This window comes from Saimiri boliviensis, chromosome 16 (assembly GCF_048565385.1).
Source record: "Saimiri boliviensis isolate mSaiBol1 chromosome 16, mSaiBol1.pri, whole genome shotgun sequence".
NCBI lineage: Eukaryota > Metazoa > Chordata > Mammalia > Primates > Cebidae > Saimiri > Saimiri boliviensis.
Window position 1 is genome coordinate 68,142,501 of NC_133464.1, and position 111,178 is coordinate 68,253,678.

Sequence of the window (111,178 nt, forward strand, 5' to 3'; positions counted from 1 at the left end):
GGGCATCCATCACCACCATCCATCTCTACAACACTTTCTACTGTGCAAAACTTGAACTCTGTACCTGTTACCCAACAACTCACCATTCCCCCTACCTCCAGCTCCTGGCAACCACCGTTCTACTTTCTGTCTCTATGAATTCAGCAGCTCTAGGTTTCTCACATAAGTGGAATCACACGGCATTGTCCCTTTGTGTCTGGCTTATTTCATTTAGCATCATGTCCTCTAGGTCCATACCTGTTGTAGCATCTAGTTTCCTTTTTGAGCCGCCTCTAGGTGCTGTGAGTTGGCCTCCCAAAACTGCCCTTTCACAGCTGGCACGTGGGCTGGCTTCCTGAGAGGAAGGGCCAAATGCTGAGCCAGATGTTGCAAATCCTGCCAACCCCACCCTGGTACAAGGAGCCTCCCTCAGAGGTTTTCTGGGTACAAGAGATAGGAAAGTTCATCCCTCCAGGCACGTGTGGTCTCCAGGCTCATCAGTTCTGCTTTTCCCAAATGCATGACCTGCTGTAGAAGCCTGCCAAATAATCTTTGGATATTCTTAATGTATATCTGCTAATCCTCCTCATCCATAGTCATCAATTATTTATTGGATGTCTACCATGTGCCAGGCTTCTCCGCTGCTGGCCTAGGACATGACATGAGAGCTGGAGCTCCTAGCTGGAGACCTTGAAAAGAAAAGCCACATTCTGAGGTTGATGGAGCACAAAGACAGGTACCTGTTTCCTTATTGACACCATGAAGCCACCATGTCAACCCGAGACTATCATAAGTCTTCTGTCAAGTGAGAGAGAAATAATCTCTTTTTAAAAAAGAGTGCTTTCGGGAGAGGGGGTAGGGAGGTGGGAAGAGATAGCATGGGGAGAAATGACAGATACAGGTGAGGGGACGGAAGGCAGCAAACCACACTGCCATGTGTGTACCTATGCAACAATCTTGTATGTTCTTCACATGTACCCCAAAACCTAAAATGCAATAAAAAAATAAATAAATAAAATTTAAAAAAAATAAAAAATAAAAAAGAGTGCTGGCTGGGCATAGTGGCTCACACCTGTAATCCCAGCACTTTGGGAGGCGAAAGCCAGTGGATCACCTGAGGTCAGGAGTTCGAGACCAGCCTGACCAATGTGGTGAAACCTTGTCTCTACTAAAAATATAAAAATTAGCCAGGCATCGTGGTATGCACCTGTAATCCCAGCTACTCAGGAGACTGAGACAGGAGAATTGCTTGAACCTGGAGGTGGAGGTTACAGTGAGCCAAGATCACGCCACTGCACTCCAGCCTGGACGACAGAGCAAGACTTCGTCTCAAAAAACAAAATAATAATTAAAAAAAAAAAAAACTCTCACAGGCACATTGATTTTCAGAAACACTTGAGGATGCCAGCCATTTGGCCAGCCCCCACTGCCTGTGTTTGTCTCTGCATGCAGTGAGAAGTAGATGGGGCTCTGTGTTTGCAGATGGGAACACTCGGAACATGAACCAGCACATGAACCTCCCTCAAGACATAAATTCCCTTCTTCCATTCAGGCAGTGGCCCAACATGTATTTTAGATTCCTTCTTTTGCATGCATCAGCACCTCTACCACTCATTTCATAAGCCAACCTATATTTTGCTCTTATATTTTTAATCCAGTTGAGTAATACAGCTACCAGTCTAGGCCAAAATTGGATTGATTTCCTTGTGACTATGAGTAACACAACAGAGAATAGAAAGGAAACACATAAAGACAGTTTGTCTCCAGAGAGGTACATGAGATGCTCTGAAGAATGTCATGCTCCAATTCAGAGTTTCCCAGCATTTGGGGATCTTCTGTACTCTCTTCATGAATTTCATTATATCCGCTAGTACTTTTATTTTAACAGCTGTATTAAGATAGAACTCACCCACATAAAGTGCACAATTCAATGGTTTTTAGCATATTCACAGGGTTGTGCAATCATCACCATAATCTAATTTTATTTTATTTATTTTTGAGACAGAGTATCACTCTGTCACCCAGCCTGGAGTGCAGTGGCACCATCACGCTTACTGCAGCCTTGACCTCCTGGAATTAATTGATTCTCCCACCTCTGCCTACTGAGTAGCTGGGACTACAGGTGTGCACCACCATGCCAGGCTATTATTTACATTTTTTGTAGAAACAGGGTTTTGCCACATTGCCCAGGCTGGCCTTGAACTCCTAGGCTCAAGTGATCCACCAGCCTCAGCCTCCCAAAGTGCCGGGATTACAGGCGTGAGCCACCTCACCCAGCCCATAAACTAAATTTAAAACATTTTTATCCCCACAGAAGAAAGTTCAGATCATAGCAGCTGCTCCCCATTCTTCACACCCCCCTCTATACACACCCCCCTCAACTCTGAGGACTGATTAACCTACTTTTGTCTCCATGGACTTGTCTCCTATTGCAGATATTTCATACAAACGGAATCATATGATGTGCAACTGACTTCTTTCACTTAAATAATGTTCTCAAGGTTTACTCACATTTTTGCATGTATTAGGACTTCATTCCTTTTTATTGTCAGATAATATTTTATTATATGGATATACCACATTTTATTTATCCATCCATCAGGTGTTGGAAACTTGTGTTATTTCCACTTTGTAGTTATTAGGAATGATGCTGCTATGAACACTTGTGTTCAAGTTTTGGTGTGGACATATCCTTCATTTCCCTAGGAGTGCATTTGCTAGGTTAAGTGATAACTCTTGGACTAATATTTTGTGGAACTGCCAAACTGTTTGTCAAGCAGCTGCACCATTTTACATTCCCACCAGCAACGTATAAGGGTTTCAGTTCCTCCACAGCTTTGCCAATACCTGTTATTATTTGTCTTTTTTATTATAGCCATCGCAGTTTACATGAGGTTGTGTTAAAATAGGCAATAGAAGGGCACCCCTCTACTGAAGAGAACAAATCAAGTTCTGTCCATCTTGGAAATGGCAAGCTGGAAACATACCCCAACACCTGTTACAGACGCACACACAGGCAAGCTGGGTTACTGGCACCCCTGAAGGATGTGAGACAGTGGCCTCAAGAGGGATGGCTCCAGAAAGGGCATGGTGGCTCAGGCCTGTAATCCCAGCACTTTAGGAGTCCAGGGCAGGTGGATCACTTGAAGCCAGGAATTCGAGACTAGCCTGGCCAAACTGGTGAAACCCCATCTCTACTAAAAATACAAAAATTAGCCAGTAGTCCCAGCTACTCATAAGGCTGAAGCACAACAATTGCTTGAACCTGGGAGGCAGAGGTTGCAGCGAGCTGAGATCGCACCACTGCGCTCTAGCGTAGGTGACAGAGCAAGACTGTCTCAAAAAAAAAAAAGTATGGCTCCATAGTCCATCACCAAAGTCCCCAACCTCCTGACTTCAAATACCTCAAATGTGGGTGTTCACCATTGTAAGTATTCCCTACTGTTCCTTCCCACCCTGATCCTTTTTCCTTTGGGAAATTAATAGAGATCTGTCATGCATTCAACCAAGGGTCAACATTCCCAACTCCTACTATGTGCTATTTTAAATCATCAGCATGGAATTTGCTATGGATATTTTATTGTTGTTATTAATAATTCCTTATATGAAAATAGTGGGGCTGCAAAATTTCTTCCGGGCACGTTTTGCAGTAGTATGCTACGGCCAGCTTATGCAAGCTCTGCAGAGCCCACTGTGGCTTCTCTTCATGACTCCCCAGTTCTATGCTTAGTGACAAGAAGCCAGCAGCTGGAAATTGGCCAGACGTGCAGTATTTATACCACGAAATCAGCAAATTCTCCCTAGCAGGGCTTTCTCCCCTCCCATCCTTTAAATCCCCCCAGAGTCCGTTATTAAACATTTACCAGGCCAGACCTCGTGGCTCATGCCTGTAATCCCGACACCTTAGGAAGCCAGGGCAGGAGGATTGCTTGAGACCAGAAGTTTGAGATGAGCCTGGACAACATAGCAAGATCCCATTTCTACAAAAGAAAAGTTTTTTTTTTTAAGTAGCTGACAGTAGTGGTTCACACCTGTACTCTCAGCAACTCTGTAGGCTGAGGCAGGAGGATCACCTGAGCCCAGGAAGTCGAGGCTGCAGGGAGCTAGGATCACACCCCTGTGCTCCAGCCCGGATGACAGAGTGAGACTGTCTTAAAAAAAAAAAAAATTACCAGCATACAGCATATACTTCTTGTATATACTTCCCTACACTAATTTCTCTATACCACCTTTACCATGAACATTTTGCTCCTGAGAATCACCAAGCAAAACCACTAAGTGATTATACAAGACTGAGTATAAGTCACAGCCTCGCTCTTGTGACTTCTTTCTTCTACACACTTGCCCTGTCTTAAGCCGCCTCCTCCCACCCTCCAGGTGTGATCGGCCCTCCTTCATTGCTTCTCACCTTTTCCCTTCACCTCTTCCAACTAGACTTTTTTATTCTTTTAAAAAATAACTTAATTTTTTGTTATTAGGAGTACATCATAGTTATATATATTTAAGGGGTGCATGCCATGTTTTGATACAGACACACAATGTATAACTAAATTTTAAGGGCAAGAAAGCATGGCAGAAGGGATAAGGTGGCTACAGCTACCTACAGCGACAGCTAGCGACCTCGTCTTTCACGCCACGCTTTCCTGCCCTTAAAATCTAGTTACACATTGTGTGCCTGTGTCAGTGCAGCAGTGGAAGCTAGCTGGCTACACCGTTTTAAACATATACTTTTTAAAAAGTAGAGAACAAAAGTAGCCTCTGCCCTGTGGAGCCGCACTTGTAATGGGTCCCATTATTAATCAGGACCCTCATGAGCTTGCTTTGAGCGTTTCATAATATGTACCGAACAGGATGAATTTGGCCAGTGGTAATGACAACTCTAACGACCAGTAGGAAATGAGAAATGAGATCGAGTGTCGTGGCTCCTGCCTGTAATCCTGGCACTTTGGGAGGCCGAGGCGGACGGATCCCTTGAGCCCAGAATGGGTAACATAGCAAACCCCCGTCTCTACCAAAACTTAGCTAGCATGGTGCCGCGCACCTGTAGTCCCAGCTCCTTGAAAGGCTGAGGCAGAAGGACCACTTCAGTCGGGGAGGTTGAGGCTACAGTGAGCTGCGATTGTGCCACTGCACTGAAGCCTGGCTAACAGAGGGAGACCCTGTCTCAAAAAAAAAAAAAAGAAAGAAAAGAAAGAAAAAAAGAAAGAAAAGAAAGAAAAAAGTACATGAGAAATGATTTTTTTTTTTTTTTTTTTTTTTTTTTTTTTTTTTTTTTTTGAGAAAGAGTCTCGCTCTGTCATTAGGCTGGAATGCAGTGGTGCAATCTTGGCTCACTGCAACCTCCGCCTCCTGGGTTCAAGCGATTCTCCTGCCTCAGCCTCCTGAGTAGCTGGGACTACAGGCACCTGCCACCACACCCAGCTAATTTTTGTGTTTTTAGTAGAGACGGGGTTTCACCATGTTAGCCAGGCTGGTCTCGATCACCTGACCTCGTGATCTGCCCACCTTGGCTTCTCAAAGTGCTGGTTGCAGGTGTGAGCCAACGCGCCCAGCCAAAAGAATTATTATAATAGCAATAGATAATTTATATTTCATATTTCAAACAGTAGAGACTATAGGAATGAGAGAGTAACCGACTAGATTTTTACTTATCTCCACATATCTCTGAATTTGATTTTTCTTTTCTGAGTACCTAAATGCTATGAGGAATCTAAAGATACAAGCTTAGAATGCCTGGTTTAAAGTTTCCAGACTGGCTCTAGTTTTAGATGATCAAATACTATATCAAAATCTGAAATCTACACATCTCTGCATTAAAAGAAAATTATGGTCATGTGCAGTGGCTCACATCTGTAACCTCAGAACTCTGGGATGCTGAGGTAGGCGGGTGGATCATTTGAGTCTATGAGTTTGAGACCAGCCTGGGCAACATAGTAAAACCTCATCTTTACTAAAAATACAAAAATTAGCCAGGTGTGGTGGTGCATGTCTGTAGTCCCAGTTACTCCAGAGGCTGAGATGGGAGGATCACCCAAGCCAGGGAAGTCGAGGCTGCAGTGTGCCGTGATTGTGCCACTGTACTCTGGTCCGGGCTACAGGACTGAGAGCCTGTCTAAAACAGAAAGAAAAAATTACAAAATGTTACCTAAAGCCATTGAATTTTTATGTTGATATAAGCCTTTTTATATAAACAATCACAGGTATTTTTTAGAGATGGAGGTCTTGCCATGTTGCCCAGGCTGGCCTTGAACTCCTGAGCCCAAGACTTCCTCCTGTCCCAGTCTCCTGAGTAGCTGGGACTACAGGTATACACCACCACACCCAGCTTAAGCATTCACGATTTTTCGTATGCTTTTTGAGATTTAGTCTGGTTCTTTGGTCTCTGGTTCAGGAAACACTGTCAGGGGTCTTTGGAGCTGTGGAAGAGCCATCTGGAGCCTCTGACTGCAAACACAGCCCCCCGCCCCCCACCACCCTGCATGAACAAATTGCTTTTAGGATGCAATTACCTCCTTGGGCTCAGAAGGTTCCAACCAGCTACCTTCCAAAGAAATAAAAAGAAAAGGGAGAGAGATCCAAGATGGCTGATCACTAGCAGCTCGGGATTGTAGCTCCCAGTGAAAACGCAAAGAACGAGAGGACGCCTCACCTTCACGTGAATTCTTGTTGCTCACGCACCAGGAGATTCCCAGCAGAGGAGCCCCACGGGTCGCCAGTGCGACTCTTGTGACTGGCGAGGCGGTTTTGCCGGTGCCTCAGAGCGTCGGTTCTTGGTGCAGAGTCAGAAAAGCACCATCAATCTTAACGCCGCTGATTGAGTCGGCGCAGTGGGTTGCTCAGATTTCGGCGCTGAGAATCAATAAGTTGGACGTCCACTCAGAAACCCAATTACAAAGACGGTAATTATGAAGACCACAGATGGATAAATCTACAACGAAGGGAAGAAAACAGTCAAAAAAGACTGAGAATACCCAAGATCAGAACGCCTCTTCCTCAGCAGGGGATCACAGTTCCTCATCAGCAACGAAACAAGGCTTGATGGAGAACGAGTGTGTTCTAATTACAGAAGCAGGCTTCAAAATGTGGATAATAAGAAACTTCTGTGAATTAAAAGAACTTGTTCTAACACAATCTAAAGAAACTAAGAACTTTGAAAAAAGGTTTGACGAAATGTCAACAAGAATACAAAATTTAGAGAGGAAAATAAGTGAATTGATGGAGCTGAAAAACACAATACGAGAACTACGTGAAGTATGCACAAGTTTTAACAGCCGAATTGATCAAGCAGAAGAAAGGATATCAGAGGTCGAAGACCAACTCAATGAAATAAAACTAGAAGACAAGATTAGAGAAAAAAAGGATAAAAAGGAATGAGCAAAGTCTCCAAGAAATATGGGACTATGTGAAAAGACCTAATCTACGCTTCATAGGTGTACCTGAATGTGACGACGAGAATGAATCCAAGCTGGAAAATATGCTTCAGGATATTATTCAGGAAAATTTTCCCAACTTAGTAAGGCAGGATAATATTCAACTCCAGGTAATACAGAGAACACCACAAAGATATTCCTCAAGAAGAGCAACTCCAAGGCACATAATCATCAGATTCACCAGGGTTGAAATGAAGGAGAAAATACTAAGGGCAGCCAGAGAGAAAGGTCAGGTTACCCACAAAGGGAAGCCTATCAGACTTACAGCAGATCTCTCAGCAGAAACCCTACAAGCCAGAAGAGAGTGGGGACCAATATTCAACATCCTTAAAGAAAAGAACTTTCAACAAGAATTTCACATCCAGCCAAACTAAGCTTCATAAGTGAAGGAAAAATAAAGTTTTTTGTGAACAAGCAAGCACTCAGAGAATTCATCACCACCAGGCCTGCTTTACAAGAGCTTCTGAAAGAACCACTACACATAGAAAGGAACAAACAGTATCAGCCTTTCTAAAAAATACCAAAAAGTAAAGAACATCAATATAATGAAGAATTTACATCAACTAATGGGCAAAATAGCCAGCTAATATTAAATGGCAGTATTAAACTCACATATATCATTATTAATTCTAAACTTAAATTGACTAAATTCCCCAATTCAAAAACAGACAGGCAATTTGGACAAAAAACTAAAACTGTATGCTGCATCGAGACCCATCTCACATTCAAGGATACACAAAGACTCAAAACAAGGGATGGAGAGAGACTTACCAACCAACCAGAGAGCAAAAATAAATAAATAAAAAGCAGAAGTTACAATTTTTGCCTGATAAAATAGTATTTAAAGCAACAAAGATCAAAAGAAGCAAAGAAGGACATTATATAATGATAAAAGAATCAATGCAACAACAAGAAGAGTTAAAGGTCCTAAATATATACGCACCCAATACAGGAATACCCAGACATACAAGACTTATAAAGAGACTTAGACTCCCACACAATAATAGTGGGAGACTTCAACATTAATATTAGACAGATCAATGAGACAGAAAATTAACAACGATATCCAGGACTTGAACTCAGATCTGGAACAAGTAAACGTAATTAACATTTATAGAACTCTCCACTTTACACAAAATATACACTCTTATCAGTACCACATCATATCAACTTAGAAGTTTAAACGAAATGTTGTTTGGCTCCTTGTTTGTTACTCTCTTCCCTCATTTTCTTTCATGTCTCCATTATTAAGGACAATTATAGGCATACCCATATTTAGACTGCATTCTAGCCCGGGCAACAAAGCAATACCCCCATCCTCTCTCCCTCTTCCTCTTTCTCTTTCTTCCTCTTCTTTATTCTTTTTCTTATTATTCTTTTTCTCTTTCTAAAAAAAAAAAAAAAAAAAAAAATGTTGATTGGTGCTTGCCTTGGCAGCACATATATTAAAATTGGAATGATACAAAGAAGATTAGCATGGCTCCTGCAGAAGGATGACATGCAAATTAGTGAAGCATTTCATATTTTTTGATTCCACAGAAATACAAACTATAAACCATCAGAGAATACTATATACAACTCTGTGCAAATAAAGTAGAAAATCTAGAAGAGAGGGATAAATTCCTGGACACATACACTCTCCCAAGACTAAACAGAAAGAAATCAAATCCCTGAATAGGTCAATAAAAAAAATAAATAAATAAATAAAAAATAAAAATAAATTAAAAAAAATAAGAAATAAAAAGAAAAACAAGAGGATCCAGATCTTTGCTATTGTAAACCGTGCTGCAATGAACATTCGTGTGCATGTGTCCTTATAGTAGAACGATTTATAATCCTTTGGATATATACCCAGTAATGGGATTGCTGGGTCAAATGAAATTTCTATTTCTAGGTCCTTGAGGAATCACCACACTGTCTTCCACAATGGTTGAACTAATTTACACTCCCACCAACAGTGTAAAAGTGTTCCTATTTCTCCACATCCTCTCCAGCATCTGTTGTCTCCAGATTTTTTAATGATTGCCATTCTAACTGGTGTGAGATGGTATCTCAATGTAGTTTTGATTTGCATTTCTCTAATGACCAGTGATGATGAGCATTTTTTCATATGTTTGTTGGCCTCATGTATGTCTTCTTTTGTAAAGTGTCTGTTCATATCCTTTGGCCACTTTTGAATGGGCTTATTCATTTTTTTCTTGTAAATCTGTTTTAGTTACTTGTAAATTCTGGATATCAGCCCTTTGTCAAATGGGTAAACTGCAAACATTTTTTTCCCATTCTGTTAGTTGCCGATTCACTCTAATGACTGTTTCTTTTGCCGTGCAGAAGCTGTGGAGTTTGAATAGGTCCCATTTGTCTATTTTGGCTTTTGTTGCCAATGCTTTTGGTGTTTTGGTCATGAAGTCCTTGCCTACGCCTATGTCCTGAATGGTTTTGCCTAGATTTTCTTCTAGGGTTTTTACGGCGTTAGGTCTTATGTTTAAGTCTTTAATCCATCTGGAGTCCTTTGTACAGACATGGATGAAGTTGGAAACCATCATTCTCAGCAAACTGACTCAAAAACAGAAAATCGAACACCGCATGTTCTCACTCATAGGCGGGTGTTGAACAATGAGAACACATGGACACAGGGAGGGGAGCATCACACACTGGGGTCTGTTGGGGGGAATAGGGGAGGAACAGCAGGGGGTGGGGAGTTGGGGAGAGATAGCATGGGGAGAAATGCCAGATATAGGTGAAGGGGAGGAAGGCAGCAAATCACACTGCCATGTGTGTACCTATGCAACAGTCTTGCATGTTCTTCACATGTACCCCAAAACCTAAAATGCAAAAAAAAAGTAATAATAATAAGAAGAAAATAAATAAATAAATAAAAGAAAAACAAGAGGCTCAAATGCTTACTAAACTAAGGACAACAGCTCCCAGCTACAGAGTGCTGCTATATGGACGACGATCAGACCAAATTCTAACTGCATCACCCAAGAGACACAGTGGATAAAGGACTTGCCCAAAGTCACCCAACTTGAAGGGCAGTGCCAAACAGGTCTTACTCCAAAACCTATGTTCTTTCCTCTGTGCTCTTTCCTCCAGTCTCAGATCATGTGCTGGGAGGAGTCAAGAACTAGGAAGCTGCTGCTTTCACAGACAGCAGTGAATGGTCTCCCTGGATCCTCCTGCTCCTCCCCACCCCCACCCCGCACAGCCTCCCCACCCTCTGCAAGCTCTTCATCTCCTATCTTGTCACTTCCCAGAGCACAAGGGCTCAGTCCCAACTGCATATTAGAACCCCTGGGGAGCTTTTAAAAACAAACCGCATCCGGGTCCCACGCAGGTCGCAGGTCGGATCAATTGAATCAGAGTATTAGGAGGGAGAGTCCTGAGCATGATAATTTTTTTTTAGCTCGCCTCAGGAGATTGTAATGTGCAGCCAGCATGGAGAACCACTGTCCCGGAGCCAAACACTGGTTGTCCACAGGCCACACTGGTTTTTAAAAGAAACGTCATTGCCCAGCTTCTATCCCAGGCCAAGTAAATCCAAACCTCTGATCATCATCTTTTAGATCTTTTCTCTCTACACTTTAATGTCGGGTGTTGGTAGAATTGCTAGACTTTGTAAACCTGTTTTCTTTAGCTGGCTTCTGGAATATAGTTAGACCATTACTGCACACTGATAACTAAGAAAACAAGAATCTCTGTGAAGGGCCCGGTTATAGGTTTCTTAAGCTCCCAGAGATGTTCCCACAGCATTCTGTTCCCTTCCGGGTATTAGAGCACTGGAGGCCTCAGAGGTCCCAGGAGAGGAGATAGCCACTGAGCTCCTATTGTCTACAAAATAATAATAACTCAAGGCACAATGGAAAGCCACCTTGATCTGTACAATCCATTAGGAGCCAAAGTCCTTGTAGGAAGCCAGAGCCCTGGCAAGGTGAGGTGAGAGATATGAAAAGAATAATAAAAATGATGGCGATTAATGTGCTTTACATACGTTTAGTCCTCACTGCAGGCCTGTGAAGAAGGTACCGCTGCCCCATCTTGTAGTTAAGAAAACCGAGGCATAAGATGTTAGAGACATTTGAACCAGAACAACATCATCTTGATGAGGGGCTGGGTAAAATAAGACCAAGACCTGCTGGGCTGCATTCCCAGATGGTTAGGCATTCCGAGTCACAGGACAAGATAGGAGGTTGGCATAAGATACAGGTCATAACGACCTTGCTGATAAAACAGGTTACAGCAGGCCAGGGGCGGTGGCTCAAGCCTGTAATCCCAGCACTTTGGGAGGCCGAGGCGGGTGGATCACGAGGTCAAGAGATCGAGACCATCCCGGTCAACATGGTGAAATCCCGTCTCTACTAAAAATACAAAAAATTAGCTGGGCATGGTGGTGCGTGCCTGTAATCCCAGCTACTCAGGAGGCTGAGGCAGGAGAATTGCCTGAACCCAGGAGGCGGAGGTTGCGGTGAGCCGAGATTGCGCCATTGCACTCCAGCCTGGGTAACAAGAGCGAAACTCTGTCTCAAAAAAAAAAAAAAAAGAAAAGAAACAGGTTACAGCAGAGAAGCCAGTTAAAACCCACCAAAACCAAGATGACCACAAGAGTGACCTCTGGTCCTCACTGCCACACTTCCACCAGCAGCGTGACAGTGGACAAATGGCATGGCAATGTCAGGAAGTTAATCTATAGAGTCTGAAAAGGGGAGTCATTAATAATTCACCCCTTGTTTAGCATATAATCAAGAAATAACCATGCAAATGGGCAACCAGGAGCTTTTGGGGCTGCTCTGTCAATGGAGTAGCCATTCCCTATTCCTTTACTTTCTTAATAAACTTGCTTTCGACTGGGCGCGGTGGCTCACACCTTGTCATCCCAGCACTCTGGGAGATCGAGGCAGGTGGAATGCCTGAGCTCAGGAGTTCCAGACCAGCCTGGGCAGCACGGTGACACCCCATCTCTACTAAAATACAAAAAATCAGCTGGGTGTGGCAGCGTGCACCTGTAGTCCCAGTTACTCAGGAGGCTGAGGCAGGAGAATTGCAAAAACCTGGGAGGTGGAGGTTGCAGTGAGCCAAGATTGCGCCACTGCACTCCAGCCTGGGTGACAGAGCGAGACTCCGTCTCTAAATTAATTAATTAATTAATTAATTAATTCGTAAAATAAACTTGCTTTCATTTTACTCTGAGGATTTGCCTCAAATTCTTTCTTGTGCAAGATCCAAAAACCCTCTCTTAGGGTCTGGATTCCTACCCCTTTCCGATAACAGATTTTCTGACATGCCAAAGATCACACCTCTGCTAAGTGACAGAGACGGGAACCAAAGCCAGGCAGCGTCCCTCACCCTCACTCAAGGAGCTTACAGTCCAGTAGCAGTGATAAGACATGAATCCAGAAAACGGCCCAGCAAGGTGATGTGCAGGAAATGAGTTATATAAGTGCTGTCAGGTAGCTCAACATATATTTGGAGCAGATTAAGTCCATCAGAGGCAGCAGCCCAGCGCCTTAAAGGTTTAACGCAGTGGTCCTCAAGCTCTGCTCCTGGAGGGTCTGGGCACGTTTTCAGCCAGATACAAAGGTTTCCCAATGAAATGGAACAAGGGCAACCTTACTCCCTTGGTGGGAAATAAGCAATTAATGACGTTTTTCTCCATTTCAACTTTTTCTGTCACAAAAATCTTCCTGAAGCTTTTATTCCTGCTGCAATGCATGTGCTCATAAATGGGGGGGGGGGAGTACAAATTAATATTATGTAGATAAGGTAATTGTTTCTTTTTTTAAAAAAAAATGTTTTTTATTGCCCTGTTTGGAGATTATAGCTATCATTTCTGCTAATAAAATGACTCCTCTGGTAAGTGGAGAATTAAACAGATCTGAATCTTATGATGTTCTCAAAGTATACTCTGACTCCCGGTGCCTCTCCCTGACTTTAGGTGAGACTCTCACCAAAGTGCTCCAGATTAAACCTCTCCCCCACCGGTGACCATGGAGGAAGACAAGAGTGGCTAAGAACCCACTGAATGAGTTACTCGGCTATCCTGGCCAACTGGCTGACCACCATCACTTTTGGGAGCAGCTGGGTCAGGTTCACATGACTCCCCCAGCGACTGAAGCTGAAGATGTGCAGTTGTGCTGAGACGCAGTCCTCAGGACCTGCAGACAGACAGGTAGACCTGGGGATGCAAGGGGGAACCTGGAACCCCCACGTGCAGGATAATGGTTGGAAGCTAAATTCACGTAGACATGGTTGCCATATTCTTCTACGTGGAGTAAGTTGCACTACTGCATCAAAGGCTTGGTTCACTTTTGTCCCATATTCAACATTCCCATTGTCTAAACACAGGAGCCCAGGAAGAGGGCTGAGTTGACGAAACGGTGCACAGAACGATGATGGGTCCTACTCCTTCGATTAGGAGATGGCTGCTCAGGCATAACTCTTGGGGATTGTGATTTTGTGATTTACAGTAAGAAAAATATATAGTTGGCCTTTCTTCTGTTTCCTGGCGCACAGTCCCTAAAACTCTTGAAATCTCCAAAGTGTTGGTCAGTGTCTTCTTCATGCTAATGAGATGTCTGTTGGACGGGGAACGCTGGTTACCAGCCTCGTGATTAGAGTGTCGGAAATTTCAGCGCCCCCCTCCACCTCTAGGGTTGGGAGAGGACTGAAGGTCGAGTTCGTCACTAATGCCAAGGATGTGATCAATCATGCATAGTAAAGAAGGCTCCATAAAAACCCAAAATGACAGGTTTGGGAGAGCTCTCAGGTTGCTGAACACTTGGAAGCTTTGGGTGGGGCACCCAGAGACGTCAGGGAAACTCATGCCCCGTCCCACACGCTTCACTCTGCGCCTCTCTTCATCTGTATCTTTCGTAATATTCTTTATAATAAATGGGAACTATAACTGTTTCCCTGAGTTCTGTGAGCCATTCGAGCAGATAATGGAACCCAAAGAAGGAGTCATAGGAAGCTGTGATTTATATCTGGTCGGTCAGAAAGAGCAGAGGCCTGAGCTTGAAATCGCATCTGAAGCAGGGACGGGCTTGTGGGACTGGGCCCTTCACCTGCAGGCTCGGATGCTAACTTTAGGTAAACAATGTGGGGATTAAGTTGAATTGTAGGACACCCAGCTGGTGTTGGAGAATTGGTTCATGTGCGGAAATCACCTGCACATCTGGTCACAGAACTGTTCTGTGTTGAGTGTTGAGAGTGTAGTAGGAGAAACAGTTTGATACAGGGCTCCGTGAACTGTGGCAGGGAGGGGACTTGCGGGGTAACCAAAATGGGTCTGACACAAGCCTTTGACTCTCAGAGCCTCCTGGTTCGAGGGCCCAGAATCATAGGCTGCTGTTACCTATATAACCCTCCCCACGCTACAGATGAAGAATAGGAGTCCAGGGAGGGCGTGACTTGCCTGTGACCAGTCCCCATTCTTTCCAGTCGGATCAGGGCCCACTCCCACACAAAACTGCACGCAGACACATCTGTCGGGTCATGGGCTTTACACATAGCAAAGGCTGCATCTGGGATTTTTAATCTCTGCAGAAGGCAATGATCAGGACGTATTGGATCAGAAATCTATATACCACAGAAGGAGGAAATACAGACACTTCCAACACATGGCAGCAATCTCCTTTCCCTGAGACAATTAAAACAAAAAAACAACTCTGGCCAACCTATGGTCCTTCTTTTCATTCCCAAGAAATCAGAAAAGTAAAATTTGAGTTGAGAAAGCTTGCCCTCCAGTGGAGAAATAATGAAGTAACCACACACTTCAAAGTTTCCGAAAAACGATTCTCATATGCTAACCAAATGGTAACAGAAAAATAAATACAAGTATAACTAAAAGCCAAGGAACGAATATGAGCACCTGCTGTGAGCTTAGCCTGGACCCTGCCTTTAGAGAACCTCTTGTTGAGGAAACAGGACTTTAAACACACACAAGACCAGGAAAATGAGTAAGATATGGCATGATTACTGAGCATCTGACAGAGAGGAAGGAACAGTCAGTTCAAACTTAGAAGGAGTGGGTTTGGATCCTGCTCTGTACTAAGAAACTCTGTGGCCCTGGGAGAAGCTTACATCCTATCAGTTGAGTGTCATGGAGAATGGGATTGATTATATAATCTCTTTCACAGGGCAATGGTGAAGGCAAAACTACTTAGTGAGTGTGAATGTTTATCAGTGACATTTATGAACATTTATTTTGTGCTGAGCTCTGTGATTCATACCCAGGACAGACATGGTTGCAGACCTTACGGAGGCTAAATAAGTGGTCAGTCACATGGCACCCAAATAGCTAGCGACTGCTAGCCCACACAGGTCCTTGCAAGATTTGAAAACAAGTTGCAAACGATGCCCTTTCTGAAAAGAACTGTTAGACAGATGTCACTGTCTAATATGGTAGCCACTAGCCTCCTGTGACTAAATTTAAACTAATTAAAATTGAATAAAATGTAAAATCTAATTCCTCCGGCACACTAGCCATATTTGAAGTGTTCAAAAGCCACCTGTGGCTAGGGCTACCGAACTGGACACTGCAGATTAGCTGAGATAGACAAATAGAAACTGTTTTCTATGTGTTGCCCTTGGTTTTTTCCTTCTCTTTTCTTCCTCCCCCCCCGTGTGTGTGTGTGTGTGTGTGTGTGTGTGTGTATGTGTGTGTGTGACAGAGTCTCACTCTGTCACCAGGCTGGAGTGCAGTGGCACGATCTTGGCTCACTGCAACTTCTGACTCCCTGGTTCAAGTGATTCTCCCGCCGCAGCCTCCTGAGTAGCGGGGATTACAGGCACGTGACGCCACGTGCTACCACGCCCGGCTAATTTTTTTTATCTTTAGTAGAGATGGGGTTTCACCATGTTGGCCAGGCTGGTCTCGATCTCCTGAGCTCGTGATCCACCCACCTTGGCCTCCCAAAGTGCTGGGATTAAAGGCGTGAGCCACCGTGCTCTGCCGAAAGGGCCGATTCTGATTATCATATGCCATATCTTACAAATGGTCCCTGCCTCCCTTCTTGTGCGATCCAGAGGAGTATTTTATCAAATATTTTGTAAATACAAATATTTTTTTAGTAGCCCCAGAAACATTTTGAAGAAGAAGGAGGGACTCCCACCTCATTCAATTTTTTAAAAGAGGTGAAATCATTTGCTGGTTGTTCATTTTTTGGTACAAACAGAAAATAGTGTGGGATACTGAATTACGGGAGGCTTTGACTGTCTTGGGTGTCAGCTGAACATCCCATAGACCGGGGAGTTAGTTTTATATCCCATAATACAAAGCACTCTAAATGGCAATATAGAGTCACAGTCTTGCATTTAATGTCTTCAGCATTTAAAATTACTTCTCTTCCCATGTTGTTTTTCAGTAGAATTGTTTCCTAAAGCAAACCACTCCTTTCTTAATCATGGCTCTCCCTTGTCAGAATTCTGTGCACTGTGACATCTTTGGTCATGTTAGTCCTGCTTTCCTAATAACCTTGTTAATCTGCTATGCAAGATTGAAATTTTGAGGGTGTGTGGTGTATATGCTATCCAACTGCGAATCGGTGGGGTGTATGTACCAGCTTATCGACAGTTGAAAATACTGCTACTTGATATCCTCTTAAGGAAAATTTGCCTTGAAATTTTGAACTGGAAAGTCACTGGGATAACTTTAAAAACAAATACATGACTTTTTGATTTGGGGTACATATGTTAATAATGGACAAATTGAACTGCCTGTGTTCTGATCCTCAACACAAACAATAAAATCTCAGTTATGAAGGAAAAAATAATTGGTTTGTTCAAATCGACATTCAACTAAGATCTGATCGTTGACTTTGGTTTTATCTGAGTCTCTCTTACTCTGTAGACTCCCTCTCCCTTTTTTGTCTTTATAATTTATTTGTTCAGTAATCAAGTCACTTGTCTATAGAATTTCCTGAATACTGTATCCCCATAATGTCTTTGAACATGTTTCTATGTCACCTGTATTTACCATAAACTGTTAGAGAGATCTATCCAGGATAGGGGCTTGTTCATAATCAGGCTGGATCTTTTTTGAGGATGTGGAAGTATGGCAAGAAAACTTCACAGAAGGTTATACATTTTATTGAATTCACCGGGGGCACAGAAGAATCTGACTGTCTCTTTTTGTGATGTTAGTTAGATCAGTGAATTCAGATATTATCAGTGGGTTCAAGTGTTGTGAGCTTTATTTTTCCATTTAAAAGTTCCCACGAGCTTTTTACGTAAGTTTTAGCCATTCACGATATTGCCTAGACCTGTTATTTTATTAGGAACTGCAAAATGTATTTTAATTCGATCTTTCCTTTTGCATTTATTAGATGAAATTATTCCAAAAAACTTTCCTTCATCAACTATTTGATAACTCCAACCTACAGTTCACACAGAATAAACACTTATTATTTCTCTTTGTCGGTTTTCAGATTATTTTTTCCCTAGCATGGAAGCGGCTCAAACATGCTCAAAATGCTCATAGAAAGAAACCAGTAGAGAGGAAGAGACTGAAATGGTACAGGACATGATCAAGCCAAGTAAGTACCCTAAGACCTGGGGGAAAGAAATTCAGAACATGGGGGAAATTACCCTTTTTAGGAAGAAAAATGTGACAAGAGGAAAGGAGGAAAAATTTCTGCAATCAGAAATAAGATTATAGACTTGGTACAAAGAAGATAAAGAATTTGCATCTGATGGCTTCTATTTTTTGTTTAAATGAGAAGTGAGGTTATAATTTCCTTATAAATTACCCAGTCTGTGGTATTCTATTACGGCAACAGAAAACAGACTAAGACAGATGGAGATGAAAAGGATTGACACCAGGGAGATCAAGAAACTGAGAGGCCAGAGTGTTGAATGGGTACACCCAATAGATGCCGAAACCACATGGAATTTCAGCATGATTGGAGAGAAGGGGAAGTCTGTGAGTCAGAGAGGTGTATAAATGACAGCAACAAAGAGGTGTCAAGAGTACATCTCAATAGCATTATCCTCAAAGGAGCATGGCTTCATTTGTACCGTGGTGGAAGAGTGATGGGCTCAAAACTGTGGAGAGTCAAATGCTCTGAATGCAAAGGGAAATGGTGAGAGAATAAACATCCTCCACCAGAAACAGCTGCATAATGGGTAGAAATGTTATAATTTTCAGTTAAAATTAAAAGATAAAGGGAAAGGGTGAAGGCAGAGAGTGAAGCCATATGGAACTGTGAAAACGTAGATTTAGTACAAGGAAGATTAAGAATTTACATCTGCCAAAGCCACGGAGTTGAGTATTTTTTGAGGGTAAATTGCAAAGAACACAGGGAAAGGGTATAGAGGGGGCCTGAGCTAAGGAAGAGAAAACAACACATGGGGATGAGAGGATGGGAGAGGAAAGAGAGCCAGAGGGCACTTATGCCACGAGTGAAACTCAGAGATCGTCACAGGTCTGCCAGAAGTTGAGTCCCTACAGATCCCTGGTGAATTAGAAGTAGGGGATGGGGGAAAGGGGATAGGGGAGTAAACAAGCTATGAGGTGGGTATGAATCCCTACAGATCCTTAGTGGATTAGGAGTAGGGGTCGGGGATGAGGGATAGGGAGTAGTCCTGAATAAGCTATGGGGTGGATTTATTATATGGCTGCAAGTTCACAGACTCCCAGGGGCTGGGATTGAGCCAAAGCTAATATACGATGCCACTCAGGAGCTATGAAGCCACTTTAGCTACTTGAAGATAAAGAATTTTCACTTATCACAATGGTTGTCCTAAAGATGTAAAGTCACAAAGTGCTGCTAAAATATTAACAGACACCTGTGTTCTAGAGCTAACATCTACACATTCTGGGAAAGAAGAAAGGGCTAGTAGGTTTTTCCTATCATCATGGATTAAAGTAATTTTCTTTAACAAGCTGATAACTGAATCTATTAATGAGACTATCCACAAGAGAAAAACCTCAGATCTCATGACTATTCCTCTCAGAGAACGCAAGGAACTGAAATCCATTGTAATTCTTATACTAAGCTTCAGTTACTTGAATTTACTGTCTAAACGTTCTCATTCTATTGCCTACTGAGGAACTTACTTAAAAAGACACACTGCAATAGTAGATATGGAAACAACCCAAGTGTGCATCAACAGATGAATGAAGAATATGTGACATATATATCAATGGAATATCACTCAGCCTTAAAAAACGAGTGAAATCCTGCCATTTATGCCAACATGGATGAGGACATATGGAGGGCACTATTCTAAGTGAAATCAGCCAGTCACAGGACAAATTCTCTATCATTCCACTTACATGATGTTATCTATAACAGCCAAGCTTGTAGAAGCAGAGAATAAAAATGGTTGCCAGGGCTTGGGAGTGGGGAAAGCGGGGAGTTGGTCAATGGGTTCAAGTTTCATTTATGCTCTAGATAAATTCTAGAGATCTGCTGAACAACATAGTGCCTACAGTGAACAGTATTATATTATGCACTTCAAATTTTTTAAGTGTTAAGAACACTTCATGTTGTGTTCTTACCACAGCAAAAACAAGGACACAAAGAAACTCTGGGGGGCGCTGCATGTGTCTTTTTCTCTGCTTGTGGTGATAGCATCACAGTGTTTGCATATGTCCACATTTAACAAACTGCATACATTTACTATGATTACTGTAATTCATATTCAGATAATATTTATGTTACCCGAGTATGAATTATACCTCTATAAAGCTGTGAAGTAAAATGTGATACATTGCCACCAGGTCACCTATTCTCATCTTAAGACCTTTGACCCTCCTAGTCCTTCTGGAACAGTCTTCCCCTAAATATCTGTTCTGCAAAGCTGGCTCCATTTAGGTATCTGTTCAAATTTCATCTCATTAGAAAAGCTTTCCTGAACCATCCTACTTAAAAACAGTAAACTCTTTCCATTTTGTGCAGAGGTTTTACTATTTTATTACTTTTTAAAATATTAGTATTATTAAAGAGATGGGGTCTTGTTAGATTTGAACTGTTGGAGCTCAAGTGATCCTCACCCATCAGCCTCCTGAGTAGCTGGGACTTCAGGTGCGGGTGGCCACATCCAGCTTGTGTAGATTCCTGTATAAATACTAGCTCAAGCTAATTGTACTGTCTTCGACAACTCTACTTTCTACTTATTTGTTGCCTGCTTTATCTTCCAGTTGAGAGGGAAATGGATGTATTAAGATCCCAACTATATTGTTGGCATTTCTTTTATTTATTTATTTATTTATTTATTTATTGAGACGGAGTCTCGCTCTGTTGCCAGGCTGGAGTGCAGTGGCGTGACCTTGGCTCACTGCAATCAATCTACACCTCGCAAGTTCAAGCAATTCTCCTCCCTCAGTCTCCCAAGTAGCTGGGATTATAGGCACCTGCCACCACCCTCAGCTAATTTTTGTATTTTTAGTAGAGACAGGGTTTCACCATGTTAGCCAGGATGGTCTCAATCTTTTGACTTTGTGATCTGCCCACCTCGGCCTCCCAAAATGCTGGGATTACAGGCGTGAGCCACCACACCTGGCCTATTGTTGGCATTTCTATTTTTGTCTTCAGTTGTCTGTTTCTGCTTGATATACTTCAACTTTGTGAAACATGGTCTCAGTCTGTCACCCAGGTTGGAGTGCAGCGGCATGATCACAAATCACCGCAGCTTCAACCTTGTAAGCTCAAGTGATCCTCCGGCCTCAGCTTCCCAAGTAGCTAGGATTACAGGCATGAGCTACCATGCTCAGCTAATTTTTATTTTTTGTAGAAACAGGGTCTAGCTATGTTGCCCAGGCAAGTTCTTGACATACTTGAGGCTGCAAGTGCATTTAAGTTAATGATGGCTTCTATCTTTGGGGATTTGTTGTATTTTTTAAAACCTATGTATAATGTGTTACATTTTGCATTAAATTCTATTTGAACTATTACCCCAGCTTTATTCTAGTTATCAGCCTTACGGCGTCACCCTTTTAATTTTTACTTTCAAGTACACTTCTTGTAAAGAATTTTTAATACAATTTGAGAATGTGAGTCTTGGTTGGTTAACATCTAATCAAAGTTTATTCTAACTAGTGCTACATCAGAATTTTTGCTATCTTATTTTCTATTTGTTGTATTTAACATTGCTCCAAAGTATTTTCTAGGAAGAGCTTGGTATGACAAATCTTCTGAGATTTATATACATAAGAGCATTTTTAATGTGCTGTCAGTCTAAAGCTAACTTAACTGGATTTAAATCTTAAAACTCAAAGTTATTTTTCTTCGACGCTTTGAAATCTTTTTTTTTTTTTTTTTTTTTTTTTTTTTTTTTTTTTTTTTTTGAGACGGGAGTTTCGCTTTTGTTGCCCAGGCTGGAGTGCAATAGTGCCATCTCAGCTCACCACAACCTCCACCTCCCGGGTTCAAGCAATTCTCCTGCCTCAGCCTCCTGAGTAGCTGGGATTACAGGCATGCACCACCATGCCCAGCTAATTTTTTGTATTTTTAGTAGAGACGGGGTTTCTCCATGTTGGTCAGGTTAGTCTCGAACCCCTGACCTTTGGTGATCCACCCACCTTAGCCTTCCAAAATGCTGGGATTACAAGCGTGAGTCACCACATCCGGACTAAAAACCTTCCATTTTCTTACATTCAATGCTTTAGGGAAATCTAATGTCACTGATTCTCCTTCCTTAGAAAGTAATCTTTTTCTGGTTTTTAGACTTTTGATATTCTTGAATTTCACTATAATAACCACATTACTATCTACACTCATACTCTGCTTGATTTATCTTCACAGAAATGATCACTGCTTGATATTATATATTTGTTTCCCTCTCTCACCCAAATGGAATATAAACCCCAGGAGCATAAGGGCCTAAATCTGGTTCATTACTGTATCCGTCATACCTAGAACAGTGTCTGAGATATTAGTTCTCAACAAATACAGACTCAGTGAATAATTCTTTCCTTCTTTTCTCATCACAATTTAATAGAATGGGAGCAATTCCAGTGATTTTGTCAAATTTTTCACTGTTATCCTCGACATACTGGTAACTGCTTGGCATGTAAAAGGCATTCAACGAAACACCTGTAATCTTTAACATACAGAAAAGTGCCTGGCACGTGAAAGACACTTTGTTAGGATGAATATGCTGAATTAAAGGAGAGTTCTGTAATGCAGCAAAAGTGTCAAGATGCTTGGATTAAAATATATACATAAAATTCACCCTGGTTTTAGGCAGGACAAGAATGGAATTCACAGGCACTTCTATCACTTCACTTCACACACACTTTTGTAGCTTTAGGGTCCACAAACTACAGCCTAGCCTGAAAGTCAAATCTGGGCCAGGCATTATGTTTCTAAATACAATTTTATTGGAAAACAGTCATACCCATTAGTTCTGGCTAGGCTGCTTTTATACTACAACAGCAGGGTTGAATTGTTTTGACAGAGACCAGTGTAAGACCTTCAAAGCCTATGTATTTACTGCCTGGTCCCTTACTGAAAGTCAGCTGGCCCTCGTTCTAGCTAACAACACAATACAAGATCTACTATGGTTCTTAACTCTGTAGGCTTTTGCCCTTTGCATTCATTCAGTTCCTCAAGAAACCAAAAAAAACCTGAGGCCAAATGCTTAAATTATCACACTATGTCTGGAATCTTTGTGCCTTTTCCTGTCCATTCTGGTAAACTTCACTGGATCACCTGGAACAAACTTTTTTTCTCGTGAGACTAAAGACCTCTCTAAGCTTCTGGCTTTCAGATGCCTCTCCTTTGGGGTTGGCCTATTCTTCTTGGGCTTTCTGGAGACTAAAAAGCCTCTCCCAAGGTTGGGGGAATGGTTAAGGTAGAGGGTGGAGAGACGTGACACACCCTGCCTTCCTTATCCTAATGAAGATCCCTGTCTGTATCCCAGGTTTATGTTTATTTTATACTCAAAGTGTAACACAGACAAGAGGAAGAACAGAATCAGTATATACTAATACACTACTGTTTTCACTAATCTCAGTGTCCCTTTATCTTGCCTCCCATAGCTTCCAGTGTGTATCTCAAATTTTACTACTCACATCTCAACTGCATCTGCCCTATAATTCTCAAACTCCAAATGGATCCAATGAAATACTTTCTAAAAGGCTGTTGCTGAAAGCACAATTTCCACATTATGATTAACTGGCATATTTTATGCAGATACTGTTTTGCTGAAAGTAACGTGAATTATGTGTCAGGATACTTCATGACAAAAAGGAACTACAGATGTTCCTCGACTTATGCTAGGGTTATGTCTCAATAAACCTGCTGTGAGTTGACAATTTCACAAAACAAAAATGCACTTAATACACACCTGTCAAACATCATAGTTTAGCCTTGCCTACCTTAAATGTGCTTAGAATACTTACATTAGCCTACAATTGGGCAAAATCATCTAAACCAAAGCCTACTGCATAATAAAATACTGAGTATCTCATGTAAAAGTACTGTACGGTATATCACTAGCCCAGGAAAAGACCAAAATTCAAAATTTGAAGTACAGTTTTTACTGAAGCATATCACTTTTGCACCATGGTAGAGATGAAAAATCTTAATTAAAACCATCCTAAGCTAATGATATCTGTAGTTACAAAATTATTAAAATACTAAAAGACACGCTACTGCAGCACAGAAATATACTTGGTTTGTGGTTACTTAGAATTACATTTTTTATAAACTTTGAAAAGATTAAGGTGATTACGTTTTTACTTCCTCAAAGAACATTTTGCAGAAAATATTGGTAGTGTGAAACAGTAAGAAAACACAAACATAAGCAAGCAACTGTGTACAAAATAATTTATTATAGCACTATCTAGGTTGGCATAATTTTACAGTGAGTTTTTCCTATCTCAATTAAGTATGAATCTAAATAGATTAGGGTGAAGAAAAACCGTCTAAATAAAATCTCCCTTTTTGAATTTATATTTGTCTTAATAAAGGGAAGCATTAATATTACAGACATATTTACAAGGTTCTGAACATGAGTGATTCCATTACTGTTTTCTGTACAAGATAGAACAAAAAGCTATCCATCTGCCCCCCAAAAATATTGTTTAACAATACTATGTTTTAATAAACTAATGAGTTTCAAATCTCATTTTGTTGAGAGATGTAAAAATGCATTTAATGGTTAATACATGGCTATAAGAGTAACAATGATTCATTTTAATTTGTTTTCTATCCTATAATGCTCCCTTGAAGCACACCTCAGTATAAGCTACTTGTTAACACCCAAAGTAACTTAGTAAAGAAAGGATAATTCTTGCCTGTGGGCTTTTAAAACTGGGAGGGAGAGATATGCAACAATTTTACCAGCAAATTTCCATGACTGACAGGTAAACCAGCCTTCACATTCTGAAATCATCTACACAAAACTAGAGTACCCTTATTCAACCAGAAAATACCATTTTCATGAATATTACATAGGAAACAGCAAACCATGAAAAATTACAATGGAAAAAGGATGAATTAAATTTTAAAATAAACTTCAATATCTGCCAAGAGGAAGGAATCCTACTGTCTTTTTCTCTTTCTTTCTTTCCTCTGAGACAGAGTCTTGCTCTGTCCCCCAAGCTGGAGTGCAGTAGCGTGATCTCAGCTTACTGCAACCTCCACCTCCCAGGTTCATGCGATTCTCCCACCTCAGCCTCCCTGGCTAATTTCTGTATTTTTAGTAGAGATGGGGTTTCGCCATGTTGGACAGGCTGGTATCAAACTCCTGACCTCAGATTATCCACCCACCCGGGCCTCGCAAAGTGCTGGGATGACAGGCATGAGTCACTGCACCCAGCCTCCATATTGTTTTTAACATATAGTTAACACTTTAAAACGGATGTGCTTTAATTAAAAAGCAAGGAAATAAACAATAAAACAAACCAGTAAGATAAGGAATCAAAGCACAGATCCTGAAATCAGAATCTAAACAATATAGTGGGGCTGTATAAAACTTAAAAATTATCATAATTCTATAGAAGCGGCAGCAGCTACCACAAAACCGTGTAAGAATAAACAGGTAATTTTAACAGACGGTTATGTAAATTGGCAGGTAAGGTCAAGAATAAAATAAGCTTACAGAATATGCCACTGAAAAATCCTAACCAAATATTTCATTTCATACATATATTAAAATGCACCCTGGAAAAAAAAAAAACCCTGATCTCATTTCAGCTTTGAGCCTATAGGAGTCTACTTTCGAAGAGATTTCAAACTTCATTTGCCAAGACATCATAGTTAGCTGTATGGTTCAGTGCCACACGAGGACTGTCGATTTCATTCACAGCAGGTAAGAAGGCAGATGTAAAAGGAAGCAGGTTATGACAGGCCATCCTATATTCTTCATATTGCGAACTACAGTTCCCAAAGCTGCCATCAAGCAGTGCTTCAGAAACCTTTATTAATGTCTAGTGAAACAAAGGGAAAATACAAATTATTTTAAAATAATAAGCCCATAGTTAATAACCACTTTAATCAAAAGATGAATGTGTTAATCAAACAGAGAGAGCTGTCTCAGTTTAAAATAATGCCTTGCAATCTACACTGTAAGCAATCCTCAAAAGACGTACATTAAAAAAGCAACCCCAAAAATACTTTTAAAAAAAAAAAGGCAGTAAAATACCAATACCTGAAGAGAACCCTTTGAAACTGTGATCACTAAAAATGAGCCTTTATTAATAACAATAGCTCACATTTACTGAGTATTTAACAACATGCCAGGCACTAAGCACTTCATGTTTTATTATTTCAGTTAACCCTCACATGGATTCTGTGAGAGCAGTAGTATTTTCACCCTCATCTTAAAAATGAGGAAAAAGAAGCTGAGACATAACTTGCCTAAATTTACCATCTCATAACTGATAGAGCTGAGATTAATATCCAGGTGTAACTCTGAAGGCCTACTTAAGAATCACATTGTAAAAATACATGTAGATCACTGTGTATGTATAAATCAGCCAATGAAAAAATCTTACCTTTACATTTTTATCATTTATAGTTTCATCCAGTCTAGTGGCTAGAGAAATTGCTTTCTCCTGCCTTGAGTTGTCCAGAAAATACATCATTTTAGCACCTGAAATACCAAGGCATTTCAAAATGAATAAACACCTATATCTTACATTTTATGTGATATAAACTGGCCAGTGACTTAAAATATGGTTTTAAGTGTTTAATCGGTAGGAAGATGGAGCTGGCTCCTACCAGCTCACAAGAGCCAAGTGAGACATTTCTTCCCTACCTCCTATTCGGTAGCATCCATTGATAGCTTAGGCCATGATCAGAGTTATTTATATCATGAAAATACACTACAAATCACAGCTTTTTCCTTCAAAAAGAGATGGCTATTAAACATTTATCAGATGAACAGTGATTTAACAACTTCCTCCCCTTAGAAATGATAAAATTCAAAATGTAAATATGGACTGCCCTGTGGCATCAATTAGTATTTCAGCTAAAACTATGAAAAAAGATGATATTCTAAAATAAAACATCTAAGGAATAAATTACTGTCACAGAGGAGGAGCACGGGGGCAGGGGAAACAGGAAAATGCATATTCAAAGAGAAAGTAAAATTTTAAAAAATAAAGCAAAATTTATATTTTTCCTGTAGATTAGAAGAAAAAATATATTCCAGCCTGGGCGACAGAGTGAGGCTCCACCTCAAGAGGAAAAAAAAAAAGAAGAAAAAAAATCATTCATAACCACACACCCCAACACATCCCAAATCAGCATTAAAGCTTTTGTAGATACTTCCTTTCAGCCTTTTTCCTATGCACAGTTGAGATTACATTGTATGTTCAATTCCACACATGTATTATAAAAGGGTTTATAATAAACCTTTTGAATAAACATCACTTTAAACCCTCTGAATAAACAAACTCTGAATAAAGATCACTTTAAACCTGGTATTACATCCTATGAACCCATCACTATTTCCCCTACTATTGAGCATACATTGAATTTGTTCCCATTCCTCTCCCCATACTTACACACAATAAGTACTATTCATTTTTCTAAGTTTTGGTAGCGTCAAAACTTTTTCTTTGTTCACTTTTTCCATAAGCATTTTAACTGTGGGGGCTACATACAAACCTGAAAGTAGATGCTGAAGAGAGGTGGTGTTACGTTTCAGAAAATCCTCATTAAAACTTTCCAAATCCTTGTTGACAAATATTTTCTGCATTTCTTGAGATAGAACTTTGCTTACAATGTCTGGAAGATTACTATGATTAGAGACTATAAAAACAAAAACATTTGAAATTTTTGTTTTTGATCTGTTTTTTGGAAAAAAATTATTAAAAACCCTTTATTATTATTATTATTATTATTATTATTATTTTGAGAAGGAGTTTCGCTGTTGTTACCCAGGCTGGAGTGCAATGGCACGATCTCGGCTCAGCGCAACCACCGCCTCCTGAGTTCAGGCAATTCTCCTGCCTCAGCCTCCTAAGTAGCTGGGATTACAGGCACGCGCCACCACGCCCAGCTAGTTTTTTGTATTTTTAGTAGAGACAGGGTTTCACCATGTTGACCAGGATGGTCTCGATCTCTCGACCTCGTGATCCACCCGCCTCGGCCTCCCAAAGTGCTAGGATTACAGGCTTGAGCCACCGCGCCCGGCTAAAACCCTTTATTATTAAATAATCTATTTTACATAGTAAAATTATTGTTCCTTTGGAATATAAATATATCCTAGCCTAAAAATGCATTAATTTATACCATCTCTTGGCTAACAAGTTTATTTTACAGACATGTTCATGTAACTACTATGTAAATTCTTATTATTATTATTCTTATTTTGCTTTACATTATTGCAAATCTCTTTAATGCCCACGAGCTGAATGTAAGACAACTTATATTTGCTTCTCTTAGTGGCATTCCATTACAGCCTGGGCCATGACCAGAGTTATGTATAACATGAAAACAGAAATCAGGACTTTCTACTTCACAAAGAGAGGGTTATTAAGTATTTATCATATCAACAGTGATTTAACAACTTCCTCCCCTTAGAAATAATTCAAAATGCAAATATGGGCCTTTTTTACACTTACCAGATTTAGAAAATCGAATTAAACATTCATGTAACCATGGGTTATTGCTGTTGATGGCAAAAGCTCGTTTGACAGACTGCAGCATTAACAGAAACTTTCCTGTGTCAGAAAAAATATAAAAGTAATAGTATTAATACTTACACGTTATTTTCTTCACTTATTTTAGCCTCACTTAAGTTCCATAACAAGATGCTACTACTTTTTTATAACACTTGTAAGCAAAATTTAAAGTTGACTGCGGCTATCAAAGTCAGCTTTGGCTTTCTAAAGAAAAGCTTGAAAAATAATTAGAAATTAATTCAGGGCCGGGCGCGGTGGCTCAAGCCTGTAATCCCAGCACTTTGGGAGGCCGAGGCGGGTGGATCATGAGGTCGAGAGATCGAGACCATCCTGGTCAACATGGTGAAACCCCGTCTCTACTAAAAATACAAAAAAATTAGCTGGGCATGGTGGCACGTGCCTGTAATTCCAGCTACTCAGGAGGCTGAGGCAGGAGAATTGCCTGAACCCAGGAGGCGGAGGTTGCGGTGAGCCGAGATCGCGCCATTGCACTCCAGCCTGGGTAACAAGAGCGAAACTCCGTCTCAAAAAAAAAAAAAAAAAAAAAAAAAAAAAAGAAATTAATTCAGGTAGACAATTTGCATAATTGTTCGAACTATTCTTATTCTTACACTGGATTGGACAGTACTATTATAATTTATTACCCACCAAAGTTTTGAGTAGCCAAGAAAAAGAGCCTTTGTGGAAGGCTGAAATGGAAATCTAAGAAACAAAAATAGATCTAACTGACAAAGATTACACTGAATGTGGCCACAAATACAATTAAAGATTAAAAAGTGAACTCAAACTATTTATTACCTTTTCTAAAATATATTTCAAATGCTAACAGATGAGTGTCAATGTTATCAGCAACAAGGTTCTTAAGAGGTATTAGGAATTTAACGGCTTCCTCTAATGGATTTTCTACCTATTTTGAAACAGAAAGGAAAATTATTTAAAAAACAGCAGCACAAGTCAAATTTCCTGTAAAATTTTATATTAACACATGTCTAAAGTAATTTAGACAGCTCTCTTTATAAAACCAAATAACAAGAAAACACTTAAAAATCATCTGTAAATAAATTCAAAGTACACACAATCAATACTTTTCAGAATAGAAATAGCTTTTTTTCTGGTTACAAAGTCAAGATTGTTTTACTTAAATAAAAAAATACATAAGGCTATTTAAATAAAAAAATACATAAAGCTATTCCACAGACTTAAAGAGATGGTACATCATGTACTGACAGTCCTTTATATACTATAAACATCTAAAGTAAGGAGACAAATAAAAATGGCATCAAATAGTGGGGAGACGGTAATAAAATTTAAAATGCTTATAATACAGTTGACCCATGAACAACGTGGGCATTAGGGAAGCTGACCCTCCACCCCCATACAGTTGAAAATCTACATCTAACTTCTGACTCTCCCAACTTCACTACTAATAGCCTACTGTTGACTGGAGCCTTACCAATAACATGAACAGCTGATTAACACATATTGTGTATGTTATATGTATTATATACTGTATTCTTACAATAAAGTAAGCTATAGAAAATAAAATGTCATTAAGAAAATCATAAGGAAGACAAAACACATTTGCTGCTCATTAAGTGGAAGTGGATCATCATCCTTGTCTTCATGCTGGGGAAGTTGAAGAGGAGGGGGTGGTTTTGCTACCTCAAGGATGGCAGGGGTGAAAGATGTAGAAAGGGAGGCAGAAGAGGCAGGCACATTCCATCTAATTTTATGTAAGTACATTATGATTTCTTTTTTCCTTATTTATTTAAAAATGTTTCTGTCCAGTACCAATCTTTCCACTGTTTGCTTTGGTTTCAATGCCTGTATCATAGAAGGGTTCATGTCATAAAAGTCATAAATAGTCTTGAATAATCAGAACTCTTCTGCCAGACTGTCCAATGTCTGTCTGTTTTCTGGCACTGCTGCTTTTACATTTTCTTCCTGATCATCTGGCAATGGTTTGGAAGCACCCATCTCCATCAAGCTGCCCTGTATTAGTGCGGCATCTGTTAGCTCTTGAATTTCCCCAGGTTCCCTAATCTTGAAGCCCTTTATCACCATCTCCACTTTGTTTGTTTGTTTGCCATATCCACAATCTCTTTTATGATATCCTTGATTGGCTCTGTCATAAATCCTGTGAAGTTGTACACGACATCTGGATGCCAGCAGGGATTTATTGTTTCAGTCTTGATGGCTTTCAAGGCTTTTTCTGTAACAATGATGTCATCCTCAATGATGTAATCCTTCCAGACTTTCATAATGTTGTATTGAACATTATGAAAATAGCATTGAAAATCCTTTCCATAAAGTACCATGCATGATGCGACTTAAAGGTCCTTATGACCCCCTGATCTAGAGGCTGAATTAGAGAAATGTTTGGAGTCAGGCAGGCCACTTTTACACTTTTAGTGATGAACTCATGAGGTTCTGGGTGGCTAGGGGTTCTGTCCAATATCAAAAGAACTTTAAAAGGCATTCCCTTACTGGCAAGGTACTTCCTCACTTCAGAAAGCAAGCACTGATGGAACCAATCCAGAAAAAGGTTCTCATTGTCCAGAACTTTTTGTTATAAAACCAAAAGACTGGCAGCTATTATCTTTTCCCTTCATGGGTCAGGGGTTAGCAGCTTTATAGATAAGGGCAGCCAAGATCATAACCCCAACAGCATTTGCATAAAACAGTAGAGACAGCCTATCCCTTTCTGCCTTAAATCCTGGTGTTCACTTATTTTCCTTACTAATAGATGTCCTTTGTGGCTTTCATTTTTTTTCCTGCAATAGGGCACTTTTTGTCTACATTAAAAACCTGTTGAGGCAGATATCCTTTCTCCTTAATGATTTTCTCAATGACATCTGGAACTTCTCTGTTGGCTGTTGGTGAGAAATTGATTCTTCCATTATCTGGACATTTTTTTAAGCCAAACATCTTTCTAAAATCATCAAACCACCCTTTGCTCTACCCTTGAAGTTCAAACCTATGTTGTTCAAGGGTCAACTGTATTAGACTTACAGTGAATAAACCAGAAAGCTAAATATTTCCTTAAATCTGATCCCAAAATAAGTACGAACACTTGAGAAAATCCTGGAGATGAGGTGCTATCTCTTTGTAGCTAAAACATATCTAGTAAGACATGTAAGGTAAAGTGATTCCCTATGTAATGGACAATTGTATTGCTGCTGTAACAAATTACCAAATATTTAGTGACTTAAAACAACACACTTACTAGGTTATAGTTCTTACAGATTAAAATAAAAGCCCAACACAGGTCTGTCTCACTGGGCTTACAATCAAGGTGTCAGCGGGACTGCATTCTCCTTTGGAGATAAGGAGAAATCCATTCAATGGTTTTTTCAGTGTCTATAGACTGCCCACATTCCTTAGCTTGTGGTTCCCTCCTTCCATCTTCAAAGCCAGCAACAACAGATTGAGTCCTCACGTTGCATCATTTGGACCTCTGCTGCTGTCATCCTCAAATTTTAAGGCCCCCTTTGATGATATTAGGACCACATGGACAATCCAGGCTAATCTATCTTGAGGTCAGTTAATCACAACCATAAATTCCATCGGCCACCTTAATTCTCCCTTGCCATGAAAGGTTACATATTCACAGGTTGGCGTAATCAGAACACAGACACCTTTGCAGGGCCATTACTCTGCCTACCACAATTACAACTCTATGTATAACTTGCATTAGCCAAAATTTATATATTGTCACTCAAAGATAGTTGATGGCTGTCATAACAACCTTGAAGTATTTCAAATGGCTTCTTATAGATTTAAATAAATCATGTTAACTGTCAGAATGGAACCTAATGGCATAAATTTTACCAAATAACAAAGAGAGTAAGATCCATCTCACCCTTTCTAATTTTTCAGGTATAAGTTCTTCCTTAAGACTACTGGCTTCTTCTTCTTCTTCATCTCTTTTTTTCTTTTGATTTTTCTGTTGACGTTCTCTTTCTGCATGCTTTCTTTCTTCTTCTAGTTTAGCCTTTTTCTGAGCTCTTCTCTGCTTGCTAAGCATTTTCTTCAGTTCTTTGGCTGACAGGTTTTCTATAAATATCCAAATGAACAAAAACTCTGAGTCAATGTTTGCATTTCCTCATATTCTTCTGTAATACATACTGTTAGTATGGTTGCCCCTTGGTATCAGTGGGGGATTGGTTCAGTACCCTCTCGCCCCCACAGATGCCAAAGTCCACTGACACTCAAGCCTGTGATATAAAATGGCACAGTATGTGCAAAAAACCTATGCACATCCTCCTGTTTACTTTAAATTAGATCACCTTTAAATCTTTCACCTTCCTTTTTCTTTAAGTTGCATATAACGACTTTATGGTCTATAGGTATGTCTAAAACAATGTAAATGCTATGTAAATAGTTGTTATACTGTATTGTTCAGGAAATACTAATAATGACAAGAAAAAAGGCTGTACATGTTCAGTACAGATGCAATATAAAAACATATACTCTTGATTTGTGGTTGACTGAATCCACCCATGTGGAACCCACAAAAATGGAGGGCCAATTGTGTACTTTTTTTTTCTGTTTTTTGGCTGGACAAGGAGGAACACAGAGGCAATCACATAAAAGATTTTAGAAAGTGTATCCCCAGTGACTAGCACAAAATCTGGCACAAAAGGAACAGCCAGTAGATGTTGCACTAACTAAAACTGACTAATTGTAGCTCAGTTCTGCCTCCTACACAATGACTTCAGGCAAATCACTCTGTCCTTCTCAGTATCAAGTCCCAAAACTAGCCTCCTCTTGGAAGTATTTCAAGAATAAGTGAGATAATACATATAAACACCTGTGATCTCTAAACACTATATAAATATTAGGAATGAACAGTTACTTAGGAATATTTGAGATAGTTATCAAGGCACATTTCATGCTAAATAATCAACCATTTCTTTTTAATAGAAATGTATCTTCATGCTATTTCTCAAATATTCCTAGATATTAACATTCTAGTGAATAAAAAGTTGTACAGACATTCTCACCGATATTTTTAATGAAGTAGGTACTAGAAATTTTAAGATTATATATTTTTCCATAAGAGGCTCAAAGGTATTTTAAGTTACAATTTTTTTAAAAAAAAAGAAAGAAAAAAACTAGCCCAGACATTTCTATGCTTCCTAAACTCGTCTTTTTAAAGTTTGTAGAGATTGGGTTCATGCTATGCTGCCCAGACTGGTCTTGAACTTCTGGCCTCAAATGATTAGCCTGCCTTGGCCTCCCAAAGTGCTGTGATTACAGGCATTAGCCACAATGCCCAGTTCCTAAATCGGTCTTTCTGAAGATAAAAAGAAGAAAAATTCTAAGTCATTCCATTTAAGTAATTTAGAAGCATTAGCTACAGAATATCATCCCACTTTGTTTTTTTAACTCTCTCCACCACATTTTTGCTTTTTGGCATAATCAGTTATCTAATGTTTGTCCTCAACTCCAACAGACAATATATTAATATTTTCTATGTATTATTTAGGCCAATGGCATCACGAAACTTAGTGTCCTTTTAAAATTAAGTTCCTATTCAGTTACCTGAGTTCATTTCTTGTTGTTTGCTTTCATTGGTTAAGGGATTATCATATAATTTCAAGTATATTTCAATTGCTGATCTAGCAGCCTTGAAATAAAAGGCATGTCTTCTGAGTATATCTTCTAATCTCAAAAGATCAACATAGGCACGAAGAGTCATCTTTCTCATGCAGTATGTATGGAAGTCGAATTGGTCATCGGTTATCTCAAAAAAATGCTTAAAAACAAAATCACAAAATTAACCTTTACATTTATGTCAATAATGTCTACTTTTGAAAAAAAAAAAAATGTAAAAAGCCCAAAAAACAATTTAAACAGTCTCAATTTTCACTTAGCTGCCCTCTCCAGTGTTTATCACTGTAAAGGATATGAATATCTTTTGCATTCAACTTGAACTTTCTCTTCCTACAAACCATGCCCATTCCCTATAAATCATGTTTTGTGATGATACTCGACTTCTACTAAGTCAAAAGATCAGGTAATTTTTAAACCTGAAAATTAGTATATATTAATATTTTAGTTTTTATGAAATACTTTTCCTCCATATTCCCTAAAAACCAGCATGGCACAGTTAAACAGAGCTCTGAATGAACACTAAATATGTATAGGTTCACACTAAATATTTACAAATCCAACTGCTCTACTCAACTCTACGCTTTTCAAGGGCAATCCTTACCATCTCTATTCCCACTGCCTGCCACACGGTCTAATACACAGCAGACGTTTAATAAGCACAGTATTTGCTCACTCAAGAGATAAGCTTCTTATTAGGCATGTGACCCTGAATAAACCTTTTAATTTCCTAGACCCTTAATCATTTAATCTAAGTTAAGAATAAAGAAATCTATACAGCCAATTTCTTAAGGTTGTTAAAGAATCAAATAGCATATTTTCAAGTTCATTTTCAACAGTAAACTGTTATATAAATATAGAGCTTTACAGTTTTCTCTTACTCCATAAGCTCCCATTAACCAACCTACATTCTATTTTAGCAGACGTTCTGAATCTGGAGTCTAACAAGCATAAAAACTTCTTCCTAAGGAGAGAGCTCAAAGCTTTCATCCAATTTTCAAAGGATCCATGGCCAAAAGAGGTTAAGAACTAATCTCTTCCGTAAGAGGTGAACACTAACCCTCTGTGCCCCCTAAACAAAATTTTATGCTTGTACTATTTCCCCTGCATGCATTTCCATCTCTGACTTCTTTTTCCATACTTCAGTTTCTCCAAAATCATACAGAAAAATAAGTGATTCGATACACCAATATAGACCAAGCTTTCCTACTAGTTCATGTTCCCTCTGCCCTGGAGATAGTTAAGTCCCTGTGCAGAGGACACATTAGTAATTGTCCACAATCATCTGATAATTATCTTGGTAATTAGAAACACACTATATACAGAATTACATTAACTACCTGAGACTTTAAGAGAAAAATTATAAGAAGAATAAAAGTACATAGTATAGAGAGCAAGAAACAGAAAAAGTGAACATTTCACATTAGTTTATGACTAAAAAGCCATGCTTTACTGATGTTATATTTGAAAACTGCATCCTTCCCATCAATAACATCAAATCATAAATAATAACACGAACTTGTTTTTTTCAATCAAATGATTACATAAAGCTGTAGTGGTTTCTCTTAATGTAAATCAAGTTACAACTAGCACCGCAAGAATATTTTTAAGAATTCAATACAGTTAACTACGAAAAAATGGCAGCACTAAAAGTCCTGGAACACATAATCAGATGAAAACATCTAAGAGATTACAGGACATTTTTCAGGTTGAGAAACATCTGAAAAAAGGCAGATGACAAACTTCAAGAGATATTCTAGCAGCATTAATAGACAGAGATTTTAAGTCAAGGCTTGGAGGGGGCCGTATGTAACCACAAACATTTAAGCCACCTCTTTATCAGTAACAGCCCATAGGCTGCCTCTCTCCAGTTAATGTCTTCCATATTGGGTGACCAACTTATTCTAGTTTTCCAGAGGCTCTCTCAGTTTTTCCACTGAAAGCACTGTGTCTTGGGAACCCACTAAGCCTCAAGCAAACCTGGCTTGTTAATCACTCCATAATAAACTAATGGCAGTAGACAGAATATGGCTAAATTAAAAAGAAGTGGGATACTACAGCTACAGCTGATTATAATAATTGCCTTTGAAATAGAAACAACCAAATAATGTTGGGCTGAATTTTTTTAACTTTTTGTTTCGGGTTACAGATACAGAGGAAGTAGCAAAGGTCCTACATATGCCCTTCCCTCAGTTTCCCCCAAAGGTTACAGCCTACATAACTATAATACAATATCAAAACCAAGAAACTGACATTGGTACAATGTCTATATAGTTCTACGTGATTTATTATTTGTAGATTCATATAACCACTACCATAAGAAACACAGAACTATACCATTACCACAAAACTCTCCTTTGGGTTGATTTTTCAGTCTCTAAATTCGTAAACCATAAAAATATGCTACATGTCACCAACAGATAAAGTTAGTTTCCCTGTACCTTTTGGCCAAGTACGAAGGACATGATAAAAATCACTTAGCTCACTGCAGAAAACTACGAATTCAAATCTTAACATATAGCTCATGCCCTTAATTCTCTCCCACTAATCAAGAATTAAGAAAAGCTGTTCACAGCTTTAGAGTGTAGTGTTTTTATTTTTTTTATTTATTTTTTTTTTTTTTTGAGACGGAGTTTCGCTCTTCTTACCCAGGCTGGAGTGCAATGGCACGATCTCGGCTCACCACAACCTCCGCCTCCTGGGTTCAGGCAATTCTCCTGCCTCAGCCTCCTGAGTAGCTGGGATTACAGGCACGTGCCACCATGCCCAGCTAATTTTTTGTATGTTTAGTAGAGACGGGGTTTCACCATGTTGACCAGGTTGGTCTCGATCTCTCGACCTTGTGATCCACCCGCCTCGGCCTCCCAAAGTGCTGGGATTACAGGCTTGAGCCACCGCGCCCGGCGTGTTTTTATTTTTTTAAAAAACTCCTCATTAGGCCTTCTCCTTCCCATTACCTCTTAGAGTTCCTGGATGTGACTAATAAGAGCTAATACAAAGAAAAAGAAACAAAAACTTCTGGACTTAAAAAAGAATAACTAGGTCAAAAATAAGCAACTCAATTTACTTAATAGAAAATCTGTCATTATAAAGCATGTGTCAATTTGATAAAGATTAAGATACAACAGAAGAATAAAATTACGATCTTCCTATGGGTTAGATCTATCAGAAGTCCTAGGTCTTATCAAAGAGTTAGAAATATATACATTGTTGCCCTGCTTCAAATAGAAGTCAGCACTCTAAAATAATAATCCAATCACCAGAAGTCTAATAGTAAAAGAAAAAAATGGAAAGAAAGAAAACTCAATTCTTGAAAGATAAAATAGGTCAAAATGTTATTCTGAACAGGAGTTTACACCTGATAATTTGAAGAAGGTTGTTTTGTTTTAATAAAACTGAAGTTTCAAATATCAGATTGGGTTGGACTACACAACCTTAAAATATAACCCTAAAATCTTATAAGGAGGGACAAGATTAAAATAGAAAAGATACTACACTTGCTTATTCTAGAATTATGTTTCAAATTCAATTACTAAGAGCTTATACCAGTATGTACCCTGGCTGAAACTGCCTTCAACAAAAGAACACTTGAATGACTTCTTCAAGGCAGAAAAGACCTAACCTTTATTTGAACTTATTTCTCAATTCACTAACTCTCTATTTAGAAGGTAAATGCAGTATTTCTGTATTTCTGAAAGGTGTTCCTGTCCTTATTAAAATATTTAAAACTCAGGCATAAGGTAACTCATGCAGATACCTATTATAATAAATCTAAAGTTTATAATGATTCCTAAATCCTTCCAATGATATCACTAAGAATTTTAGATTATATTAGAAATTAAGAAGGGTTAATCATTCCATCAACCTATTTAGTCACCCTATTTATATGAAACACATTTCTATACATGTAGAATATACATATTAACTCTAAGAGTTGTCTTCTTTGCTTTTAGTGTAGATCTATTCATTATCAAAGACTAGCTTACAAGTGGCATAAGAGTAGGCTCTTTTCTTGTTTGTTTCTACTTCTTTCTAATCCCAAATGTTAACAGTAAGCCCTACAGTTTCCAGTGATAATTATGTAACATGACCACAGGGTGATGATTTTTAATCTGTGACAACCAATGATTTTCCTGTAGTTCCTTTCTTCAAAAATGCTTTTTACCAATTAATTTATTGAGCTATGTCCATAGTTTATCTGACATTACAGAATTGTTTCCATGCAAATCAGCCAAAATCACTAAAAATTTAAGGGAAAGCATAATCTAAATGAAACTTAGTAATAGAAGATCTGCTTATCATATTCTAAAAATTCTCAAAAAATATTAAAAAGAATAAAGCAATATAGTCTTCAATGTTAGAAATGGAATTCAAGTTCTAGAAGTTCACAACTATGATGATCCTTAGGATATTCAAATTTCATTGAAACAGAAAATTTGGTAAATTTCTAGTTATGGTCTTACTGAAATTACTAATTCCTAAGTGCCCAGCAGCCTCTTCATAAGGGAAACAATTTACCTCTCACTGAGAATGTCACAGTTAATAAAAATGTATCTTTCCTTAATAACAAGCAGAATGCTTGCAAAATAATGGTCCTCTAAGGAGTGTCAAAACAAGCTAGTGACCTGCAGTTTTATCAAGGAAACAAGAACCTGATTTAAACTAGAACGCTTGGATATTTCACCTATCATCCCAAGGGCTTTATATTTTTCAAGGAGAAGATGAGGAGGATTTTTCCCAGAGATACAGCCATTAAGCCCAGGCTTAAAAGGGCATGAAAAACAAACAAACAAAAAACAAAAACAGAGCAAAAATTCAGTTATTTTTAAAAATGCTTGGGTATAATCCTAGTTCCAGTCCCCATCAAAAGCCACCCCATAAAATTTAGCCTTCCTTGTGGGTAATCTCAGAAGTTTCACATGGGAAAAAGGCCAAAGTGACTGCCACGGTGCAGACATCAGGCTCACCTGACTACGATGCCTGTGGTTCTATACTGCGTCAGATGGGAACAGTGGTGCCGATTGCCCCCACAACTGAGGGCTGCTGAGGACTGCCTCAGGGGTGCATTTGCGGCTCTTTTCCTCCTGTGGTCCATGTGGAAGGAGAGTGCTTCAGAGATGACAAAGAACAGGAAAACAAAAATTCACACAAAGGAAAAGAAAAGTCCCCTCACTAAGGCACATCACACACATAATCCTAAAAGCAAGCAATAAAATAAGCCTGCAAACTGGCCATAGATTGTTATACAGAATAATGAATGTGAGAGCAAATATCCTGGGAAGACAAACTGGAGAGAGGCTGACTGCGGACCAGATCCTGATGTTTTAAAGGGGAAAGAGGTTGCCATCAGCTGTGTGTCCTCTTAGGATGGTGATGAATATCAAATAATGGCCTAATTAGGGAACAACAGAAATTCTGAATTTATGTTAATAGCAATTATCCTTTACTAACAATCTTTTTCCTTCAGACAAAAATATATAGACATGTCAAAAGCATAACCATTTGAGGATCAATACAGCAATCCACTGTTTACAACTTTTGAATGTAAAGAAGGTTAAAGATCAAGAATTTGTTTCACAATGAAGCTCCCAGAGTAGTTAGAAGAGGCAGATGATCCCATGTAGAAATCTACCTGCTTTTTTATCACCTTACAGAGAAAACTGAAGTCGAAATTCTAACAACTTACCCTTTCTACTTCATGACATTTTTTCAAGGCATCCCCATATTTCCCCAGACGCTGATAAGCTGAAATGCATTCTGTCTGAAACCACATGCACTGCATTTCATTTAGATTTTCCATGGCAGATGTTCCTTCCTGAAACGGAAGCATTCAAAACTATAGAGAGCAAATAAAACAGATCCTAAAAAACAGCAAACAATAAAACATTTCCTCTTTTACAACCAGGGCTACCATACTACTATGACAACAGCAGCAATTAGCAAATATATCAGTATGTTTCCAAACATGGTTTTAAATTACAGTAGTCACCCCTCACTCAAGGTTTCACTTTCCATGGTTTCAGTTACCTACAGTCGACCATGGTCTAAAAATATTAAAGGGGAAACCGCAGAAATTAAACAGTTCATAAGTTTTCAACTGCATGCCATTCTGAGTATCGTGATAAAATCTCGCACCGTCCCACTCCACCCGACCCAGGACATGAATCATCCCTTTGTCTGTGCTACCCACACTGTGTATGCTACCCACCTGTAATTTTAGGAGCCAACTCAGTTATCAGATGGAAAACACACACATACATAACATCTTATTTACCCTGCTCTGCTGGGGGTATTCAACACTCTTCATTTAAAAGACTCCAAATTACTAAATCTTAGTTTTTAAACACTAAAGTTTTTATTTCAACTATTTAAGAAAGTAGTCATATGAAGTACTGCCTATCTTCTGCCTTTCAAGCAAAAACTATTTCAGCATTCCTTGCTGACTTGAGGTCACTGTAATGTATAACCAATATGTGTCAAATGTGTTAGTAATAGTTGCAGGCCTGTTTTTTAGTTTCCCAGTGTCCCGCCTCCATTGTCACTTTCTTTGTGCCCATGTCTGCTTCTATCAACATCTCTTGTTTCATGCCAACTCTTCTATTTTGACATTTCCCCTTTGAGGTGGGCTGACAAAACCAAATAACTGAATTTGTTAATTCAGGCTCGCTAAAAATTCTGAGAGGGGTGTGAAACATAAATTAACCAATTTTAAGTGCAAGGATACTCAAGTTTTGTCACAGTCTAGAAGAGACATTTAAAATATATTTTGTATGACCCCAGGAAAGGATGGCAAAGGTACATTTCTATAAATGATTTCAGTCTACAGTTCTTTTCACTCACATTTTGTGTATTAGTTCGATTTTCAGAACACATTAAAAGTCTAAAAACTAGTTTATCTCTGGGTAAAAAGAATTATTGACGTATTTTATGTCTTCATTATAGATGTGTATATTTTCCATTTTGTATAATGGTCACATATTTTTATAAGAATTCTGTATTACTTTTCATTTCAAAAAGTTTATCAACTAGAACTACCCAACATACATCAGCAACTGTGTACAAAAATTCTAAACAGAAAAATCTACAACAAGGAAATACGCACACTTCACTCATTTGTTAGTAAGCAGATATATCCTGATTATTCAGGGTGATTTGCAATTTTCTTCCCCTGACTGTGTTGTTCACCACACATTATGGATTTGCCTGGCCAACAAACTAGTGTGGATAAAGTGAACAAGCTCGCCATACAGCATGGTAACTTGTCAAAAGTGGATGATCAGAGGCAGTTATGATGAGAAAGCCAAGCCACAGATTTTGGTGACTACTCTCCTTAAATAACAAACTCCTCTCACCTTCTTTCTCATTCTCCTATGCCTCTGAAGATGCATACCAGTGTCTTTGGTTTTTTTGTTTTGTTTTGTTTTTCCTTAAAAATCAATGAACTTCCTTAAGTTAGATTTGGTATCCCTTATCAGAAATGTCTAGAACCAGAAATGTTGCAAAGCTTCTCAAATTTTGGAATATTTGCACTATACTTGGTTGAGCATCCCAAATCCAAAAATGAAAAATCCAAAATGCTCCAATGAGCATTTCCTTTGACCATCATGCCACTGCTCAAAAAATTTCAAATTCTGAACCATTTTCAAATTAGAATTTTCAGATTTGGGATGTTCAACCTGTATACTTCATATTTAATTGTATTTTACTTTAAATTTCTACCTTGGCCTTCCAGGTGGTACTTTTCTCTGAAAACATAATTGGTTTTATGTTTATTCCTTGTACTCATTTCTTAATTTCAAACTTGTGATATTGTGGAAAGGGCACCAAAGACTTTGAAGCTAGCACTATTTACTATGTAGTTCCTGGGACTATAGGTACATGCCACCATGCCCAACTCAATTTTTCTCTTATCCTTTATGCTTCTGGTGTCAAGAAATGCTTCCTATGTCAAGCATAAAGAATGCTTCTTTATCCTAAAGATAAACTCCTATATGTTTTCTTCTATAAGTGTGAAAGGTTTGCTTTCCATATCTGATCTTTAATCCACCTGGAACTGATTAGTGTACAGCAAAAGACAGGGATATTGGTTTTTTTTCCCCCAACAGGAGTAACTAATAGTCCCAGCAACATCTTTTCATCTCTCATTTTTACAGTATCTCTGGGTATAACCCATTTTCCAAATACATGTGAAGTCTATTTCTCAGCTTTCTACTCTGTTCCATTAGTCTACTTACATTTTTAACCATAAACATGTATTATAACATAACAGAAAGTCTACGTGGAACGGATATAAAAGGATGGTAAAGGAAGGAAAGGAAAGGAATGGATGTGTAGCCCAACAATCTCAGAAAACTTAAATTCCTGAATGCCACAGAGACTAGTTCACAGAAATTAGTTCTAAACAAAAAGAACTCTATGAGCAAGTCAAAAGTAAGACAGAATTAAAAAGCAGTCACAAATTACTAGGGGGACAAGGAATTTGAGATATAAATCAAATTTTACACGTAAGTGCTAAAGTATGGCATACTGTTTATATATGAACCAAGATATTTTGCTCTTGCGATTGTTTTTTAACCATCCCCTGCCACAAACATATATACAGACGCACACAGTAAGAAACCATTCTTAGGAAATGGGCTAAATGGGATTTTAAAAGTAATAACAAAAATGAATTATTATGAACTTCAGTGGCAAACTTCACAAATCATCTTAACTTAGACAAGTACATGCTCATGTATGCTATTTCCTACCCTTGTGAACTTGGAGCACATTTCCTCTGCTTCTTTGATCATATTTGCACGAAGCATGTATTTTGCACATTTGGAATTGATAAATCTATCAGCCGTGTCCAAAGACTGTGCTTCATCCATCCACTTTGCAGCTTCTTTGAGGTTACCTATATGCTATAAAAGATAAAATACATCACGATTTATAATCAAGAGAGTATGAACACAATAAAGCAGAAAATAATTTGCACAGGGAAAATAGAAATCTGTCACAATTTCTGTCAAATTTACTTAGAAATCAAAATTACAGTTCGCATTTACTAATAGCTCAAATGATTACACATCTAATTACACATTGATTATACAATTAATACAAATGAAACTACTCAAAATTATTAGAGTATTAGAAAAAGATTATCAGGATGCCCTAGAAATTATTTCCACAAAGAAAGAACTCCAAGGATTCTTAGAGTAGCTGAATTCTTCAACTACAAAAAGCAGGATTGAGATTTTACCTTGTAAATTTTTGCTTTCACATAGAATAATTCTATTAAAGTTGGAGTACTAGCAATTGCAGCATTAATATAATCCAAAGCCAAAGAATACTGTCCAAGTTTATCAAAGTGCTGTGCCAGGAAATACTGAACCCAAAGTAGTGTTGTTGGGGGTTCCTTCTCCCCATTCTCTGCAATCAAATAAATATTAAATTATTACAGGAAGAATGTAAAGCAAATCGTATACTTTCTCTCCCCTATTTCATAATGAAATTAATGACTATTGCAATAATAGTAAGCAGGAAAAACTCAGCAAAGACTACTAATTTCAAAGGAGGGAGTATGACTTCATAAAATTCAAAAAGTGACAGCCATGAAGAGAAACAAGATTGTACTCTGACAGGCTTTTAACGCCAATCTCACTCCAAAGAAACAACGCTGGGGAAAAGACATACATCAGTCTAATTCTGTGAACTCTCGGCTTGAAAGCAAAAGGGCAGTAAGACTAGGAAAAGTCAAGGAAAATAACTTAGAAAGAGATTTCCTAACTACCACTGCAAGATTTCAGCGAGGCAAGAACTGCCAAACTGCCATGGCTTACCATTTTCCAGGCCTCAGTACTAAATAAGGGATACCCAAAGTTGAAGACTATGACCTATAGGAAGAAGATACATCCGACAAAGTAGAAATAACCCTGCCATCTGACAAAAACCTAAGCAGAAAAAACACAGCATAGTCCTCTTTAAAAAAGCTGTCACATATATAAACTTAGCTGAGTTCTATCCTGTTCCCCATCCTGCACCCTCTAACTACAGAAGAGTAGATAAAGAAATACCAAGCTCTCAAAATGGATTTCAGAAGGGAAGACATACAGGTATGAAAATGAGAAGGAAAGAGTGAATATACCCACACTACATCAAAACAAACAGGTCTCCTAGCACAGCTAACCAAATAACATGATAATGTAAACACACTATAGCACACATTAAAACACAAATAATAAAATAAAGGCGATGAGTTAAGCATCTGTTTTGTTCCTCTTATATAAACTGTATTTTAAGGGAACCAAATATTTGACGTAGGAAAGTTCTTTATAAGAAAAATTCCAGCTAGCAAATGCAGAAGAAAGGATCAGAATGAACAAGGGATCTAGGCAATGATCTTCAATAGCTGAGAGGCCAATAAGAAATTTTTGTCTCGTTTTGTCACCAAGGCTGGAGTGCAGTGGCTTGATCATAACTAACTGTAGCCTGAAACTCCTGGGTTCAAGTGATCCTCATGCTTCAGTTTCCCAAGTAGATGGGACTACAGGTGAGTACCACCAAACCTGGCTAATATTTTAATTTTTTGTAGAGACAGGGTCTCACTTTGTTGCCCAGGCTGGCCTCCAAGTCCTGGCTTCAAGAGATCCTTCTGCCTCAGCCTCCCACAGTGTTGGGATCACAGACGTGAAAGACCGTGTCCCCTGCCGTCAAGGACCTTTTTAATGAGTATAACAGGCAAACATCTGAATCTTTATCAATATTAACATCAAAAAAGAGAGACAACCAGAATGCCTCAAGCTTCCCAGTATAACACAACAGGAAGCACAAAACACCACCTGTATTTAAACAGAACCTGAATCTAATCCAGCATGTAAACCTAACTACAACTTACAAGTATGAATGACAGTGGAATACAGCAAATAATGCCATGATTAAGAAATCGGCCATATCCAGAATACAGGATATGTAAGACAAATATCCCAAATGACTGTTTTTTGAAAGGGAGGGGAGAGTTATTGTTCTAGATTAAAATAATGAGACATAACAATCAAATTATGGAGATCTAACAACCAAATATTTGGTATGAACCTTAACTGGATCTGTACTCAAATAAACCAAACAAAGACTTCTTTTAGATAACTGCAGAAATCTGAATGTGGACTGGGTATCGGATATTATGGTATGAGGTTTTGTGTGACATGGCACTCAGTGACTTCTTCTGTTTAAGTGTTTTAAACAGAGATGCACACTAAGGTATTTATAAATGAAACAGTTAAGTCTGGAATTTGCTTTAAAAATACTCAAAGAGGGTGTGGCAGCTCATACCTGTAATCCCAGCACTTTAAGAGACTGAGGCAGGTAGATCGCTTGAGCTCAGGAGTTCACGATCAGCCTAGGCAATATGGCAAAACCCCATCTCTACAAAAAAACCCACCCACACACAAAATTAGCCAGGCATGGTGGCACACACCTGTAGTCCCTGCCACTCAGAAGGCTGAGGTGGGAGGATCACGTGAGCCCAGAAGTTCAGCTTGGGCAACATAGTGAGACCCCATCTCTTAAAAAATATTACAAAAATTCTGAAAGAGTATTTTAGTATTTATAGAATACTACAAATATAGAAACAAATGGCCAAATTAAACAGGATTAAATGTAATAAGAGGGTAGAAAAAGCGAAGAATTTAGGGACTCAAGAAAAACAGTTTCCAATATAATCTAACTACATGGTCTTGGGCAAGCCATTCAAGCTCTCAAATCTGTTTCCTCGTGTTAAAACAAGGTTAACTCCCATCTCACAGTATTATGGAAAATTTAAGTTAAGTAAGATAGAAAGCGTTCTCATTTCATTCATCAATTTGAAACCTATTTATTAAGTAGCCATTAGCTAGCACACATATAATATACGTAAAAGAGCATTACTGTAATTAAAAATGAAATGAGTCATCAAATTCCAGTTCAATCTAATTTAAACTTACCATGTGGGCTAAAAAAGTGACATGTTTTAAGAGAGGCTTCATAATTAGTAACAAGTTCCTGGATTATAGAAACCTGTTAAAGAAACATATTTTTAAAATTTAAAAATATTTTACTGAAGGTATTTTTACTCACTATGGTTTAAATTACATTTGAAAATACACATTTCAGAACTATGAATTAATTAAGATGCTATGGTGTCTGCTTTGTCCCCATTCCCATTATGAATATTTCCCTTTAGAGAAGGGGTGGAAAAAAACAAAATAATGGACACTGCTATCTTTATTAACAGTGTGACAGAACCTCATTAATTTTCATCTCAAAAAGTAATTCAAAGTTTTGAGGGACAAATTATCACTAGTTACTATAAAACCTTTTTTAATCCAAGAAACAGATATTTATATAAATCTGAATATTTAAATGGGTAAATTTGTCCATTATGTACATATTCAGATTTTCTAAAAAATTTTTTTTTTTTTTTGAGACAGAGTTTCGCTCTTGTTACCCAGGCTGGAGTGCAATGGCGCGATCTCGGCTCACCACAACCTCCACCTCCTGGCTTCAAGCAATTCTCCTGCCTCAGCCTCCTGAGTAGCTGGGATTACAGGCAGGTACCACCATGCCCAGCTAATTTTTTGTATTTTTGGTAGAGACGGGGTTTCACCATGTTGACCAGGATGGTCTCGATCTCTTGACCTCGTGATCCACCCGCCTCGGCCTCCCAAAGTGCTGGGATTACAGGCTTGAGCCACCGCGCCCGGCCCTAAAATGTTACACATTACAAAAAAGTGAAATAATCCAAGGCCTGAAAATAAGTGAAACCAAAAATGACTCTTTTGCTTATTATTAGCAACCCCACAATAATTGTATTGTACTTAATACAATTATGGGTTTTTCCAACCGATTTACTTGTCTACCTACTACAAAATAAGGTCTAGTGCTCACTTCAGCAGCACACATACACCAGAATTGGAACAACACACAGATTGACATGGCTCCTATGAAAGGATGACACACACAGTCATGAAGCGTTCTGTATTTTAAAGGAAATAAGATCTGGCATATTTCTTAACTGTTTTAAGAAAAATGGAGTTTTAGACATCTTTATTTTCAGAATAAAACAATTATATTTCTTTTATTTCCCTGGGCCTCTTTACAAACTAACCAAAATTCACTATGGTTCCCCTGACACTGAAGTGATCATGTGTCACAAACTCCTGAACAGATTTTTGTATATATGGCTACAAAAGAAACCTCTTCACGCATACCATTTACTATCAGAAGGTATGATTTAATTAGCTTTATTTTGAATCCAGATTACTCCCCACACTACAAAGACAAAGGACAGTGTCCACGAATCCACTGACCATCCCAGACACCAGTCAAAACATAAAAAAGGCCAAATTACAACACTTTTTAGGCCTACATGATAGCCTTCTCACATGATGCTACAGCATATGGTAGAATTCTCTAGCACAGTTAAATGGACAGACAATGCAGAAATAAGACAGTAGCAGTAAGGAACAGAAAAGGCAGAGTGTGAAAAAAAATTTACACACACTATGACTTCACTAAAACATGTATGTACAGATACCACAGTCAATGAAAATACAACCAAAGACATGAGGATGGTGGAAAATGGGCATATTCTTTATTTTTTAAAAAAAACATAGATTGTTTAATTTAAAAACAGAGGGTCTGAAAGTATGATCTTCAGACCATTAAAACTGTCAACATTAGTGTCAGCATTACCTGGCAACTTGTTAGAAATACTATTCTGTACAATCTGTTTTGGGGGGTGTGTGTGTGTGTTTTGGAGTGTGTGTCTGTTTAAGAGACAGGGTCTCCCTCTGTCACCTAGGCTGGAGTGCAATAGTGTGATCATCACTCACTGTAGCCTTAAACTCCTGTGCTCAAGCGATCGTCCCACCTCAGCCTCCAAAGCAGCTAAGATTACCAGTATGTATTACCATGTCCTGTTAATTTTTGGGTTTTTTTAAAGATAGAGTCTCACTATATTGCTCAGGCTTGTCTTGAACTCCTGGGCTCAAACGATCCTCCCGCCACCACCTTACCAAAGTGGTGGGACTACAGGTGTGAGCCACCATGCCCAGCCTCTGTACAGTCTGTTTTTAACAAGCCGTCTATAAATTCTGATAAACAATTAAGAGTTTGAGAACCATTATATTTTAAAAAACTGCAAAAAGACTTTTACCATAAAGCAAAACTAAAGGTAACAGACATTTTTAAGCCACCATAACCTCCCCACCAATATCACCTAGAATATCTATAACTTAAAAACCTTTTTTACAGGCTTAGAAATTTAGTAGTCAAGTTGTTTAACTTATGGAGGCAAATAATTTTTTTTTCAGGAACTTGTGCCATCTATTGGTAGTTGCTAAAACTGCAACTAGAGGAGGCTTTAAAAGGGTGGACTAGTGCATCTCCAAGGGTAAAACCTATTTTTTAAAAAGTCAATTTTAACAATAAAGAGTACAACAAAATGGCAGGGAGCGGTGGCTCACACCTGTAATCCCAACACTTTGGGAGGCTGAGGCATGCAGATCACCTGAGGTCAGGAGTTTGAGACCAGCCTGAGCAACATGGAAAAACCCATCTCTACTTAAAATACAAAATTAGCCAGGAGTGGCGGTGCATGCCTGTAATCCCAGCTACTAAGGACACTGAGGCAGGAGAATCGCTTGAACCCGGGAGGTAGAGGTTGCGGTGAGCCGAGATTGCACCATGCACTCAAGCCTGGGAAACAAGAGAAAAAAAAAAAAGGGTACAACAAAACATACACTAAAGTTACACATAATCCTTCATAAAAGAATATAAACACTGCTAAATAAAACATATTTCCAGATTCAGAATGTCAAAACAAGATCTGATGATGGGGGAAAAAAGATAATGGAAAATTCGTATGAAATCTCCTACACAAAAAAAAGCAGGCGGCAGGGGTGGACTGGCTGTTCTGGTTCATTAGGCATACTTCTTGAATATATTTCATATATATATATATATTTTTTTGTTTGTTTGTTTGTTTGTTTGAGATAAAGTCTCACTCTGTTACGTAGGCTGGAGTGCAGTGGCATGATCTCAGCTCACCACAACCTCTGCCTCAGCCTCTCAAGTAGCTGGGGCAACAGTTATGCACCACCATGCCAAGCTCATTTTTGTATTTTTAGTAGAGATGGGGTTTCACCATGTTGACCAGGCTGGTCTCAAACTCCTGACCTCAGGTCAGGTGATCTACCTGCCTTGGCCTCCCAAAGTGCTGGAATTACAGGAATGAGCCACCGTGCCTGGCAAAAATTTGTATCATAGTTACTTATTATTTTTATTTTTTGAAACAGGGCCTTACTCTGTCACACAGGCTGAAGTGCAGTGGTGTGAACTCTCCCTGCAACCTCCACCTCCCAGGCTTCAAGCAATCCTCCTGCCTCAGCCTCCCGAGTAGCTGGGACTACAGCTATGCACCACCACACATGGCTAATTTTTGTGTTTTTTGTAGAGATGGGGCTTTGTCCAGTTTCCTGGGCTGATCTCAAACTCCTGACCTCAAGCGATCTGCCTACCTTGGCCTCCCAAAGTGCTGGGATTACAGGCATGAGCCACCACACCAGGCCTTATAGTTAACTTTTCATTCAGTAATTAAGAGAACAATTTTCCATGAAAGTTAATCTAAAAAGTTTTACTCAAGTTTACTTACAATTTATATCTTAATTAGGTAGTATATAATTTGACAAATTAATACGTAATAGCTATTCTTCTTTAACATGGTGTTTTGTCTCTGTTATTTTAAAATCAAGAAAGTCAATCCACTTAAGTATCTGAGATCACACCAAAAACATAAATGGCCAACTTAAATTTTATGGCCCAAATTTTTCTTATATGAAAAATTTTCCAAGTTCAGCCACCTTCTCCTGGTTTAAACACTTTCTTTTAACAGCTACATTAGATCAAGATGGAAGAAGCTTTATCTTCATTAGCAAAATCTAACCTAGGATAATACTGTAACTGTTATAATTTCCTAAAGTATGTCCTTGACAAGCTTTACTTATGTAAAAGTTAAAAGACCTCTTTATTAACCTTAAAGACAAAGTCTCACAACATTATATCTGATACACAATTTTTTCACAATAAAGAGACAAATCACAGGTTTAAAATGTCAATGCAACATGAAGGTTACTAAATTAAGTACACTAGTTCATCAACAAAGACCAAAATTGCTGAATTAAGTTCTGATACAGGCACAATTACTAGTGATAATTCTGGTGCGAAAAGGGCTAGTTATAGAGGTAAATTGTCCAAGAACAATCGACAATAAAATCAAAGTACAGAGATGAGGTGTGAGAGGGGTGGGACTTACCATGTAATTTAGAGAGTAAGGGAAAATTACCATTTCTTAAACATATTCAAACCAAGTACTTTACAAACTTTATCATTTAATTAAAACACACATCAACGCTTTACATATTATTTTCCCCACTCTATGATTCAGGTAATTGCTCAGAAAAAGTAAGTGATGGAGTCAGGATTCCAAACCAGGCCTGATTCCAAAGCAATTCTCTTTTTATTTTACCAGCATTTCTCCAAAGGTGGTGCATACAGTGAATGGGATGATTATCATTAACTTACCAATTGAATTTTTAACTTACGTTTTCATATTAATATGTGTTATAACCCATGACTTTCATGACAAACAAAAAAGTAATCAAATTTGGTGAAAAACATTAAGTAAATAACACCACAGTGTTAATCTAGATTTGGTAAGACTCATGAAGAAATTAAGTGAATGTTGGCAGACATTAGACTATACTAAATGCCTCCCTAGGCAGGAAAAGCATTTGTCTTTATTTTCCTCTACCAAACTTTAAAACTTAAGTGATTCACATACATTATTACCATTAACTGCTGATCAGAATGTCTCAATAAAAATACCGCCTGGGGAGTTGTCTGATAGATACTGTTACCTCTGTAAACAACACCCTCTGGAATTTTTAAAGATAAGATGGTATCTTATTATTTTCCTTGTAGTAAGAAATCCAGGATTTCTGGGTCCCACAAATACTGCACAATAAAAAATTTAACATGGCCCTTTATCTCCCTTACTTACAGCATCTGAGAAAAAATATTCCTTTGTATTGCACTGAAATACAAATCAAACTCTTACTTTCCTTGATAATTACTAGCCCAACATGTTAACAGTAAAATTCTTTGTTAAGAAGGCTGTCCTGCCAGGCGCAGTGGCATGTGCCTGTAGTCCCAGCTACTAGGGAGGCTGAGGCTGGAGGATCACTTGAGTCCGGGAGTTCTGGGTTGTAATGTGTTATGCCAACTGGGTGTCCGCACTAAGTCTGGCATCAATATGGTGATCTCGTGGGAGTGGGGGACCACCAAGTTGCCTAATGAGGGGCAAACCAGCCCAGGTCAGAAACAGAGCAGGTCAAAACTCCAGTGCTGATCAGTAGTGGGATTGCGCCTGTGAATGGCCACTGCACTCCAGCATGGGCAACATAGCGAGCCCCCATCTCTTTTTTTTTAAAAAAAAAAAAGAAGGCTGTCCTGTGCCTTGTAGAATGTCTAGTAGCATCCCTGGCATCCATACACTGGATGCCAGTAGCACACCTCACTGTGGTGACAATCAAAAACCTCTCCAGACATTGTAAAATGTCCCAGGGGGAAAAAATCCACTCCCCAGCAGCCTCAATGAGAAGTACTGCGGTCGGGAGTTCAAGACCAGCCTGACCAACATGGTGAAACCCCATCTTTATTTTATTTATAAAAAAAAAAAAAAAAAAAAAAAAAAAAAAAAATGTTTTTTTAAAAAGGAACTGCTAGAAAAAAAAAGAATTACAAAATTTTACAGACAAAATGACTACAGCTGCATAGATACACCACAATTAAATTCACAGGAAAAATAAAACTGTCATAGAAATTACATTAAAAATGCTCTTACAGCTAGGCATGGTGGCTCACACCTGTAATCCCAGTGCATTGGGAGTCTAATGCAAGAGAATCACTTGAGCCCAGAAGTGTGAGATCAGCCTAGACAATATAGCAAGACTCCTTCTCTACAAATTAAAAAAATTAACCAGGTGTGGTGGCATGCATCTGTATTCCCAGCTACTCAAGAGGCTGAGATGTGAGGATCACTTAAACCCAGGAAATCAAGGCTACAGTGGGCTATGGTCAGGCCATTAATTGCTCTCCAGCCTGGGAGACAGAGCAAACTGCTATTTCAAAAATAAAATAAGTAAATAAATGTGTAAATGCTTTTAAATTGTATAGTCATGTGGCAGTTTATAATTGGGTTTTGTTTGGGCTTCCCTCCCATTTTTTCCAAATTTTCTGTATTGTGGTTATAGCACTTTTTTTAATGAAAAATCACTTCTAAACTTTTGTGCCAAGTTGCTCGGCACATTTACTATTTGAGAACATGGAAGCTGATGGAAGAGTGCTACAAACTTACACAAATGCCAACAGAAAAGTGAGAAGAAAAGATTCCTTATAAATATCATCAATGTGAAAAGTTAATACACAATACACATTATCTATGCAACATATGAAATAGTTGATAAAATATCTGACTCACTGACCTACTGGACAGCTTATCTATGAGTATTACAGAAATAATTCGTTGGCGTTACGACTTAGACCACCAACAGACTATGGTATATAAAAAATCTTCTCATTACCAACTGCTGCAGATGTTGTGAATACTATGTTAGTTGTTTCTACTTTTGATTTTTTACTATTACTGCTATGCCAACTCTGGAACAGAAGGATTCTGGGACCCAATCAAAAAGATTACTAGGCAAGGTTCTTTGTTCACACTTAGAAGAAATGGACACTATTTTAGAAAGCCAGTAAGCAATTACTCATAATAAAAGTTTGGTCTGGGCCAGGCACAGTGGCTCACTCCTGTAATCCTAGCACTTTGGGAGGCCAAGGCTGAAGGATTGTCTGAGCTCTGGAGTTCAAGACCAGTCTGGGTAATATGGTGAAACCCTGTCTCTACTAAAATACAAAAAATTAGCCAGGCACGGCAGCATGTGCCTGTAGTCCCAGCTAATTGGGAGGCTGAGGCAGAAGAATTGTTTGAATCCAGGAGGCAGAAGTTGCAGTGAGCTGACATCATGCCACTGCACCCCAGCCTGGGTGATAGAGGGACACTCCATCTCCAAAACAAAAAAAAAATTTGGACTGATACAGTATATGACAGACTACAATACAAAGTGACAGATGAAAACATCTGTACACTTAAAGTATGTACGAGTTATTTTCTAAAAGTAGGAATTTTTTTTTCCCCCGAGACAGGGTCTCAAGTCTGTTGCACAGGCTAGAATAATACAGTGGCCTGATCAAAGCTCACTGCAGCCTTGATCTCAGGCTCAAGCAATCCTCCCACCTCAGCCTCCCAAGCAGCTGGGACTACAGGCTCCTGCCACTACGACCAACTAATTGTTTTCATTTTTTGTAGAGACGGAGTCTTATGTTGCCAGGCTTGTCTTGAATGCCTGGTCTCAAGCGATCCTCCCACCTCAGCCTCTCAAACTGCTAGATTACAGGTGTGAGCCATCATGCCTGGCAAGCTGTCCCTTTATTCAGTATGTATTACCAGAACATTTAAAGGTGGTTATTACCTATAAATACACAACTGATCTCTTCAATGAGGTGACATCCACAAAAAATTTAGAAATATTCTTACCATTATCTTCAGTAAAAATTATATTATTTCGCTAAAGCAATGAAAGGCGTTGGAATCCCTATGCCATATATAGCAACCTAAACTGTTTTAGTTTAATACTACTTAACAGGTTTAAGGTATATAAAAAATATTCTCTATAATTCATAATTTTCTACTTTCCCTGAAAGAAAAAATATAAATGCTAAAAAAAAAATTGTAAGGAAAAAGAAATAGAGAAAACATAAAAAGAAAAAAAACTATGCCAAGATAAAAACTTAAAACAAAGGTACAGAGTTGAAAGTTCAGAGTCTACATAAAAACTAATTTTTAAAAAGTCTTTCTGTTCCCTTGTTTTACCATGGATGCCACTTAAAATATTATGTGAGGCCAGGCACAGTGGCTCATGCCTGTAATCCCAGCACTTTGGGAGGCCAAGGCGGGAGGATCACTTGAGTTCAACACCAGCCTGGCCAACATGGTGAAACCCCATCACTAGTAAGATTACAAAAATTACCCAGATGCAGTGGCATGCACCCACAGTCCCAGCTATTCAGGAGGCTGAGGCCGAAGAATGGCTCAACCTGGGAGGCAGAGGTTGCAGTGAGCTGACATCACACCACTACACTCCAGCCTGGGTAACAGAGTGAGACTCTGTCTCAAACATAAAATAAAACATTATCTGAGTAAGTGCTTTACATTGTGATTTTCACATTTCTGAAACAAGAAGATAGTTATACACATTTGAAATAAGATTTGGGTTCTTTTATACTTTGAAAACTGATGCACAAATTTTAATTTCTAAAACCCAATAATAGCTATCTCCCATTTACTCAGATGTAATTACACCATGATTATATATAATCATCTAACAATAAAAGGATAACCCAAAACCCAAAAGCCTCACTCAAAGACTGGCAATTTTTTTTAAGTACTTCTCAAAACAAGTAAGTAAATGTTTATCATCTCAGCAAGCTATGTGTTATGGACAGGACACCTATATTCAAATGGATAATAAACAAAACAGTATTAACTTGCCGGGCGTGGTGGCTCAAGCCTGTAATCTCAGCACTTTGGGAGGCCGAGGCGGGTGGATCACGAGGTCAAGAGATCGAGACCATCCCGGTCAACATAGTGAAACCCCGTCTCTACAAAAAATACAAAAAATTAGCTGGGCATGGTGGCGCATGCCTGTAATCCCAGCTACTCAGGAGGCTGAGGCAGGAGAATTGCCTGAACCCAGGAGGTGGAGGTTGCAGTGCGCCAAGATCATGCCATTGCACTCCAGCCTGGGTAACAAGAGCGAAACTCTGTCTCAAAAAAAAAAAAACAGTATTAACTTTAACAAAATCTAAAGTAAAAGGGGTATAAATATATTTTTAGTAACATGTTTTATTCTTATAAAGTTTCATAAAAGAAAATAATACCTGGATATCAGTGTTTATAGAAGATTCTATTTCAAAATTAAAGAAAGCTGGGAAAATGAAGACGATTTCTCTTCTTCACCAAAGATTCCACCAAAACCTCGCTGACAAAAGTAAAGTGAGTGCCATTTCTATACCTACTTATGTTTTTTAAAACCTTATGGAACTTGGCCGGGCACAGTGGCTCACACCTCTAATCCCAGCAGTTTGGGAGGCCAAGGTAAGTTAATCATTTGAGGCCAGAGTTTGAGACCAGCCTGGTCAACACGGCAATACCCCATATCTCTACCAGAAATACAAAAAATTAGCTGGACGTGGTGGTGGGCGCCTGTATTCCCAGCTGCTTGGAAGACTGAGGCGGGAGAATCATTTGAATCTGGGAGGCAGAGTTTGCAATGAGCTGAGATCGTGCCACTGCACTCCAGCATGGATGGCAGAGCAGGACTCCACCTCAAAAGACAAAAACAAAAACCTTATGGAACTTGTCTGATGATCACTCACGGCCTTCCACTTCACACAAATTCTAGTTTGTCAAAAAAATTAAAATGTTGAAGACATTTAAGAAATATACTTCCTGCAACTGTACTATATTCTAAGCTAACTTAAAAAGACAATTTCATTCTGATGCTACCAACGTGAACTACTCTTTAATAATTGGAAGCTTATAAACAATAACTGTTTATCAGATTTCACCTCCTTGAAATCCTTCCTTTAACATCTAGGATTTAGATAGATGTTAAAAATGCATCTAATTGCTAAAAACAGGACTCACTGCTGGTTAGAAATGTGCGGTTTTAAAAACGGTCTCATGGAGTGCAGTGTACACAGCTCAGGTGATGGGTGTACCAAAATCTCAGAAATCACCACCAAAAAACTTATGCATGTAACCAAATACCACTTGTTCCCCAAAAGCACTGAAATAATTTTTTGACAAAAAGAATCAAACACCAAACTTACAAAATTTAATTTAAAAATAAATATTAAAAAATAAAATAAATAAAATGGTCTCATGAGTAATCACAAATATATGTGCCAAAATTATTTGAGAAACAGTTCCTAGACTTGCAAGTTTTTTCTCACTATACTAAATTCAGATAACTTGAGCTCAATTGTCTGCAGTTTAATTCATTTTGCAAACACACTTGGTCTTCTGGCATTTCTAGTAAAATGACATTCCTGTTGCTGCTTTAAAATTAACAATAAAGAGACAGTTCCTATAAATTAGTGTATTCTCAATGTCTTATTCAAAAATACAATTTTCATGCTTTATATAAAATACGAAAAAAAGTTTAACATTTCTGGAATGGCAACTTTGGGTCAATACTGGAAGAATTTTTAAAAAGTAAAAAGCCTATGCCCGTGAAAGCCCCATGATAGCTTAAGAGAAACAAATCCTTTAATGTCCACTATAGGCAGTAGCTGCTGCAAGACTGCTATAAAAGAAGTACTCTAATTCACATTCAGAAGACTTTTTTAATTTCAGACATTTCATCTAACCTTTTTTCTCTGTCACCCTCACCAAAAAGGACAGAAGTATTTTACCCAATGTTAAGTAACCTAGAGATATTATTGGTAGGCACCGGGTACGTGTTTACGTAGGAATCAATCACTATTTCTCAAAAAATTGACAACAGAAACACTGCAGTCAAACCACACAACAGACATTAAAGATTTTTAAGGTTTTGTTTTTTTTAAAAAAAAAAAAAAAACATGATTTTTTTCTAATTGAGTAGTAGATATCATCAGTTGTTTCTTTTATGAAACCTGCTGCCACAGGTAGGAAAATGCCAATCAGCTATACCTACAACTAATGTTTCCAACATTTTATTATTCACAATTACTGCAAATTTATAAATTATTATGAATCAAAGCTAAGTAAATATAAAATTATAGTTTAAAAATCTTTTAGCATTTCTAACAAAATCTTTTCCTTATCCACTAATAACTTTTAAAAACTGATTACAGAAAAGACAAGATTTTAGACTTTAATAAATAAGAAGTAACACTTGGAAATAAAAGTATAACTTACTTTCTATTAGCTTTAATTAACTTTCTGATTTAAGCACCTATTTTCTAATTTTAAAAAGCAGAAAGATACTCAATTCTTTATTCAAGAAATAGCTAAAATTGTGTTTATTAAAATGTAACCTTACTGTGTTTATTAAAATGTAACCAACAGTAATTTGTACTGTTGACCAAATAGCATTTTACTGTTGCACTAACTCAATTATCCAAGCTCTAACTTTAAAAGCATGCAAAACTAATTTAAAAATCCACAATCGTACCATAAAATAATCATCACAGAATAGTTAAATATATACCTTTGGTAATAATGTCAAATTTAAAATCCCACTTAAAAAAAAAGTATATCCATTAAAAATAAACAACCTTTATAATCTTAGTGCTTTCATAAACCCTTTACTCAGTAAATTTCAGACTGACATTTCTTTTGCTATTACTTACACTACAGGCATATGATTCCAGGACATTATTAGACTGAAAGTGAGTAACATTACTAAAATAGAAAAAATGATTAATAGCACATTATTTACATGGACATCTTTCTATAATTTAGTAAAAAAGACTATAGCAGATCTAAATAAATACCAAATCTTACCTTTTCTGTATTGTAATACAAAGATTTCAAAGTAGTAAACAAGGGTGGGCAGCCTTTACTGAAGTTAACCCTCAGGAACTTATCCATTAGTTCTCTAAATCTTTCACCTAGAAACAAAAGCATACTTTGTTATTCTTTGGTTCATGCAAACAATTCGTAAAATGATTTTCTAAATAAAAATGCAGCTCCCTCAGAAACAATTATGCTTCTATCCAATTTATAAACCCCCAAAGTCACATAGTTTTAAGTAGAGTAAAAGTGATCAACTATCCTGAATATAGCACAGTATCAAATATCTTTCTTAATCTCTCACTGACTAGCATACTTAGTCTACAGCTCAAAACCTTGCAGATACACATAAAAGCACTCTGTAGCAGACTACTGTAACCTGCACTATATTCAAGCGATAGTCAAAAGATCTTTTTAAACACTAAGCTGTTATCTACAATTATCCCAAATCAATTTGTACTTGTCATTTACTTCAAAATTCACTTTCACTCATTTATTTCGCAATCATATGTCAAGCACTTACTGCATGCCAGGCACTGTTCTAGGTATTAGGGATATAATAGTAATTAAAACAAAAATTTTTTTAAATTCTACCCTATAGAACTTAACATCTCAGTGAGTGAGACCAACAATAAAAGTAAAGTAAGTTTACGCTAGACATTAGACTGAGCCCTGGGCATTCTAACATTAGAACTAAAATAAATACTCTGTTTGCAAGATCAAGTAAATAATTCTATCATTGCTAAACCCCTACAAATGATTTTTGTCATCATTTTTTGAAAGCAGAGACTATTCAAAGAATTTTAATTTTATAATACAAAGATGTAAGAACTTTTTGTGAGTACAGACTAATAGTTAAGGACATGGATTTACCTAATCATTTGGGGGGAAAAAAAAAACACACACACACACATACACATATATGTCATGAATGATTTAGCCTCAAGTAAGACGACTGAAATGACCTCCTAAAGTTTCTTAATGATTCACAACACTGCACAACAAACTCTAACAACCCAAAATGGTTTTTGTTATGACTGACCATGTTGAACAAAACAGGTATGCATACTCAATTAGATGTCATAAAAATTTAACTCCAATAACTATGAAGATCATATTCAGATAATCTCTAATTTCTTATTCAATCATACACAAAGTACTGGTCTTGAAAAAAATCACAGATTATGGAGACAACATCCATCCTGGGTTACATTATACACCATTGCTTCCTTAAAAATCAAAAATAGTTTGAGACCAAATCTTTCCAATAATCCCTCTGGTGTACAACAAAAGTTAACAATATTGTAGTAGACAGTAAGAGATGCTGTTTTTGACAGAAATGCAGATTTCTCCACTTATTTGTGTGCAAACTTGGGCAAATAACTTGTCCATTAAAAACCCCGGTTTCACCACTGTAAAATGAAGACAATACTGTCACTGGCCTCAACAGTACTCTTCACGGCTCAAACACGGTATGTATATAGCAGTAAACAATGTCCTGGCACAGAGTAATCACTCAATATATGTCTCCTTATCTTCTCTGATATCTGACAATTTTTATATTTTAGAATTAATGTTTTGTTTTCTATGCTTGGAATCACCCACTAAGAAAACAAGCATTTTATCTTCATGGCAGAAGCTACTCTGAACTCCTCCTTGATCAACTTTCTCAGTCTATTCAGATCATACTGGCAAATTTGATTTATTAGACTGTGCAGGTATGAAAAAGAATGAAGAAGCTCTTTAAGTGCTGATCCAGGACTAATCTCCAAATACAGATAAGTGAAAAGAAAACTCAGGTGCACAGCAATCCATGCTACGGCACTTTTGCAAAAAATAGGAGCGACACCTGACACAAATCTCCCACACACATTTTTGCTTAAACATGCACAATGTATCTGTAGAAGAATACAACATCAGCTGATGACAAGAGATGTCTTCAGGGAAGTAAACTTAGTTGCCAGGGGACAGACAAGAAAAAGACTTCACTTATAAACTTACAAACCCGTTTTACCTAACTTGCAACTGTGAATGTATCACCTAAACAAGAAGCCTATACACAGCTTACCCAACTGCTCAGTCACACACCATATTCCCAAATTACTTATGAGTTATCTATCTTATTTTTTCCATTAATTATTATGTGCCTGTTTAGCATTACTGCTCACAAAACAGGTTACCTGAATAGTTCTCATCTAGCTAGGTAGCATGACGTCCCCAAAACATGATGGCCCCGTTTACATCTAATTCTTAAGATAGTGTAAAGAGCAAGAAGAGACTGTTTCTGATTCACTGGAAATCCATTCTAAATAATGGAGCAAAATTTAATTAGTATTCTATGTTTAATACTCTCGATTATTTCCTTCCCTCTCTCTACCCTTCAGCCAGTGCATAATAAGACATGATGAAAAGTAGCTTTATCCCTTCATTATTTTTAGAGCACTTAATATTTTGGGTGTAGTTTTTTACGTATTGTTTTATATTTATTATGCTCTATTGGTACAAAGCCCTCTTACCTAAAATACTGAAAGCTTTTTTCAAAACTTTCACCATGCATTCTCAAGATACATCATGTTTCTCGAGAAAGATCTTACTGCTTTTGATAATGCCAAGATAGGCTTTCTTATTATACATAAAAGTATTTCCAGACAGGCAAAAAAAAATCATGAAATATTCAGCTCTGCACAGAGAAAATTAAGTATTTGCATAATTTTATATATATTCACTGGAGCTTTGTAAATACCCATATGTCAGAACCTCACAGCGATGATGACCTTGAAAGCCTATGGCATCAGAATGCTCCACTGAGATCTGATTTGTAAAAAGATTTGCATGGCATTTCAAAGACAGCATGTCCCAGAGGCTCTAGGATGGTTTCACTTTAACCTAAATCACACTTTACAATAAAAAAATTCTAGGCTTTTTCAGTAAAAATATATTTCCTTCCATACACTGCCACGTATTGAGGGCTTTTAGTAAACTTATATTGTCTATGGAAATAAATGTAGGCAGTATAAATCTGAAGCCCCATGTTCCAAATGAGAAAAAGAGAACAAAGAGGTCTTGTTATAATCTTAAAGCTAAGTGAGGTTTTTTTTTCTTTCCTACGAAGCATATGAATGCATTTTAAAGTTCCTAAGGAAATAGTCCCACCCACAACATATTGTGAAACACAAAATACACCCTGAGACCAATAAAAGGAGGAGAAACCAGACACTAAAGGCCACATAAGGCATGATTCCATTTATTTGAAATGTCCAAAAACAGGCAAATCCATAGGTACGGAAAGTAGATTGGTGGTTGCCAGGTACTGTAGCTGAGGGGTAATGGGGAGTGAAATAGGTATGGGGTTTCTTTTTGGGGTCATGAAAAATTTCTGAAAGCAGACAGAGATGATGGTTGTACATGATTAATATACTAAAACACTGAATTGCACACTTTTAAAATGTGAAGTTTATGGTATATAAATTATATTTCAAAAGGCTATTTTTTAAAACGAAGAGGAGGAGGAATAAATACAGAAATATGAGTATATGCATCTTCCACAAAACACTTTTATTAGGGAAAATACTCCTCAGTATGCATATACTACCATCTTTGAAATTCACAAAGTGTACATTAAAAGCTCCAAGAAGTCCTGTAGAAACCTGATAGCTGTGTTTAATCCAGTTTCCCAAACTTACTTGGCTAAAGAACAGCTCAAGCATACCAACATCCTCCCAACCAAGCCTATTAATATCTACTTGGACTTAATGTTCCCTAGAAAACATCAGAGAAATCTGCTCTCTGTATTCTACAAAAACAAAACAAAAAAATGGAGGATCAGAAGAATACTACTCTTCATCTATGGAACTGAAATGCAATAGTATAAAACGAATCTTTAAAATGAATTCCTGTCTACTGTCTAATCCAATACATTTCTGAAAGGTATTTCACATAATTCACAAGTCAGTCAACTAAAAATGTTTAATTTTCATGAATCTTTTGGTAAAAATTATAACCAAATTATTTAAACAAATATTTGCCACTATAAATGTGAACAGAAAATAGACTCCTCACCTCCCTAGAAACTTAAGTTATATTAGCTGTCCAGAGTCTGACTTGCATCAAAAGAAATACCAGAAGTTCCAATATATAATTCATAATCAAGGGTACTTACAAAAATAGACTTCAAAAAAAACATGAACTGAACAAAGACATTAACTATCTGAAGAGCTAATATACTGTCTACCTCCTACGTAGCCCAAAAAATGAGTTCAGCTATATGCAATAATTCAGCTCAAGGTCATGAATACAGTACACTATTGTACAATAAAGGCAAATCACAGAACATATACCACAGTACCCCAATTTTTATAAAGTACAAAAGCTGTTTTTGTTTTCAGGGACACAAAATACATGGAGCTCTAATAATAAAAGTAATGACGTGATAAAAAGCAAAACTCGGTAAAGTGGTTAACTCTTGAATAAATGACGACTTCTGTTCTTAAACACTGTGGTGGATGCAAACAGCTCACAACTTTTTCTTTCAATTTGTTTGAAAAGAAGATATAAAACTTCAAAACTATAGCTTAAGCCCAGGAGTTTGAGGCTGCAGAGATTGTGCTACTGCACTCCAGCTCCAACCTGGGTGACAGAACACGATATTGTCTCAAAAAAAAAAAAAAAATCAAAACTTTTACCATTTAAATCATGATACCACATATAATTTGTCATTAATTATAGGGAATTTACCTTCTAAATATAGTGCTTTTTTAAAAGTCACTTAGAAAAGCAGTTTTTCTACTGATACATAATATTTGTACATACTTACACAGTACGCGATATTTTGTTACATACAGAGAATGTGTAATGATCAAGTCAGGGTATTTAGGGTATCTATCACCTCGATTACTTATCATTTCTATGTGTTAGGAACATTTCAAGTCCTCTTTTTTGCTATCTTGAAATATACAATATGCTGTTGTTAACTACAGTCCCCCTATTCTGCAAACACTGAAACTTAGTTCTTCCATCTAAATGTGTGTTTGTATCCATTAACCAACCACTCTTCATCTTCCCCAATGCCCCCTTGCCAGTTCTGGTATCTATCATTCTACTTTCTACCTCTGTGAGATCAACTTAAGAAAAGCAGTTTTATATTTATATAGATAACTTCAAATTTTAAAATCAACATTTAGCTACACATTGAAGTATAACTCTCTTAATATATAAATAATAAATTCATAACTGTTCAGTCCTAAATCCAAGATAGCTGCAGACATAAACTCTACACCAGAAGCATGTTTCTAAAATGTAAGTAACATTGAGTAATTTTGACAAATAATTAGTATTATAAAAGACATCCTAATATTACCTGGGACAAGAGTCAAAGGTAATCTTCTAGGTGTAATTGCTCTGGGGTGCTGCTTACTAATTTCTTCATAAATTTGAAGCCTCTCTTCTAAAGTGCCTATTATCAGTAAACAGGGGTGAGATTCATAGCATCAAAATTTTCATTTATGGTAAAATGCTAACAAATTTTTAAAATTATGTTATAAATAAAATTGCATTAACAATATTAAAGCTGCTTTCAATTTTGGTAAAAATGACATTTAAAACACTTTGATGATGAAATTCTATAATCAGTTAAGTCACCATTTTAAACTCATCTCCAGAGAAATCCAAAACGTCTTTCATCCCAAGATTCTAAGTAGAACCCAAATCACATATGCAAGCCATCGCAGACTCAAGATATGCTGCACTTCTCTCATATTCCTTTAGCATACAACTCAGGGAAAAGAAAATCTTTTTATAACATATCTCTAGTAACGTATCTTACATAAACGCTCTGAATCAAAAAAACCTACATAAATCCCCATAAAGGCCTATAACGTCTGTTGATTAGGCTCAAAGAAGCAACAGTTTTAGGATTATGACGCAAATGTTTAAAATATAAAAAGATAAAGTAAACTTCCATGTTAACTTTAACACTTAAAATCTTCAATAAAACTCCATTATCCTTCCAAAGATATAAAATATACTTCTAACGGAAAGGTCTATCTTCCCTTCCAAGAGCCACCTAATTTTATAGTACCACATGAAGGATCTATCTATATATAAACTACATGATACTCTGAAACAACAGTATGCAAGCAAACAGGATCTGGGTGTAGTTCATTTTTCTAAAATAATATCCTGCATAATTCACAAAGAGATTTATAAGCAATAAGATAATTTATAGTGGAATTTTAAGAAAAAGCAAACAAACCTGTTTTTGAACTGTAAGGTTTTAAGTAGATTTTAATTTAGACCACAAAACAGTAATTATCCTAAACGTAACCCTGGGTGTTAGCAGACAAGGTATCTCTGCAGTAAATGTAGTGTTTAGTATCAAGTATTGATACTCAAGATTAATATAAAGTATCAAGACTGTAAACACTACACTTCAAGAGGTGTGATCTTGTTTAGACTCATTCCTTCCCTCAATAATATGTTTTGGAGCTCCAGTGTGGTTGGATTTTAAGACCAGGGATATGTGAAAAAAATAAAGAAAATCTTGCTTTCTGTTAATGATTTGGAGACTTCACAAAATATTAAAGACCCTTATATTAACATATAAATGCAACTGCATATAAGTATTTTTAAAATATTCTCATATTCACACCTAATCTTAGAGAATAACAAGTGTAAAATATAAAAAAATTTCTCCACTACCCCAGATATAACAAGCTGTATAAATGCAATTAAGGCAAAACTAAACAATTTCAATATTCTAATTAAAGTCACAAGTTGGAGCTCCAGAACTTACCAAGGGGAAGGAAAGGTCATAAGGAACCTAAAACAATAAAGTAGTGTAATTAGTTTTGTAATCAATACACTTTATAGTAACCAAGAATCCCGACATATGGAACATATTATTCATTTTACTAAAACATTAAAATATTTTTTATTAATTGTAATGTCAGTTACTGGCAGTTTAAAGAAAAATCATAGTTACCCCATGTTTTCAACCTTCACACATATGAGTTTTGCTGTTTTTTCAAAATACTGCTTTAATCAATATTGTGATTTTAATCATTTTCTTAAAAATATTTAAGAAAATAAATTTTTAACATTTGTAGTATTGAATATTAAACACAAAAAGCACAGCAGAATTAATTAATACCAGTGAGGATACAACAGTTAAACTTTTCTTGTAGTTTATACTACTATAAATCAATGTGGGTAGCTACCTATTTATCATACTTCTTAAATTTAAAAATTCTATAAAAAAAAAAAGAAATCCTGCTGTTTCAACATCTTTGAGCCAGTCCCATAATTATTTCAGAAATATATTTATTCATGAGTAAATATGATTTTAGAAATATTAACTGTTCCTACCAACACTTAATAATGAAAATATTATAAAAATATTAGTAACACTAGATTTCCGAAAAGGGTCGGGGCTACCTAATTTCAAAAGAAGATATGTAACACTTTGCTCTAATTTGAAATCAGAGAATACCCTCAACAATAATTCTCTGGACCAATTCTTATATGTAGAGGTTGAGGGTAATGAACTTCTAACGATTTTTAAATATTAAAGTCATGACACCTCCCAGAAAGGGAATGGTCATCTTCTTTCCCACGTCTCTAGTCTAAATTGGTATGGTTTGTTTTGTTTTGGTTTGGCTTTGTTGTTTTTGCCTCACCTTCCAATACCATCACAGGTAAGGGTCAAGGAACCTAAAACATCTGCAAGCATTTACACTTAAAGCATAGCTACTTGAATTCATTTTTACTCCCATGTTTAACCTGTAAGTTTACTCAATGGAAAAATGAGTACGAATGCTAAAATTATTTGTTCTCAAGTATTATTACAACTTTACATTTTGTCATATTTCAAAACAGTAGCTACAGGAAAAGGGAGAAAAATTATTACATACTAATTTGTAGAGCTTTTTCCAAGCCTTCATAATAACACCAATTTTCTGCATTCCGATCAATCAAGTTTTTGAACACTTCACTGGCTTCTTTTAATCTTCCCAATTTCAACAGTATTTCCCCTAAAATTAAGTTTAAAGACATATTCATTTTAAACATTAAATATCTATCTGACCCCAGAGACTTTACTAAGCATTACCAGTGAACAGATGGTTAAAAAGAGAGAATTCTGTATGCTTCCCCTTGGGGCATGTTGCAGTTTATGTGACTAAGCATAGCCTGCCTTCAGAAATGACCCTTCATTTTTGGCTCCCTCTAACACTCCAAATACATACGTAGGACATTAATTTGTTAGTAAAAAACTTCTGCATTACACATATCTTATACCCTTTGAAATAACTAAAGATACACACAAACACATCAATTAGACTGACAAATAATTCTACTGAAACATTCCTATCTTCCTACCTCAAGATTTAAATACAACTTTACTGATCAGTTCATATGTTAATTCTCCACTCAATTCTTATTGTTTCCTTTCAAAGTCACTAAAATCAGAGAAGTTTAACTCTGAAATTACAACACCAAACACTGCTTTATAGCAAGAAACCACACAAGCCATGTTCATGTGCAGGTCCATTCAGTAAAAGGTCAGTAAAAGGTCAAATCCTTTTACTAAGCCACATAAATCAAGAGCAGGTGTGGAGAATGAGGACCCAGACCGCTCAGAAATTATGGAAAACATACCTAGTCCAATATAAAAGGGATATTCTCAAAAAAGGACATACCTCAACTTTCTGCCCCCAAGATTTCCCATTCCCCAATCTATTTCAAATAAATACCCTTTAAAATGTCTTCAAGTCATACTATTTCTCCCTTCATTATGTTGGAGGAGGCAGTATATTCTAGCAGGTTTTATGTACTACTATTTTACTATTTTTATATTATGTATCACTCAAACTCTAGAATAAGACTGAACTAGGAATAATTACCAAATCTACCACTGCTTGTCACAAAATGAATACACATAAAAGTGTGCTACTTAAAACTTTAAGCATGCCCCATTCCTCCACAATTAACTTCTGGCCAATTTTTACCCTGCTTATCCCAGATATAATAGACATTAGCATTTTTCATTTTCAAAAACATCTGTTATCTGCTACTACCATGAAGCGAAGGTTATTACTAGAGGAATGTATAGGACAAATAAATATATACCTACATATTCATAAGTAAGTGAAAATCTCTAACTTTTAAGGCTTTTTAAAGGATTATAATAAATTAATGACCACACACACACACACATACAAAAACTGTGTGAATAACAAAGGTCTCTCTGGACCTGCAAAGTTCTGTGAAAAACTAAAAATAATACCATATCTGTTTCTGCAGATAATATAGAGCATGGGTTGCATATTCAAATTAATGGCCCCAAATTACCTCACTAGCACTATAAGGATAAATGTGACTATGAGGCAATCTGCAGGACTTTTTTTGTTTTTTGAGACAGGGTCTTGCTCTGTTATCCAGCTGAAATGCAAGTGATATAACCACAGCTCACTGTAGCCTCAACCTCCCAGGCTCAAGCAATCCTCCCTCCTCAGCCTCCCAAGTAGTTGGGACCACAGGCATGCACCACCACACCTAGATAATTTTTTAACTTTTTTGTAGAGATGGAGTCTCACTATGTTGCCCAGGCTGGTCTTGAACTCCTATGCTCAAGCAATCCTCCCATCTCAGCCTCCCAGTGTTGGGAGTACAGATGTGAACCACCATGCATGGCCTAGAAGTTTTTAACTTGAATTAATTTCACTGTATCATATTTACTTTTCAAAATTGCATTCCCTATTTGTTTTTTTTTTTTAAGATTAAATAATCTAACCTAAATGCATTCCCTACTTTTTTTTAAAGATTAAATAATCTAATCTATGGATTATATTGAATGTATTCCCTAGAGATGCTACAGGAGAAATATCAAGAAAGAGAAACAGCAACCTGAGGGAGTTAAGATTTAATCAAGAAACAGCAATAATATTTCAGGAAGGAAACATAATTGCCTTTTTTTCCTTTGCTCCCATCAATAAGTAGTGGAACAAGATAGAGACCAGAATATTTCACTATTTACCCATATTGTATCAATAACTTTTAAAAGTGTTGTCATTAATACTGGTCTTGATATTAATTACAATAAAAACTAAGTCACTCACATGCTATATACATTAACCAGAAAGAGTATAGTGGTTAAAAGTAAAAGGCTCACGAAAAGACATGGGAAAAAGAATATATATCACTAAGTGAAAGAAGCCAATCTTTCTCAGGCAAGAAATGATTTGGCAAAAATAAAGCCAATCTGAAAAGGCTACACACTGATTCCAACTACATGACATTTTGGAAATGGCAAAACTATGTAGAGAGTAAAAACATCAGTGGTTGCCAGGGGTTTGCAGGAGGGAGGGACTCTGTACCTTTTTCTAGATTTTACTATGAACCCAAAACTGTCCTGAAAACGTCTATTTCTTAGGGAAAAAAAGAGCTCTGAAGTCAGAAGGATGTGTTGATGTGCCTGGAAACTAACTCCACCACCTAAAAAGCTGGGTGACTTTGGGCAAGTCCTTAACCTCTCTAAGCCTCAGTCTCTTCGATTATAAAACGGGGTTAACAAACAGTACCCATCTTAAAAGTCCTAAAAAATTAAATGAAATAAAGCAGTTTAAGCAATTACCATATTCAAACAGAAGAGTTTTAAAATACATATTAGCTATTATTTTTATTAAGCTTCAGACTTCAGAGGTCATCCAACTGTTAGTTCTAAACTATTATTTTGGCTGGACATTCAATTTAATACAATATTGTTCAGGGAAAGGAAAATAGTAAGTAAAGCTTTGTGAAAATTTTTGTCTGACCCCTTGTTGATGAATGCTGTTAAAAATATAGGGATCTTGTCTTCATAATTAGCCCATAATGAAAATAAACGACCCTTGTGTTCATGATGATCCCAGTATCATCTATTATGGTTCTCACCGTATTTAACTACATACGGACATACAGAGATACACAATCAATATGAAGGCAGTATAATATACCAATTAAGGGAATGAAATCTGGATTCAAATCTAGCACTCTCCAGTTTACTAAACCGTATGATTTGGGGTTAGTCAATCTCTCAGTTCCTCAGTTCCCCTCATTTTCAAAATAGATATAATAACTACAACATAGGGTGGTTATGAGGATTAAATAAGTTAATAATGGCTTAACAATAAAGTGCTTAGAACCCTGCTGAATACATAACAAGTTATGTTAAGACTTTGGAGAGAATAAAACATATAGTTCTTTTGCTTTCTGTTTGAGGCCAATTAAAAAAAGGCAAGCCAACTTACCTTTAATTTCTTCCACCAAAAGTTTATCACATATTTGTTTCTCGTATGTTTCTATATGTTCCAAAGATTCCTGAAACAGATCTGCCTCTCTCATCACTTGATTCTGGTATAATATCAGTTCACTATATTCATAATCCATTTTGTTTGGAGGAACCTGAAAAAAAATGACCAAATTATTTTATTTATATAATTACATAAAGCAGTTATATTAAACTGCCTTCTCAGGAGAGTCATTCACACAAACAAGAAAGCAACCCACAAGCAGACAGAAACAGAAGAGTGATTAACAGCACCAAAAATGAATGCATTATTTAAAACAAATAATGAATGCATTACTTAAAACAAATAATGGGGTGAGACTTCTTTCTCTCCCCAAGTTATAGAGGTCAACAAATCCTACAAACAATATAAAAATGGCCCAGCGCAGTGGCATGTGCCTGTAGTCCCAACTACTCGGGAGGCTGAGGCTGGAGAATCCCTTGAGTTCAGGAGTTCTGGGCTGTAGTGCGCTATACGGATCAGGTGTCCGCACTAAGTTCGGCATCGATATGGTGACCTCCCGGGAGCGGGGAACCACCAGGTTGCCTAAGGAGGGGTGAACCAGCCCAGGTCGGAAACAGAGCAGGTTAATACTCCGGTGCTGATCAGCAGTGGGACTATGTCTGTGAATAGCCACTGCACTGCAGCCTGGGCAACATAGTGAGACCCTGCCTCTTATTTAAAAGAAAAAAAAAAACTTTTTTAAAAACAACAAAAAAACAAATATAAAAATGGCTGAAATACTACAGAATCTAAAAAAAAAAAAAAAACCCTACTAGAATTAGCAGAAGTGTGTAGCAAGGTTACAGAATAAAAGATCAGTGAAGAAAAATCAATACAGGTATATCTTGGAGATTGTGGGTTTGGTTCCAGACCACCTCAATAAAGTGAGTGACACAATTTTTTGGTTTCCCAGTGCATATAAACGTTGTGTTAACAATATACTATAGTCTATTAAGCAGACTATAATAGACATAAATGCAACAGCATTATGTCTAAAAAACAACACTGCCAGGTACATTGGTAGAGCTGTAGTCTTCAGCTATCCGCCTGCCTCAGTCTCTGGAGTAGTCCAAGCTAGGAGTTCAAGTCCTAGTTCTAGCCTAGGAGTTCCAGACTGTAGCGCACAGCCACAGCACTCCTGCCTGGGCAACATATTCAGACCTGGTCTCAAAAAAAAAAAAAAAAAGAAAGAAAGAAAAGAAAAAACAGAAATTGCAAAAACCTAAATTTAACCATCAAAATGTAGTAATTTTGTGTTTAAAAGGAAAGTGGGCCAGGCGCAGTGGCTCAAGCCTGTAATCCCAGCACTTTGGGAGGCCGAGGCGGGTGGATCACGAGGTCGAGAGATTTGAGACCATCCTGGTCAACATGGAGAACTAAAAATACAAAAAACTAGCTGGGCGTGGTGGCGCATGCCTGTAATCCCAGCTGCTCAGGAGGCTGAGGCAGGAGAATTGCCTGAGCCCAGGAGGCGGAGGTTGTGGTGAGCTGAGATCGCGCCATTGCACTCCAGCCTGGGTAACAAGAGCGAAACTCTGTCTCAAAAAAAAATAATAATAATAATAATAAAATAAATAAATAAAATAAAATAAAAAATAAAAAAAATAAAAGGCAAGTTTTTTATCAAGTCCACCAAATGTTATACAGTGCTATCTTTTGGTCAGAACTTGATTACTGGATAAAGACAAAGAACTAGTCTAATGAAGAATTATCTGGTGTGAGGTAAAAAGCTAAAAACCTAAGTAAAAATGGAGGCCTTACTACACAGTTTATTTCCTCCCTTTGGAAAGTAAAATAGCAATTAAAAGACATAAAAACCCATAAACAGAACATACTACGTAAGATTTCAAGGCCGGGCACGGTGGCTCACGCCTATAATCCCAGCATTTTGGGAGGCCAAGGCGGGTGGATCACGAGGTCAAGAGATCGAGACCATCCTGGTCAACATGGTGAAACCTCGTCTCTACTAAAATTACAAAAATTAGCTGGGCATGGTGGCGCACACCTGTAGTCCCAGCTACTCGGGAGGCTGAGGCAGGAGAATTGCTTGAACTCAGGAGGCGGAGGTTGCGGTGAGCCGAGATCACGCCATTGCACTCCAGCCTGGGTAACAAGAGCGAAACTGCGTCTCAAAAAAAAAAAAAAAAAAATTTCAACAAATTTCTGGAAAACAGAATGCAAAGGAGGAATAAGTAAAATAGAGTGGAGGAAGCCCAAGTCTAGAGTATCTACAAAGAAGAAATTACTAAGGAGAATGTCTATCTGTCCTGAAAAACTCCAGACAGGGTCAAGATTATAAAATGACATAAACACAGGAGTGGAAAAGAGACTCAAGATTGGGGGATTAACTCTAAGTGAAGTGACTCAATCGCATCATCTCCATCAACTTGCAGCTGAATCCACATGTAGACATGGAGGCAGGCGTGGTGGCTCATGCCTGTAATTCCAGCACTTTGGGAGGCTGAGGCAGGATGATCATTTGAGCCCAAGAGTTCGAGACCAGCCTGGGCAACATAGCAAGACCCCATCTCTTTTAAAAAAAAAAAAAAAAAAAAGAGACAGAGAGAGTCTAAGAGAGAGAGAGAGAATCCTACATTGTAACTGTTTCCAATTACGTCAAAAAGTTTTTCATAGGTTTCAAAGACCTTAATTCACATTTGAGGGCAGGCACAATTTAGAAGTCAACTACTCGGTTTGTGAAGGTAGAAGGAAATGTTAAAATTCTTACTTGCTGAGTTTGTCTAAATTCTTCCAACAGTTTTAGGGCCATATCATAATCTTTCAGCAAATGGTATGCAATAGCATATCCAATCCAGGAAGCACGCTGTGTTGGGCGTAACTGAAGAAGCTGGTACCTTGTCTCCTAAAAAAAATTTGTTTTAATTTGTTAAACATTCTGTAAAATATTATTTCATCAGTTTTAACAATCTAACCTTTAATACATTTATAATAAATTATATCAACAAACATCAGCTTCTGAATAAAATAGAAATACTTTTCATATTTCTTACCTAAATTACTAAAGTTCTAGAATACCATGTAATACACAGTGTGAGGCCGTTATTGAAACAACTTTGGGGTCCATGCCTTTGGACTACCTTATTAAATTACCTTTAAATAATGATTTTTTTTTTTTTTTTTGGTAACTAAACATTCTGTAAGACAAAGATGTTTTTTAATTAAACTACATTTTATTACTTATAAAACTATTATATGAATTACATGTAGTTACAATGTAAATATCTTGTAATAATTGTCCAGACACAGGACAGACCCACCCAGGGGAAACACCCAAACATCTGACTATCCCTTATTTTTACCATGGCTTCTGTCATTCCCAAATCCTTTATTAAAGTCTAGGTCAATATTCTTTTCTCTGTCAACTCTTGTCATTACACTGGGCAAATGCAACAATACCATCCCACAACCTATCCTGTAAGTCCCAAGATTTTCTCATTTTTAATAATTTTCTCCTCCACTCAATTCAGAGACCCACTCACACGACCATACCCTAGAACTTTCTGCCAATCAGAAATCACAAATTGAGGTATCTCACTCCCTACCCACAGTTCCTGCACTGCCAACACTATTATCTGGTGACGTTCCTACCCTTGTTCTTTGACACCACCAGCATCTGTACTTCCCTGGGTCCTTCAAACTTTCACCACCGGCTTTCATTTTTTTTTTTTTTTCTTTTAAACAGAGTCTCTCTCTGTCACCCAGGCTGGAGTGCAGTGACGTAATCTTGGCTTACTGCAACCTCCACCTCCCCGGTTCAAGCAATTCTCTGCCTCAGCCTCCCAAGTAGCTGGGATTACGGGTGCCTGCCACCACGCCTAATTTTTTTGTATTTTTAGTAGAGATGGAGTTTCACCATCTTGACCAGGTTAGTCTTAAACTCCTGACCTCGTGATCTACCATCCTTGGCATCCCAAAGTGCCAGGACTACAGGCATGAGCCACCATGCCCAACCTCTTCTTTTAATTTTGGAGACAGAGTCTCCCTGTGTTGCCCAGACTGGACCAAACTCCTGAGCTCAAGCAATCCTCGCACCTCAGTCTCATTGCAGCCAGGACTAAGGCACATAATACCATGCCTAGTTCTCTTTTAACTTAATTTACTTCACAATTCACTTTAGCAATCATTGTTTTGCCAATATTCTTAATTTCTATGCCTCATTCCTAAAGATAACTATTTTTTTTTTTTTAAAGACGGAGTTTCGCTCTTTTTGCCCAAGTTGGAGTGCAATGGCGCGATCTCGGCTCACCACAACCTCCACCTCCTGGATTCAAATGAGTCTCCTGCCTCAGCCTCCCGAGTAGCTGGGATAGCATCTCAAGTAGCTGGGACAGGCGTTCACCACCACCACACCTGGCTAATTTTGTATTTTTAGTAGAGATGGGGTTTCTCCACATCAGGCTTGTCTCAAACTCCTGATCTCACGTAATCAGCTCACCTTGGCCTCCCAAAGTGCTGGGATTACAGACGTTCAGCCACCATGCCCAGCCCCAAAATAACTGATTTTATCTCCAACCACATCTAAGCTGCTAAGCACAAATGAAGGAAAAAAAAAAAAACCACTTTGAAGAGTGGTGCCATAATTAAGTTCAGCAGAGCCCTCGAAGTGGCTGCAAAAATATAGACACGTGGTATAAAGACTTATATGGCAGTAGAGGAAAAAAGAAAGAAGTATATAAATAATGTCTTTAAAGAAAACTGTTAGAACCTGCTGGCCACCTTCTCACAAGAAAGAGAATTCCATGCTGGACATACTGATTCTAGGACATTAAATGGAACAAGCACATGGAGATGTCCAGGAGAGAGTTGAAGATGCAAAAAATCTGAAGAGGTCTGAACTACAGAAAGACTGATTTATGGCAACCCTTCTCACATTTTAAAAATATTTACTAATAATTTTTAAAAGCTACTTTTAGTTTCAACTATAAAAGCTCTATTAGTTTACCAAATTTGTAAATATCAAACCCACAAAGAATCCAGTACAGCAGTTGCACATAGATATTCCAGTTAAACAGTTATGGTCAGATGTGGTGGCTCATGCCTGTCATCCCAGCACTTGAGGAGGCTGAGGTAGGAAGATCACTGGAGCCTAGGAGCTCAAGACCAGTCTCAGTAACATAGCAAGATCTTGTCTCTACTTTTTAAATAATTAACAAATTTAAAATGTTCAAAAAACCACTTTGTTTTTTGAGAAAAAGTCTTGCTCTGTTGCCCGTAGCACAATCACTGCTCACTGCAGCCTCAACTCTTAGGCTCAAGGGATCCTCCTGCCTCAACCTCCTGAATAGCTGGGACTGCAGGTGTGAACTACCATGCCCAGCTAATTTTTTTTATTTGTAGAGACAGAGTCTCACTATGTTACCCATGCTGGTTTCTAACTACTAGCCTCAAGTGATCCTCCAACCTCAACCTCCCAAACTGCTGGGATTACAGGCGTGGACCATTGTACCCCACCAGTTATTGTTTTTTGATACTCAAGAAAGTACTGTAATAATGGGGTTCAGGGTGCCCTGAGCTCCCTGAGAGGATGTTTCTCCAGGTTCTTAGTCTCCTGCCCTCTCAAGAATGAGAGAGGGGACCATGGCGGAGTGCACAGTAAATGCCAGACTGAAAAGTGTTTGTAGAAAGTGATTTATTTAGAGAGAGAGAAACAGGAGGAGAAAGAAACAGCTAACTCTCACACTGAGAGAATCCAGAAAGATGGAATCCAGGAAAGGAAAACAGCTTCCAGAGAGTGTTAGGGAATAGAAAGAGATGGAGTTTAGGAGAAGACAGCCTTCCACAAGAGGGTGTGGAAGTGGACTCAAGGGAAAATCCAGGAGAGAGAAAGACGGCTTCCACAAAGGGAGTGTTCCTGGAAGGGCATTCAAACATGGAGTCCAAAGGGGTGCAGAAGAAGGGGACTTTTAACCTGGGAGGAACCCCCACCTTCTCTAAGACCCCGGGCCAATGAAAGGAGTTCCTTAGAACTTCCACTGGAGTGACTGACTCTTAGCTTCTTCCCCGTCCTCCAAATTTAAACATAAACCGTTAAATCTCCCAGATGGAGAGAGAGGGGAAGGGGGCATGACACTGGGAAATTCTTGCCCTTAAAACTAAGCCCCCTCATGGACGCAGAAAGAGAATACAATCCCTCAGTACCTTAACTATGATTGAGGAAGAAGATCCCAGTGACATACACCGTCTAATGAACAATCAAATCTATGTGATCTTGGCTCATGTTCACCTCATTCTGAATTCACATGCCCTTAAATTAAATCTACTGTAAAATCATGTACATTTAAGAATGAAGTACTTACTCGGTAACCTTCAAGGTCTCTCATTTGGATCTGCAACAGTGAGAGATCCCTCAAAATTTGCAGGTTATCTTTATCTAATTTGAGGGCATTTCGGTAACATTTTATAGCTTCATCATATTTCTTATCAGAACGCTGCAAGAGTCCATATACATGCCAACCTATCAAGTTAAGGAAATAAAGACATACACAGACACTAGAATATACTATGCTACATATCTAATATAAAACTTCCATTAAGGAAACGGTATTTTGCCTGGAATTTGTTTCAGAATGATGTGGGGCCTGAGGGAGGGGAATAGTGAGGGTAATTTTAAAATAAAACCAGATCAGGCTTAGTTGATAACTGTCAGATTGTTGAAGCTGGGTGATGACCATATTGGGTTGGGGGGGACAGGTCATTATTCTGTACCCTCTACTTATTTTGAAATTTTCTGTAATATTTTAAGTAACCTTAAAGAATTCTTGGCAAAAGTTCTTCACATTTTCTACCCTCTATCCTATTACTTTCCTACCCCAGCAACCTCAACATTCACCTATTCTTCATCATGATGTGTTCAAACAGAATATATACTTAACTGCAACTACCTTTTGAAATAAATTTACAATAAAACAATTCTAAAGTAGCGTGTAACTATCACTTAATTTCCTAGTTATATTAAAGGCCACCAAAAAAAGTTTTATTTCTTGTAAATTAAAGTCTTAGTATTTCTTTGAGCCAAAAGCCCCACAAAACTATCATACTTACATGCCCTTCTCTTCACTCTGGGGTAAGCACTGGGATAAAGAAATAAGTATTTAGTAATTTGAGAAAACCCTAAGCTAAATATGTGAAAACACTAATAAGACTATTTATGTTCAATACCAGTAAGTGGCAAGTGAATTAAACGTAACAAATTAAAATGCAAGGGCAATATATGGAGAAAAAAAAAACTGCAGATAAACATATGGATAGGAAAAACAAATTAAAATGAATTTCAATGATCCATCCTTAAAAAAATTTTTTTTGGCTGAGCACAATGGCTCACACCTATAATCCCAGCACTTTGGGAAGCTGAGGTGGTTGGATCACCTGCAGTCAGGAGTTCAAGCCCAGCATGGCCAACATGGCAAAACCCCATCTCTACTAAAAATACAAAAAGTAGCTGGGCGTGGTGATACACACCTGCAGTCCCAGCTACTTGGGAAGCTGAGGTGGGAGAATCACTTGAACCCGAGAGGTAGAGGGTACAGTGACCCGAGACTGTATCACTGCACTCCAGCCTGGATGACAGAGCAAAACTCCCCCTCAAAAAAAAAAAAAAAAAAAAAATTATTATTATTTTTTTTTTACACACTGGGATATTAGCCAAAGAAAAACACAATTATAAAGCTCCAATTAAGGAACAGCCATGTCTCTATGTTAACAGAAACCAAGCTGAAGGACCAATATCATACTTAATATTAAATAAAATCTGTTTTAAAATAAGTTTAAGTTTTTCTTCTAAAATTTCTAAAAGAAGTTTCAGACATACAAATTTTACCATATAATTAATTAAAAGTCAGTACTTGGAATAATAGGAAAGTATTACTCAGTTAATGATGTTTAAGGAAATAAAACGGGTTTCAAGTCACATACAATTATCAAAGTAACTTTTCTCCAACACTAAGCACAACAGAAGTAAACACATATTATAGATTTCCTTTAAAATATTCCAATAAATAAACACAAGGTAGGGAACAGATGAAACTAGTATTGGAGGAGGGGCATGGGCAGAAGTTGATATTACAAAATGCTGATAATGATTCTAGTTGGGTCATTGATAAAAAGAGTTCATTAAATTCTCTCTTCTGTGTAGGTTTAAAATTTTCACAGTAAAAATTTAATTTGAATTAGAAAAAAACTAATGAAAACATAAATCAAACTACTACAAAAGGATACAGACATGACTCCTGACATCATTACGAAGTCCTTTACGAACAAATTCATAAGCTTCTTCCTTTTTTCCTAAACAGTTCAATGTTAATCCTTTCATAGCCAAAGTCTCTGAAAAAATAATTTTTAAACTCTATTTACAAATGAAAGAAAATTACTCTTAGTAGAACTTTAATACTTGAGAGCTGAAGGATTACTACAGCTCCAAATCATCTTTTTAATCTCACAGTTTGAACTTCTCTCCAAGTAGAAAAAGTAAAACTACATTTAAATATTTACTTCAAGCTTAGCAGCCCAAGTCCATTTCTGAAATTCCTTAGGTTCAGAGTTGCTAAAATGATTTCTGCTCTTCACAAGACTCTGTAAAAGTGGCTGACATTACTCTGCTGAAAAAACAGCAAAGCAGGCCAGGCACAATCGCTCAAACCTGTAATCCCAGCAATTTGGGAGGCTGTGGCAGATGGATCACCTGAGGTCAGGAGTTTGAGACCAGCCTGGCCAACACAGCAAAATCCCGTCTCTACTAAAAATACAAAAATTAGCCAGACATGGTGGCACATGCCTGCAATCCCAGCTACTCAGGAGGCTGAAGCAGGAGAATTGCTTGAACCCGGGAGGTGGAGGTTGCAGTGAGACAAGATTGTGCCACTGCACTCCAGCCTGGGTAACAAGAGTGAGACTCGTCTTAAAAAAAAAAAAAAAAAAAAAATTAACAAAGCAGACATATTGAATTAAATCTACTGTAGCAGTTTCACAGCTTGTACCTAAGGTCAGTTATAATCAATCAATCACCAATCTGATTTACAATCACACAAAAACACTCAATCTACCTTAATAAAGACATACACATAATTTAAAAATCACTTTATTCAAAACTGGAACAGACTTCATTTTTGATAGCAAGTTTATTCCAACAAATTCTACTTAGGCTAATTAACATCAGTTCACTTTTCAAGAACACAACACTGGACAATGGTAGTGGCAACAAAAAATATGTATGGAAGTTAATAAAAGATGGTTTAAGATTAAACAATTCTGTGAATTATCCACAAGAAGGGAATTACATAAGAACAGTGGTTTTCACACTGATTTCAGCAGACTTCATGGTATTCAGAACATGGTGATCCTGTGGCCCAAACCCCCTCTCCAATGCCTTTTATCTGTTTTACATACTGAACTTTCCCGCAGGCTCCATTTGGATAAACCCACAGGTTCCATTTGGACATGTGATACATATTGAACTTTCCCACAGGCTCCATGTGGATAAAGGTTCCACAGCTAAAAAGCTTTAAAATAAGCTTTAAAGTTAATTCTATAAAATAAAGATTTCTTTCCATTTCCTTCAAATAATCTTTTAGAGGTGGTTAGAAATGTGAGCAAGGTCAGCCAATTTCCCAGCAAGATGGTCTCAACAGTTACTCTAGTCTGATACTAAGTAACCTCAACCAGCTTTGCTATGCTACAGGATCATAATTGTCATGTCTATCCTGGTCCACCCTTCTAACACTGGCTACTACTAAAAATGGACAGAAGAAAAAATACAAACCTATTAACACCAGTGTTAGAAAAACAACTCAAAATATACAATCTAATGGTAAATTAGTAGTATCATGCGTAAAGGTCAGCACATACTTTAAAAAAAAAACACATCTACCAAACAATAAAGTGCAGGTGACCATATCTTATACTTCTACATTGCAAATTTTGTCCTAATTTTACACATGGGAAACCAACGTATAAACTTAAAATTCTATTCAAAATAATAATGGAAGTCAGGTCTATAAAAATACTGATATACACTTTTTCCAATTGTTCCCCAATTCGAACAGTCCTAATCTAAAAGACAGTACATATACTTAAGGATACTACAGGTAATCTAGAATAAGACTCATAGAGCAATGAAAAAATGCTGAACAATTATGCATTCTAGTAAAGAAATGCAAGGCCTTGGAATCTGGGAAATATTCTTCTTTCACTGTTAATCCTGTCTAGTTTTGGAATTTGATTGCCCTAAAGCAATCTCTCACATCAGACAATACCTCCGTGTTCAGCAAATTTGGGGTTCGACAGAATCATCTTGCAAAACTTGAGGCCATTTTTGTACTGCTTCTGTTCATAACATTTCTGTAAAAAAAAAAAATGAACAAAAGTTATTTTATCAAATGAATACACAACGAAGCAACTTTTCACTGCATCATATATTCTAAATTCATGATCCAAAATTAGGTCTAAAATATGATGGAAAAGATATCACTTACAAACGCCCAGTATACTTGTGTTACCTATTCTTGTCAAATTGTTCTAAAATCTACATATTTTCACTTTTATAGAAGACAATGAAAAAAGACATTTAAAAAGCAGGAAATTTGGCCGAGTCAGGTGGTGGCTTGTAATCCCAACACTTTGAGAGACCAAGGTGGGCAGATCACTTAAGCTCAGGAGTTTGAGACCAGCCTAGCCAACATGGCAAAACCCCATCTCTACTAAAAATACAAAAATTAACCAGACGTGATGGCACATGCCTATAATCCCAGTTACTCAGGTGGTTGAGGCAGGAGAATTCCTTGAACCCAGGAGGTGGAGGCTGCAGTAAGCCAAGATCGTGCCACTACACTCCAGCCTGGGCGACTGAGTGAGACTCTGCCTCACGATAAACAGAAAAAAAATGGAAATTCATCAATCAATACTGCCACAGAATTTTTTATTTTGTTTCCCTTTCCTAGTACACAGAATTTTTTAATTCAAAAGTTAAAAGCAGGCTGGGTACCACAGCTCATACCTGTAATCTCAATGCTTTGGGAGGCCAAGACGAGAGGATTGCTCAAGCCCAGGAGTTCAAGACCAACCTGAGGAACAAAGCAAGACCTCATCTCTATATAAAAAATTAAAAATTAGCCAGGCGTGGTGATGCACACCTGTGGTCCTAACTACTTGGGAGGCTGAGGTGGGAGGATCACTTGAGCCCAGAAGGTTGAGGCTGCAGTAAGGCACAACTGTGCCACTGCACTCGGCCTGGGCAACAAAGCAAGACCCTGTCTCAAAAAAAAAAAAAAAATAAGCAAAAACATATGTGACAACAGAAAAATACCAGAAACTGCACTAAAAGCCTTTGCTACTACAAGAATGAAACCCAAGTGCACGCACACACACGTGCGCACACATGCACGCACACACACACAAATACTACCATTTATTGAGCAGCTATTACGTGTTTGTATAAAACTTGTAATATCTCAATACCAATTATTTAAGGAAGGTGCCATCACTTCTACTTCAGAGATGTGGAAACTGAACTTAAGAGTTCAAGAACTTGGTAATAAGCAGCTAAGCTTAGCTGCAAACTCTGGTCTTAACTCCAAAGACCATCATTAGTCGGCAAGGATAAGGAACATCTTTATATTCCTGAATGCCACCAGCCAGCGTACGCAATTAACATCTTTCCCTGGCAGCCACTGATGTGGAGAACCACCCCATTGCTTTCCACTCTTCCCTGGCTTACGTTGTTCAGTCACACTGGTGTTATATTATTCAACATGCCAAGCTTATCCCCACCTCTGGCCTCCTACACTTGTGTTCCTTCTGCCTAAAATGCTTTCCCAGATTTTCCCATGGATGGTTCCTCATTATCCAAGTCTCATATGTCCCCTACTTGCCCACTTTATCAAATACTGCCATCTTCCTTCCTTCCCCAACATATTCTCTACCATATTACTCTACTTTATTTTCCACACAGTGCTATCATTTCCTAAAATCTTATTTATGCTATTATTTAGTGTCTGTCTTCCCCAACATCATATAATGGATCCTTAGAACAATGATCTCAGCTATCTTTCTTATTTTTTAGCGACAGAGTGTTGCTCTGTTGCCCAGGCTGGTGTGCAGTGACATAATCACTATAAACTCAAACAGCTGAACTCAAGTGATCCTCCCACCTCAGCCTGCTGAGTGGGTAGGACTACAGGTGTGTGCCATCATGCCCAGCTAATTTTTTTTTCTTGTAGAGATGAAGTCTGCTATGTTGCTCAGGCTGGTCTTTTGTTCCTGAGCTCAAGTAATCCCAGCTCCCACCTCAGCCTACCAAAGCGCTGGGCTTACAGGCGTGAGTCACTGCACCGGCCTTAGCCTATTTTAAAAACTGCTGCACTGCCATGGCTAAAGAAGTAAGAAACTGCTCGATAAATACAGTCTACTAAGTTCAAAGCAAAATGGCACTAGCAGTGGATGAGACCCTCATTAAGCCTTGCATCAGGGACTGGATGTGGAAGAAATTAGAAAAATCTTCACAGAAAAAAAGTTTATACCGCAGCCTCTTGACAGCCTCTGGGGAAGGGAACTAGGTGGTTCTGGGATAAGGACAAGAGAGAAACCTAAATTTTGTACCATGTGAATATACTGCCTATTCCAAAAATATTTTAAAATAAAAAATAACAATCTGAGTTTGACTAAAGGAATCTGTCTCACAAATGACAAGAAAAAAGTAGAAGGAACTACGAAAAAAGACATAGAGAAATACTATTCTGACTTATGATCTCAAAATAATCATCATCATACTCCCAGTAACAGCAGTAATAGGTAACACCTATTGGAAACATTTACTATGTGTCCAGACACTGTTCTTATTTTTTTCCTCATCCCAAGACAGCTTACTTCCTCTACGTAAATCCCAGGAAAGTCTATGAGATGGATGATATCTCCATTTAGTTAGAGAAACTGAGGCATAGTTATAGAGTTTACATAACTAGTAAATGCCAGAGCCACAATTGTGAACCCAAGTCTGGCCCCAGAGTCTAAGACTCAGGTAATGACAAGTGTACCTAAAATATCAGCCACTTGGGAGGCCGAGACACGAGAATCGCTTGAATCCAGGAGGCAGAGGTTGCAGTAGGCTGAGATCTCACCACTGCACCCCAGCCTGGGTGACAAGAGCAATACTCTGCCGCAAAAAAAAAAAAAAAAAAAAAAAAAAAAAAGACTACAATCACTCAGGAGCCATTATATACTAAGTAGAAACGACAGATTCTAGTCTCAACTTTGCTACTAACCAGACAGGGAACCTTAGCCACTCGGTCATTTACCAATCTTAGGTTTGTCTCTTCCTAAAAAAGCGCATGAAATAGCTCCAAAGTTCAACAAACTGTAATGCTAATTAACAGCCTGTCTGGGGAATAAGACATGCAGATATAAGCCATGTGTAACACATAAAAAACCAGCTAGTCACTTTTTGTGAAGTGTCTGAGGTTTTTCAATAGAAAAAATTTTATTGTTAGTGGCAAAGCACTTTAACCCACTAAACTTTAAACATAAATTTATTACAGAGACTTCTGTTTGCTATGTAATTTGTTGTAGCCAAATTTTACCCATATATATTACAATTGTGAAATGATAAAATCATAGGTGCAGTGTCTCATGCCTGTTACAAATCCCAGCACTTTGGGAGGCCAAGGTGGGCGGATCACCTGAGGTTGGGAGTTTGAGACCAGCCTGACCAACATGAAAAACCCCACCTCTATTAAAAATACAAAATTAGCCAGGTGTGGTGGTGCATGCCTGTAATCCCAGCTACTCAGGAGGCTGAGACAGGAGAATCACTTGTACCTGGTAGGCGGAGGTTGTGGTCAGCCAAGATCACGCCACTGCACTTCAGCCTGGGCAACAAGAATGAAATTCTGTCTCAAAAAAAAAAAAAAGAAAAAAAAATTCACTTATGCAGAATCCTTCTAAATTCATGCAACCTTGTAAGAAACATTACATATCGAGATTTTAAAATGTTTAGGTTGGCTGGGCACAGTAGCTCACATCTGTAATCCCAACAATTTGGGAGGCTGAGGTGGGATGACGGCTTTAAGTTAGGAGTTTGACAGTAGCCTGGGCAACAAAGCAAGATTCTCATCTCAAAATAATTAATTAATTTTTTTAAATGGTTATAATTTCCCAGTTTATTTGGGGATAAACTCTACCTTTTTTGTAATTTGAGAATAACAATGTAACTTTTTCTTTATGACACTGATTCATGGTTTGAACTACAAAAATCTCAATATAGAGAGAAAATAAGTGCTGTCATCTTTGAAGTATGGTGCCAAATGTCCTGAAATCCAACTAGCGATCTATAGATGATATTCTCATTAATGTTTCACATTTCTAGAGCAAAAAAATAAAAAATAAAAATAAATAAATCACTTCTCCAATTTCATGCTGTGTAAAATAAAAGGGCATGAGAAAAAGCAAAATAAAAAGCCCAATAAAGCAAACTGCCACATGCTTTAATAATTTGTATTTTTAATATTCTCACATTTGTCTTTTTATTTGTTCAAAACTAAGCACCACATAATATTTAAAATTTTTATCCCATCTGCTATATTATCTTAACATTCTGAAGACTGTGAAGTTTCTATCGGTTTGAAACAGAACGGCTATTATGAACTAACTGCCGCTGTTAATACTTAAAAATACTCTAAATTAGTGTTTTCTTTATAGTAAAGTTAAGCAACAACTAACAGCCATATAGCCAACCCAGCTTTCAATAAATTCACCTTTAATCCTAAACGCCTGTTTAGGAAATAAACGCTTTTTTTTTTTTTTCCGATGAAAAGATGAACCAGAAAAGACAGCTACCTATCAACAATATTAGTTTAAAACCTAGGGTCGCCAGAGCATACTGAGAAAAGCAAAGGCATGCTGCCTCTTCTCTTTGAAGAACAGAACCTGGAAAGCTACCAGAGACGCTGGCACCCAGCCCACAGAAAACTGCCCACCCGGCTCTGCAGCGGTCATCACTACGGGGCCATTATTTAGGTTTCTGCTCGGCATTAAAGTAAAAAACCGCTCCCCTCAAGTGCAAAACCAACCCGTCCACGCGGCTTCAATTACTCAAGCAAGGCCTGTGCGACTTAAAAGCTAAGAGCTGTGTTGAAGTTTGTGGCAACTCAGACACACAGTTCAAGTCAACGATTCACTTCCAAAGAGGGTAAACAAGGTACATAACAGACAGGCAAACTTTCTCCCAAAGGGAGGTGTTGGCAGGCTTGGCTTCCTAGACTTGCCGGTTTTATTTTCTCGTAACCAGGACAAATTCCACCACCGCATCGATCCCGCTTTAACAGGTATGAGAGTACACTGTGCAATCGAATAAACGCAAAGCAGCGAATGCAAAACGCAAAGCAGAAAATGCAGAATGCAAACACCTCGTCGAGGGGAGACGGGCAAAAGAAACCAACAGGGAAGGATTCCCGCGGAGCGGCTGCGAGGCCGGTGCCGCAGAGAGCACGACAGCCGCTACCGGAGAACGAGGCTGTGCCCGGACACTGCGGAGGGCGGCGTGAAGTTTCTGGAAAGAGCGCGGCGGGGTGAGGCGAGCCGCCGCAGACTGAGGAACGGAAGCGCGCGGAGGAGTGGCCCGGGGACCCCAATGGGCCGATCGGAGCGGGGAAGTGGGGTCCCGCGAGCTCCGAGGTAAACAAAGAGCGGTGGACAGCGGAGGCCAAGCCCGGCCCGCGCCGGCCACCGCCAGACTGCCCTTAAGGCCCGAGGACCCGAAGACCGGGGGGCGGCAGCGCGGCCTGCGGCCACTCACCAAGATGCGTTTGAAGAGGTTGCTCTCCTTGGGCGGCAGTTGCACGTTCGGCATCGTGGCCGGCGGGGAGGCTGGGTGCCCTGGCGCTCCGTTTCGCAGGGGTGGGCACCCGGACGAACCGCTGCTGAGAGTCGGGCTGCGGGCGATGGATTAGTTCATTGGCCTAGAGTTGCAGTTGCGCAGCCTAGCTGCTCGGCACTGGGGGCAATGGAGAAGGAGGGCGGTCTGAGCAGTGCACGCTTTCGCTAGGCTCCGCTTTTCGGCCAGCGACGGCGGCGCTTCCCGCGCGCAGCAAGATGGCAGCCAGGGCCCGCCTCCCGAGCCGGAAGCCGTGCGCATGCGCGGGGCGCCCTGCGGCTAGGGGCTGCGGGTGACTACGGGGGCGTGGCCGGGACCCACTGCGTGGATTTGCCTTCAGCTGCTGCTCTCGTCGCCGCAATCTCGGCGCCCCCTGGGACTCAGGCGAGCTGTCACCAAAACTTCGGAGTCCCATGGGGTGGTGAGCCACCACCCTCATTCACCACTGTTCCTGTGCACCGGAGCCCCTCATAAGACTCCGACTTATTGTCTGTTTCTCTTTGCAATAAAGTAATAATAATGAGAATTTTTTTTTAAGTAGAAAAGAGAAGACACCGACTTGTATTGCATTCTTGATAAGTTTGTGGCCCAAGATAATGTTAGTTATGACTCTGAAGAGTCAGAGTTTTTTGCATTTCTCCCCATTCAGGAATTTAAGTGTCCAACGCAAAGTAAACTTTTGATGTAAGAGGAACTTCTTTTCCTTCTTTTTCCTCCTTGAGACTGAGAAGAAGCCTTCTCTTTTCAGTGCAAACCAAATATTTACAATCTTTGTTATTTTGTTTGTTTTCGAGGCGGAGTATCGCTCTTGTCGCCCAGGCTGCAATGCTGTGGTGCAATCTTGGTTCACTGCAACCTCCGCTTCCCGGGTTCAAGCGATTTTCCCACCTTAGCCTCCTGAGTAGCTGGGACTGCAGGAGTCCGCCACCACACCCGGCTACTTTTTGTATTTTTAGTAGTAACGAAGTTTCATTATGTTGGCCAGGCTGGTCTTGAGCTCCTGACCTCAGGTGATCCTCCCCCCAACCCCCCAAAGTGCTGAGATGTAAAGGCCTGAGCCCCAGCGCCCCGCCTGTTTACAATCTTTGTGAGGCTATCCTTGCACGTTTGAAAGAAAGGTGGGAAGAAATATTCCCAGCAGTTTGGAGCACCTAACACTTTCAGTGGCAAATATCATTGGTTGGTTGGTCGGTCGGTCGGTTGGTTGGTTGGTTGGTTGGCTGGTTGTTTTGAGATGGAGTCTTGTTCTGTCACCAGGCAGGAATGCAGTGGCACAATCTCGGCTCACTGCAACCTCCGCCTCCCAGGTTCAAGTGATTCTCCTACCTCAGACTCCTGAGTAGCTGGGACTACAGGCGTGGCCCACCAGGCCCAGCTAATTTTTCTATTTTTAGTAGAGACAGGGTTTCACCATGTTGGCCAGGATGGTCTCCATCTTTTGACCTTGTGATCTGCCGGCCTCGGCCTCCCAAAGTGCTGGGATTACAGGAATAAGCCACTAAAATTATTGTTTTATAAGGCCAGTGGTCCTCCAAGTCTGCCTACTCTTTCTCTTCAGGTGGTTCCCCTTCCTACAAGCCACATAATAAGAGGAGAAACACTCTTTAAACCCAGGATCTTTCAACTCTGGGATACTTTCTACAACAAATAAAAGGCAGCATATTGATGGTAATGTGTGAGTCTAGAAAGATACGTGGGTAGCATACATACAGTGTAGGGTTAGTATTAAGGTGTGTGTAAACATTAGGTACATAAGCTTATTTATGCATATGTTGAATCTTAATAGGTGCATATTTCTGAGACTATAATTGATGAATAATTGCATTTAATGGGCTGTAATCAGAACTGGGCTGCCCTTTATTTGATTTTCCTGTTTTTGTTGTTGTTGCTGTTGCTGTTTTGAGACGGATTGTCACTCTGTCCCATGATCTTGGCTTACCACAACCTCTGCCCCCTGGGTTCAGGCAATCCTCCCACCTCAGCCTCCCAAGTAGCTGGGATTACAAGCATGTGCCACCACACCTGACTAATTTTTGTATTTTTAGTAGAGACAGGGTTTCGCCATGTTGGCCAGGCTGGTCTCAAACTCCTGACCTCAGGTGATCCACCCACCTTAGCCTCCCAAAGTGCTGGGATTATAGGCGTGAGCCACCACACCCACCTATTTGATTTTCCTTCTTTCTAGCCTAAATTGATTGGAGATGAAAGAAAGAATAATAGGAGTCTTTGTTTTTTCTTTTAGTCTCCTATGTTTCACACAGGATCATAGGAGTCTTTTAAAATAGGGAAAGTACTGTCATTAAAATTGGGGGTCCACAGCAACCCCATTGCTGGGTATATGCCCAAAGGAATATAACTAGTTCTACCATAAAGACACATGCACGGCCAAGTAGCTCACCCCTGAAATCCTAGCACTTTGGGAGGCTGAGGCAGGCAGATTGCCCTGAGCTCAGGAGTTGGAGACCAGACCAGCCTGGGCATCATGGCAAAACTCTGTCTCTACCACACACACACACACACACACACACACACACACACACAGAGAGAGAGAGAGAGAGAGAGAGAGAGAGAGAGAGAGAGACTAGCAGGGCATGGTAGTAAGTGCCTTATAGTCCCAGCTACTTGGGATGCTGAAGTGGGAGGATCAATTGACCCTGGGAGACAGGTTGCAGTGAGCCAAGATCATGCCACTGCACTCCAGCCTGGGCCACAGAGTGAGACCCCTCTCTTAAAAAAAAAAAAAAAAAAAAAAAAAAAAACACATGTACGTGTATGTTTTTCGCAGCACTATTTACAACAGCAAAGACACAGAAGTAACCTAGATGCCCATCAGTGGTGGACTGGATAAAGAAAATGTGGTACACATACACCATGGAATACTACACAGCCACATAAAAAATGAGACCATGCCCTTTGCAGCAATACAGATAGAGCTGGAGACCGTTATCCAAAATGAATTAATGCAGGAACAGTGAATCAAATACCATGTTTTCACTTACAGGTGGAATTATAAACACTTTTGAGTATGCCTGGACACAAAGAAGGGTACAGTAGACACTGAGGTGAGGACTTCTTGAGGGTAGAGAGTAGGAGGAGGGTGAGGACTGAAAAACTACCTGTGGGGTATTATGCTGATTGCCTGGGTGACAAGACAATCTGTACACCAAACCCCCACAATGTGCAATTTACCCATGTAACAAGACTGCACATGTACCCCTTGAGCCTAAAATAAAAAATGGAAAGAAAAAAATAAATTAAAATGGGGGTCCAAAGGGCCTGTGTGTTCCCTGCAGAGCTCCCAAGCTGTTAGGAAGTAGGCAAGAAGGGCTGCTTTGGGAGCTTGTCTGACTTGCTCCTGAACTAGTGGCAGTCCCCCACCCAGAGAGCTGAGCAGGCACAGAGAAGTGCCTCCTCTCAGCACCCTCATACTCAACCACTGCCACAGTCCCTACCCACAGTTTGCTTACCACAGCATTACTAATTCCTGAAACCCCTCTGGCTCCCAATTTATCTACATCTTCATTTATCTACATTATCGGAAGTAAAGGGCTACCCGTGGGAAAAACCAAACCTTCAGTGTTTCAATCAAGCCCTCACTTGACTCTCATAGGACATGGACCTTTCTAGACCTATTTCAAAATGACAAATTAATTTTTTAAAGAAATATATAAGAGAAGGGGAGGAAATCATAGTACCAACTGTAAATATTTTGAAGACAAGGAACGTTTATCTTTTATGAAAGTTTCCTGTGGACCTCTTCCAGTCTATTTACTATAAATCATTAACTATCATCACTCTCTTTGGTAGCTACTAAATCACCACCCTCATTCACCGTTGCTCTCCCCAGCCCCTAAATCAGCAGCCTAGGAAGGTTCTTCCTCACCTGTACTCTGCAGCCTCCTACCCAATGCCAACTTCCCCTTCCCAAGATGCATGGCTCTGTGCCAGCATCTCCCAGGGAAGCACAGCCGCACAAAGAAAATCTGCAATTTCAAATACCAGAAAGCAGCTCTAGTTTGCTCCTAAACTATAGTTTCATATATAGTTATAAGTACTCATATTTAATATTTTCTTCATCGGTTTTCCACACACCATACACACATACCTTTTGTATTAGTCTGTTCTCACATTTCTATAAAAAATTAACCGACACTGGGTAATTTATAAAGAGAATTTATAAACTCTCTTTATTTATTTACTCACAGTTCTGCAGGCTATACAGGAAGCATGGCTGGGGGGCCTCAGGAAACTTACAATCATGGTGGAAGGCGAAGGAAAAGCAGACACATGCCACATGGCAGGAGCAGGAGGAAGAGAGTGAAGCAAGAGGTGCTACACACTTTTAAACAACCAGATCCTGTGAGAACTCACTATCATGAGAACACCAAGGGGAAAATCTGTCCCCATGATCCAGTCACCTCCTACCAAGCCCTTCCTCCAACACTGGGGGTTACAATCCAACATGAGATTGGGGTGGGGGCACGAATCCAAACCATATCACCTTGGTTGTCTACGCTAGGGTGGGGGTGAGGGGAAAGGGAGGGAATATCAAAGAACACCGATCATCCTACTGTAGTTGTCATTCTGAACTTTATGTGTATAAAAGATGTAATTGATGCACAAGCAGAAAGCCTAGATTAACCAATAACTATAATCGTATTACTGACTTCCTGTTTAGTCTGGGACAAATCTTATTTCTACCTTTCAACAGAAAATTGGGTTATAATAAATAACATTATTATAACATGTTTCACACCAGGGTTATGTGAATTTAATGCTTAGTCATTTCAAAGACTGTGGTTTAAAAAAAAAAAAACAACAACAACAAATACTGTATTAATCTGAACTCACTGTTTCTCAGGAGAAATGCTGAAGTTCCTTTGGGGCATCGTGGACATCCACCCTGATGCTCCTTCCTGGTGCTTCAGGCAGTGCATACCTCCTTTAGAATCACGCACAAGGTAAAATAACAGTAACCACATCTGCAAAGACCTTTACAGTTCCCAAAGCACTTTTTACATACATAATATGGGCCAGTGATTCCTCTTCTTCAGCCTATTAAAGACAAGGAGAAAAGAATCTGGAAAAGGATCTTCTCCACCCCATATACTTGCATGTCTTCTAGAGCCGGCTGGCAACCTAAAATCAAATAGTTTGCTGCTATTCCTACAGCCAATTTAACCATGTAATTAAAGGCTGATAGGAAAAGAACATCAGATTACACAACGTGTTCCACCTCAGACTCCCCCACGTTTCTGCTCTTTTCTATGTTCGTGGCTCTTCTTTCTGAGAAAGAAAAGTACTCTGATTCCTCCCTTTCAGCTCTTCATCTCATCCCTTTGTAATTTTCCCCAAATTTTATCCAAAAGTTACTCTCCTCCAAATTTGCATTTTCCCTCTCTTTAGTTTATATCCTAGTGGGAGGAGACAGATTATAAACACATAAACAAGTAGACAAGATAATTCCAAACTGTATAAGTCCTATGAGGGACATAAAGCAAGTCCTGTGAAGGACACGAAGCAAGGTCACTTGAGAGCAATGGGGGCCTGAGGGAAGGACTACTTTAAACCAAGTACACAGGAATGAGAACCCTTTGGGGAGGTGATGATGAAAAGTGAACAGAAACCTGAGGACAAGAAGGAAGTTTGGCTGGGGGCCGTGTGTCATGGGACAGCATAGTCTAAGCAAAAAGAACCACATGAGCTGGGTGTGGTGGCTCACACCTGTAATCCAAGCACTTTGGAGGCCAAGGCGGGCGGATCACCTGAGGTCAGGAGTTCAAGATCAGCCTGACCAACATGGTGAAACCCCATCTTTAAAAAAATAAAATAAATAAATAAAAATAGAAATAAAGAACCACATGCAAATGCCCTAATGCAGGAACAAGATTGGAATGATGAAGGAATAGAAGGGAAAGGTGAGAGCCTGCCTTCCTTCTCAGATTAAAGGAGGTGGCTGGAGTGTAGTGCAGGAGAAGGAAAGCGATATGCAATACAGTTGAAAATACAGGCCAGGTTGTGCAGTTCGTGGTCTCAGGCAATGAGGTTTGGTTTTGTTTTTTTTATCCTAAGTTAAATGGGAATCCACTGAAACATTTTCAGAAGGTAAGTTACATGATCTGATGATTTAATTCTTTAAAAGTCATTCTGGCGAGGCACAGTGGCTCACACCCATAATCCCAACTCTTTGAGAGGCCAAGGCAGGAGGATCACTCCCAGGAGTTCAAGACCAACCTGGACAACATAGTGAGACCCTGTCTCTACAAAAAAATTTAAAATTAGCTGGACATAGTGGGACATGCCTGTAGTCCCAGCTACTTAACAGGTTGAGGTGGAAGAATAGTTTGAGTCTGGGAGGTTGAGGCTGCAGTGAGCCATGATCACACAACTGCATTAAATCACTGGCTACGTGCGAAAAACAGGAGAAGCAGTAGGGTTTCCTTTAGGAAAATGGCAACTCTATGTATTCCTTAAGATTTGGCTTCTGCACTCAACAGTTTTCTGAAAATGTTTTCTGAAATATCACCAGTTCATTTGTTCTGTGTTGTAAACCCTGAAAAAGCCAGTCCTTCAAGATAAATCCTTAGTGTCTAACTGGCCTGAACTGAAAATAGAGCCAATTGGACATTTGCTGACTAGAGGTCACACATGTACTCTGAGTTTCTGTTCACTTGTCATCTGAGTTCCTGGAAAACACGCTTTTGCTGAACTTTGCAACTTTCATAGCTGCCTGTTCTTGTTTACAGCACCTGAACCAACCAATAGGCTATAACTTGTGTCAACCAATCAAAACTCAGCAATCATCAACCAATCAGAACTAAGCAAGTTTGCATCCTTCGCATGAATGGAGGACCATGGGAACCTGGATGGGTACTTTCTGCATAAAAAAACAATCCCTTCCTTTGTTCTCTGGAATGTACTTTCCTTTTGTACCAAAGGCTGTGTCTCCCCAGTTTGCAAACTGTTCATTGGAATAAAGTCTCTTTCCTCTAAATTCCTTTTCAGAGAACTTTTGTTCACAGTATTTATTTTTAAGCACCTACAATGTTACAGGCAGTCTTCGAATAGTCAAAAATATCAGCTCTCAGCGGGAGCCCCCGCACACATCTGTAGTTCCAGCTTCTTGTGAGGCTGAGGCATGAGCATCACTTGAGCCTAGGGATTTGAGGCTGCAGTGCACTCTGATTGTGCATGTGAATAGCCACTTCTCTCCAGTCTGGGCAGTAAGCAAGATCCTGCCTCTAAAAAACATCTGCCCTCATGGAGCTTATATTTTTAAGAATTAGCCAGTTCCAAAAAGTTTCTCAGTCCATAGGGTCCTTAACCTCTCATTGGCATTTCACACAGTAGACCACCCTCTCCTTCATAAATTTTTCTTCCTAATGTTACGGGAAAGAGCTCTTGATTCAGAACCCAATAAAGGGGTTCTTGGATCTCAGCCAAGAAAGAATTCTGAGCAAGTCCACAGTGCAAAGCGAAAGCAAATTTATTAAGGAAGTAAAGCGGTGAAAGAACAGCTACTCCATAGAGAGAGTAGGACGTTCCTGGAAGTAAGAGGAGGAAGGCGCCCACCCCTAGGCACAATGCTTATTTATATACAGAATAACAAAAAAAATCATGGGGAGATGTGCTCTGCTACAAGGGTTTGTGATTCAAAAAATTAATTTTCTTAATTACTGTATTTTGCAAGAATCTATATTATTTATCTTTAAAGCAAAGTTAGGAATGCTTTTGTTTTCAAGGTATCAGCGTATCAGGACATTCCTGAGTCTTGGTCTCGTTAGTAAACGTTATTAATCTATTCCCTTAACCTAGAGATTAGGAATACCTAACCTCCTGGGAATGCAGCCCAGCAAGTCCCAGCCTCAGTTTTCTTAGCCCTCACCCCTCACTCAAGATGGAGTAGCTCTGGTTCAAATGCCTCTGACACTTATATCTCCAAGACCCTGCAGGATTCTGAGTTTTCTCTTGTATCTCTTCTTGGTGATCTCTTGGGTACTCAACCAAGTCCTCTTTCTTCTCCTAAATGTAGATTATCTAGACAATTGTTTTCTTTTTCAACAACAATAATAAAACATGTTCATTGAACACCTGCTATGTGCAAGACCAGCATGTACAGAATTAATACACTAGCAATGCAAAATTAATAAATTCTCCTGCTCACATAGCTTCATGATTGACATCAAGTAGATGATTTCAAATCTGTCTCCAGTTTCAAGTCTTCTTTTGATCTCCTGGCCTTCATTCTCAATGTTTAGTATCTCCATGTGGATGTGTTATAAGCATTTCCTACTTTCACAGTTGAAATAAAATGTATTATCTCCCCATCAAAGTAGTCCAAAAAAATAGAGAAAACTACTCTATTTTTTGTCATTGATACCATGCTTGTAGTTAGCATCAAATATATATATATAATAAAAATAAATATTTAAAAACCATAAATAAATAAAGAAAGCTCTTTCTGGGATTCATCTGGAATATATATATTCCAGCCTCTTGAGTAGCTAGAATTAAGGTTCCACCTACTCAAGGTGCTCTCTTGAATAGCTGGAATTACAGGTTCCAGCTACTCAGGTGCCACCACACCCAGCTTGACTCAAAATTTTATAATCAACTTTGACTGTTTTTTCTTATTATCAAGTTGCCAAGTGCTTTAGATTCTAGATCTAGGCCAGCCACAGTGGCTCATGCTTATAATCCCAACACTTTAGGGGGGTCGAAGCAGGAGGAACGCTTAAGCCCAGGAGTTCAAGACCAGCATGGACAACATAAGGAGACCCTATCTTTACAAAAAAATTAAAATAATTTAGCCAGGTGTGATGGTGCACACCTGTAGCCCCAGCTACTTCGGAGAATGAAGTGGGCAGATCACTGGAGCCCAGGAGGTCAAGGCTGCAGTGAGGCATGATTATGCCACTGTACTCCAGCCTGGGTGACAAAGCAAGACCCCATCTCAAAAAAAAAAAAAAAAAAAAAAAAAGATTCTAGATCTAGTGTGTTTCTCCCTTTTCTTCCTGTATTGGGGCATAGAAATGATTCCCCAAATATAGCCATGCTGAATGCTTTTGAAAATCCTCAAAAATAAGCCTGAGAACAAAGGTCTCTCCCTGCCCCTTCTCCCACCTTCCTGTCTCTCTGATACCGTTTCCAGAAGCACCCTAAGAAAGACTCTTGGCCAAGCAAGGTGGCTTGCACCTGTAATCTCAGCACTCTGGGAGGCCAAGGCTAGAGGATCGCCTGAAGTCAGGAGTTCCAGACCATCCTTGCCAACATGGTGAAACCCTGTTTCTACTAAAAATACAAAAATTAGATGAGTCTGGTGGTAGTGGGTGCCTCTAACCCCAGCTACTCAGGAGACTGAGGCAAAAGAATTGCTTGAACCCAGGAGAGGGAGGCTGCAGTGAGCCAAGACTGAGATTGTGCCACTGTACTCCAGCCTGGGCAATAGAGGGAGACTCTGTCTCAAAAAATTCAAAATAAATAAATAAGAAAGACTCTTTCTGGAATTTCTTATCTGATGAAGAAAATTTAAATACAATTGCCTTAACACTCCCTCCGTAGGAGTCTCATCAAATAACCAGGAAAGATCAACCACAGGAGAAGAGACTGAGATTCATCCCCACACCCAGACAGAATTTTCATCTGTTCTGAGAGCAGCACTGAGAGATTTCCCAGGGACTTTATTTGCATAATAAGTCAGACTTTGTTTCTGTGCAGCTCTTGTCCTTGCTTTTCGTTCTTTTTTTTTTTTTTTTTTTTTCTTTTTTTTTGAGATGGAGATGGAGTCTTTTTCTGTCACCAAAGCTGGAGTGCAGTGGTGCAATGTCAGCTCACTGCAACTTCCACCTCCCAGATTCAAGCAATGCTCTTGCCTAAGCCTCCCTAGCAGCTGAGATTACAGACACTCACCACCACCCCTGGCTAATTTTTTGTGTATTTTTAATAGCGACAGGGTTTCACCATGTTGGCCAGGCTTGTCTCAAAAATCTGACCTCAGGTGATCCGCTCGCCTCATCTCCCAGAGTACTGGGATTACAGGCATGAGCCCCCGTGCCCAGCCTGTCCGTCACCTTTTTATTGTCATCTGCCTCCCACCTCCCAGATCAATACAGATTGGATGTATTGATGTTTCCAGAGGGAGAAATCCCTCTGGAAACAGATACCTAAGCTTCTGTATAATACTGGGTTGTTGGGTAACCATTATGTGATTCCTCTATGCTATTCACATGAAAATAAAATTGTGTATACCTTTTCTCCTATTAATCTGCCTTTTGTCAGTTTTCAGTGAACCTTCAGAGAGTGAAAGGAAGAGTTTCCTATTAAATAATAATGAACACAGAGTTAATTCTACTACCTGTGCTTAGGAGGGCATACATCTTTGCCTTCTTAGGGAACTTTTACTTCTCTCTCCTATCTCTCCTTTCTCTTCTCAATTACTATAATTATTCCATCATAAGTAACTTACTGAACACTTACTCTGTACCAGACATTATATGCAATGTGCTATTTCTTATTTAATATTTATGAAAACCCTATGAGAAAAACACTATTATCCCTGAGAAAAGGAAAAATAGTTCTGAGAAATCTGATCTACGTGAAGTATGCAAAATGTATCTGTAAGGCCGGTTGCCTCGACACACCCACCTCTGCACCTGGCACCAGGCTCTGCACTCAGCACCTAGCTCTGCTGCATGGCTCCCCTGGAAGACTCCAGCTGATGCAAGGCTCCTGGCCCACTCTCCCACTGGAAAACCTGCCCCACCTCAATCCCGCTCCCCTGGGGTCAATCAGAGCACCCAGCTGTTGCTCATTCCTCCTAGCCATGAAAACCCCACGCCCCAGGAAGGTGGCACGACTTCCCTGGGACCTTTCCCCGGGACCATGGAACCTCGCCCGGGAGCTGAATAAATGGGATTTTCATTTTCTTATATTGGCCCCAGTTTCCTCATTTTAAACTCAGCAATAACCCTTACAGTACCAGCCCCAGAGAGATATGAGTATGGAACCTCAGTCATGCCCCCTGCACCCAGGCAATTGTTTAAAGGCATTTTGTTCTTGACTAGTTGCCTTGCCCATTAGCTTCAAGCTCCTGAAATTTGTGATGCAAAGAACAATGTGTAGCCACTCAATAACTCACATCATTTTAATGTAAAATCTTGGTAAACAATTTAGGAATTGCCTCTTGTTTATTTTTATTTAAAAAAAAAAACACTGGTAAGGTCGGGTGCAGTGGCTCATATCTATCATCCCAACACTTTGGGAAGCTGAGGCAGGAGGATTGCTTGAGGCCAGGAGTTCAAGCCCAGCATGGGCAACATATAGCAAGACCCTATCTCTAATTAAAAATAAACATGTTTAAACCACTTATAATTACAGCAAATGGAAGTGTATATTCAGGAAAACTTGAATCTATGCTTTTGGGTAGCCATCCTCAAGCTTTGAGCTCAAATAAACTCTATGCTTAATCATGTTTTCTGCATCTCATTACCTAAGGTTAACATTTTGGTGACCCAAACAGGACCTAAAGCAGACCCCCAGTGATCACTGTCACTTCACTGATCATTGGAGACCTGGGCTAGAAGTTTATTCAACCTGCCGGTGTCAACAAGGATCTCTGGAAAGGCCCCTCTCAAGTTTGAATCTTCCTGGCTTGCTTGAGGATTCAGAGATTTGAGCTACACACATTCCTAAGTTGATAGGGCTGAAATTGAAACTCTGCTGTTAGGTAGGAGTTTCATTTGCTATTCTTCAGTGATTTCACTGATCACAGATATCTAAGTTTCACTTTTTCTCTAATAGTAAGGTCTTATTTGAATTATACCTTAGACTTTTCAAACTTTTCTCTCATTCAGAATTTTGGTCAAGGAGATATCAGTTTATCACCGAAAAAAGAAAGTCTTTAAAACTGGCCGGATTGTGAAGTTCAGTTCAACTGACAAATTTGCACTTTTCCTCTTAAGTGATCAAAATTTCTCCTGGTAGTTATTTTTGGCCATTCAACAAGAAAGTCTTAAATATGGGCAACCTTCTATAACTGAGTCGTCCTCCTTAAGTAGAGGTACACCACTAGAAACAGCAGCTGGAGTCATAGTTAATATTTACAGCACCTCCTCATGCATATATCTAGGAAAAAATGGATCTCACATTACTCAAGATGACCCAAAGTTACAATGTCCAAAATGGGGTACTTCTGAAATACCTAAAATAGTTTATCTGTATGGTCGATTAGAAAAAGCTGGCTCTAGCCGGGTGCCGTGGCTCATGCCTGTAATCCCAGCACTTTGGGAGTCCAAGGCGGGTGGATCACGAGGTCAAGAGATCGAGACCATCCTGGTCAACATGGTGAAACCCCGTCTCTACTAAAAATACAAAAAATTATCTGGGCATGGTGGCACACGCCTGTAGTCCCAGCTACTCAGGAGGCTGAGGCAGGAGAATTGCCTGAACCCAGGAGGCGGAGATTGCAGTGAGCCGAGATCGTGTCATTGCACTCCAGCCTGGGTAACAAGAGCGAAACTCCGTCTCAAAAAAAGAAAAAGCTGGCTCTAAAAGAAAAGAAAATATCTGGGAGAGCTATTTTCAATGGTACTTAGAAGCTTCTAAAAGAGGTTGTGATAAAGTCAGTTCTCTGCAAGAGTAATACAAAAGTATAAAACAATTTCTGAACTTAAAAATACTGCCAAAATTTCTCGCCCTCCAGCTCCTCTTTCTCTTTTTTATTTTTTGAGATGGAGTCTCTGTCACCTAGGCTAGCATGCAGTGGTGCAATGTCAGCTGACTGAAGTCTCCACACACACACCCCCACCCCCGGATTCAAGCAATTCTGCCTCAGCCTCTGGAGTAGCTGGGATTACAACGTGTGTCACATCCAGCTAATTTTTGTATTTTTTAGTGGAGTCAAGGTTTCGCCACGTTGGCCAGGCTGGTCTCGAACTCCTGGCCTCAAGTGATCTACCTGCCTCGGCCTCCCAAAGTGATGTGATTATAGGCATAAGCCACTACTGCACCTGGCCTCTTCCTTCTCTTTTGACAGAACGTCCTTGTCCAAATTTACCTTTCCTTCCTCCTCTTCCTCTTTCTTCTGTTGTTCTGGCTCCATTTTGGGAATACCTTGTGTCCATCAGAGGAGAACTTGACTTGCTATATCAACCATGGTCAAAAGTAGAACTGAAAGACATAATTTAAAAATTCCCAGATCCTCTTCAAGATCCTATTCAATTTGCTAGAAAATGTGAATTAAACGTTTTTTGTTTGTTTTTGGTTTTGGTTTTTTTGAGACAGTGTTTTGCTCTTTATTGCCCAGGCTGGAGTGCAGTGGCGTGATCTTGGCTTACTGCAATCTCTGCCTCCCAGGTTCAAGTGATTCTCCTGTCTCAATCTCCCGAGTAGCTGGAATTACAGACATGTGCCACCACACTCAGCTATTTTTTGTATTTTGAGCAGAGACAGGGTTTCATCATGTTGACCAGGATGTGTTTTTATTTATTTTAATATATTATTCATACATTTGAAGAATTATTTTCTTTTTGTAGGCAGTTGGATTTTAAGACTGGAGCTGGCTGAGACAGTAAATGAAACAAGATTTCATGATTTTCCTTCCAGCTTTATTATGCATGTACTTTTACAGCTGATTTTTTAAAAGTCTGTGTTTATTGTATTTCAGATGCTGAGATGAATCGACATCTGTGTGTTTGGCTTTTTAGACATCCATCTCTTAATGATTACCTCCAATGTCACATCCAGCTCCATTCTCATCAATTTGGACAGATAACGTCTTGATACAAGGAGGCAGGTTTTTAGACAAAACGGAAATTGCATTCTTCATCATCTGCTAAGTAAGAATTGGTCCAGGAGATATTGTCATCAATACACCAAGATGCTCTGGAAGCATAAAGCACTACAGAAATATATGGAGCACCTGAACAAGGAGTACCAAACACTTGAGCAAAGTCTGCAGCATATCTCTGTGAATGAAGAGAACCGAAGGTCCTTGAACAGAAGGCGTGCTGAGTTGGCACCTCTTGCAGCCATTTACCAAGAAATTCAGGAGGCTAAACAAGCCATTGAAGAATTAGAATCAATGTGTAAAAGTAAGTAAAAGATACATATGTGTCCTACGGAAGAGCTATGAGAAAAAACCACATACTTATATGTGTGTGTGTAAGTACAGGTTTGATTTCCTAAGTTCAAGCTTTATTGAACTTAGTCTTCGTTTTGTTTTGTTTTCCACTGAAACAGGGTCTCGCTTGTTGCCCAGGCAGGAGTACGGTGACTCATTCGTAGCTCACTGTAACCTCTAAGTCCTGGCCTCCCACCTCAGCCTCCTGAGTAGCTAGGACTGCTGTGCCAGGGCCTTCCAAGGCCACGTGATTATAGCCACTGAGCCACTGAGGCTGCCCTGAACTCAGTCTTTCATAAAACCTACAGGTAATAAGCTCAACACTTGGAAAGAACAGCTAATATTTTTTTGTATTTTTAGTAAAGATAGGCTTTCACCGTATTGGCCAGGCTGGTCTAGATCTCCTGACCTCAGGTGATCTCCGCACGTCGGCCTCCCAAATTGCTGGGATGACAGGCGTGAGCCACCATGCCCAGCCAAATATTTAACCTTCTAATCCCAGATTCTCTGGTTTATACCAAGTGATTCGTATGTTAGTGGCAGAAAGTAAAGCCAAAGATTACATAGCAAAGGCAAATTGGAGAAATTGTTTAAAGGACTTCCACAAATTTTCTGAAGCAGATCCTGAACAGGCCTGCAATACCGCCAAAGCTCTGTGAAATCCTATCCCCTTCATTTTCCAAAAAGTAGTTGATTGGAACAAAATATAACAATGCCAGGCCGGGCGCGGTGGCTCAAGCCTGTAATCCCAGCACTTTGGGAGGCCGAGGCGGGTGGATCACGAGGTCGAGAGATCGAGACCATCCTGGTCAACATGGTGAAACCCCGTCTCTACTAAAAATACAAAAAACTAGCTGGGCGTGGTGGCACATGCCTGTAATCCCAGCTACTTAGAAGGCTGAGGCAGGAGAATTGCCTGAGCCCAGGAGGCGGAGGTTGCGGTGAGCCGAGATCACGCCATTGCACTCCAGCCTGGGTAACAAGAGCGAAACTCCGTCTCAAAAAAAAAAAAAAAAAAAAAAAAAAAACAATATTGATGAGCCTGTAATGTTATACCACGAGAGCATGAAAAAAAATTGTTTTAACAATATTCAGACCTATCAGAATAAATGTATGCTAACTTACCAAAATGATGCTTTCCCTAACTAAAACCTGGTAAACGGATCAGGTGAAGAACTGACACCTGTAGCAAAGAGACAATGCCTCAGTTGTACTACCTCTCAAACTCATGAGCTAGCTAATTTTGCTGATCAAATATCTCATACTCTAACTAAGGAAGAAAAAGAAAAGAAAGTCAAATAGAGAGGAAAAGCAAAAAAGATTGTGAGTTTGCAGCTAAAAAAATTGTCTAACCTAGTAAGTTCCAAAGCCAACCTAATCCTCTACTTTGCAATACTTGCAAAAATCCTGGACATTACAAAAGGATTGTTAAGTTACATAATATTCACAGCTCCTTCTCTAAAAAAAAATGGAAAATATATTTAGAATTAGAAGATAAGATCGAATTATTGCATTCAAGAATTTTTTGAAATCTTATCCTATTAATTTATAAATTGCAAATTATATTGTCATGGAGTAAACCAAATTGTTAAATAATGAAGAATTATAAGATTAATTAAAGGCTGTGTGTGGTGGCTCACACCTGTAATCCAGCATTTTGGGAGGCTGAGGAGGGTGGATCACTTGAGGTCAGGAATTCAAAAACAGGTTGGCCAACATGATAAAACCCCATCTCTACTAAAAATGCAAAAAAGTAGCCAAGTATAGTGGCACACACCTGTAATCCCAGCTACTCAGGAGGCTGAGGCAGGAAAATAGCTTGAACTCGGGAGGTGGAGGTTGCGGTGAGCCAAGATCGCGCCACCGCACTCCAGCCTGGATGTAAAAGCAAGACTCTGTCTCAAAAAAAAAAAAAAAAAAAAAATAGCAATTAAAATTAGTACCTGATCTCTTTGACTTTTGGGATACCAGGGATGACTTTGTATTGTGAGAGAGAACCTGACTTTTGTGTGGATAATGGGTGACAAGTTACTGGCAAAAGCTACAGTTTTGGAAGTGGCAGTCAGTGGTTGCAGTGAGTGGTTGTTATTGCAGGGTGCTTAGGTAAAAAGGAAGATGTAAAACTTTAGAGGTTGTGGAAACACTCAACACCAAAAGATAAGTCTACTGTGGGCTAATCACAGAGTGGGCTGATTGGCATTGGGTCACCCACTAGCCTTGGGGAGTGTCTTTGTAGTGAGATATACTGTGAAAGTGTTGACTTTGGAAAACAAAATATAAAAAGCATCAGCAATATTTCAAACAAAAATGTATGTAATCATTTTAGTGCTCCATCAGTTCAGTCCCTTGTAATTCTTGTTCAGCTAGATGTTGAGTTAGCAATCTTCATGAATCAGTCTTTCATTAGAATTCTGGGAGTTTTTATTTAGCCCATTTATCTTAAAGTTATCAGAAATCTGTGTTCAAGAGTACTTGCTGTCTTTTCCATGAAAAGCAATTTTGGACTAAAGCTGATTGCAAATGCTTTTAGAGAAGAATTCAAAACAACAGCTGTGGATGATAAAAACTTAGAATAGGCATGATTAAAATCTGATGAAAGTTCCAATTGACCAGGAAATTTCGTTATTTCTATTATACGCAGCTTTTAAAATATCCAGTAGATGCAACCAGAATACTGACTGATAATGTTACATCAGAGCCATCAGAATTTTATAACTTTTATATAATTTTTAGAGTATTTAAATTGATAACATATCCATACAAATATAACTTCATGAAAGATTTAACATAGCAATCAAAAATCATAAAATTATGACTGATAAAATATTATATTTTTATTAATTTGTATGATTTGGGAAACACTTACATTGATAACATACTCATAAATATAACTGAAATAAGATTTAATATTATTATTTGACAATGCCTACCATACAATTTACCAAAAGTCAAATCATTATCTCTACAAAATGAAAGACAACATTTTTTTTTTTTGAGACGGAGTTTCGCTCTTGTTATCCAGGCTGGAGTGCAATGGCGTGATCTCGGCTCACTGCAACCTCCGCCTCCCGGGTTCAGGCAATTCTCCTGCCTCAGCTTCCTGTGTAGCTCGGATTACAGGCATGTGCCACCATGCCTAGCTAATTTTTTGTATTTTTAGTAGAGACGGGGTTTCACCATGTTGACCAGGATGGTCTCGATCTCTCGACCTCGTGATCCACCCGCCTCGGCCTCCCAAAGTGCTGGGATTACAGGCTTGAGCCACCGCGCCCGGCCTGAAAGATAACATTTTTTAATATCTCCAGGGACCCAACTAGAATATCCCAAAGTTAATTTTAAGCCAAAAAAAACTTAATTTGGAATTTTGATCCTGGTAAAATCTGCCAAAGATGTCAAAAGGTTTGAAACATTTGATCAAAGAGAATTATGGGCTAGCTACAGCGGCTTATGTCAGTAATCCCAGTGCTTTGGGAGGCTGAGGTAGGAGGATTGCTTGAGGCTGGGAGTTTAAGACCAGCCTGACTACATCAGCAAGATCTCATCTCTACAAAATGTTTTTTACAGCACGGTGGCTCATATCTGTAGTTCTAACATGTTCAGAGGCCAAGACAGAAGGATTGCTTGAAGCAGAAGTTCAAGACCTGCCTGGGCAACATAGGGAGACCTGGTATCTGCAAATAAATGAAAAATTAACCAGGCATGGTGACACACACATGTAGTCCTAGCTACTCAGGTAACCAAGGATCGCCTGAGCCCTAGAGTTCAAAACTGTAGCAAGCTGTGATTGCACCACTTCAATTTTGGCAACAGAGCAAGACCTTATCTTCAAAACAAAAAATGAAAAAAAAAAATTTTAATTAGCTGGGTGCTGTGGCATGCATCAGTAGTCCCAGCTATACAGAAGGCTGAGGTGGGAGGATGACTTGAGCCTGGGTTACAGTGAGCTATGACCACACCACTGTACTCCAGCCTCGGCAACAGGGCGAGACCCTGTCTCAAAACAAAAACAAACAAACAAAAAATCCAAAAAACAAAACAGAATCACAGGTCACTATTAAATAATATTTATTTAACCAGAGTAATAATCATAAAACTTCAAAAGCAATATAGAAGTTAATGGATGTGAAAACCTTAACCCATTTAAAGCTTACTCAGTTTTCCTAAGTAACCAAAATCCTAATAAAAACAACACAAAAATTACCTCGATAAAACGTAAAATCTTTTTTTTTCAAGTCTGTTACCAAAAAAAAAAAGAAAGAAAGAAAATAAAGAAAAACCTTCTGTACTGTGATTGCTTTTCCTCATGGGAAGCACATTTAGATAACCTGCAAGTCAAACCTGATGAGAAAAGTACTTGAATTTAAGCAGACAAAGGAAGAGTTTGTCCATGATTATGATGTACGATTTATTTTGGAGGAATGTAAACAAGAAAACTACTACCTTGAGTAGGGAAACAAAGTAGGGTCTCTCAGTAACAACATGGATGTTTCCTCATCATACTGAACAATGCGGATCTATAAAGAAAAGCCAAAAGTACAAAATCAAGTTATACCAAAGGAAAACATTGCTTTTTTACACCTTTAAGATAAAACATTTCGCTGTCAGGCCATAACATCAGTGTTAGAACCAGAGAAAAAGTTACAGGAATTGATAAAAAAAAAAAAAAAAAAAAAAAAAAAGTTGAAGAAGAGAGCTACCATCCCAGCCAAGCAAAAAGATGTACCTTTCACAGGGATAAAAAAACAGAAGGCAATGACGTGTGACCTGCAAATCACATGCAGCAAGGTACAGTAAAAGTTAGACATCCAAGATGTAAGTCTGAGAAGTTTTAAAAAGAAACAGATTTTAGAATTAAAAACCAGAACCTTTTGTAATTTTACTAAAAGTAAATCAATACTTGATGAAAAATTTGTTATTCTAACATAGGGAACCAAAATGTTTAGTTTTGTATTAGAGTAATTTTTTTTTTTTTTTTTTTTTTTAGACGGAGTTTTGCTCTTGTTACCCAAGCTGGAGTGCAATGGCGCGATCTCGGCTCACCGCAACCTCCGCCTCCCGGGTTCAGGCAATTCTCCTGCCTCAGCCTCCTGAGTAGCTGGGATTACAGGCACGCGCCACCATGCCCAGCTAATTTTTTGTATTTTTAGTAGAGACGGGGTTTCACCATGTTGATCAGGATGGTCTCGATCTTTTGACCTCGTGATCCACCCGCCTCGGCCTCCCAAAGTGCTGGGATTACAGGCTTGAGCCACCGCGCCCGGCGTATTAGAGTAATTTTAATATCAAAGCTCAATCTTTAGAAAGATTTATGAGTAATTTTCTCTTAATTATAGCCAACTTGATCACATGCAAAATTTCCTTTCGTAAATTTTCTTTTCACAAACCTTATCACAATGTACTCTGAAAATATGTACCATTGACAATATATTTGGAATTTCTACGTTCTCCTATACTTTTGCTCTCAAATTTTACTTTAGGGGCAGGGCATGGTGGCTCATGCCTGTAATTCCAGCACTTTGGAAGGCTGAGGCGGGCAGATGACAAGGTCAGGAGATGGAGATCATTCTGGCTAACATGGTGAAAACCCGTCTCTACTAAAAATACAAAAATTAGCTGGGCATGGTGGCATGTGCCTATAATTCCAACTACTGAAGAAGCTGAGGCAGGAGAATCACTTGAACCAGGGAATCAGAGGTTGCAGTAAGTTAAGATCATGCCTCTGCACTCCAGCCTGGTGACAGAGTGAGACTCCGTCTCAAAAAAAAGAAAGAAGACCTATTTCCTATCTTGGTTGTTTTGAGCAAGACAAACTATGTTGTGTATCAAGTGTTCTAGCTAGAGTCTTTCTTCCTGGATATTTCACCCGTCAGGCTGAAAAGATTTCTCTTAGCTGCCTTGGATTCCCAAATCGCTTCTGAAGAAGTGGCAGGATGCTCACTGGCAGGAGATGATCAGTCTTTAGAAAGCCTGCCGACTAAGCAAAAAGTTGTGGGAGGATTCTCCTATAAGACTGCTACATATTTTGGGTAGTATGTCTGACACCTCCCTCTGCTAATTTCAGTTTCCCTTTTTTTTTTTTTTTTTTTTGAGATGGGGTCTTGCTCTGTGACCCAGGCTGGAGTGCAGTGGCTCGATCTTGGCTCACTGCAACCTCCGCCTCCTGGGTTCAAGCGGTCCTCCTGCCTCAGCCTTCCGAAGAGATGGGATTACAGGCGTGTGCCACCATGCCCAGCTAATTTTTGTATTTTTAGTAGAGACAAAGTTTCACTATGTTGGCCAGGCTGGTCTCAAACTGTTGACCTTAGGCGATCCACCCGCCCCAGCCTCCCAAAGTGTTGGGATTACAGGCATGAACCACCGCACCCAGCCCAGTATTCCCATTGGGCTGGAGACGGTGAGTGTCTCAATTTTGGAGCAAGCATGCCCTCATGCAATCAAAAAGGAGAAAAGAAACTGTTGTCTCTCCCCCAACTTCCAGGACAGCAATTCACAGATCTCCTGTTTTACCCTGTCCTAGAATTTCAACCTTACCTTGAATTCATAGCAGTAACTCTCAGTCTGAAAGAGTCTTTGTGCCTTCTAGCCAAGGAGGATAGCAGCTTCAAAAACCAGAACTTTGACCAAGATGGAAGGTTTATTAATTCCGAAGGAACTCCTCTGTAGCACCCAGCAGGGGCATCCGAGGAATGCAATGGGCTTGTTGCCAGTACCTGCAGAGGGTCAGAAGCCACGCTGGGTGGTCCGGGGGAATCACTCTGAATTCCTGCCAGCTACACCAAAAATGTCAGCCGAAATTAAGATTGTTGAGATATAAATAATTTGATAAAGGTTTGTTGAAAGACAAATGTGAAGATTTGTCCTCACAGGAAGACACATCAACAAAGTTGGGAGTTTTCCAGGGTCTGTCATAAGTTGGAAGGCTTTTATAGGAGAGTTTAGATGAAGGGAGGTGGACTCCTCACACCAGAGTTGTCTTTTTTCATTAGAGCGTACCATCATTGACTACAGATTGCAACATATAAGCTAAAATGTCCACATGCCAGACAATGAGTAAAACTTCATGATTCAGAAATAAATCAGCATCCTTTTCATTCAGTGTCAGTAGATCATACATTAACCAGTAAGTCAACAATCTGAGGAACTCAGAGTAAGATTCTTTGCTCAGGGAGATGATGTTGCCATGAATCACAACACCTGCTCAAGAGGAGTGAACTTAAAAGCCTGTTGACAGGTTGGGCACAGTGGCTCACGCCCGGAATCCCAGCACTTTGGGAGGCTGAGGTGGGTGGATCACCCAAGATCAGGAGTGCAAGACCAGCCTGGCCAATATGGTGAAAGCCTGTTTCTACTAAAAATACAAAAATTAGCCAGACGTGGTGGCGTATGCCTGTATTCTAAGCTACTTGGGAGGCTGAGGCACAAGAATCACTTGAACCTGGTAGGCAGAGGTTGCAGTGAGTCAATATCATACCACTGCACTCCAGCCTGGGAGATAAAGCTAGACTCTATCTAAATTAATTAATTAATTAATTAAGAGCCTATTGACTATTAAACTGCCAAATGTGTCCTAAATGTGTCCTGTAGGTTATCAGAAACAGAAACTTTTTTTTTTTTTTTTTTTTTTTTTTTTTTTGAGACACAGTCTCACTGTCACCCAGGCTGGAGTACAGTGGCAGAATCAGCTTTTTTTTTTTTTTTTTTTTTTTGAGACAGAGTATCACTCTGTCACCCAGGCTAGAGTGTAATCTCTGCTCACTGCAGCCTCTGCTTCCTGGGTTCAAGTGACTCTCCTGCCTCAGTCTCCCAAGTATCTGGGATTAAAGGCCCAGCTAATTTTTGGGTTTTTTGTTTGTTTGTTTGTTTTAAGTAGAGACGGGGGTTTCACCATGTTGGCCAGGCTGGCCTCAAACTCCTGACCTCAGGTGATCCTCCCGCCTCAGCATCCCAAAGTGCTGAGATTACAGCTTGGATTACACTGTGCCAGGCCTAATCAGCTAAATTTTTAATTTTTTTGTAGAGATGGTATCTCCTTATGGAGATGGTATCTCCCAGTCTGGTCTAGTCCTAATGGAGGCTACAGATAGGAAAGTAAGTGTTGATAGAATTAAGATAAAGGTTTATAGGAAAGTTAGTATGCTTGAACACAATGTAAAGTGGTTACATCTTAAACCTGATTGTGTTATAGGGATGGACATTGTACCCAAATAGGAAATGTTTCCCCTACCTAGTGCTATAAAACAGAGGGCATGTCAATCTGCCCTTTAAGCAGTAGTATTTGAACACGCTAAATGGGAACAAACAAGATTGTCAGAGCCACACAGAATGTAGAGTAGAAGCTGGAGTGCTGGTATGAACAAATTATCTGTTTGATAGCTGGAGCTGAAGGTAAAAGTCTATGAGCATCTCTCAGTGACAATTACTGGGACTTTGGACGAGAGAATTTCCAATGAAGGGGCATTTGGTACCTTGATACGGGATATTTATTGAAGCTACCCCTGTGACTGAAGGACATAAAATGATCTTGAAACCTGATGTTTTGGTCGGTGTCAGAGAGACACTCTAACGGGAACAGCAATGCCCAGAAGAGTTCCATGATAAAATGGAAATGGTTTCCACAGGACCAACCACCTGAAGAATACAAGGAAGAGATGAACAGAGAAATCTTTTCCCCCTAGGATTAAGTCTAGAACTGTGTGAAGAGCTGCTAGATTCTATCATCACGTGGATAGTGCCCTATGAACAGCTTTCAAAGAGCTGTTTACCTTGTGTATGGCAGTTTAAAGGTGAATGGCATCATCCTATTTGGAAGGATACTACCCTGATCAAAGAAAGTAAAAAAAAATCAGCTTGGTGGGCAGAATTGCATGCTATTTTCCTAGCAGTGGTAGAAGAATTGAGCAGTGGTAAAAAGCCCTTATGTTTGAGTTTTTACTGACCCATGGGCAGTGGCCAATGACCTGGTCACATAGTCAGGCAGGAGGGCAATGGAATCCAATTAAAGGGGTGTCCATAAAATTGATAGGCACAGCCCTATCAACATTAGAGGCATTCATTAAAGTAGGACATGTCAGTGCCCATCAAAATATACCCCTTCCAGATTTGGCAGGTGATGAGAATCATCGAACAAATAGCTCCATGTGTTCCCTTGAGGTTGTAACTAAACTCAGGTCTGGCCACTCATTCCTTGAGAGCCAAAAACTTAACAACAAGCTTTGGTGAAAGGAAAGTTAGCTTTATTCAAAAAGCCAGCAACCTAGGGAAGACAGTGAACTAGTATTCAGACTACCTTTCCAAGTTGGGCTTCCAGATCTGGGGCTTTTAAGGGAAATTAGAGAAATAATGATCAAAACATTCTTGTGAAATATGCGCAGTTTCAGGCCAGTAGTTAATTATTACTCTCTCTTTCTTCGAGACAGGGTTCTGCTCTGTCGCCCAGGCTGGAGTGCAGTGGCGCCATCCTAACTCACTGTAGCCTCAATCTTCCAGGCTCAAGTGATCCTCCCGCCTCAGCTTCACAAGTAGCTGGGAGTAAAGGCACGTGCCACCGTGCCCAGATAATTTTACTGAGTTTTAGTAGAGATAAGGTCTCATCCTGTTGCTCAGGCTGAATCACTGCTTTCTTGGTCAATGTTTCATGACCTTCTGCAGGTGCCATTTGCCTATTCATATCAGCTGGTCAGGCGATTCCCAGAGTATTTTCTTTTATTTTTCTTGAAGATCCTGTTTTCCTGAGGCTGTTTTTAGTAAACAATCTACAAACTCAAGCAAAGCAATAATTCTATTCTAGCAATTAAGATTTTTTCTAACGTGGAGTCAGTACTGTTACAAAGTGGCCACCTGGGTCCATGAAATGGGTAGATACAGGGATACTGCAAAAATGCAGAGATAAGCTAAATCTAAACACCGTCTTTTCGCACCGTCTAAGGCACATAATGCCAATAAAAATTGTTGTGTCTGGCAGCACAAGATATAGAGACTGCCAGTGGCTATGGGCAGATTCCCTGAGGGGAAGGCCCTGAACATACGGTAGTTGGGAAGTGAGACTGATACTGGAAGCACTGGGGGCTACGAATGGGTCTTGATAAGAATAGACATTGACTCTGGATCTGGCTTTCTTACCCAGTGGAAAATACAAATTCTCAGAGTGCTATTTAAAAAAAAATACAACAGAGCAGGAACTATTGCATGGATTTGGATGGCTGACCACAATTTCCTCAGACCAAGGTACAGACCATAATGTCTAACAGTAAGCAGGGAAATCTCCTCCTCAGAGTAATAGTTTGACAGAGGAGGGAAGCTGGCAATTAAAACATCGGTTGTCTACAACAGAGGGCGGTAAGTGCATGAAGGGCTGGCTTACACGCCTTCCTGATGTGCGCTTACACTCGGCCTGGGGGGACGCAAGGTCTTCACTGGATTCTGGTGATTCACCGCATTCTCCTGTGGTTCTGGTTGATCTGAGGAAGACGGGGTGGGGACAATGCTGGGATGAAATACGGTTCTTACCAAGGGAGGGGCATACTGCTATCACAATTGTAGTTTCTTTTCTTTCTTCCCCACATCACCTCAACTTTTTCCCCCCCTACCCGATGCAGGGGTCCTAGGATCCGGGATGCAGCTACGAATGCTGGAAGCAAGAATAATTTATAAGCGGCCGGGCGCAGTGGCTCAAGCCTGTAATCCCAGCACTTTGGGAGGCCGAGGCGGGTGGATCACGAGGTCAAGAGATCGAGACCATCCTGGTCAACATGGTGAAACCCCGTCTCTACTAAAAATACAAAAAATTAGCTGGGCATGGTGGCGTGTGCCTGTAATCCCAGCTACTCAGGAGGCTGAGGCAGGAGAATTGCCTGAACCCAGGAGGCGGAGGTTGCGGTGAGCCAAGATCACGCCATTGCACTCCAGCCTGGGTAACAAGAGCAAAACTCTGTCTTAAAAAAGAAAAAAAGAATAATTGATAAGCAAGAAACTCTCACTGTGTGTTTAAACCTTATGTCAGGATTCCTAGGGACCTCATCGAGGTGGGTTGTACCTTTACCCCATCTGGCAAAATTGGGGTGTCAATGAATAGAGTCAAACTCTGTAAAATATTTGAAGAGATTTATTCAGAGGCAAATAGGAGTGACCAGTGGCCTGTAACACAGCCCTCAGGATATCCTGAGAACACGTGCCCAAGGTGGTCAGGGTACAGCTTGGTTTTATACATCTTAGGGAGACATGAGACCTCGATCAATACATGTAAGATGTACATTGGTCAGAAAGGTATGGCGATGAAAAGAGTCAAACTCTGTAAAATATTTTAAGAGATTTATTCTGAGCCAAATATAAGTGACCATAGCCCATGACACAGCCCTCAGAAGGTCCTGAGAACATGTGGCCAAGGTGGTTGGGGTACAGCTTGGTTTTGTATATTTTTAGGGAGGCATAAGGAGACATCAATCAAACACATTTAAGAAACACATTGGTTTGGCCGGGCGCGGTGGCTCACGCCTGTAATCCCAGCACTTTGGGAGGCCAAGGCGGGTGAATCATGAGGTCAGGAGATCCAGACCATCCTGGCCAATATGGTGAAACCCCGTCTCTACTAAAAATACAAAAAAATTAGCTGAGCGTGGTGGCGCACACCTGTGGTCCCAGCTACTCAGGAGGCTGAGGCAGGAGGATTGTTTGAACCCAGGAGGCAGAGATTGCAGTGAGCCGAGATCGTGCCACTGCACTATAGCCTGGGCAACGGTGCGAGACTCCATCTCAAAAAAAAGAAATACATCAAAGCAGGGGGCTTCCAGGCTACAGGTAAATTTAAACATTTTCTGGTTGACAATTGGTTGAATTTATCTGAAGACCTGGGATTAATGGAAAGGAATATTCAGGTTAAGATAAAGGATTGTGGAAACCAAGTTTTACTTTGTAGAGCAATCTCTCAGATAGTAGTCTTCAGAGAGAGAGAGAGCACGTTGTAAAATGTTTAGTGTCAAACCTAAAAGGATGCCTGGCTCTTAATTGATTATCTCCTGGCTGTGGAAAGGAAGGAAGGAAAGGAGATTCTCTATAGAATGTGG

At 39.1% G+C, this 111,178-nt stretch overlaps 1 protein-coding gene, 1 long non-coding RNA gene and 2 other non-coding genes across 9 annotated transcripts; 2 read left to right on the top strand and 2 right to left on the bottom strand.

Moving 5' to 3' along the window:
* Positions 1-8,830: 8,830 nt before the first annotated feature.
* On the top strand, positions 8,831-8,937 carry LOC120365780 (U6 spliceosomal RNA). The gene has a single exon (XR_005580632.1). It is a non-coding gene; the product is annotated as a U6 spliceosomal RNA (small nuclear RNA).
* A 15,227-nt stretch (positions 8,938-24,164) lies between these two features.
* Positions 24,165-85,248, bottom strand: NAA16 (N-alpha-acetyltransferase 16, NatA auxiliary subunit). 5 transcript variants are annotated; one of them, XM_074387790.1, is made up of 21 exons: positions 84,923-85,247; positions 82,948-83,018; positions 79,392-79,476; positions 77,359-77,463; positions 75,441-75,598; positions 71,852-71,986; positions 69,082-69,235; positions 65,707-65,826; positions 63,156-63,251; positions 57,791-57,897; positions 46,062-46,134; positions 43,343-43,512; positions 42,852-43,004; positions 39,788-39,916; positions 34,033-34,246; positions 32,348-32,541; positions 29,284-29,392; positions 28,426-28,524; positions 27,467-27,610; positions 26,350-26,447; positions 24,165-25,782 (listed from the first exon to the last, which is right to left on the bottom strand). In XM_074387790.1, the coding sequence occupies exons 3-21, from the start codon at positions 79,426-79,428 to the stop codon at positions 25,585-25,587; spliced, it is 2,493 nt and encodes an 830-aa protein (XP_074243891.1). In that variant the 5' UTR covers positions 79,429-79,476; positions 82,948-83,018; positions 84,923-85,247; the 3' UTR covers positions 24,165-25,584. The 5 variants fall into 5 exon arrangements, with proteins under 5 accessions (XP_074243891.1, XP_039329319.2, XP_074243892.1 ...); XM_039473385.2 differs by lacking the exon at positions 82,948-83,018; XM_074387791.1 differs by lacking the exons at positions 75,441-75,598; positions 77,359-77,463.
* Positions 46,997-47,102, top strand: LOC120365816 (U6 spliceosomal RNA). Its single transcript, XR_005580661.1, has one exon. It is a non-coding gene; the product is annotated as a U6 spliceosomal RNA (small nuclear RNA).
* Positions 85,249-97,984: 12,736 nt separating the features above from the next.
* On the bottom strand, positions 97,985-106,703 carry LOC141581646 (uncharacterized). Of its 2 annotated transcripts, none has more exons than XR_012514415.1 (3): positions 105,651-106,703; positions 103,560-103,633; positions 97,985-98,167 (listed from the first exon to the last, which is right to left on the bottom strand). It is a non-coding gene; the product is annotated as an uncharacterized LOC141581646 (long non-coding RNA). The 2 variants fall into 2 exon arrangements; XR_012514416.1 differs by lacking the exon at positions 97,985-98,167 and adding an exon at positions 102,425-102,790.
* Between the last annotated feature and the right edge of the window lie 4,475 nt (positions 106,704-111,178).

Coding starts and splice junctions, on each gene's coding strand:
- NAA16 (XM_039473385.2), bottom strand. CDS start 84,976: ATGCCGAACGTGCAACTGCCGCCCAAGGAGAGCAACCTCTTCAAACGC. Junction 43,005..43,342: donor TGAAAGCAAAAATTTACAAG/GTAAAATCTCAA, acceptor TATCTTTTATAG/CATATAGGTAACCTCAAAGA. Junction 32,542..34,032: donor ACAACAAGAAATGAACTCAG/GTAACTGAATAG, acceptor GGATATTTATAG/AAAACCTGTCAGCCAAAGAA.